Source organism: Mchenga conophoros, linkage group LG11, assembly GCF_057382185.1.
Source record: "Mchenga conophoros isolate Kocher_MC1m ecotype Shallow Benthic linkage group LG11, M_conophoros_male_GT1.1, whole genome shotgun sequence".
Lineage (NCBI taxonomy): Eukaryota > Metazoa > Chordata > Actinopteri > Cichliformes > Cichlidae > Mchenga > Mchenga conophoros.
Window position 1 is genome coordinate 5,979,313 of NC_140536.1, and position 123,947 is coordinate 6,103,259.

Sequence of the window (123,947 nt, forward strand, 5' to 3'; positions counted from 1 at the left end):
GGCATGACACAGCAAAACAAGCAGCTTCTAAAAGCCTCTGCTTTCCTTCCTTCAGTGGCCTCGGCATCAGAATAAAGTCCCTGCTTCCCGCTGTGCTTTTACCTTGGGAGAATCGGCAGCCTTCGCATAGGACCTGATTTTCTGATGATGGTGCACCTCCTTGCATCTGATTTGGCTCGATGAGTGTTTGAAAACTCCAGCTCCAGTCCAATCAGTCCTGTGATTCATCAGTGGGATATTCTCAGTGAGTGGAGTGACTCACAGGTCTGTACTGGCCCCACCTTGCCATGTTGTGTTTAATGGTCTTGTGTCAGAGAGAAGATGGCATTACTGTAGCTTTAGTGTGTAGCCTGAGGTGTGCTCCAAGTTAATTGCTTGATACCCAACTAATGGCACTCATGAGCCACCCAGAAAAGCTCTAGTTTCACTGTCTCAGTGGGTGGGGATGCAGTTTCACATATAAGAAATAAACTGAGCCAAATATAATCCAAATGTGAGGCTAAGTATCTACTTAGTAATAATTTAATGTAAGGGCACAGCCCCATGAAACTCCATAGTGAAACAAATGACATTCCACCCATTTTCAAGGTACAGAAAGGAAACTTCATTAGACCCACTTCAGTCATTCTGCAAACAGCTGAGTGGGTCAAAATTGCCCTCACCAGCTCCATATGACTTGGAAATACTTTCACATGAGCTTGCATATTTCCTCTCTCCATATCGATCAAAGCACGGAGAGAATAAAAACAGATAGGATGTCTTTTACGATCGATGTCTGTGTTAATGTTCAGTCCGGATCTAAGGAAGAGGAAACAGAGAAGGGAGTGGGGTGAGATGGGGGTAAACACAATGCGCATCTGCTTGACATCCTCAGTCCATCTCACACCTCAAGTCCTCACTCTCCTCATGCACTGCCTCTGTAATTACCAGTGTGGAAACTTGTCTGCTGTCATATGTCTGATTTCTGCAAATGAACTGAAAAGATGGAAATGAGAGGAGATACTGGTGAATAAAAACGAAGAGCTGGCCTCAGAGCCGCACCTCTACATATGAGTGCCCTCTAGTGGCAGCAAGAGGAAACTACTGAGGCACGCTGGTGAACAAGAACACACAAGAATCATTTCCCTCTCTGTAACAGGGGCTGATGAGGAGAGCTTAAGGGAAAATGCTATATCTGTATACACACACACACACACACACATATATATATATGTATATATATATATATATATATATATATATACCACCATTTTGTCCACCTGTATCTGGAAGTCCCACAGGATCTTAGCTCGGTCATTCTCCACCATCCTTGGGGGCCTTGGGACTTCCAGGTTATACTCAGCACAGATGTTCCTGTACACTATGCCGGCCACTTGGTTATGGCGTTCCATGTATGCCTTGCCTGCTAGCATCTTGCACCCTGCTGTTATGTGCTGGATTGTCTCTGGGGCATCTTTACACAGCCTGCACCTGGGGTCTTGCCTGGTGTGATAGACCCCAGCCTCTATGGATCTTGTACTCAGAGCTTGTTCTTGTGCTGCCATGATTAGTGCCTCTGTGCTGTCTTTCAGTCCACCAGCTTTGTCCAGCCACTGGTAGGATTTCTGGATATCAGCCACCTCCTCTATCTGCCGGTGGTACATACCGTGCAGGGCCCTGTCCTTCCATGATGGTTCCTCGTCTCCCTCCTCTTTCTTGGGTTTCTGCTGCCTGAGGTATTCACTGAGCACTCGGTCAGTTGGGGCCATCTTCCCAATGTATTCTTGGATGTTTGTTGTCTCATCCTGGACTGTGGTGCTGACACTCACCAGTCCCCGGCCCCCTTCCTTCCGCTTAGTGTACAGCCTCAGGGTGCTGGACTTGGGGTGAAACCCTCCATGCATGGTAAGGAGCTTTCTTGTCTTTATGTCAGTGGCTTCTATCTCCTCCTTTGGCCAGCCTATTACCCCAGCAGGGTACCTGATCACGGGCAGGGCGTACGTGTTGATGGCTCGGATCTTGTTCTTACCATTCAGCTGACTCCTCAGGACTTGCCTACTTGGTGGTTGCAGCCTTTCTAGCGGCCTCTTCATGGTTCCCATCTGCCTGCGGGATCCCCAGGTACTTGTAACTCTGTGTGTGTGTGTGTGTGTGTATATATATATATATATATATATATGTGTGTGTCTTTTAATAGTCTATGACAAAAATCCATAGAGCGCACCAAAATATCGCATATTGTCACAGTAGCCACTGTTACAGTAAGGCTGTATAGATCCGCACTGCCAGGCTGAAATCTATAGCATCTTTATGCCGTTATAAATAATATGGAATATACTGCCTGCATTACATGATACGCTCCATAACATGGACTATTATAAAGCTACTTTCAGCTGCTCCCTCGTTCACAGGAGGTCATCACAACAGAAAGCTCCACGTTTAATTTGAAAGTTTTAATTTTTAAATTTAAACCAGACGTCCTTCCTGATGCTAAGCCAACGAGGTTTTTGTCTCCTTCCAGGATTTTTTTGCCAGACAAATGTGCAGAACATTACACTATGAAGCCACTTTAGTCTTTATATAAATATATATAACTTATGCAAATAGAGCAGTCAAAAATAGGAGGAGTACAACAGAGGGTTTATGGTGATATTCACAGTTATTGCAGATGAAACGACCACTTGTGTTTGGCAGGAAAGCACATTACAGAGGACACGTGCTATTATTGGAAGCAGATTCATTTAAAACCTCTTCCTGTTGCTGATGCAGTGGTCCTGTATGCCGAGGTTTTGTATCTGTATCAGAATCAAATGGGAAAAACCACAAACCATAGGCTGAACACAATGCATGGGACACCAAATACATGACATTGTAACTGTAACTCTTAAATACCCGTTGTGCTTCAGTGAGACATCACTCAAGTGATCATATTAATATTCATATCATTATTATTGCAGCTGTCATTGGATTTATGAAATAAGCATGCTAAAATATTCATTCTCAGTATCTCACAGAAATAGAAAAAATAATGTGATAATTTATCTTTCAACAGTTTTTACATGAAATAGTTTATAAATGGTATTAAAAGGTGATAATCACCTGCATTCACTTAACACTGAGGTTACTGCATTTGGGAGAGGCAATTTTAAAAAAAAACCCCAAAAACCTTTATAACAAAGAAAAAACAAGTGACGCTACAGCCACAAGATTCTGTGTGCTGCAAAATAAGCATGTGATGGAGGCCAACAGGCCCCAGTCAGTGATGTCAACTCAGAGTCACCATTCACCAAGTTTCCGAGAATACAGCTGACTCACTGGTCAGATGATAGAACATGTACGAGTCACACCAGGCCACTGTTCACTTTGCAATATTTTTAATGTGCAAACACTTATTTTTGTCCTTTGGGAAAGTGGGATTCTGAGGTTCCACAGTGTGTGACAGAATGATGTCCGTCCCCGTTTTTCCCCCACCGGAGTTCAACATTCAAGCTCGTCTCTGCCTTCATTCCAGTTTGTTACATGCTTCCAAGACCTTGTAGTTAAAGTCCTCAGGCTGGTCGGCATACACATAGTGACCGGCTCCACGGATTGTCTGCAGGAAGGGAAGAGAATCAGAAGGGAAGCAGCCAATTAAAAATTATGGAAACTATATAAAGGCATGTCATAAAGGGAGGTCATGATTTTAACGAGGAGGGCTGTGTCTCCGGTTTATAGTTTTCATAAAACAAAGATGGAAAGTAACATTCAAATTTACAGCATGCATCAGTTTTATTTCAAGCCTCCATACAGTCAGTTCCACGGTTCTTCATGGCAGAAAAATTTACCTTTGATGTGTCAATATACACATAATTGCATGTGGAGCAATCATGCTTAAGGCACTGAATCTGTGGAAGTCTGCTAAACTGAGAGGTTTTCTTTTATATAATTCATTAAACAAATGTATTTTAAGCTTAAGTAAACTAAACCCCATGTACAAAAGCAACAAATCAGTCTTTTGTCCAGCGATTTTTATTTGATGAAGCCTCAAAATGTTTTTCTTTTGGTTTAGTCGAAACCTCCAACTTTTACAGAGTAGTATTTTTTTTATTTATTTTTTGAAATAAACTAAAATTATATAGTGAAACAACTTGATCAGCCCTCTTGTGATACAACATACATCCTCTGTATTGCACGAGGCTGTAACCATAGCCAGCCAGTTCATTTTGTGCAAATCCTCTCTTTTCAACATCCATGTACTGATCACCGCACTGTTTCTGTGCTAAAAGAGGCATCATTTCTTTCCTCATTACTAAAACAGATTCTGAAGGAACATTCCACTAACTCAGAGGGTCTAGCAACCCTCTGAGTTAGTGGCAGTCTGTGTTGAAACAACAGCTGTAATTCTCCACATTTCAACTTTTTTCTCCAAAAAAAAAAAAAAAAAAAAAAAAAAAAAAAAAAAAAAAAAAAAGCTTGTAGGCTTTAATCTTGAAGTTTCAACTTTGTTTTCAATCAATAATAATATATTATCAATATTTTTTTTTCCATTTGATGGCACCCTAATACACTGTTGTAGAGGTCAGATAATGACTGTTTGTTTGCAGCAGCCTGTAGTTTTGTTTTTCTTTTGTTTTTTTTAAATGGACATTTTCCCCCATATATCTGTACTCATTAACACAGAGTTAGGAAATTAAAATGTCTCGAGTCTGTGGTAATGAGAATGTCTTTGCATATCATGTTTCAGTGTCTGTTTTGCACCTGTCTAGGCAGCTGCTCATCCAGTCTTCCTCAGCCTTGACAGGTGTATGAAAGCAACTGCCCATTTTTTCCCCTAAGTGCTAAACCCTTACCCCAACTCTCACCCAGTCCTAAAGGCCATTACACAGAACGTGCTGCAAAACAATGACCCAAAATTCCAAATTGCCATGTAACATATACATCGGTGTGAAAAAAAAGTGTTTGCCATGTTTTTGTATGTTTGTCACACTTAAATGTTTCAGATCTAACAAATTTAAAAATGAGACAAAGATGACAAGTAAACACAAAATGCAGTTTCTAAATGAAGGTGTTTATTATAAAGGGGGAAAAAAATCCAAACCCTCATGGCCATGTGTGAAAAAAAGTGATTCTCCCCCCCTCCCATTATAATTAATGGTGGTGTATCACATCTTTGGAAAGCCAAGTTCAATTTCTCTAGCCACCCTGATTACTGCCACCCGTTCTCAATCAAGACATTACTTTAATACGACCTGCCTGACAAAGTGGAGTAGCCAAAAAGGTCCTCAAAAGCCAGACATCATCCCCATGATCCAAGGAAATTCAGGAACAGATGAGAAACAAAGTAACTGAGATCTCTCAGTCTGGAAAATGTTATAAAGCCACTTCTAGAGCTGTGGGACTCCACAATCTCCACAGTGAGATCCATTATCCACAAATGGCAAAATCATTGAATGGTAAACCTTAACAATGGTGAACCTTAATATAAGTGGCTGGCCAACCAGAATTACCCCAAGAGCATAGCAACGACTCATCCAAGAGGTCACAAAAGACCCCAGAACAATATCCCAAGACCTGCAGGCCTCACTTGGCTCAGTTAAGGACAGTGTTCATGACTCCACCATAAGAGAGTCAGCCCAGCCGACATGGCTAAGTTCCAAAACAAAAACCAGTACTGATCCCAAAGACCTCTGGTGCAAAAAGTAACACTGAAGTGTTCATGACCTCAAGCTGAAGCACACTTGGGTTCTGCAGCAGGACAATGATGCAAAACACACGAGCAAGTCCATCTCTGAATGGCTTAAGACAAACAAAAATGAAGAGATTGGAGTGGCTTGGTCAAACTCCTGATATGAATCTGATTGAGATGCTGCGGCATGACCTTAAAAGGTGGTTCATGCTCAAAAACCCTCCGGTGTGGCTGAATTACAACAATTCTGCGACAACTGGGGGAGAGTCTTTTACAGCTCTGCAAAGATGAGTGGGTCAGAATTCCTTCAAACAACTGATTCCAGTTGTTGCTGCTAAGCGTGGCCCAACCAGTTATTAGGTTTAGAAGGAAATCACTTTTTCACACAGAGCCATGTAAGTTTTATTTACACAAACACCTAGAAACTGCATTTTGTGTTTACTTGTGTCATCTTTGTCCAATATTTAAATTTGACGATCTCAAAAACTTAAGTATAACAAACATACGTAATGAACTGGTCCTGATGTTTCTAAACAAGAAAACAAAGAAATTGAGATTCTGGGTTCATCCAGTTCTCACAAGCAGGCAGCAGCAGGGAGAATGTCATGGTTTGATCCAGGAGTTGGAACTGTGTCACGACCACTTTTGTCCATATTTCAGGATGTCAGTGGGGCAGGTTAAACTCTTAATATATGTCAGACCACATCTGAGGAGGCAGAGGAGTCATTTCAGAGCCGATTGGCCTAAAGCATCAAGGACCTAAAGTATCAAGCTGTGTGTCTGAGGTAAAAAGTATTATTTTACCATTTGTATATACAGATTACCAGTTCACTTTGAGCTACAGAACAGTTGTTGTCCAATGCAGTTGGTTGGATCTGTGCAGTTGGATCTGAAAACTCAAGCTCGATACAAAATAAATAAATCTTAGCAATAAAGCAGGTTTTGAGGAAGTGTGAAGAAATTAGTTACAAGTTTAGAAAGTCTATAAAAATGTCATCACACTGATGATCTGGAACCCAAATTCAGAAAGACAGTTGGATTTTTGTTTGAAGCCTGAACCATGAAATAACTGCCAGGAAATTCGCTTTAAAAATTTGTTTTCAAAACTGTTTTTGGCAATTTATTCCTTAAAAATGTATTGTGAAATTTACGTTTTTCGAGGGAAGGGGGGAGAAAAAAAAACAAAAAACAAACAAACAAACAAAAAACAAAACAAAAACCACCCTTTGAAGGGATATCAATCCATTCATCTACACACACAAACTTACTATGATGTCCACATGAGAGCGTGGCCTCATCCTTTTGAGGGTGATGCCCGAGATGCAGTCTATGCTGGAGCGGGAGCCATAAATGATGGTGATGGGGATATCAGACTGCAGCTGGTCAATCCTCTGCAACATTGGCCTCTTGGCCCAGCCACATGGCGCAGTCATATTCTTAAAAGCAGTTTCCCCACTGTGACAAGACAAGGAAAAGATAATCAATGAGCACATGACAGAAAATGGATATGACAAAACATAATACTAGGTAGTAAAACGTGGATGAGAGCAGAAAAGGTGATGAAGAAATTGCTTCCATGGCCATTTTAGAGACAAGTGGCATTAATAAAAGAGAAAGACAGACCTGGGGCTTTGCACGTTCAGGTGGTAGATGTAATCTGGCGCAGTGTTGTCAGTGAACACGAGGGAGAACTTTTTCTTGAAGTCGGGTCTTAGTGTTTGCACCAGAGTGGGACCTGCAGGGGACCAGGGAAGAGACAGAGGTGTCAAACACAAGCATGTAGCCATTAATAGATGAGGAGTACTCATTACATTTTACATGATTAGTCACACTGGGGAGAGCCCAGGTTTTGGCTTAAATTCCTTTCAAAGTCAAAGCAAAAACCACGAAAACTCTACTGAATGACATTGTGCTCGTCACATCACTTGCTTTAACAAGCAGTTCCTAGTTTTCTGGGTGTGCAAAGAGAACATTAGCTGTGATACTGCAATATTAAACTAATATAAAACCATCCCCCCAGTTTCATACTGCATACATTTTCACTTATTGTCTCCAGACAATAAGTGAAAATCTTCACCCATTATATTGCATCCTCTCATTTCCATTCTTCTCATTTAAGAAAAAGAAATTTAACGTGCTCATCATCTCCATTCCTGATACTTTTGTTGTAGCTTTGCTTTTCCCCAATATTTTGGTGTGCCACAGCATGGACACATTTCCCTGGGATTATTAAGCTAGTCCGGTTGTGGGTTTGCTTTTAGCACTGTGGTACTTTGTTGTCTTTTAGCACCTTACCCAGTGGTCCTACCAGTCGCAGGCCAGCCAGGGGGTTGAAAGGACTGAACATGGCACCAAGAGCTTTGATCCACACAGGGATGGGCCGGTCTGGTTCTGTTGTCTCCGGTTGATCAGGTAAACCCCAGGGCTCAACCAGGACAATGTGCTTTACTCTGTAAGCCAGACAACAAACACAACAAAAATAAAAGTTAACCTGCTCTTTTAGTTATAAATTGTTTACAGACCTACAACTAAAGGACAAAAACGTTAAAAAGGCCAGAATGAAGAGTGCCAGAGCGAACATAGACAAAGACCACGACTTCTGGAATAATGTTCTTTGGACAGATCCAGAGTCTAAAATTGAATTCTTTGGACACCAGAACAGTAGACATGTTTGGCGTAAACCAAATACTACCTTCCAAGAAAAGAACCTCATACCAACTCAAGCATGGAGGTGGCAGTATCCTAGTTTGGGGATGCTTTGCTGCAGCAGGACCTGGCCAGCTCACTATCATAAAATCCATCACGAATTCTACTGCGTATCAGAGGGTGCTTGAAGAACATGTGAAACCATCTGTTAATGAGGGAAATTCTTTTGTCATACACATGCTCAATGCAGCAAGAGAGACCGAGGAACAGAAGAATAAGATATACAACATATACAATAGAATACTAGTATACAGTAATGACCCAAAGCATACCAGCAAATCCACCAAGGACTGGCTAAAAACTAAGAAGTGGAGAGTCCTGGAATGGTCAAGTCAAAGCCCTGATCTTAACCCCATTGAGATGCTGTGGGGTGACTTGAAACAGGCTGTACATGCAAGAAACATCTCACAGCTGAAGGAATTCTGCATTGAGGAGTGGGGCAAACCTTCTGATCGATGTCAGAGACTGGTAAAAGGCTACAAAAGCAGTCTCGCTGGTTATATCAGCCAAAGGGGGCAACACTAGTTATTAGGGGGTAGGGTGTCCTTTTTTCTCCATTGAAATAAACATTTTTGTTCATATCTTTTTTGATGTTTCACAAAATGTTCATTTTTGTTGTTTAATTGCAATCACTTTCTTTTCCAGTAATACATAAAACCATGATTGGAAATTATTATGAACAGTTCACATATCAAAGGGCTGATTATTTAATGGGGTGTCCTAATTTTCCTCACATGACTGTAAGCATTCAGTATCCTGGTGCATGCATTATTTTTTTGTTTTAACAGAGATGTGAATGTGACATACATCTTTTCATCAAGAAAGTAAATACATCCCCCCAAATATAACTTTTCTGGCACAGCATTTTGTTTTGTTTTTGTATTTTTTTACAATTAAATAATGTGATCCATTCTATTTTTGCTTATTTCTGCCATATATACACACACCGTTACATTGAATGTACATTTTAAACAATTCTCAGATAATGACAGTATGAACGGTGGACCAAAAACTTTCAGATGGCTCTAAATGCCCAGTTTCACAGTTTTATTTTTGACTTTTGAGGTCACCAAGATCAGATATTGCTAATATGAAAACTTACACAGCCCTTGTAAGGTGGAGTCTATCAGAAGAAAACTGGCTTTAAGGAAGCAGGAAGGGAGCTAAAATGCATTTCAGACATGATGGCCGTTTTTAGTGCTGCAGAAATATGAACAAAACCAGCTATGGCTGACAGTATAACAGGTCGCAATCAAGCTAGGCCAAGGGTCAGCAACCTTTAACACCCAAAGAGCCATTTGGACCCGGTTTCCATGCAAAAGAAAATACTTGGAGCCGCAAATACTTTTTGACATCTAAAATGAAGATAACACTGTTTATATTGTTTCTTACTTTTATGCTATGTGTGAACAACTAAGGTGTGTTGCTTATGAAATTCATGAAGTGCTACAGAGAAAATTACATTTTATTTCTGTAATTAACACATTTTTAACTCTTAAATATAACAAAAGGAAAGACACCCAGCTGAATGAAAATGATCCATGTAGCAAACAAAAACTGTTGTGAGCCGCCCCTTATATCACCTTTGGGCTTTTGGAGCCTTGACCTGACTTAAAAAAAAAATTAAAAAAAATAAAAAAAAGAGGAAAAAAAAAAGCTCTATGCTGCTAAAAAATGAAAAATGGATATTTGCAAAATTCTGCCTAAATATGCATTTTACCTGGTTAATGTGTGTGGCGGGGCGTGGTCTGCAGCACTGCTGCAGGGGAGGCGGACGCACCTGAGCGGCACCCGCAGTCACGCCTCGCCGCCTTAACGTCTGTGCTATCCATGTTGTTGTGTTGGTGTGTGTCGGGCTGTCAGCTGCAAAGCTACAGCCGGCTGTATGCGTACAGCAACCGTGTGTGAAAAGTGGTCAATGAGCCTCTGCGCAGAGCCATAATTGGCCTACCTGGGGTCGAAAGTCTCAATAAATTGCACGGCGTTCCACACTTGTGGAAGCCGGTCTCTCTCTCTCTCTCTCTCTCTCTCTCTCCTGCTGCTACTTCAATCATGAAACTGATCAATGATCAGCTGATCGGCTTTTGTGTCGCGAGTCTGTCTCTCTTCTTTGTTTTTGGCCCACTTCGCGCCAGAAAGAGGAAACCAGCGGCAGAACAACAGCAGCACGTTTAACCTTGATAAGCTGTTGTTAGAATTTGTTTAATATTACTTTCTACACCAGGATCCTTTTCTACGTAGCTGACGGCTGGTAACTGTGCAGGGGCGGATCTAGCAAAGTTTAGCCAGGGGGGCCGATAGGGCATTAATAGGGAAAAGGGGGCACAAAGACATCATTTTCTTTCTTATTCTCATTTAAAATGTCGAGCTTTTAATAAATAATTATCCGAATTTTACACCCAAAGTTTTAATCTGATGTAAAATGTATAGAAGTCCATTACTGTATATAATAACTATTAAGTCTAATATACCCTAGTAAGCTATAGTACTTTTTCCTTTGGGAAGATACCATCTGTGCAGTCTGCAATTCTGTTGAAGAAAGATGTTGAATCTATTTAATTATTCTTGAAAAATAATTTATTTCTGTGCATTTCTTTCACACTGCAGCAAATTGAAGTTGTTTACGTCAATTAAGCATCATGAGGTGGAGGGTGGTTCCCCATTTTTTTTTTTTGCTGGGAGTTTGCAACCTTATTAGTTAGGTTGCTTACTCTTTAAAATACCAGAATAGGGAGGATGGAGTAGGTTTAAGTTCATTAGATTAATCATTATTGCTGAACTATGAAATATTTTGGGTGCAGTGTATTTTTTTTATTTTTTAACATACAGGTCTAACAGAATAGCTTTAGTGTTTTTGTTTATTTTTTTTTTTTGGTTTTTTTTTTTAACTTGAGTATGAACTTATACAAAACCAGCAAGATATTTAAAAAAAAACAAAAAAAAAACACCACTATCATATCGGTATCGGCAGATATCCAAATTTATGATATTGGTATCGGACATAAAGTGGTATCGTGCCATCTCTAATAAGGACTAAAGAGCTGCAGGTTGCCGACCCCTGAGCTAGGCTGATATTTACATGACACCATGAAGCAGTTTACTTTCATTTTCATAATCAACTGGAAGCTAAACTGACAGGTGATTATAAGCCATTTAAATCTGACATGTCATGGTCTTAATGGACTCTGTACTGGTACAGAGAGCACATTGTTGTGGTTCCCAATACGAATGAAGTTCAAGGAGGAGGGGTGGGTGGGGGTGGGTGGGGGGGGCAGTGAGCACAGATCGGGGACGCATGTGCCTGATCACGAGCATCTGAAGTTATAACTTAAAACCATTTGGAACGCTAAGATAACAATAAGAAGACAGGAAGCGGGAATTTTCAGTGTTACTGATGAAGAGGGGTGATAAGGGATTGAGGACATTTTATCAGGCGCCGCTTAGGGAGAGCCGGGTGAATGCTGGAAGCTCCGAGCTGGAGCTGCGGCAGGAGGAGATGGTTCAGGAGAGATAGAGTCTAGTGGGAGGAGAGAGCGTTTTGGAGGACACTGCTGTTATCACAGGCTGCCAGCACCTAAAGGCACACCGCTACAACTGTATCCTCTACTCATGCTGGCATGTTTTGCTACAATCATGTTAACAGCAAAAGGGCAGAATCATTATTCATAACAGTGTTCACTGCAGACTCTGCTTTTTTCTCCTCCTAGGCAAGTTCCACTTCATTTGTTCCATTTACAGCAGTGATGAAAGGATTATTCAAAGGTATATTATTCTGGTTTTATAGAGCAATCAACACTCTGCCGACTTGCTCACTGGAGCTCTCAGCTGAAACACATGGCTTTCTTTAGCTGATCTGACCAACAAGCTGCTCTTGGGGACAGAAAATGAGACATTATGACACAAACTTGTTTGATGTGTTGATAAATCAGTTTTCTTGTGTCCACTGACACACTCCACTGTATTTTCCATAACAGTCCCTGACAGTATCTGCCTGCTGTTTGCTGTGAGGCAGCAGGTGTAAAGAGGCCCAAACACTTCTGCAGACCAACATTCACACACCACCCTCAAAAGGCAGGATAGAAATAATAGTTAGAGATGATATGCAAAGATTATCACAATATTAACTCTGTCCGTTTCAGCCACTCTTGCAGATGACAGGAGCTGCTAGCCAACAGTGGACATTAGAAAAGATGAGCTCCTATATGGAGTGCCTAAAACACTCGCATCATTATAATAATAAGAGACTAAAACCTGACTTTAGCTTATGCTACAGTTCTGATCCTGACATTTTACACAAACCTGCCACCTTTCTGTATCAGAAAGTGTGGGTCATGATACAGTAAGATATGAGAAATCCCATTGTCTGCACCCACCTGCCTGGGTATTTAATTGCGTATGACACAGCGAGGTATCCTCCCAGATTGTGACCAAGAAGTATCATAGACTCCAGACCCACGCTGGCCCGCCACTGTTCTATGGACTCGACAAACTGATCCTCTGCTTCTGCTGCATCTGTTGAGAACACAGGCCTGCTGCTCTGGCCAAAACCCAGTAAGTCCAGTGCAAAGACAGGCCGATGCTGGGAGAGATCATCCAGATTCTGAGCCCACAGGCCCACCCCGCCGCCAAAGCCATGCAGCAGAACTAAGGGAGTTTTATCTTTAACATGGTCATTGCAAAACATCAGGGTCCACAGAAGATTGTCGTTGGAGATGGGAACAAACACTTTAGTAAATTCAGTGCTGACATCTGAAAAGAAAAGCACAAGATTACTTTTAAGTACAAGAACATTACGATGGGTCAAATATTCCATTTCACATTAATCTAAATAACATCTCTTTTTTGATACTACTGAATCAATCAGGTGTCGTCACCAAAAGTGAGATTCTCTACAAAAGGGTTTAAAAAAAACAAAAAAAAACAAACAAAAAACAAACAAACAAAAAAACACAACAACACCACACACAAACACGGCAACAAGCTCAAACAAGAGCAATGCGATTTCTCACACTTACTGGTTCATTAATAACATCCTGCAGGCACAGTTGGGTTAAAGTCATTCATAGAAAACAGCCCCTGAACTTCTTGATTTTTCAAAGCTGTAATCATCAATCACTTTATTTATAAGTTCCTAGTCTACTGTGGTTAATGTTCTCTACTTGTTGTCACGACATTTTCTGGAAGACCGACATCTAATATTCCTTTAAATTTTGAGCAACGAAAGTCATGAGTTACTTTTTCCCTGAGCTGTTTGTAGTCACATAAGACACATACTTTACAAGTGATCTCAGACACATTTTGTAATTAGCATGAAACACGCTAAGGCCCAACGCATCTGCTCAGTTTATTATTATTTTATGTCAACAATTGCATTTTTGAGGACTTAAAGATGCTAAAAAAAAAACCTCATGTACATTTTCACCAGATCTAACACGTGCAAAATTTCTTATTTTATTGGTTTGTAAATGGCCTGTATTTGTATAGCGCTTTACACGTCCCTAAGGACCCCAAAGCGCGTTACACATTCAGTCATCCACACACAGTCACACACTGGTGATGGCAGCTACATTGTAGCCACAGCCACCCTGGGGGGCACTGACAGAGGCGAGGCTGCTGGACACTGGCGCCACCGGGCCCTCTGACCACCACCAGTAGGCAACGGGTGAAGTTTCTCATGTACAGAGTAGGAAATGGTTCAATAATGCCACCTATGGTAGTACTACCAGCATGCGGTTTGAGTTACATGAATGAAATTTGGTACACACATACGTAAAGTCTGGAAGCCCACTGACCCAAACCCAACAGGAAGTCCGCCATTTTGAATTGAAGGTGACATTTTGGCGACTTCCTGGCATTATACTGTTGCAAACTCCTCCAAGGATCAACTTCATATTTGGTCAGTCTAAACTACAGACCTGGGCCATATTAAATTGCAACACTTTTGAGCTTTCTTCAAAGGGCGTGGCCGTGGTACCACGGCAAATTTCAACCAGTCGCCATGAAAATATAGTTTCCTCTTATTTACACATACATCGTCCAATCTGGACCAAACTTCCCACGTTTCATAAGGCTCCGCCCCTGAAAACATTTCTCCTGTCATATTTGATGGTGGTCACTGCACCACCTAGTGGGAACAAGAAATGTCATGTTATGCACTTTGGGCTACAGTTTTAAGGTGACTGACCGCAGCAACCTCAAATTTGCCAAAGAAAGTCTTAAGGTGTTGGTCATCGCTGCTTGCAGATTTAATTCATATTTACAAAAAGTTATTTGATTTCTAGCCAATACAGGTTTTGTTTAGCAAAACAGGTTGTGTTTGAGTGAGTGACCACAGGTGGGTGAGTTTTTACTTTTGCACACTGTACAAAAAGTGTATGTTTTAAATAAAAAATAAAAATAAAAAAATTACACTGGGTTTATCCTTACACCGCAGCATCTTCTCCTCTGAAGCTTGCAGATGGCTCTTTGAAGTTGGACACCACGATGGCAGCCAGTTGGGAATCCAGCACCACCTACGTACACAAAAGCACAACAGTATGAATATGAATGGTTTGCCTTATATTAATATTTCAAACGTTCATCATTATAATAATGATTCATCATCATGCTGCTTTGGGGTACTCACAGTCGTAGGGCTAAGATTCATAACACAAACCTGCACCACAGAACATTGACTCCTAGCTAACCAGACTCTTACTGTATGGTCCTCACTTAACTCATTTCTCATCTTTCTACCGCTTGGACTGCGTTTTGCAACACGCTAAACAATCAGGGTTACTAACAGGTTAAGCAAGCAAAAAACAGGCTTGATACACAAAATTACCATCAGAATTTATCACAGATGCTTTGAAAAATGTAGTGGTTTAAAGGTGTGAACATACACCATAAGACTGTAGCCTTATGGTGTATGTTTTTGTTGGAGTTTCCAGAGTGCAAAATCTGGGTAAAAAATAAATGATCAAATATGATTTGATAACAAATTGCAAAATGCAAAATTGTGCAAACAATTTCATGCAGAAAAATAAATATACACCATATTTTTCAACTGATAAGGTTTCTACATTTGCTGTTAGGAGTGTTAATTTAGTTTTGCATTGCCAGGGAGAGATCGCTTTGTCATTTAGTTCTTCATGGAGTCCTCACACTGAATGTTTAGATTGTTCCGTGTTGGTATTTTAATGTAACAGAGCAGTCCTTAATATGAAGCATCCATGAAGCTTTATGCTTTAGGAACCAATACGTTGTATTAATGCTTCTCTGTATGACTTTATCAGTCTCCCATACTGTTGAGAGAAAATTCTGACCCAATGCCGTTTGTGAGGTATTTATTTAAGCACAGATCTCTTAAGATACCCAAAGGGATTTGTTTCTTTTTTCAGATGAATGGAATAACATTGATGGAGAGGTAAAAGCCTACATCTTTCCACTTTGGGGTTTTTGTGTGATTTTTTTTAAATTGTAATTCTGAGCATTTTGTGGTTTTTGGTACTCTGGAAAACTGTAAATAATGAGCAGAAGCAATGTTAAATTGATGTTGATAAATCTGAGATATTTCTGTAAACATTCACATGCATGACTTCTGCACAGATTCATGTGGACACACTGTTAGTTAACAAGTCCCATTGTTCCTGAAGTCATGTGGTTTGTTCAGGTACAACGTTGCAAACCCAACACACGCTGCAATGTTCTTTTTTAATGAAAAGGTTTTTTCATTCCTAATTCATGGCAACGTGTTATGGCAGGCCTTCTACTAGAAGGCATAACTAAACTACAGAAGGGTGTGACTTAAGAGTAAGGAGACACTTAAAGGTTTTTGGCTGAATGTCTAAACAGCTGTGTTTATTGTAAAAGTGTCATATCTCATGACCTCTCCATTAGCTGCTCTGTGTGGGAAAGCAACTTCTTACTTCACAGCTGGCTCTGAAATAAGCTCTTCTGCTTTCCTCCACTGGCCCAGTGTGGTCTTGAGGGAAAAGCATAACAGAGCACAAAGCTGTGACACAAAAATTTAGTTTCTTTGCTTTCTTTTGTCTTTAGGCAAGTCAACCCCCCAAAAACAAAACCCCAAAACAAAAACCAACCATAACAACAAAATGTTCTTCTGTGACATGCAAACCTCATGTAGCAACACGCAGAGACATCAAAAGAGGAAACAAACGGCTGTCGTCACACTACACTTGACTCAATGTTCTCCTTCCCTGACATCGGTCACATTAGTTTCTTTAACAAGGCCTTCTTTACAGAGTCTAACCATAGACATCTTGTTCACTTAGTAATTATCAAAACATTCATATCGAATTTCCCAGAGGAACCCACCCGAGGGATTAATAAAGTTCTATCTTATCTCCAACTGTTTTGATAAAGGACTATTTGTCCTTTTCACTAGCTACAGCTGTTTTGATAAAGGGCAACTTAAATTGTTTGTCTGTGTGTCTGTAAGGTTTTCGGCTGCTAAGTGGATAGAACACCTGAATATGTCACCTTGAATTCTGAGACATCGATACAGGACGTGATTGATGCGATTTTAATCAGTCCCTTTCACATGTTTCAACATTTACCTAAGCCTACTTCTAATAATTCTTACAATTAAACAAATGTGACAGACACACACACACACACACACACACACAAAAAGACAACAAGGATTTTTCTGTCTATTTTCTAAGTGAGCAGCAGCAGCGCAGCCTCAAAACAAAGCAGCCTCAAAATTAGCTTTAAATTGATCAAGTATGGCATTGGCCTTGGTGTGAATCTGTGCTGCCTGAGTGGTCCTCTGTTTTAAATAAGTCAGTACTGCAAGAGAACTCACATAAAGTCCTTTCCAACATGTGGCAGACATAATGAAGCAGCCTCATTACTGTGTTGTTTAGGCACAACTAGAGTCACAGACTTAAAAATCAGCCTAATTTAACTGCTCTGATCATCTCCCCCCCCATGAAGGTTTTACTGTTTGGGGAGCTCATTGGTCATTTTGCTCATTTTAAGACTGTCCTCCACCCCCCGATGGCTGTCGTTTTCTTTTTCAAATCATTACACATGATGCTTGGGCAGCAAGGAAGGTCCTGAAGGTTCAATCCAAAACTAGTTGTACTTAATTATTTTTTTAACATAAAAGCACATTTACGCTATATGCGCATGTGTTTCTCATCTGGGCTGCTGTTGGGGTTTTCTCTGCATTATTGTAGGGTCTTCACCTTATAATGCAGAACACCTCAAGGAGATGGCTGTGATTTGTGAACTGCACTTTCCCTTTTAACCCACTCTAAATGCCTTTTACAAGTCTGGAAACGTCAATTTCAATGCCTTTTGAACAGGTTTTTGTTAATCGGGGTGGTGCTGCTCATTTATATTGCTTTGCACTGATAAGCAACCATTTAATCTCAGCCTGTTAACATACATGTGTTGGACTCAATTGTTGGAGACGCAATTACTTGATAAACCCGTGAGTTTGCCAGGGTTATCAAAACGCAGGAGACACCCTGTGTGTTATTGTGAAAGGTAAGTTAAAGAGTTACAAAAGTTTACGTTTAGTTCTCCCTTTGCTTACGTTCTATTACTCTACTAAGTCTCATGAAAATCACCCAGCTGAAAGGAAACTGGACCTGCACAGTGACACATACAAACTAACAAAGTGAGGCTACAATAATGAAAGCTAATGTCTGAGTGGAGGTGGATATTTGTGTAAAAGAGTGTCACACCTGTGTCTGTGTGTGGATGCTCATAACATTACCTTATTGTTTTATCCACATAGCCCCACACACTCCTGGCCAGACTGGGAACACCAACAGTAGACAGCATTCTATGAATGACCCTGGAGATATAATAAAAGAGTAAGCGCGTGAGGGCAAAGGACAGGGACTGGCCGATGACAACGCGTGACAGCAAAACTATCATCTCCATTATTTAAATTATCAAGCATTTACTATAACACTTAAAAAAAAGTTTATGGTTTTATCAAGGTTTTTTGTGCATTTCCAGAGGGCTTTTTATGCACATGAATATAAAAATATTCGCGCCACTGCAAAACTCTTGTTTAAAACCGGTGTTCTGACAAACCATCCTAGTTTGGCAAAACGTTCTACCGTAACTCTGCTGTCACAGAGTAATTCCAACACCAACTTAACTTTGCCCATCAGAGTATGCTTATAGGTCATATTCATACAGCCAGGATGGTTTGCCACTTCATTTTACCCATTAAAGTATCTTGTAGGTAACATTCACTCTGACGGGTAAAATTAAGTGCCAAACATGCATGGTTTGGCACTTAATTTTACCCGTCAGTATGTTTGTAGCTGTTATTAACAAAGGTAGGATGGTTCGCCACTGAATTTTAACTGTTTAAGTATGCTTGCAGGTGAAATTCACAAAGGTAGGATGGTTTGGCAGTTAATTTTACCCGTCAGAGTATTTTTGTAGCTAATATTTACAAAGGTAGGACGGTTCGCTACTTAATTTCGTGTTGTGCGCATGCACAGAAACAACGGGTAGGATGGTTTGCGAGGTAGGATGGATTCTAAGAACACCTGTTTTCCAATTTGCTCTACCATCTCTGAGGTAAAACAAACATGGCAGTCCAGCGGCTTTGCAATAAGAGCGTTATTTTACTTCTGTGGACCACACCGACAATACCTTCAAAGCACCGGTGAGTTTTTCAACGACCTTCTGCAGTCTTCGAGCACTCTCATTTAGTACGGGCCACTTTACAAGAAGGCAGCAATTAACTAATGAGGTTGGAGGAGGGGGGGGGGCAGGTTTACCTTGACCCAAGTGGTGCCTCTCTCTGACAGCCTGTCTAACTTTCGACAACAACACTCGGGCATTTTTCAGGAAAAGGTGCACAGTGTCGCTGTTCCAATAACACTTAGTGTCTGTTAAATAATAAAGGAACATTACCGTGGATAGACATACTCTGACAGGCCGGGGAATGTGATAGGTTAATAGAAATACTCACCCTCTGTTCTCGATCACCGCTTGCTCAGCCATAGCGCGACAGTCCCCGAGACGCTTCTCACAGTCACGTGGCTCTGACGTAGCTGCCGAGCTTGTGCGCATTTCATTTATAGCGTCAGTTGACTGAGACAAGGGGGGGGGAGTGTTATTCCTACTGTGGATCCACCTATCTCCGCTTCGTTTCTTCCTAGTAGAGTAAAACAAACGCACCCAGGAAGAGTTTGCGGAACTGGCGTGTCTGTCATGTCTAAACATTGCTGCTGATCGGGGAAGTGGGTCTTGGTAAGTATTTAAACTCCGTTTTGTGTTCCTTGTTTTACATTACTCGGGTATTTAAAAGTAACACAAGAGTGTTGAGCTTGCGCGGGCAGCTGCTGCTGTTCAGCTCTTCGGTTCAGTTCTTACGGTGAATCATCCTGCAAGTCATTAGAAATGTTCTCAACGGTCTTTAAACTCATTTATCTTGCTTATCTGATATTTCAGGTCTTACATTTAATGGGGACAGGTACTCATGCACATGTAACCTGCAGCGTGAAAGATACATGTAGAAAAAAGTTTTATTTACAGTGTTGTGCAAAAGTCTTGAGCCACACATCGTTTAGATTGTGCTAGGCGAATGGGATGTGATTTATGTGCAAACATAATTAGAAGCACAGTGTACAGACTTAAAAGTCAATATTTGGTATGACAACATCTATTTTTCCACACAGCTGAACTCTCTGAGGCCACTTGCTTTGTTATTTATTTAAGTGGTCTTCAAAAACAGGCTTCTTGAAGGGTGTTTGCCTTTCATTCCGTTTGTGAAGATGATCACACACTGCTTTAATAACGCTGAGATTTGGGCTCCAGCGAGGCCAATCCATGATGGATGGATGTGTACCATTATATTTGTTTCCATCAAGGTATGCCTTTACTGCATTCACAGTGTTTTTGGGATCATTGCCGCAATTAAATATTTAGCTGTTATCAATCAGAAGCTCTCCAGATGGACAAATCTTTTCTGCATTCATAATTCTACCAGTTTTGACAAGATCTTCAACACCACCATGCCTCCACTGTGTTTTCCACATGGCTGTAGTTAGTCACTGTTGTACTTTGATTCTGACCTTTTCTTTACGTATTGAAAAAAATCGAACCAAAAAAATTCAAATGTGGATTTTTCACTCCACTGGTTTTCAGTCCAGTTATTGTGTATGTTGGCATACCTCAGCCTTTGCTCTCTGTTTCATTTACTAAACAACAGCTTCTTCCATGCTTCCACTGAGGCTGTTTGATGGCTTCAGTGAACCATAGCTGGATCAGACTGAAAGTCCTGGGTCTTTGATGGATTTTTCTGTCTTATTTCATGACTCTCATCTGGTATTGATACATCTTCTTTTCTTTTCTTTTCTTTTTTTTTGGGGGGGGTTCTGTCACTGCTACTTTTGCTCTCATCTGTCCAGTTTCCTTAATTTTTTTTTAATGACACACATACATGGACTGTAAGTATTAGTCCAAAGAAAAACTTTTAAAGTACCATGTTTATTTTGTTTTTTTCCTGTTTTGTTGTTGTTGTTGTTGTTTGGTTGTTTGTTTGTTTGTTTGTTTTGGGTTTTTTCCCTTCTCTTTTCTTTAAAAATTATTTCTTTTTGTTTTTTTGGGTATCTTGTGGTTTTATTGCTTTCTTACTGCCATATGTTCAAGATGTTTAAAGTGTTGGATATTTATGAATATAAAATCCAATAAATATATTGGTAAACATATATTTACAAAGTTTTTCTTTGTACCTTTAGAAGGCTGGAGAACTATTGCTCAAGACCACTGCAAAGTAACAACAAACTCTGGGCATTTGTAACCAAAATACAAAGAAATCAGGGGTGAATCAAGACTTTTGCACAGTACTGGAGTTGTTAATTTTCCCGTAATTTCTCTAAACGTATATATTTAGGTCCAGGGTAAACCTGCATTTTTTTTCTAATGGCCATCAAGGGTGATCCCTGTTATCCCTAAATCCTCCTCCTCCTATATGTTATAACTTTGTTTAATCTCTTCAACATGTTGACCAATTTCTTTTCTTTTCTTTTTTTTATTTTTTTTTATTTTTGTGTAATCTTCCTGACAGACACCAGTATTCAAATAAAAGTGGGAGCAAGACTACAGAACTATAACAGATTCTTGCAGTCATAGCATAGCGATTGCTGTTTATGAACTCCTAATTAAAACACATGAGAACAAAGAAGCTACATAATGTGAAATGTAAAGCTGTATGTTACATTCACACATACATATATATTTACTCACCCTAAGGAAAGTTGTTTAAAATACTAAGATAGTTGCCATTTTTTTTCCCCAAAATCTGACACCGTCAGGATGAAGCATGAAGATTTGTTGTGTAACTGCAGAAAATGTTTCAGTGTTCGGTGTAAAATAAATAATAACAGAAATAATCCTGTTACCTTCATTACAAGTTAACTGGATTATAAAGTGAAAACAGTTACTGATTATAATCCCTAACAGAAAGATATCCAAAGTCAACTCAACAAGCTATGGGATTTGAGTTTTAAACCACACTCATTAAAGACTCCGCACACCCACACAGGTGTTGTCACTTAAAGCTGCACAGGCGTGGGCCAGGTTAGTGGAATTTATGTGATCGATCACACACACACACACACACACACACACACACACACACACAGAGAGAGCTATATTAATGAAATATACAAAGGCTGTTTTTCTTTTTAACAAAACTGGAAGCGTGAGAGATCAGTGGAAAGTTCAACTGTTACCTGTAAAACTGGTAATACTTGAACCTCTGGAGACAATACATAGGCTAAAAATAACATAGCATGTGGTTAGGGTACCTGTTCTGATCACTGTAAATTTGGTTATATTTAACATTGTTAGTATGTATATGTGCTTCGTTCTAGGGGTGGGCGATATAAACGATATACGATAGAAACGATATAAATTTGGCCAACGATAGAGATCGCTCTATCGTGATAGCGCCTGTTTTGGTCGAAAGCATCGCAGCGGCTACAACCATTATCATCTGCAAATTATGCCGGGGGACAGTAATAGCAAAGAGATGAAGCACGTTTGAAATATGGGGAAAGCCAAAAACTGCGCTTCCTCCACTTCCGTAACATTGATTGATTAATGTTGAATTCGCTCCAGCTGCTCTATTCCCATGTTGTTGCAGTATATTAATAACTAACCTTGTATGGTGGATGAATAATCTTAGTTGTTCTCCTGACTGAAGTCTGGCCCGTGTATAGCATCCTGCTATGCGATTGCATTTGTTCATACAGAATCCCTCACGTTAACTTTTATCGAGTGGGGAAAAAAGTTGGCGTTCAGCCTCCAGCTTCACTGTGCTAATGTTATGCTAACATAGCTGTGTCGCTAGCAATCACGTAGCACAACATTATATACCAGGTAGTCCAATTTCAGTAACCCTGCAAACACCACTGCTGTTTAGTTTTCTGTCTTCATTTATGTTGGAAGTGGCAGCAGAGCTGTACGTTTTAATTAGTTTCAGAAATCTCAGTCAGAACATGGTGTGTCATGTTTAGGTGGAAACTAGCGACCTAACTTCCTGTTAACTTCTAACTCCGTTATATTTAATAAATTCTGTTTTCATGGAAGCTCCTCACTACGGCAGCCGTAATGCTCTTGACAATCCATCAAGCAGTGCGGCTTACCAAAGTTGTACTAAAACATTTTTAACAGATTTCTGCACGCCCAAATCGGTTCGTGGTCAGTAAGCACAACCAGAATTCATACATAAGGCACACTCGCGATTTTTGAGAAAATTAAAGGATTTTAAGTGTGCCTTATAGTGTGTAAAATACATTATACAGAAGAAAAGAATATATCGCGGTATATATCGTTACCGCACGTGCTTCAAATTATATCGCGATATGGATTTTAGGCTATATTGCCCAGCCCTACTTCATTCTTACATCCCTTTGTTCTATCAAATCATTCAAATAGTGTGACAGCATTGGTAGGACTGTGTGTGTGTGTGTGTGTGTGCACACAGTACATACAGCAGTAGAGTAGACAGTAAAAAATATCTTAATAAGGTAAAAACCCATCTGAAATCATAGTGAAGTTTAACCTTCAGCTGGGACTTCCAAGAGCAAACTGATATGGCTGATATCACAGTCACCACATCCAACTTCCACAATCCAACTTATTATTTATTTTTTATGACATATGGTTCAGATACCCATAAACTGTATAAAAGGTGGACATAGCTTCTGGGTCTGTGGAAATATCCTATACTGTAATTCTTTTTAATGGGCACTAGAGGTCGATACCTGTGTGCCTCTCATTGCTGTAGAAATGCGGTTGTTAAGTCTGACGTCACTAGCCGTGTCTGGGCCTAAACTCCGCTGCAGGTCCATATATCAAACAATCACTATGGCATTACTGGGAGTTGAAAAGCTGTCTAAAGTCTTCCATCTTTAATAAAATGATCAGCGTTCTGCTCTACCAGGTGTAACAATTGAGTTTAACATCCAGGCATCCATGAAAACGGAATTTATGACATTTAACATTAGAAGTTAGCAGGAAGTTAGCTCGCTAGCTTCTATCTAAATACAACATAGCATGTCCTGACTGCGGGGTTTTGGAAACAAATTAAAACGTACAGCTCTGTTATCACTTCCAACATAAATGAAGACAGAAAACTAAACAGCAGTGACGTTTGTAGGGTTACTGAAGTTTGGCTAGCTGGTATATAATGATGTGCTACGTGATCGCTAGCGACACAGCTATGTTAGCATAACATAAACAAGCTAACCTTTTTCCACTCGATAAAAGTTAACGTGAGTGTTCTCGGTGGTCAGGAACAAATGTAATCGCATGGCAGGATGCTGTAAAAGGACCAAACTTCAGCCAGGAGAACAACTGAGATAATCCATCCACAATACGAGGTTAGTCATTCATATACTGCTGCATGGGCTGGGCTGTAGTTACATCCTAAGGTTTTAAAAACTGAGCTTAAATAAATGATTAGCGGTAATAAAAGCTGAGGGAGGTCAACAGTGATCACTGACTGTTTTAGGAGCTTTTTGAGATTAAATAGAAGAAAATACAAGACATTAAATATGTTAACAACACAAAAGCCATATTAAACGCAGACTACTTTAGGCCCGGAAGTAGGATTGGTCACGTCATCGCTTAACAACGGATAGGAACGCAGCGCTCACCCCTAGCATTGGTCAACAGGTTTTTTTTTTTTTTATAACTTTATGGGCCTAGTCACTAATTTTGGGTAATATTGAATAAAACATTAAGTCCACTTTGTAAATTTTAGTCATTCTAAGTGGCAGAAAGGAGGATTATCACAGTCAATAATTTCCTCTAACTGAACTGCGCATTTTAATTGAACCCTGTTGTAGATGATATTTCAGGGCTTCTGACCATCAGTGCTACATACTCTTTAATAAAAATTTGAATATGTGTGGCGCTCAGAGCATGAATCATATTGAATTTTAGTACTCTCACTCTCATTGTTACTCTCACATGTGCTCCAACACTGCCACCAGGCTAACATTTGTACATAATAAATAAGAAAATCTAATTTGGACGTTGAGTCAGTCTCCATACACTTCCATGTTAAAACGCCTGACAGCACTGGAAACAATACTTAGTCTTTGATAACTCATCTGCCTAGATGATAAATACAGTTAGAGGTGTGGCTGCTGTGACTGACAGGTGTTTGGGACACGGGTAGGCGGAGCTAGGCCTCTTCTTCGCCTGTGGTTGTGCGTATCGGAGCAATTTTAATGGATTATTTGATTAATATTATGGGTTATTTTGTGTGTGAGAGACATGTTCGTGCTTCACTTTTACTTTAACTTTCATCAGTCTGTTACTCAGCACTAATTAGCTGACATGAGAACCTGTGCTCCTCACTTTACAAATGCAGCTTGCTAATACCAGATAGCTTAGCACTCCACCCTTTCCTGTAGTCGGGTCACTTGAGGATGCGATGTCACGTGGCTGTGTCCATCTTTTATTTGGTTTAGATGAAATGTGTCAGGACATTATTCAGTTTCCTTCAGCTTTATTCATAAAGCGTGAAATCACAGCAGTAACCTCAACGTGCTTCATAAAATAAACTCTTCAACCTTTCCCAACTCTTTTACAGGAAGTGATAGTGTTACAAGTTGACTGCAAAATAAATTTTCAAAAATGTCAGTTTTAAAAACTACCGATTTATTTATTTATTTTGAGGACCACCACAGAGAGCTCAGAAATTAGATTCAGTAAAAAACAAACAAACAAAAAACGCTGATCCGTGTTAAAGTTCCCTACAGGGGGAGTGGGGCAGATGTGGGTGTGACAGCTGACAGTGCTGCTCTGTGACGTGGAACACCGGGTGCAGCACGCTTACAACACCACACGCTCTTCTCTTTTCTTACTGTTCACAATAGATGATCACGGTTCCCGGCCCGAGCCTGGAACACTGCCGCTTCATACACAGATTTGGGTGAGTGTTGTGCTGGCCCGAACGACACACACACACAACACACACACACAAGTACGGAAGGAGTAGCAGTCAGCATGTCAGGGCTTTCTTTAACACACATGCTCCTCCCTTTCTGGGTACAGCAGTCTCAGCTGTTTCTGTCTGTACTCTGGGTCTGTCTCTCCTTACAGGTCATACATGAGCTGATCTGCAGCAGACCCACAGTACAGATTCCACCACGTATGATTAGTTGATTTTACTGCAGGGAGGTCCGTGTTCAGACTAAGGAGGGGTAGCTTTGACACACCTTGTGTAAACCTGTTCAATGAACATTGTGACTTTATCTGTCATTTCTTTACCTGTTTTGGGCCAAGATGTCATTTCACACACTACATTAGTCATGTAAAGACATTTTGAATTTGTTGTACAGCACAGCAGGAACTCTAGGAGTCTGTGAATAGGATGAGACAGGGAGCCCAAGAAAACAAGAACAGACTTTGTTATTGTATCCAGACTTGACTTAAGAAAGAAAAATAGCAAAGTACTTCTACTGCGAGTCCCTAAAGAAAAATTGTCATCATGTACAATGGCATACATGATGTTAATGGGAAATTTTATTTCATCTATATTACTAGATAGGTTTTTTTCTATAATATTACAAGAGAATGTGGGTGTGTATAGCTGTCTGCGTCTATAAGCTAACTTTGTGACAGACTGGCGACCTGTCCAAGGTGTACCCTGCCTCTCGCCCTATGACAGCTGTGATAGGCTCCAGCTCCCAGAATTGTAGAAATACAGATACTTCTGATGATTAGGCCTAGCACAAGCTCAGCTTGCCCTGTCGGCCTTGCAGTACACTGAAATTGAAGATGATAGTGACAAACAGGCCTTTCTAGCAGATAGCAGTGTTTCCTTTTATTGGCAATACCAATAATTACTGTTGGTTGTTCAAAGCAAAGCTTGTTCTACAGCAGTCTGTGCTGTATTTCACACTTGGGACTCAAGGAAATAAGGACGTTTCTGTTATGCAGGTTTCCTGGGAGGAGGGACGATGCTGCAGGAGTCGTCAGTAGACAGCAGTGGCTCCAGGTTCGCTCCTCTGGTGGTGCTGGAGCTGGCCTCAGACACCAAGGAGGAGGCCATTGCTTGGTTGCTGAGCAGGATAAGAGACCGGCAACAGAATGGAGGTGTGGAAGATCGTCTGCGCCCCTCGAATCATCTTCCCTTGTTTGACGTGGTATTATTCATCCTGTAATTTCTTCCAGGTGCTGAGCTGCTGGTGGAGCAGTTGGGACCTGGAATCGGGGTGGAAGAGAAGGAAAACCCCAACATGTTTTTGGTGGGGGCCTCCATGCAGAGGTTGCTCTGTGGTGCAGAAGATCTGGGGCTCTTTAAGGAGTGTACTGACGGGTCCATGAGAGCCTTCACTTTTGCCAGCAAACACAACTTCAAAGATTTTAAAGGCAAGTCTACTGTTTAGTTTGTGAAAATGTATGCTTCAGACTAGCATCTTATTGTTATTGTTAACTTGCAGCCTTGCAGTTTAACACAGCCAGGCTTTCTTTGTGTTAGCTGGTTTTCAGAAACCTTAAACAGTAACAGAGGTAACTCGTATCACTACCATATTTGTCAGCCTCCTTGTTAAGTCAGCTCTGTGCAGAATTGCATAAATAAGGAGAATTTAATGCATCATTTGATTCTTCTTCAACACAAATCAATCTGATCACTGCCCCTGAGTCTCATCACCGCTCACATACTCTGTCTGAAATAAGTGGCGTCACTGTAACAGCCTGTGAAAACATGCCTTTGTGGTGAATGGCACTGTGTTTCTGTTCCATCTCTTCAGGGGATGGAGACGGCTTCCTCAGTATGGCTGAGTGTCAGTATGTTATCAAGCATGAGCTGGACACGCTGCGAGCCAAAGAGGAGACTAATGTTCCAGGATACAGTCATGCCAAGCTCTACCCTGGGAAATCTATCAGTGAGTCTGTGTTCATGTCTCAATCTGTTTCAAATGAGCTTTGCAGTGATCAGTTTGCTGATGTTGTGTATTTCACTCACAGGAAGACAAAAGAAAATGGTCTCATCTAGTTCCTTCTTGCATGCATACATATTCTTTGTTGCTTATGCAGCTGAAGGTGGGCAGGGTGCATGCTGGACAGATTGCCGGTACTTCATAGCACTGCTGAATTTAACAGCTGAAATTCCAGGAAACTGTACTAAATTAGGATGTGCAGACATCCCAGAATAAAACTGGGAAACTGATCAACCTCAGAAGTAAAACCACACACAGGTGATGTGAGTAAAACATGGCAGTGTATTATCATACAGGGTTTTGAAGCTGTGGCCAATTTTATGCTTGTCCTCTTCCCCTAAACTGTTTTTCATTCTGTCGCTTACAGATAAACATTTTGATAATTGATCAGTCATTTCATTTGCATAGGAATACAGGTCCAGCTTCTCATCTTAGAGACTTGACTGTTTTCATTTTGATGCACAAAGAGAACACATTGTGTAAATCGTGGTTTAGTCGGGGCTAAATGATTTATCACTCCTCAACCTTAGTTAAGTATACACTCGGCATTTAATCATAAAACTATCAGAAAGACATTTGTTAGAACCTGTTTATAACAACATTAGCCACAGCAGAGTATGTTTTTATTAGCTGATACACAGATTAGATAATTTCACTCCTATTTTTTTTCCTCAGTTTCAGCTTGTGACAAGATTTGACTGTTTGAGCCTCTCCTGCGGTTCATCCACACTTGCTTGCGGTTTGATTTAGAGATTCCTGTAGTAGTAACGGTAGCAGATTGTAGACTGAACACAGACTGTGTCCTCCTTCCACCCCGCTATCTCTGCAACCCCCTCCCTTCGTCTGTCTTCAGTATGGAAACAATAAATATGCAAATGCAGTAAAATAGTCCCAAAGTGAGATAAGGAACCAATGAACTTGCAGTGAAGATAGGGTGCCTCTATTCAACGCCTGTGTTTGACAAATCGTGTTAAAATAGAATGTAATTATTTTTTGACAAATGATGCACTCAAAAAATGGCAGATGAAATGATAGCGCTTTCATGTGCTCGTATTTAGCTGCTGCATATTGGACAATAGTAATTATTGCTATAGTCATTATTGTATTGTGTGGAATGGGCCGGCTCCCAGCTATTGTTAGCCTGCCCTTGTTTTACAAAATGAAATGCATGTTTATTTAGTTGGGAAAGTGAGTTCAGAAAAACTCAAGAGAAGGATGGAAATGCAGCCAGAAGGTTTTCATGTGGAATATCTTCCAAATAATTCACAAGTTTGAGTAAAAACTTCCTGTTTTATCATCACTGTACATGACTAGAGTGGGGGGTGAGACAGAAAGTAACATGCTCTTTTTTGTTGTTTTCTTTACTTGCATCTTAGTTCGCAGACTGCTCTCCAAAGGGATCTTAATCCAGATGTTTCCTCTGCATGAAAACGAAGAACTCAAGAGGCTTTCTTTTTCCTGGTATAAAAAAGTGAAGGTGTCGCTTCAGCCTCTGGGTAAGTGCATCTTGTGCCATTATTTTTCATGGTCACTCTTGAATACATTGTGTGATTAAAACGAACAGTCCACGTTATGGAGTATGCACACTTGCAAAAGAGGTCTCTGTACATCTGCATTTCTAATATGTCCCCAGACTGTAATTGGAGCGATGCACTGTCAGTGCTCCTGATCACTACTGACTCTTTCATCTCTATCCCCAGACGACATCAGACACTACTATGGTGAGGGCCAGGCTCTCTACTTTGGCTTCCTGGAGTACTTCACCTTTGCGCTGGTGCCTATGGCCCTCATTGGGGTGCCTTACTATCTGTTTGACTGGGAGGACTATGACAAATATGTAGTCTTTGCTGTCTTCAACTTGATCTGGTGCACTGTTATCTTGGAGGTAAGAAGACATGAAACAGTATGCAGTATGATATCTGTTACGTTCCCCTGGGGGTCTAGGCGTTAAGGGGGAAGCAACAAAAGTGACCGGGTCAGAAAAAGGAGTCAAGGAGGCGAAACAGTTAAATAAAACAGTTTTATTGAAGTAATTCAACTAAAAGAGACGGACAAGCCGCTATCACCATAAAAGTAACACAAACAAAACTCAGGCATTGGTCAGTAATGCAAAATGTCAAAAGGAAAGCGCAGCTCACTAGCTGGACACCACACTACACAGCTCACTAGCTGGACACCACACTACACAGCTCACTAGCTGGACACCACACTACACAGCTCACTAGCTGGACAACACACTACACAGCTCACTAGCTGGAAACTACTGCAAACACTCAGCTCACTAGCTGTACCCACACAAAATGGCACTCTGGCCCAGAGCTCACCCTGCTCTGGGCTTAAATACCCTTAATTGCTGATGGGAGTCAGCTGTACAGGAGGGAAAGGTGGCACCTCAGGCAGGAGGTAGTGGGACACGCCCACACAGGCACCCTCAGGAGAGAGAGAGGCCCTGCTAGGGCCGTAACACCCCCTCCCATAAATGCAAACCCATGGTTTGTCAAATTACCATAACCAAAAATGAGTCCATAACCGTTTCATGACGAATTTTGCAGGGCCGTAACAATATCGTTCTACCTATTGATCTATTAATCTGTGATGGCTGCAGAATATAGTTTGGTGTGTGGAGGCACAATGCTCACCATCCTAAAAATATGATACACATAGAAATTGGGCAGTGATGTGTAAATATGCTCCAAAGCCTGCAGGTGGATGCTGGGGTGGTGGAGGGGTTAAAACGGGAGCGGTAGAAGTGAATCTTCAGCTCTTTGATGTAAAGGGATTGAATCTTTTCAAGCACTTCAGAAGTTTAACTGTGATGTGTGGTTTAACTTTTCATTCTTTTATACACTAAACAAGAGAGAAAATTCACCCTTTAATTGTAAAGGAAAATATTACCCTCTGCTGCTTGCAATGTAGTCTTAACTCCAAAAGTGTTTATTAAAATCGTAACAGAATTTTAAAATGCTTCAGCTGACTTGCTGAACCTTTGTGCCCACCAGTTATGGAAGCGACGCAGTGCCTCACTAGCCTACTACTGGGGCACACTGTGCAGAAAAAAGGCCTTTGAAGAACCTCGGCCTGGATTTCACGGCGTGCTTGGTCACAACCCTGTGACGGGACGTGCAGAGCCTATCTACCCCACCTCCAAGAGGCACCTGCGTGTCTACCTTGTGTCTCTGCCCTTCGTCCTGCTTTGCCTCTACCTGTCCCTCTACATCATGATGATCTACTTCCAGATGGAGGGGTGGGCTCTGTCCATCTATGATGAGAACCCCACATTCTGGACACACATTCTGCTATTCATCCCTAGTATCATCTATGCTGTGGTCATAGAGGCGATGAACCTCATCTACAGATATGCTGCCGAATTCCTCACTGAATGGGGTAAGTCCACTTTTTCATTATTGTGCATTCACACCAAACCATGTTTCTTGCATTAATACAAGCTCTGGCTAGAGGGCTTGATTGCTGATGATATTACAAGAGAATCCAGAGCTGATGAGTTTTCACAATGCAGCGTGAAGCTAGGGTTTTCCTGTAATTCAAATGTTTTAATTCAACAGTCCCTTGATTTGCCTTTAAGTGTGCACCATTTTGTCTCATTGGGTAGACTTAAGGCCAAATAATTTTTTATTATACGCTCAAGACCCTACAATAATCGTGTGTGTGTGTGTGTGTGTGTGTGTGTGTGATCTCCATCTTAGGTATTATCATGCAGATGAATGAAAAAACAGTTATGTGTTTAAGAGCACAGCTCATGAGATCACGGTGAAAACTATCCGCACTGTTCATATTGCTGAAATTAGAACGATTTCATTTGAGTGTAATAAAAACTTTATTAAGGAAATATATGTTTTTAAAGTTGATGAATGTAAATGAATTGACCAGAACAAAAGCAAACAGCACCTTCAAACTATGAAACCAATTCAAAACATCAAAATTAAAAATGGACTGCTGTTCAGACTTCCCATGCTTTGATGTCCATCTGAGGTCTGATTACTTTCAGGACGGGGTCCAAAGTTAACATCATTATCCATCTGTTCTCTTTGTTCTTCAGCCATTTCACTTTGAACCCCACAGTGCAGGCTGCGAAATTCTTGACACAGAAGCCACAGCATGTTCAAGACACCAAAAGCTAAAGTGTTGTAAGACGTTTTGTTGCCGGTCATCCAGGTCCAGGTCATCTCTGAGGTCACTGAGCCAATTTAGAATTAGATAGCTTGGTAACCGACACTTTTGTTCCTCCTCCGCGCAGCAACTGTCACCATATTGAGCACAAAAATAAGATGTGCTCCCCCCCCCAGCGTTCAACCTCAGCGCAATTGGCAGTAAAATGCATGTTGCATTAGTAAATCAGTTTGTGTACCTGATTTAATTAAATAAATGAAAAGCTAATGATGGATGATCGATAAAAGTACAGACTTTAATTGTGTATTTCAAATCGTTTAGCGAAGAAACTGCATTAAATCTTTTGGAATGGAGATCAAAAGGTTTAGAGTTTTATCCATTGTATCATTCAATCACTGTTCACAGGAACTTTTTATTTGTGACAGCAACACAATACAGTACAGCTCTCAGTAAATGGAAGTGAAGCCATCAATAGGATAAACCAACCAAACACATATTGTAAGATAAAACCCTCCACTGTTAGAGAGAACCTCAGCAATCATGTGATCCCCTGTGAGCACAAACTTAGATCGTTGGGATAATGTTGTAGTATGAGGTCTGATGGGCCCTGATTCAATTCAACATTCTCACAGATTTGGAGATAAATAATAACACAAACACACCATGAAAGTAACTTAGATGCTTCTTAAGGCAAATAAAAGGAATGTTTTTAAAGGGCTGACCCCAGGAAAAGTCAGGCTTTGGTCAGGTCCTGGAGTTCCAGATTTTTGGCAGTCATTGACTGGTTTTCATCCAGTGAGCTTCTGCTGTGAACATTGCGATGAGTTATTGCTGACATGTTTTCCGTGTGTTTAGAAAATCACAGGCTAGAGTCTTCATATCAAAATCACCTGGTGCTCAAAGTCTTGGTGGTGAGTGAAATGAGTTATCCACAGTTTTCTGCCAACTGTACCCTTTATTGATGAGAGTGCAGCCTTTCTTATCACCACCTCACTTCTCATAACTGCCCTAACTCTTTTTTTCTTTAGTTCAACTTCTTCAACTGTTTCGCGTCGCTCTTCTACATTGCCTTTGTCATGCAGGACATGGAGCTTCTCAGACAGGTAGGTCTGCCTCCTTCGTTCCTTCTTTGATTCTACTTCCCATCGTTCTGCTCCTCTAGTTTTTACAGTTCCTTTCTTTTGTTTCTCTCACCTCCCTCTACCCTGGTTTCTGTTGATATTTCTTTGTGTCTGCGCTCTTTCCAGAGTTTGGCGACCTTGTTGATCACCAGTCAGATCTTGAATCAGTTCATGGAGGCCTTCCTGCCCTACTGGCTGCAGAGGAGACGCAACAAAAAGATGATTCGCAAAATCCAGAAGAGAAGACTGTACGAGGAGAAAGAGCTTCCGCTGGTAGAGCAGGTCCGGCTCGAGGCCGACATGAGCACATACTTGGTCAGTACATGTGATCTTTAATCAGAAATCAAATGACGTCTTCTGCGACGTTCTTTAATTTGTGTCTGTCTGTGCTCTCATTCCTGCTCAGGGAACATTTGATGACTACCTGGAGCTCTTCCTGCTGTTTGGTTATGTCAGTCTGTTCTCCTGTGTCTTTCCTCTGGCTGCTGTCCTTGTGGTGTTAAACAACATCACCGAGGTTTACTCTGATGCCTTCAAGATGTGTCGAGTGTTCAAACGACCCTTTGCCGACCCAGCTGCAAACATTGGAGTCTGGCAGGTATTTTCATTTAGTTTTGAATGCAGTTGCTGATGTTTATGAGAAAAGAATGATTTTTGGTAGTTTTTTATTTAACAAATATTGCTGTACAACTATAAAGTACCAAAGGACACAGATATCCTCCACATCCTTACTGCTATATTGGACGTCCTTCAGAAATGATATTGGGGTACTCTGAACATTAAAGCTTTCTGTGGACAGGTCATTGTATTTTTTTAACATGCTGTCCTAATCTAAACAGAGCTCCTCCATTAAAAATGACATATGACTGACTCTGTGCTGTGCCCAGCATCCAGGTATGGTTTCCATTCGTGGAAACGAATAACTGTCGCTGTCTTTCTACCTCTGTGTGCAGCTCGCCTTTGAAGCCATGAGTGTGATAGCTGTTGTGACCAACTGTGCACTGATTGGCATGTCTCCACAAGTCAGATCCTACTTCCCCGAGTCAGAGACACAGCTCATACTGTGTACAGTGGCTGCTGAGGTAATTTACGTACACACACACACACGCGCGCACACACACGCACACACACACACACACACGTAATGTGTGACCTCAGACTGGTAAACAAAGGTCAGATTTATGTAGTATTTTGGAGTAACTTTGTGATGTTATGAAACAAAACTTGACTAGTCTTGTATAAGAAATTTCAAAAGTGACACAACTGAAACTTGGTTTGGCAGAAAGTAAATGGTATATTTATAATAGCAGAAATAACACAGCAGCAGAAATGACTCCATTGATGATGGCACAAGCATCTCACAGAGCCATGCCGCTGTGTATGTTTTGCCAGGAGTGGAACAAACACGTCTAAATGGAATGCTAGGAAGCAATTTGTTATACCTCCTTTGTGATATAATATAGTATATAATACGAGTATAATACGCCTGTTTTGAAAAAACTGTATTCTCCATTCTGATAGGTTATAATTATATGTAGTTAGTTAGATATAGTGATAACTGTGCAGTCATTCTTTTTGCATGGTTATAGAGGCAATTTTGCCATTCACTTTCATTTAAGGATCAGTGAATTTACCAAGGAAGACAACACAAAAATTGGACTTGTAGCATTATTCCTGTATTTTTTATTTTCTATAGATCTCATAATCATTTTTGGATACATTAGTGTTTAATAGCGTTCTTGTTAACACCGCGCTGTTCTGTAGTTGTGCCAGATGCAGATTTTTGTTCACTAGATGGAGCCACAGCCCAAAGCAAGGGCTGAGGGTGACGGGCAGAGTGGAGAGTGTGTGTGTGTCCGCACATAAATGAAATTTGCACTGTGCGTATTCAGCCTATAATTGTTTGAGCTTGTGTGTGTGTGTGTGTGTGTGTGTGTGTGTGTGTTAATTTGAGCATTCACGCTGCAGATTCCTCTTCTCCTGATTCTACCTTTATTAACATAACGTCAGCCCGCTCCCCTTTTCTATGTGCCCTGTTCAAACAGTGCAGCCTAACACACCTCCTGCCTCCGGAGGGGGGGGGCTCAAAATAACAGCACAAACAGGTGAGGATGTAGTGAATGGGAGGTGCTGCAGTATGGAGATTTTTTTTTAAGGACATTCATAAAGAAAACAGTTGTACGTTTGTGCTGCTTTAACAACCTCCTGAGGGACGATTGTTTTAACTGTCTGGTTGCTGCCTGAGACTGTAAATGCTCTTTAAAGTACTGTAGCTCACTGTACAACATCTCTCTGCTGATGCCAAGGCAGAAACTGGGTCACATCGATCGTCTGCATGTTGAACGTGTGGTCGGCACACACAGCTGAAAACTCTGCAGTTCACAGAGAAGTTGTTCTTTGTGGGTGATATTTCTCCTGCAGCAGCTGCCAGGATAAGCCTGGGTTTGTTTAAACCTTTCTTTTTGCTGGGAGTTCTCTATTAGTGTGAGATGGATTGAATCGTTTTAGCCTTGCTTTGTCTCATGGGCTGCAGAATCTGCCTCCTAGATGTGTCTTTTGTCCAAAGAGTCACCATTTGGAAAAGATGATCGGTCAGAGTTTATGCATCTGCTACGGTCTGCTGTTGAAATTGAAAGTGGGAGAAATGGGATGGTATGTGTCTCTTCCACAGTGTATGGTGATAAATAGGAAATCCAAATAGAATCAAGTGAATTGAATCATCAAACCCCTCTGGAGCCCTTTGTGAGGGAGCTGTGGTGTTAACAGATTCCGCTTTGAGAACCATGGGTCTGATGACAACATGCTACATTATACATGATCTGATGACACAGCTCACTGATTTTTTTTGTTGTTAACTTTACTTACTGAGGGGGTGTAACAGCTCTGTGTTTGGATTAATTTCCAAGTGCAGATGTTACTGATGACAATAGGTCGTTTCGCAGGTAACTGCTCATGCACCATCAATGGCATGCAGAGACTTTTACAGATGGGTGAGACGAGTGGGTGAACCAACTGCATTCCAGTTCCTCATCATCTCTGACAACAGTGTAGCAGTACACATACACAAACGGCCAAAAAAAGACTGAGCATCTTAAAAAGCTGAATATTGTGAAGTTTGTCAAAGAGGTCAACTTTCATGCTCATTGAAGGTAAAGTAAATGGGTCAATGGTCTGTACTGGTCTGGGGTGCTGTATCACCTACAGTGACAGACGTCATGAGGAAATATGAAAAATACAGACCCTGCAATATTAGAGAACGAACCCAAATGATTGCCTAATCCCCTGCAAACTAGCACTTGTCAACAGAGGGGAGGAAAAACTCCCTTTTAACAGGAAGAAGCCCCCATCAGAGCCATGCTCAGGGAGGCTGAACATGCCATTTGCCCTTTCCACAGTTCAGGGATGAGGGTAAAAGAGGAGGATAGAAAGAATGCTAGAGAAGGGTTTCGTGGGAAATCCCACCTTTCAAGTATTCAGAGAAATATCTCTCAAGTGCCACCTGCTGTGCCTCTGGCTGAATTGCAGACAATTTAATTGAAATTAATAGCAAGTGGAATGACTGTCCTACATCGACTCCTGCTACTCTCCTCTCAGTTCCAGCCTTTGTCAGCATGACATAAACGCTCCCAGAAAAAATGAGAGATTTAACAGCTGATAGTCAAGCTAGCTTCCAAAGACAATTACCAAGTGCAGCCAGAGGGGGGCAGTAAATTTCAGGATAGATGTAATCGGGCAATATGAGATCTGTTTTGGTCCGAAATGCTGGTCTGAGCTGTAAGGACAGAGATTGTTTTCACTTTAGTATCATTTTAATTGATGTCTGTTTTTATATTTGCTTGTATAAGACACGCTATTTTCTTGTTGGGAAGCCAAAATCAGAAGATTTTCACCATCGCTGTCTTTAGTTAAACACTTGTCTTTCACAAGTCATTAGCCAGTGAGCATACCATGGTTAATCCTCCCTTTCTGACTGTAATGGGGGCCATAATCTACTAAATGAATATCACGTTGCATGCGGTGTGACTTGAAACTAGCAACAGAAGCCATGAACTCATCAGGCCTGCAAGGATCATTTTACCATAAACTTCCAAACAGCTGATCTTCTGTTTGCCAACAGAGGAGTCACACAGGTTTAGTAGAATGCAGGTTTAAGACACCTCCACACTGGCTTCTTTGACTTTTAAGAGCTGAATGTTACATCCATCTATTCAGTCTATACACTGAGGTTAAGACATGAACCATGTAGTGCTGATCCAGTTGAGTTAAAGAATGTAATGATAATCGAATGAACGGATGTCCTTTAGTAGGACTGAAGATATTTTAAGCTTTTAATCAACCAGGTGTGTTTTTCCGCAATTTGTTTGTTATTACTTATTACTCTCAACTTCTCTGATATTCCCTCCAGCTTCAATTTGTAACACAGTGGCAGCTTTTTTTCATCACTTTTAATAATAACAATAATAATAATAATAATGTATACTTTATTGATCCCCGTGGGGAAATTCCTCTGTGCATTTAACCCACTCCCTCAGTGAAGCAGAGTGAATATGACCTTTGTTTGTTTGGTGTGTGTGTGTGTGTGCGTGTGCGTGTGTGTGTGTGTGTGCATGTGTGTGTGTGTGTGTGTGTGTGTGTGTGTGCATTACATGAGCCCTTACTCTAGACTTTTTCTGATTAAAGACTCCAGGGACTCCAGTAAATCACACTCACAGCATGTTGATCCATCCTAACCTCCTCCAAACTGTCTTTTGGGCTGAGTAGAAGTGAACATGACTTTTTATAGCAGAGGGCTGCGCTTTGGGCCTGGGGGTCATGTTCACTGCTTGATTTGCACTCTGCCTCACTCACCTGAATCATGAGAGGAGGTGTGATGCTGCTTTTGCAAACACAGAGGGAAACCAGGTTAGCTCACAGCTTGGTGTTTGGCTTACACTCTCGCTTTGCAGTGGTTGTATATGAGCAATCCATCCTGCCGCGACACACTGCATCAGTCAGGTGTGTCATGCATTTCCTTGCTTTTCTCTTTAGTGCACACTGCAGACCTGTGATGGAAGGCTTGGATCAAAGTAGAGATAAAATGAGTGAATGTGGAAGCAAAAGGAGGAGAAACGGGAAGGAAGGGACTGAGAGCAGAACTGCCAGGGCTGATGAGAGAGACAAGGAAAACGATTGACTGAGGAAAAGAAACCTGTGTGTGTGTGTGAGAGAGAGCGAGCGAGATCCAAGCACGTTCTTGCCTGCTACCACCACATTTCCTAGAATTGAGCAAACAGGCTATTAAAGAGATGGCACAACAAGAACAGTGAGAGCCAGCTTGTGTAATGTTAAGTGTGTGAAAGAAGAGCTGCACATGAATACACATACATGTGGTTTATTGACTCAGCAGCCAGTATATTGCTTTTAGAGAAACCCTTTCTAATTAAAGCTGCTAACAGGTCTGTCAGTGCATACATTGTTAAATACAGCTAACTCCAGGCGGAGCAGAGCCTCTAACCCACTATCTTAGTGCGGACAGACAGGAGATCACAGATGTTTTTTTTTCCTTCGAAGCATTTCTCATTGCTCTTCTTAAGTCGGTCGTCATCTCTTTAATAAGAGAAGGCTGATTCAGAGAGCTGAGGGTTCAAATCAAAACCCTCAGCTCCTCTTATCTCTGTTATGGGGGTGGGTTGGGAACAGGCGCGAGGGCTTCGCCGCGCCGCTTTCCAGCATCAGTGCTATGATACCTGGGTAATTGCTGTGTAGGGTTTACACACATCAGTGAGCAGTAACTAGGCAACTGGCCAGCCTGCCGCTGAAAGAGACAGAGACTTTCTTTCAGAGTCACGGGTCTGTCTGTTATAATCGACTCATTTCGGAGGAGGAGCTGAGGAAACAGAGCAGGGACTATGAAGTGTGTCTGCTTACAAGGGACCTGAAAGGACGGGAGACAAGATCACAGCCTAATGGCATGGAACAAGAAAGGGTTCACAATTATTGGTTATTTGAGCTGGTGTGCAGCACACAGGTGTTTTCAATTTGACAAAACTTTTAACACAAAATATCTCGGCATGATGGAAAACGAATTAGTTATCATGGTTTGTGTGTAGCCTGTATTGTGTATTTACACGACTTCTAAGACTGACTCGAACCATAAATGCAGTATTTGAATTGAGAATATTAGTGCGTAGGACACAGATATGTCCTAAGGCCCTAAGTGATGTTTACAGCTTGAGACAGTCTATAGTGCAAACAACAATACATTAAGTTAAAGCTGGAAGAAGCAATAGTAGTCAGTATGTGTTATCAGAGGTTTACATCCACTCATGCCCACTCATCATGGGTATGAATGTCACAGTAATTTTGGGCTTCTTGGAGCTGATTGTACTACATACATGATGATTGCACATGCCCATAATGAGTGTATGTAACCTGCTGGCCATAATTGTTTATAAAAGCATCCGTAGGGGTTATTATGCATTTAATTTAATTTGTAAAGCTTATATTCACTCTAAATACACAAACTTTTATGAAGTCCAGCAATCGCTCTCCTTTAAAATTTGGTTTGATGGTTATTTTTAGAGGCAAATATCTGTCTTAAAGGCTGTTAGATGCTCTGGGACCATCATAAATGGGACCGAGTTGAGCGACGAGACTGAACGAACAGTTACATTATAGCCTATAGAGCAGAGTGGAACAGCAGTGTCATGGTAATATAAAAATGCTTTTCTGTGCTGCCAAAGTCTACCAGTTCAAAGTAAAGTACGTTATTATAATACAGACCATACTAACTGCTCACAAAGCTGATTACGGGTCAGTACAGTACAGTACATTATTAACTTTGTAATCTAAATGAAGCCAAAGACCTGACATTAACATAGCTCTGTGTGGTGATTAAGGTGCCTGCATGGGACAGTTTTTTGTGTGTGTCTGTCAAATTGTCTTTTTCAGCAGCCCACCACACAGTAATCTCATTACACTGTTTTTAAAGACAATAAGATGATCTTATCTGCTGGCAACCACAGAGCAGCAGCAGGCCAGGATCCACCCATAAACTAGTCTAGCCTCCCACTCTGTATTTGAGCTTTGTTTACACTGGAGGAGCTTTGAACTTGGTGCGCAAAGCAACTTAATCTTCTAAACCTATATTATGTAATTAAATGACCCCACTCTACAGCTATTTGTATTGCAATGCATTGTTTTGTTTTGTTTGTGATAGCACTGAATGCAACGTCGTGTTATTATTTCCTTGGACTTTACGTTATCACGGTTAGCTAATAGAATTTCTTTGAGCAATTAGAGAAGGATGCCTCCTGCTTCCCTAATCATTATCTAGAACCAGTATTTTTATAATTCCACTGGTGTGTTTGTCCCTGAGTGGCACCTTCATTAGTATGCATAGATATTTGACCCATCATCAGGATGACTCAAGTTTATCACGACTCTCACTGTGTAATTCCCTCAGTAGTCTGGAGACCGCATCACAGCTAAGAGGAGACTTAGATTTGGCCTTAAAGTTATTGGCTGACAAGAAAGTCATGACTCAAAATGAATACTAATGAGTGTATCTGCTAGATGTGCAAGCTACTGCATGCAAATATGTTGATCATGACATAACTTAATCGTCTAATGTAGACCTCATGTTGTGTTAACAGCTCATTGTGCTGCCACCTGGTCAATAAAATCGGTGTATGCAGCTTTACTTTACGCTGAGTCAGACCTCACGAATCAAGTCGCACTGCATCGTAAAGACTGACATGCCTCGCTGTCCTCACATCATACAGCAAACACACTCTCCCAAAAGTTGCGATCTCTCCCTCTCATGTCGGTGCCGCTGCTTCCCTGCGCCGCTGTTGGCTGTCCCCAGCATTCGCATGTCTGCTCATCATCACTCCCTAATTTGATATACAATATTTTTGGTGAGTGATGAGCTCCACAGCATAAAAACCAGACTTTTGTATTCAAACTACATGCTGGTGCATTCCTGTTTCCTGACTAAGTTGATTAAAAAAATATTTAAATACATTTATTATTCTTGTTGCGTATATCAAGAAGCAAAAGCAGGGTTTCTCCTGCAGACAAAAAAAATTGCGACACAATTTTTTGTTTGTTTGTTTGTTCCACATGTTCTCATTCATTTTTCTCCTCAACATTCTACACACAATACCCAATAATGACAAAGTGAAATAAAATGCTGAAATGTATTAAAAATCACAACATAACATGCAGATAAATATTCACAGCTTTTGCTTCACTGCTTTGAAGCATGTAGGATGAATTGTTCAGAAGACTTTAAGGCAACATGAAGAAGACTGTAGTGAAAACACAGTATGGCAGCTAGCTGTTAGAAAGATGCGTTCTGCTCAGATCACGTATGAAAAGGCAGTTTTTCTGTTTGTGTCTCATCAGTAAGATTGACGGTGGAATGAAATGTAGTCAGTTCCATGCTAACAGCAAAATGTACTAAATGATTTGAGCATTAGCGCGGTGGCTAAGGTAACATTAGCAATAAATCTGGGCAGTATGGCCAAGAATTCACAATTCCTATTTGTTTTTTCCTCATTACATAAACGCAACAAAAGAATGAATTCCAAAGTAGTCAAAGAGGGAAGTGGCTTTGCATGATTCATAGTTCAAAACAATTCTTGCTTTTCTTTTGTTAGGTGGCCACTCGGCTATTTTTGCTCCTCTTCCTTTAAGGCCACCCACCCTTCTAGTGAGCTTCCTTCCTGCAGCAAATTCGAAAAGCAGGTGGGTGGGGTTTCTGTCCTTTACAGCAGCGGTCCTCAACCCCCGGGCCTCGGACCGGTACCGGTCCGTGAGTCGTTTGGTACCGGGCCGCGAGAGTTGAGGCTCAGGTGTGAAATGTCTGGTTTTCAGGGTTTTTATCGGTTTTCAGCGTTATTTTGTTATCGTTTTTATCGTTAACTCGGTTTTCCTGGGTCTTTTCACGTGTGTTATGAATAAATCTTCTTTTTTTGGTACCGGTACTAGTTTTATTTTGTTGTATTTATCCGCGACACCTTAAAGGCCGGTCCGTGAAAATATTGTTGGGCATAAACCGGTCCGTGGCGCAAAAAAGGTTGGGGACCGCTGCTTTACAGGACAGCCTCTCGCCCAGGCCTGCTGTGAGTTATTAGTCAAGAAATGGCTATTAGGTCTGCTTTAATTAAAACTGTACACCCTTCCAGAATAAGTAGGATAGCAAACCAACAGTAAAATCCACTTGTTATCTTTTCATTTAATACAAAGAATACACCAGGAGGCTATAGAAAAATCTTAGCACCACAAGATTTTTTTTGACTTGGCGTGGTATTCTTGGAATCCATTTCTTTTATTCTCTTAGTAAGTTCAAGTTGTGTCACTGAATAGCATGTCAAAGAAAATACCAGAGTCAGTGACATTCACTAACACCTTTGTTAGATACACCTCTTCAAATTCTTGTTAACACAAATATCTAATCAGCTAATCATACGACAGAAAGGTATGCAGACATGTAGACTTTCCACTGGTCAAAGTGGTCAAACTAAGCATGGTTGTGGGCGTCAGATGGGCTACTCTGAATGTTTCAGAAACTGTTGATCTGAGCGGCAGCTCTCACAACCATCTCTGTGGTTTACAGAGTATGGTCAGAAAAAGAGAAAATATCCAATCAGCAGCAGTTCTCCAGCTGAAAATGATTTGTTCTTGTCAGAGTCAGAGGAGAATGGCTAGACTGCTTCAAGTTGGCAAAGGTACCCATGATTTAACAACCAAGGTGTAACTAACAAAGTGACCTGTAAGTTTGTACTCCATGTTCTCTGTGTATTTTTGCCTGAGCGCCTCAAACAAAGCAAACTTTATAGTAAACCCAGACAGCTCATATCAATCTGCTCATATCTTGATTTGATGCGAGATAATAACAGGTCTAATTAGTTTCTTTGTTTGGAGGAGTGTCCAGGTGTTCCTCTTTACGTAGGGCTACACAATATTAAGCTGTATATCAAATACTTGTTCTTCAAATAGGAAATGGCAAACCTGCAATATCCAGAGTTTGTCTTTATAGATTTTTTTTTATAATTTTAGAACATTTCTCAGCTGTAGTAACATTTCTGTTTGCCCTACATTTATTTACTTGATGAAGCAGAACATCAGCCTTTGCTGGTGTAATTTAATCAGCGTAGCAATGATGATACAAATAGTTTTCATACTGAGCATTTGAAGTTCAGTCACATCCATTGTGTCAGACAAAGCAGAATTTATTGTCAGGCTCAAATGTTTCACAAGTTACCTTCTTCCAACCTTCACCGAGTGTCCTCTGTCTTTAGTCTAACCTTGTGCTGTTGAACACACACAAATATAAATTAGCCTTCAATAGCATTAGCAATTCGCTAAGAGCTGGACTGTTTATTCTGCACTTTCAATCAATGTAACAAACCACTGAGGTCAGGGATTTCTGAGCATGTTCTGGTTGTTAATTATTGGAGCTGCTGTGCTGACTGGAATGGCAAAATGTCTTAGTTTATGCAACTTCAAGCTCACAGTGTTCCAAGTGGCATCAATCAGAGCATAATCTGGGGTCATTTTATGTCCAACTAGGCAAGATAAATTATTTTACCATCCTCAGTGAAAGCTAGTGTTAGCGTGGGAATATATGTAATTCCATTGTCTTACTCAAATCACTTGGTTTGATAACCCTGAAAGCCATTCCTGTGGAGCAGTGCACCTTGTTATCTGCTCTTTTTTTTTGTTCCATCTACTGTAGCATAAGTCCATTACTGTGATGAGGAAAAGGGTGCTGAATCAAAGAAGCTGATGGCGGCTGGCCGTGCTCCAGATGGACTGGCGTGTGTGTGTGTGTGTGTGTTTCATCATCTTTATGGGAAAACGCATATTCTGCTGATTCAGAAGTGTGCAGTTTGCTGTATTTGATTACTCGAGGTCTGACAGAGAGAAACTGAGATCTGTGGACCCAGTTAAGACTTTTACAAGCACAAAGTGTTCTGGGTGTTGGGTCTGTATGTATCCTAATATGCAATGCACATGAAATATGTTTTTAATTTTTTTTCTGCTCAAAATGTTTGGGTAGCACGAAAGTTTGATATTATGGCCCATGGATATATTCATCAAAAGTTACTCTAAATCATGTCATATAGACACAGACGCGATTTTTTTGTACTCAAAATAACATTTTTGTCTTGTTAGCTTTCCTTGAATCATCTTCCTTGCAGAATTTTGGCATTCTAGCTGTCAGATCTGTTCCAAACGGGAACGTGTCGACGGTTACTGTTTCCTTTCAGAGTCATTGTTAGAAGGCAGAGTCAAAGCTGCCTGTGCTGGTTTTTTTTTCATTCTCATTCAGCTTCAAGGACACGTACCGGGGCTGTCTGTCTCACTCTGACGGTCCACTCAGTCACTCCCCTTCTCCTCTTCTGTCCTCTGTCATTTTAAAAAAGTGTGTCCCGTGAAGGACACCAATCTTTAAAAACTGTAATCAGGTTATGTTGATGTATCTTTCAAAGCATGCTCTCCTTCCTCTGTTCGGAACTAAAAGGATGTAAATAAAACGCTGACCCTGAACTTCTTAATCCCTATGATGTGATTGTCTGTCTGTGATTTCAGCATGTACTGCTGGGCTTCAAGTTCATTCTGACCTTCCTCATCCAAGATGTTCCCAAACACATCCAGGACAAACTGGCCCGTCTGGAGTTTGAATCATTGGAGGCCCTCAAGAAGAAGGTAAAGTCTGACTCTGCTCTTACTTTCTTTACTTTGTTACCACTCAGCAAGTTGCTACCTGTCCTCTGACATTGGTTGACAACAATAAAAGGCTGATGGGGCAATGTCATAACCAGCGTTGGTCAAGTTACTTGAAAAAAGCTTCCCCCCAAAAGTAATCCTTTAACTTTACCGATTACTTATTTTTGAGAGTAATTAGTTACTTAGTTACTTTTTAAAAACATGATTTACAACCTGAATAGGTAATAAAGCAATAGATCTTTCAGCCCAATTCTACTTTTTCTGAATAATCCATCATATAAAATGTAATCAAATGGAAAAGTCTCTTTTTAAAACTTGCTTTATTAGTTTTAATCTTTTAACTTTATGCATCAAGCAAAAATGAAATTATATGCAACATTCCCTGACTGGAAGAAATTTGTTTAACATTTAAACAAACATTCTGCACATTCCAGCATAAAAAAATAAAATAAAATAGTTTTTTGTGTTTACACTCACTCTTGCACGTAAAACACAGCAGAAAATAAATAAAATCAAAGGCTCAGCAGTCCTGTTGCTCTATTTTCACCTGTTTAGCAGGAGTGGGGCAGGCGGAGGTTTGCCCTGGTGCAGGTGTGTCGCAGCCATCATGTCAGTGGAAGGATCCGGCAGTTTCTCTGTGAATTTCACATTCCCGTGGCAGCATACTCGGTGCTTGCGCGGACGTTTAGGGGTTTTTTCGCTGTAAAAAGAAGTTTTCTTCCCACACAGTGAACAGCGGACACTAATGTTTTTGTCACTTTTTACAGAATCAAACTCAAAGTAAGGTCAGTACTTCCACACTTTAAACGCTGCACGCTCAAACTCTCTGCCGCACTCGATATATTAACCGTTTTTGATCTGCACACAGCTGTTGCCACGAACGTCGCACTCGCTTACGTCATTGTCATGAGACACAAAAAAATCACGGTTTTAGTAACGCAGTAACGCAGCATGCTCACGGGAAAGTAACAGTAATCGAATTACCTTTTTTGAAATGTAATCCCTTACTCTACTCGTTACTTGAAAAAAGTAATCGGATTACGGTAATGCGTTACTGCTCATCTCTGGTCATAACCCTGCCAGGCTGGCAGGCAACATGAACACCAAAGTTTATGAACATGATAATTTGAGAACGAAATGATATAGGATTTTCAATTTGATACCGTAGGTGTATCAACTATGAAGCTGAGGGGTACCACGAGCCACACGGCATTTTCTTTTCACTTTGCTTAGTGGGAGGAGTCCTCATCACCAGAGGACTCTGTTTGTAGTAAATGGTGTCAGCAAGAAACACAAAGAACAGTTTCCCATCTGAGAACAAGATGTGATCTGAACTTGATTTTACCAATACATAAAGTAAAGTTGTTGTTGTTGTCAGTTGGCTCAGTCCATCCCTAATGGACCGATCCAACCTTTTTCCGAGTTCTGATCTGATAAACTACCTTTGCCGTGGGTATAAGGAGAGTGAAAGTAAACAAACATCTTTATCAGATCTTTCCAGTCCTGCAGGCTCACTTTGAAGATATTTCACACATAATGCATATACTACTATACCAACAGCTTCTGTCTGGAGGTTTGCAAACATTTTTTACATCACTTGAAGATGGTCAGACTGCTCAAATTCTGTGCTTAGCTTCCTTCATCCTACATTTGATCTACTGCTAGCTGCTGCTGTTGTGTGAATAAGTAAACCCAGAATAACACAGAGCAGGATTTCTTTCTTTGCACTGTGCATCGACTCATTGTCACTGATATTCGATCCAGCCTTTTGGATCAGTGTCAGATTTATATCCAATCCAAATATCAGAGTATCCCTAATAAGGCCTGGAAGTTTGAGGGTTCTGCACAGTATCTTAGCTATTCCCAGGACTGCACTCTGCATTCTGGACAGAGACCTCTTATGTAATCTCTTATTGCCACTCAACCCACTTTGGACTTTACCTTCCACATTTGGTTCATTTGTTCCTTTAGCCCCATTACTATTCCACGGCCTATTTCCTCGTGTTTCTTCTTCCTCATGTTACTGTCCACTGAGTTTGCCACATCTAAACACAACTGCAGTCTTATGTACCTTGTCAACCACCATTATGTCTGATTGGTTGGCCAGCAACTGCTTGTCTGTCCCACTGGACATTAACCTTGTTCTTCTCAACCACCTTTGGTCGTGTCTCTCATCGAGAATTGAGGACTTCTTTTTTTTAATGTATTTATTTATGCAAGTTTCAACATTTTTTTACACATTCACAAACAGCGGGACAGAAGAACACAGACAATAAAGACAATAACAACCAAAAAAAACAAACAAACAAACAAAAAAAACAGAGCAACAAACCACACAACAGGGTACAAGGCCAGCACTTATTAAAAACAGCAGAGAAGCAAACAAAGCAAGTGGTATACATGTCAAACAACTCACAATCTAGTGAGTCCAATCCACAAGATCAAATCCAAAGATCGCTAGGAGGAGCTGATAACAATCATGCAAAAACAGTTATGGGCAACAGCTCAGAATGAAAGCAGTTAAAACAATGTGGTCAGGACCCAGGGCATGGACTGTCCTTCTTAATGTGGTCTATAAAGGGCCCCCATATCTTCCTGAACTTCTCCATGGAATCAGACGTAGAGAACCGAATTTCTTCCAGGTATAGACAGGAGACCATCTCCTCGAGCCACCTCTTGAAGCAGGGAGGGGAGGCAGATTTCCACTCCCCCAGAATCAAACGTTTGGCAATCACCATACCAAACATGAGGGCCTGTTGAACAGCAAAGGGAAGTGCCAAGGAGTCGCCGGAGCAGCCCAGGATCACCATAAGACAGTCAGGATACAGTTGCCTATCATAAACAGTGCTATAGAAACTAAAAATACTAGTCCAAAAGGCTGTAAGCGTAGAACAGGACCAAAAAAGATGCCCAAGAGTACCGTCCACAAGTTTACATTTATCACATTTGGGGGAAACGTTAGGAAAAATCTTGTTCAATTTGGTTTTGGAATAGTGCAGTCTATGGACAACCTTAAATTGAATTAACTGAAGCCGGGCGTTAACAGAGCATAGTTTTATCCGACTTAACACTTCAGCCCATAGATCGTCAGAGATAACCAAACCAGTGTCCCTTGTCCAAGCCTCTTTAATATGGCAAGAGGGGGCTGCCGAAGAAAAAAGGTTGACAAGCCGAGAAATTAAGTGTTTTGAGGTGGGAGGTTCGTTCATCATATTGTAAAAGACATGCTGTATGGGGATGGTATCTAAATTTGAGAATGCTTGCTTGACATAATTCCTAATTTGTAAGTACCGAAAAAAATGACTTGTAGGGAGATTGTACTTTGTCTGAAGCTGAGCAAAAGAGGCAAAATGATTGTCGATATAAAGATCCTTTATAGCAATTAACCCTTTGACAGGCCATTGTTTGAAAGCAGCATCCATTGTACTAGGCGTAAAGCTAGGATTGTGGCAGATCGGGGCAAAAGTTGACACTACCGGGAGGTTCAAGATTCTCTTAATTTGATTCAATATTTTTACGGAGTTGCAAAGAATAAAGTCATCACATGCACTTTTAATAACCGATTTTGAAAATAAGATAGCTGGCAAGGATGCTCCAGTGTGCTCGATAGCAGTGCTAAGCTCCAATTCGAGCCATTTAGGGCTGGACCTGCATCCCACAGCATCACCAACTATAGGCAGATTCCAGAAGACCCAGGCTCTGGCATTACAGGCCCAGTAATAATGTCTGAAAACTGGAAGGCCCAGACCACCCTCGTCCGAGGGCTTTTGCAAGTGAGACTTCGAGATGCGGGGGGGCTTGTAGGCCCAAACGAAAGGCATGATAATGGCATCCAACGCTTTGAAAAAGGAAGACCTGAGAAAAATAGGAACGTTCTGGAATAGGTACATGAATTTAGGGAGCACAACCATTTTGATTATATTGATACGGCCAATCATTGAAAGTGGGAGAAGTTTCCACCTATCTATCATACACTTGAGCTCATCAGTTAGAACCGAATAATTAAGCCTGAAGAGGAGTTTTGAGTTCCTAGGGATGTTAATACCCAGGTATGAAAAGTAATCCTGGGAGACCTTAAAGGGCAAACTAGACAGGAAATCAGGGCCCAGACCAGACGACAGCGGCATAAGAACAGACTTCTTCCAATTTATGGTGAACCCTGATAGGTGGCCAAAGCTGTCAATCAGCTTAAGAAGTGGAGGAAGGGAGATCTTTAAATCTGAAAGAGCCAATATGATATCATCTGCATACAGACCGATGGTGTACTCTGACGTGCCACAATTTATACCAGAGATATGGGAATTGGCTCTGATGGCAATGGCCAACGGCTCAAGAGCTAAAGCAAAAAGCATTGGAGAGAGGCAACAACCCTGCCTTGTCCCACGGTGTAAGAGGAACGGGAGCGACCTCTCATGGTTGGTAAGGACCGAGGAACGAGGGCAAGCGTAAAGCAACTTAATCATATTCAAAAAATTCGACCCAAAACCAAATTTTTCAAGAGTAGCAAACAAATAACTCCATTCCACTTGGTCGAAAGCCTGCTGGGCATCGAGTGAAATCACCGCAGAATTGGGCAGTGTCGTTGAGTACATCGCATTTAAGAGACATCTAGTATTAGAAAAAGAGAATCTATTGGGGATAAAACCCGATTGGTCAGGATGAATTATAGAGCCTATGTGCTTATTTAACCGGTTGGTTAGGACTTTAGCAATTATCTTTTGGTCTGAGTTGAGAAGACTTAGGGGACGATAGGAAGAAACATTAGTTTCGTCTCTGTCTTTTTTCAGGAGGAGACATATATGGGCATCGTAGAAAGAATGAGGGAATGAGCCGTTTAACACTGCGCAATTTACCATCCGAAGTAGCAGGGGAGCGATAACGTCAATATGTGTCTTATAAAGCTCTATCCCGAAACCGTCCGGACCACATGCTTTTCCATTAGGAAAGGAGCAGATTGCATTTCTAATTTCCTCCAGCGTAAAGTCTGCATCGAGTAAGCCCTGTGCAGCCTCAGGAAGAGTCGGGATGTCTAAAGCATTAAGAAAATTAGTGATTTCAGCAACTGTGGCCGTAGTACTAGATGTGTATAACTGACAATAAAAACTGCGAAATCTGTCATTTATCTGCTTGTGATCGGACAGCAACTGGCCAGTTGCAGAGAGAATTCTGTGTATCGCCCTTTCAGCTTGAATGCCCTTCAGCTGTCTGGAAAGCACCTTGTCAGCCTTTTCACCAAGCTCAAAATGCTTCTGTTTTAATCGACGAATACAATTCATGACCTGCTCCCCCAACATGTGGTTGTAGTCATATTTCAATTTGAGAATGGTATTAAGTGTGTCAGCAGCCCCGGTATCGCGATACTTCTCCTCCAACACAGACAGCTCTGCCTCAATATTAGTACGCAGCCTGAGTTTGTCCCTCTTCTGAGAAGCTTGATAAGCAATAATATGGCCTCTAATAACGACTTTAAAGGACTTCCACAAAACAGAGTCTGAAACTACACCATTATCATTAAATTGTAAAAATTCTGCGATTTTAGTAGATAGGTAAACCGTAAAAGAGTCATTTAGATATAAAGAGGGGTTAAATTTCCAATTGTATTGGGGGGTATATAGGTTGAAGTCAATTACCGTTGAGAGAGGTGCGTGGTCCGAAACTAAAATACTGTGATAAGTGGAACTAACCACTTTCGAAATAAGCCTGGAATCAATAAGAAAATAGTCAATTCTACTGAAGCTGCCATGGACAGGGGAGAAGAAAGAGTATTGCTTTTCTAACGGATGCTGGTGCCTCCAAATGTCAACCAAGTCCAAAGATTTAGTAAGAGTATTGAGTACAGAAACAGCTCTCAAGGTTGGGGCCAGGGACGCAGAAGACCTATCCAACAATGGATCGAAATAACAATTAAAATCACCACCGATAATGATATTATGGTCATTGTATTGTGAGACAAGATTGAATATTTTACTAAAGAAGTCAGGGTTGTCAAAATTAGGGGCATAGATGTTCAAGAGGACTACAGGGGTGGAGTTGACTGTACCTGTAACAAGTATGAACCTCCCACCTGGATCACATATCTGAGTTTTGAATATAAAAGGAATAGTTCTGCGAACAAGAATGGCAACCCCTCTCGCCCTGGAAGAAAAGGCGGACTGGTACACCTGTGACACCCATACCGATCTTAATCGCCTCTGCTCTGAAGGTTGGATGTGGGTCTCCTGTAAAAAAATTATATCAGAAGACAGAGATTTTAAATGCGAAAATACTTTACCACGTTTAAGAGCTTTGCCCATACCCCAACAATTCCAGGTTGTAAAAGTGATGTGGCTCATCCCCATCTTAACTGAGTGGATGGTGTACGACGATGTGGAAGGACAAAATGAAGGCTTTGAGGTTTGACAAATAAAGAGCTGGCACTTACATCAAAAAACAAAAACGACACATATTTAGAAACAAGTAGACCCCCCCCCCCCCTCCCACCCCCACCCACCCCACAAACCGCAGAAAAAAAGATAGCGGAACACCCCCAATATCCAACAGGGAGGCAGCCGGGAACCAGGGCCAGCCTGACTGAACACTAATACTCAAAGAAAATACCGTGGAGCCCCGTGCACCCCACATATAATCTATTTAACAAACATGAAAAACAAAATTGTGCACCAAGTACGAAAGATCCAACTCAAATATCTAGATGGATATAAAACTTTAACCGTTGCAACAAAACTGCAAATATGCAGAAATGAGACAGAGCATACAGAAACATGTGCATATTCCCAGTATCACAACGTAACACAAATACTGTAGAGGCAAAACCCAATAGGCAAAATAGGCACTGTACACCGTTTCAGTGCGGGAAAGAGATGAACTCTACAGTATGTAAATCACAGTATGCAAACCAAAAAAACCTTTATATTGCGCATTGATCAGCTGAGGACAAAGATGTTGGATCAAAACATTCAACATAGCTGGGTAGAGAACATTACTGCAGAAAATGCGCGAATATGTAAACATGTCGTGAAATTAGTAAGTCACTTGTGAATTATTATTCATTTGCAGAGCCAATGGAGTCAGCAAACCGTGCAGCTTCCTCCGGCGACATAAAAGTCTTCGATGTGTTGTTATATTCGACATGGAGCTTTGCGGGAAAGCGAAGAGAGCACTTAGCACTGGCGTCGATCAGCCGCTTCCTCACACCACCAAAGGCCTGCCGCTGCGCCGAGACCTCCGCAGTGTAATCAGGAAAAATGGAAACTCTGTCTCCGCGGTACAGCAAAGGAGACCTTTGCCTGCTGAGTCGTAGTATGTCAAACACATCACGGTCGTTGTGGACTTTAGCGATGATGACACGTGGCCGTTCATTGGGCTGTGGCTTCGGTCTCAGGCTACGGTGGGCTCGGTCTATTTTTATCGGCCTGCTGAAGTTCTCACGACCCAAAAGTTCTGGAAGTAGGTTAGCAACGAAGTCGGTAGGGCTGCCTTTCTCATCCCCTTCCTTAACTCCCGCAATCCTCACGTTGAGTCGGCGAGAGCGCCCCTCCAGATCGTTGACTTCAGCTTTGAGGAGAGTGTTAACCACCTGTAGCTCTTTGCACGATGCTTCCAGCGCTGCTAATCGGCTATCGTTAGCGGACATAGCTTCATCAAGGTCTTCAAACCGGAGCTCAGACTCATGATATTTCTTCTGGAGAGAAGTTAGCGTTGCATCAATTGCATCGAGACGGCCCTCAACCGACTTCTTCAACCCGTCCACGAGCGAGGTTATTTTGGAAAGCTCAGCTCCATGGTTAGCGATAGCCGCTAATATGGCATCATTACCTGCCGCCGACTGGCTCGCCTTGGACGTATCCCTCTGGCTCTCATCTTTCTTCGGCATGATGACAAAAGATTGGCTCCGACAGTCCGCGAAACAGATTTTAAAATTACCCAGCTAGAAATAAACTTAAAGTGCAACTTTATGAGTGAGAAGGCACGGAGAGCACAGAAAACACGTCTACTCCATAGCTGCACACGAGCGCCCCCCAGAATTGAGGACTTCTAATGCATTTCACAGATGTTGCTGTACATTGCTTGGTCCACACTTCCCAGCTTGCATCTTACATCCTGCTACTATGTGTTGGCTGGTGCTAGATTCCTGCCTCTCTGGATTTGGTGCTTGTGAGGAGTTTTCATGTCTTGACATCAGTGGCTTCAATCTTCGACCTTCGGGCATCTTTATCATGGTTCCTGTTGACCTGTGGGATACTTAGGTACTTGTAGCTGTCCTGTATGTCTGCTATTCCGCTTTCTGGTAGATCCACTCCTTCAGTCCAGTCCGAATGAGGATTGTGGTGAAGTGAATCAGTAAGTCAATGACTTGCTCACTCCTGGTATACAGCTTGGAAGTCATCCAAGGAGTCGTACCGGAGGAGGCTAATGGTCACTCCAGTCTTGCTAACCACCAACGCGCAAACATCCAACAGGAACAACTCAGTACATTTAGGCATGCAGGCATGGTCAAGATGACCTGCTGAAGTTCATACCAAGTACTGAATGTGACTTTAAATACAGCATGGTTATTGGTACAAGACTGGGTGGTCTGAGTATTTCAGAAACTGCTGATCTACTGGGATTTCCCACATAACCATCTGTAGGGTTTGTAGAGAATGGTCCAAAAAAGAGAATATCCGGTGAGCAACATTTCTCTGGGTGATAATGCATTTTTGGTAAGTGATATTTTGTTGGCACACTTTGGGCCCCTTACCACCAATAGAGCATTGCTTAAATGCCACAACCTACCTGAGTATTGTTGCTGACCATGCTCATCCCTTTATGACCACAGTGTACTAATCTTTCTTGTACCAGGATAACTTGTCGTATCACATCGCTCACATCATCTCAAACAGTTGACTGCACGCAGATGGCCGCCACAGTCACCAGATCACAATTCAGTAGAATACCTTTAAATTGTGGTTGAATGTTCAGCTGACAAATCGGCAGCAACTGCATAATAGTGTCATGTCAATATAGACCAAATTATGTGGTGAATGCTTCAAGCTACCACTAAAAATTAAGACTGTTCTGAACGGCGTCCAAGCTGGTACTAGCAAGGTATACCTAATTAAGTGTGGTAGAAATGGCTTTGAATAACACGGTCAGTAGGGCTGGGCCATATTATACCGTTCACGGTAATACCGGTATAATGTTAAGCAACGATAGGAAAATGAAATATCGCGATAGAATGGGAGTAAAACGCGCATGCGCAGTGCCTTTGTTTTCATACGCACATGGCCGATTGTTGAGTGAAACAGATGAACCAGAATTGGTTTGTAAAAATGGTGCAACTTCCGTGATGTGGAACTGGTTTGGTGACTTCAGTCAGGAGAACAACTGAGATAATCCATCCACAATACGAGGTTAGTCATTAATATACTGCAACAACATGGGAATAGAGCAGCTGCCAGAGAATTCAACATTAATGAATCAATGGTACAGAAGTGGAGGAAGCAAGAAGAATGAGTTTAATAAAGTTTGATTTATCTGACTGCTTTGTTTCGCTTAATGTGCCTTATAATCCCGTGCACCTTATGGTCCGAAAAATGCGTACTGCACACTGCAGTTTAATGTTGCAAAGCACCTCTTTTTAACTTCAGTGGATATTATACATGGTTATGCTCAGGATATGTCAGCCCATTTCTGCTGGAAATGCCTTTTGGTTAAACTTTCAGCAAGGAATTTGCATTTGCACTGTTACATTTTTATAAAGCTTTAATGTACATAAAAACCAGCTTCTTGTTTAAGTGAAAATAAATGGAAGGTTGTCTTTTTGCGCTAGTAATGTTGTGGAGTTGTATTTTGTCTCGCATCAATTATATCGTCGGTTATATCGTTATCGCAAATTTTCAAATATATATCGTGATAAATATTTTTGGCCATATCGCCCTGCTCTAACGGTCAGTGTATGTGTATGTAATGTCTTTGAGCAAAAATCTCAGAGTTCTCTAATCGCTATTTATTTCTACCAGTTTGATTGTATATTCCTAATATGGTCATCTCAGGAACACAGCTCTGTGGATAAGCATAGAAACCCCACTTGCATGACATTTCTCATATAGTTATTTACTCAACATGCATTATGATGTGCTTGTATTTAGTAGCTATTGTGAAGTGTCAGATGTATACAAGAGCAGGGAGCTTGTGTATATCTCCATAACAACGTACAGCTCCAGAGCTTCCCACTTAGCATTAAGGCGAGCTCTCAATGTCTGTCTCAGACCACTTTACTGAAGATAAATGGTGTGCCCTATGCTAATAGTATTGATACGGCTCCACAGTAAAGCAGTGGCTTTCTGTGTGCCGCAGCTATTTGTTTGATGTGGACTGACAGAGCTGAGTGCTTCTCTGATGATCATCATTTCTTTCATATGGTCTTTGCTGCTCCTCTATATATTGCTGTTTTATGGTCTGACTCATTACATACCATTTGCCAGTCTTACCAGAAGAACTTTAAAAAGAAACGCTCATTATTCATACTCACTATGTAAATAGATTAGATTTCATCAGTTGTTACCACAGATATATTGAATATATAACCACATCATGCTAATGTTTGCTTCCTGACTGAATATTCATCTTTAATTGGTCTGTTTCATGTACACACTCTCCTATTAACCAGTTATGTTGGCTTTAATTTGTGGTCTCTTGCTTCTGCAGAGACAGCTCCACGGAGGGTGAGTAGCTCACAGGCTGTGTGCGATTGCGGAGACTCTTTTGTGTTTTCACTGCCGAGCACTTGGTTGATATTTAATTACTTATAAAGTTGGCTAGTCACCGTGTGTTCTAATACAGATGTTTTTGGTGTGAGTTTGTGATCTAACAAGCGGAGATGTGTGATGCTGTGATACTACAGTTAACAGTTTAGTAAGAGAACCACTTAATGCTCATAATCAAGGTGGAAAACAGATGCTGGTGATTCACCTGTCAGCATGAAAGAAGATTCTCGTCGTAGCATCTGAGCGAATGAATGACTCCTCAAATATGAAATGTATATCCTAGGCTTCTCCTACCTTGTCAGCCTTCTTTCTATCAGTCTGACTGTCCTCAGAAAGACAGCCATTCAGACAGAATGAGAGCTAAATGAAGATGGTTTTCTGCGACTTAAGGCAAGCTGCTACATTAATGTAGTAACTCAAGTAGGCAGACATGCTGTGTCGGAGGTTGGAGGCCAATGATGAAGACATCTTGGGTAGAAGAAGCTACCTGAGAAATTACATATTACAAAACAAGCAGACATTGATTCCTGTTCTCAGTCTGAACCAGAAGTTCTGACCTGAAGCTCTAAAGCTGAAGTGGTTCTTTACAAGACTGTGTCGCACACAAATCTGATGCACATGTAACATCTATCCTCTGATGTTCCTGTAGCAGAACTCCAATTTAGATTATGAACTGCGTAAACCGAAGTTTCATCTCAAGTGAACCATAAGAGTAAAATCATTCTGTAATAACCGTATGGAACAAACATCCTTCTTTTTCTGTAATAATTATGAAGAAGTTCAACAACATTCTGAAGCTTTTCACATTTATTAAGGAATCATTTAGAAAATCAGGCAGATGTGTAATTTCAACAGTTGTATATACTCTATGGTGCAAAATCATAAGAATATTTATGCTGAGAGTTTTACAGATCCACAGAGTCTCTGTTTAGAAGTCAGGAGAATGTGTACATCCTATTTTTGTTGTTTTTTTTTTACCTGGTTTTGCTTTGTTTGGCTTTTTTACACTCAGGTTGTTGCTATTTCACCACAAGACATCAATATATGACGAGTAGGAAGTGACACTGTTGCTATAACTCAGTGTCATGTGCTACTGCCGAAGGACCCCTCATGTGTCGATGTGATACACCAGTGGTTTTGGCACGCTCAATGTTTGTGAGCCAGTTTGCCTTTAGTGTGGTACAGCTGGCTGAGAGCCACGGAGCTTTTTAAACTCACTTAGTGAAACGTTTTTTCCAGCATGACAGCTGGACTAATTCACTCAAGAACCAGATCAATAAGAGAGTTCTAGGATTTATGGTTTAAGTTCATTAAATTTGAAAATCGGAAAGAAGTGTTTGATTAGACTAAAACGGAACATGAAGCTCTCTCCTTCATGCTACTCTATAGAGTAATAATGTGGTGGGGTGAAATGCATTCAGACATAGAGGGTATCATAGTGTGTATGCAGCATGGACTCGTTTGGAGAACTCGTGCAAGGATCTCAGATTCCCACAGGAGATACTTGATCAGACGGATTAGCAGCTTTCTTGGCTGCACTTCTTCAGCTACATGTCACCTTGCTCTGCACCACCATCTGAACACATCAGTCACAGCAGACTGAGAGGCCGGCACAAGATCCTGCCATAGTTTAACCCTGCTGTCATTAGGAAGAGAACTGGTAGATACATGTCACACCGATGCCATCCCAGTGGATACATGTCTGACTTTCCAGGGCTGCGTGTAGAGTGTTTTTCTGTAGCTCTGTTCTAAACACGGCACTGCACATTAGTGACGGCATGAACTTGTTGGTTTATCCAAGTGTTCAAGCTGCCCGTTTAAAGTGTTGATTATCCCGGTTGATGCAAGTGCAACAGTACGATGGTGGTCAAAGCAGCAGAAGCCTTGTTTGTATAAGGTGTCCTCTGCTGTTATCATGACTGCCAAAGAAATTAGCTGAAGGCTAACAGCCATGTATCAAAGCCATCGCACAGTCTACACGAACCACGCTCGATTGATTTGCTCTGTCCATGTAGCATTACGGCCTACAGTTATCTAACTTTACTGAAATCTGACAGTCTGTGGGTGTCTGCACTAATTAAACATCATTGAAAGGTGGTTCAGTTCTTATAGGTTGTCAGGTTTTTCTGTGTGACAGCAGTTTGACTTTTCATTAGATTTGTTATAAAGTAACTGGTTACCTAAATCAGCGGTCCCCAACCTTTTTTGCGCCACAGACCGGTTTGTGCCCGACAATATTTTCACGGACCGGCCTTTAAGGAGTCGCGGATAAATACAACAAAATAAAACTAGTACCGGTACCGAAAAAAGAAGATTTATTCATAACACACGTGAAAAGACCCAGGAAAACCGAGTTAACGAAAAAAAAGATAAAAACCCTGAAAACCATACATTTCACACCCGAGTCTCAACTCTCGCGGCCCGGTACCAAACGACTCATGGACCGGTACCGGTCCGTGGCCCGGGGGTTGAGGACCGCTGACCTAAATGGTGAGCGATTGATAGAACAGGATGTCTTGATCTGAGTATCTGCTAGGGACACTGAAGCCAGGAACTATTGCTCATTGCCTGAAAAACTTAATTACTTAATTACAAAGTGATGGGTTCCCAGATTTGAGCCTCCTAGTTTGATTGAAGTTTTGCGGGGGTCGGGGCGACTGGGCTTTAAATAAGGTCCTGAGCTCCTTTAAGTCAGAGTCAGCAGTCAGGGATGAACACTCAGCAGAATCGGTCCACAACAGAGAGCTGTGCACTCTTCATACTACACACTTTGTAACAACACCTCAGACCTTGACAAGACATTGCAGCTTAGCAGTGCAGCATTTGTCACATGCACACACAATTCATTTTCACAGAGGAGAACACAGCGTCCCTCACGACGCTAATAAGTGTGTGTGTAAAGACTTCAACCTTCATTCACAAATGCATATGTGCATGTTTTGGGAGTATTTGCGGGTTGTTGGTTTTTTTTGCTCCTCCCTCAGGGTAGGTACTCTCAAGTACCTCACACTGTGTTACATCTGTATGATGTTTGATCTAGAGGTGTCCCCAGAGTTCTTTGGTCCCAAACAAAAATGTCTTTGGTGGTCAGGTGTGTTGCGAGGGTTGACTCTGGTGTGGAAGGTGGACTAGCTTGTTTTAGCGTTTATTTTACTCATGTTGTAGCTTCAGTTAAACTCCACAGTAATGTAACTAGTCCGAGTTTAGGGTCAGTGTAAGGTTAGAGTAAGGCTGGGCACTAATTATGGTAAAGGTTTAAATAAGTCGCTGTGAAATATCTAATGTAACGCCCTCCAAACACATGGAGACACAACTCTGTGTGTGTTTGTGTGTGAGTTTGTGCTGTGGGTTTTTAAAGTCCTGCTTTCTGTCCTCGCTGATGAATAATGACTTGTTCAGACTATTAGCAGAGCTAGCAGTGGCTCTGGGTTCAGAGGCGAAGGTCTGTAGACAGCACTGTGAGCAAGAGATGATGCTTTATCTAAGATTTTCATCGTAATGAGCTGTGTTTGTATCAAGGCAGGATCTTGATACAAACTATCATTTGAATTGTTAATCTGTGGTCTTAGGAATATAAAATGTGTGAAAAACCATTTTTCAAAAATCTTTGTTTTTCAAAATAAATGAATCAACTTAGTTTCATTTTTTTTTTGTTTTTAACAGAATATCCAAGTGTTTTTCATAAAAGCAGATTGTCTGAAAAGGCAAAACACAGTTGTGTCAGTGTAGCTGTCAGCCTCTAAAGCGTTGCTTTAATGTGATCAGCTGGACCTGTGCTAATAGTGTTTTTAGCCCTCAGTGTAGACACGGCATCACCGTCTTTGTCTGTCAGTTTGTGTAGAACTTTGTAAGAACTACTTTGCTGACTCGAGACCACGTGTTCATACATATATGTACATTTTCTAGCTTTGATCATTCATCCTGCTTGTCAGTGTGAACATTTCACAGTCCATCCACCCACCCAGACCTTCTCAGATCACATGTAAGGCATCCAGGAGGCATGCTGGTCAAATGTCTGAACCACCGTAATTGGCTCCTTTTTAATGTGAAGGAGTAGCAGCTCTATTCTGAGCTCTTATTGAATGACTCAGCTTCTTGCCCCATTGCTGAGGATGAGCTCAGACACCCTTTCTCAGCCACTTCTATCTGTAGAAGTACTTCTGTTTCACTTTTCCAGGCATTAGCTCCAGCTCATTGCTGTAGGTGAAGGGTAGGAATGTAGATCAACAGATTCACCTTTGGGCTAAGATATCTGTAGACATGCTGAACCAGTCTGCCTGTCAATCTGCCGATGACAGTGCCCTCGACGCAGCAACTCGTCCACTACCCAGAGAAAGCAATGCACCTTTATCTGACTAACAACAGTGGCCTGTTTCTGTCCTGAATGATGCAAGTATCCCTTATGTTGAGGGAAAAACAAAACTGAATTATAATAATTAAACAGTTGAAAACGTATTTGCTTTACCTTGTCCAGTCTGCAAGAATTACATTTAACTTGTATGATGTAAAACCAGGCTTTAGATTTTGTTTGCATTAGAATACATTCATTAACCTCTTGCCAGAAGCTCGGAGGAATTATTTGATTAAAACATGAGTCTGAAGATGCCCCTCTTCCCTTAATGCTGATCTTGGCAAAGTCCTGCGCAGTAATTTCTTAAAGTGTGAGCTGGAACTGCTAAGGCCAGCTTGAGCCAAAAACTGTCCGCACTATTAGACTACACCTCCATTTAGTCTGTATATGTCCTCCTCTCTGAGCTCCTGTGTGACCTTGTGGAAAAAGTTCCAGCAGGCAGACCTGTGGGGTTTGGACAGCTGTGACAAAATCAGATCTGTGACAGAGGATCAGGTTTTTGCTTACAGTGTAACTAAAGCTTGCATCGATGAAGATGAGCTACGCTGTCCTTCAGTCCTCTTAGAGAAACATGTAGTTAGCAGAGCAGTAGAGATTTGTTGTTTTGCTTCTGTCTGATCCCGAGAGCCAGTCCTCGCTCTCTGACAGGCTCCATCTGCAGGAGAATGACCAGACCCCGCAGCCAAACATGTAATAAAATGTGAATAAAAAAAATCCAGGTCCTCTCACTGCTCACAACATAATGTCATTTTAGGAAACAGAAACACCGTGGGAGACTTATAAAGCAGGTATCACCATCCAGTAAAGTGGAGTTTACATGAACCCCGCAGGGGAACATTGTGTGCAAGACTGAGAAATGGAAAACGAAGCATTTGTCATGGCTACCTTCCTTTATCAGTTCAAACAGCTCAACTACCATCATCTTTGTTTTCAAGCTGTTACAAACCAGAGCAACCCAGGCTTTAGTCTGATTATTTCTGAGCTACTTAAAGGGCTCGACTGCTTTGGGCACTACAAGCAACTACAAACGCAGCTCCAATCAACATCATATTAATGTGATGTAGAGGTTGAAATATTTGTTCTTCACCTCAACAGTAACACTTCAGTGACCTGCAGAAAGAAAAAATGACGCCAATGCATTAGTGCCTTAAACCTGCATTTTAACTGAAGGCCACCAGATGGCGATACCTGTGGTTGCAAAAAGACTTCCAGTCCCATAGGAGGCTACAGGAAAACCGCTTTCTGACTCCACCTCTATAGACACTTTTTCTATGAGTTTAAGGTCTTAGTAACACAGTTTTATTCATATTTAATAAAACTTCAATAAACAATCCGTGGTAACTTTACTTTAAAGGTGAGCGAAGGAGCAAGTAGTTTCACTGCAGCAGCAGCCTGCTAATGTCCAAAGCTCCTTCCTACCAGAATTTAGTGTGAAGGACTAGCTCTGCTTTCATTCCGCTAATATGCATACCTAACATGAGCTGCCCTTTTATATTACTAACTACACGTGCACACAGAGGTTTTCTGCAGTAAACTGAATGAATGTTGCTGTTTGTCTTTTGTGTTTCAGAAAATGCTGGAAGCCTCGCAGCTCAGTAAGACTGTCCAGTGAGGAGGATAGGTGTGCCTGCAGATACTGATGATGACACACTGTGGTTTACATTACCGTTCTGAACCTCGCTCTACATGTGTATGTATTCACAAGAACAAAAGTGTTACCTTTGGAGTTGCGTGGCTGTTGTTTCCCCCATTCCCTCACACTGGCTTGTACTGTTAATCTGCAATATCTTCACTGCACCATTGACTAGTTGTACAGTTTTGTGAAGCATACATGACAGTTGATTCAGGTTCATTGCTGTGTACCAAATGTTATACGTTGCTCTTTAAATTGGATGTACCATGTTTTGTGTTGCAGTGGTGCATGTACAGGAGATGAGATAAATGCGACAGATGTTCAAATCACAGAGGGATGCTGTACACATGATATACTATAGAAAATAATGATTTTATATCCAAATCTTTTCATTAAGTAATTTCTGTTATGTTCTGTTCTTCTGCCGCTGAAGTCACTTCGGGTTTGGTTCAGTGTTCAAGTGTTAAACTTTGTAAACTGCAGTTAGAATAAATAAGGAGTTCTAAGCCTTCAGGATGTAATAACTAATAATCACCTGACCTGATTGTATCTCGCCTCAACAATCTAATCTGCTTTTTATCCTCAGCACAGCAAGTATGGAGGCAAAAAAGGCCAAAAAGATGTAAAGGTTCAATGCAGCCATCGACACACTCAATGATGTGGATTTGATCCTGATGTAATTAGTTTGGTCTGTAACATGGCAAAACTCTAAATTACCTTCACACATCAACTCACACAGAAGTCTTTAAAAGTAAAGTTTAGAATGCGCATTTATCAACATGACCGGTTCTTCAGTAAATGTTAAATCTCACAATATGATCCATGTCTTGGCCTTCCTTTGCTTCCATACCCAAGAGATGTTATTGAGCAGTCTTAGAGCAGGATATGTTTTCAATGCACTCTTATGAAACTCCCAGGTGCCTTGGAATGCAATGCAGTCCCAAATATTTGCTTTTATATGCTCTATTTACATGGCAAAAAACATGTAACACCAGATTTGAATAGTCCAATGCTCGAATAAACTCACAACCAAAGAAACCAGCTGTATCTGCTCTGTGTTTGTACTTATTGGAAGTGTCCCGTCTCAGTCCAACTGCTCTTTATTCCTGGTTGATGTCGTTTGTGAGGACAGGAAATGGAGAGCTCTTAAAATGATAAACTCTGAATAAAGTTGTACCGCACCATCTGCTCTGGAAACTTCTTGGTTACTTGAGCAGTGAGGGGGAGGGCTGAGGTTGCCAAACGTAGAGAGTAAACCTCCTCGGTGTCACGCAGACCGTTAATCACCGCTCGCTGCTTTTCAACACCTTCACTGACACATATGCTGACCCACACGGATTAAAAAGCTGAGAGACAGTTAATCTGGAATCTGTAAGAAATTATTGGTTATATTGATTTTCAAATCAGTGAATCATTTCTAATATTAACATTCTTGTCCACATTTTTCCCCACACGCCAAACTGGTCAGGACAGATGATTTAAAAAGAAAGACCCAGAGACTTGAGTGTAACAGACAGTTTCCCACATTTTATTTTTTGATATTACCATAGCTATATGTAACATCTGACAACAGGTATCAACTACAGAATAATACACTGAAAATTTGTCAGTTCCAACTCAACCATTTTCTTCTTCTGTTGCTTTTTGGTCCGGTTACATTTCTGCCTGATTCTCTCCTCAGTGTCATTGAATGTCAAACATTGAAACACATGCACGTCATTCACCTGGATACAGCTGAGTAAGACAACAGTCAAACAGACTCGACGGTATGAACAGAATCGGATCGTTTTTCCTCACGCAGCTTTATTTTTAGCTGAGACACCCATACGGTTTTACTACAGTAATTATCATAAGGCTAGATTACTGTACAGCTATGCACCAAAAGGTTCACTCGGCTGTTCTAGATAAAGAGAAAGAGCACCGTATTTACAACTCTATTTACATTTGGTTTTTAAAAACGAATCTCAGACGACAACCAAAGAGAGAAAACATATTTAGAACATTCCTTGTTTTTCGTTTTTTTCCGAGTCTGAAGCAGCTGCTGTGTGAGGCTGCACGAGTTTGGAATCTAAAAAAAAAAAGAAACTAATGAAGTGTTTCTGTACAGATAGCTGCAAAACACGGTATAGCTTATTGCCAATGCCCTTAAAGAGTTCCCCCATTTTCCCTTTCCTCTCTCTTACTTTCGTTTGTTTGTCTTTACAGCCAGCTCCGAAAGCCGGAAGGTGCGAGGCTCTGTCTCGTGCGCGCTTCCTGCCGGTTTACCCAGGGCACGCGCTTCTCAAAGCTTCACACCCGCCCACCCATCATAAAAATAAAACATTTTCAAACATCAGATTGCTCAAAAAAATTTACAAGTTTTAAAAAATAAACTTTCTTTTTCACTGTATATACATACGCTGCACCCTCATGTACACTTAACTTTGGGGGGGGGGAGGGGGCCGTTGGCGCGGGCAGGACCACGGCTGCAGGACAACAGTGATTAACCCGTAAGAAACAGCACGACTTCTGCACCCACTCCTCAAAACGTGCTCCGACTTTCATCTCAGTCACAATTGCAGACAAACGCGGTGTGACTGAAGTAACACACACAAACTCGTAATTTCAGGTGTTTCTGTATGGAGCCGGTGTATGGTTTGTAGAGATGCAGCTCCTATTAAAAGGCACAAACTGACGATGGGGTTTTCCCCCCTTTCTTCAATCGCAGCTTGCTGACTGACATTTAAGACAAACTGTCTACAAAACCGAACACAGAAACACATCTAACATGACTAAAACCTTTGTTTAAAGTGTCCAATGTCAGCAATTAAGAAATCTTTTAACAGATAGATGCTGTTTACGAAAAACAAAAAAAGTGTAAAACATCTTCAACAATTCAACATTCAACAAATCATCCCAACTGAAGCACAGTGGAGGGAGCAACATGGTTTTGGCTGCTGGATGCCCTGAAGAAGAAACGTACGACAATAATGCAATGAAGGTGTTTGTTTTTTCCCCTCTCTCTTCTCATCAGTCTCTCTTTTTTTGGATAATTTCTCGTTCAGCTACAACGTAACCAGATATGACATCCAGGAACGTGACGGCATTCAGAGAATATAGAAACAGAAATGTGAGTGTTATGAATTCTGCTCCTAAGCCCATAGAGCCAATCAACAATTTACAAAGTTGTGTTTCATCTATATCCGAGGGGGGAAAAGTATCTTTCAGTTTAACTTTTGTCCACTACAGAGGGCATGATGAATAAATCTTAACAGTCACCTCAAGTTGCTTTATACTGTTAAAACCCGACAATATTAGAGAGAAAACTCCAGCAATCTGTTAATTCCCTATGAGCAAACAAACGATGGTGGGAAGGAAAATTTCCTTTTTAACAGGAAGAAACATCCAGTTGAACCAAACTAAGGAGGGCCGGTCATCTGCCTAGAGCTACATATGTTTTTCCTATTGGACACAGATGCATGCTGCATGCATGCTACATGCTGCATGCACAGTACAAAGATAACTGCAGGGTAACAGGGCGAAGTCCCCAAAGTTTTAAAGCAGTGTTTATTTGTCTTGCCTGGTGACTCGTTTTTATATCTGGGGAAAAGCAAATTCAGATGGGGACTTCAAATTAAATGGATTATTAAAGAGGTGCCAAGACTTAAATCTACAAGGGCTCTGATGTAACCAAGTACTTTTATTCCACTACTAAAGTATGAAATAAATGTTGGTATTTTTCTCTTCTACACATTTAGAAGAGAATATCAGTGCAGCAGTCCACAATGAGGTTGATATGGCAAAATAATAACAAAAAAATCTGATTTTAGCCTGAGGTGTTTTAGCGAGAAGACTGCTGTTTAATGCTGACATCACAGAAATATGAAGCCTCACGGTATGTGATGAAAACACAGCCAGTTCTAGAAGATGTTTTGCAGAAACGTTTGTCCAGCATTAAATTTTTCTTTGCTTTTGGTGTGAAGGCACCATCAGAAACAGCGTTAGGAAACATGGAGGTTGTTCTTGCTAAACGAGGTTCAACATAGTCAGAGGAGCTACTTTTTTCAAGCCTGCGCTGAGAGATTCTGTTTAAAAGAAAGGCACGAGAAGTGTGTGTTACTGAGATGAACGTCGGAGCATGTTTTAGGAGGAGTTGCTGCAGAAATTCTGATCATTCTTCAGGGTTAAGCAGCTGCATGTCTCTTGCAGCAGCAGCTGGGTTAATGGTAGGCAAACACAATATGTTCCGTCAATAAACAACACAAAATCATGTGAATAAAAAAATAAGAACACCTCATTTTTGAATGTGTGGTCAGCAGGAACTCTTCCAAACCTGTTTGTTCATCTTGCTACAGTATCAATGCAATGCTGCCCTCACACACACACACACACACACACTTCTTCCCACCAGCTTCTGTGTGTGTGTTATTTAAAAGCTGAAAGCGTGCCGCCTCTGTAAAGAGACACTGGTACAGATTTAAAGGGTTATGACCAACAGTTTGCACCGAGCTCAATTCAGCAGAGGATACATGGTTCTTAAAAAAGAACAGAAAACAGATTGTCTGAGTGCAATACAGAGCCCAGAGTGGAGTGAAAAGTCACCATCTCCTCTCGCCTCCATGGACAGAGGTGGTCAGATACGCTGAACGGACTCAAACGAATGGAATCCACTTTATGTTTTTCTATTTATCATCAGCGATGTCACTGGCAGCTAACGTTCAGAGGGGAGCGAAGGTTCGAGGTAAAGGAGGGAGAAGTGTGAGTTTGAGTTGTATCAATAAGCAGGCGTCCCCGTCCCTCTCCTCTGCCAGCTGCCCGCTTACAGCTGCAACTACAAGTGCTTGTTATTTCGATTTTTACACCTGGAGTGTTTGGACCACTGATACTTTGAGAAAGAAGCTTTGATTTGATGGGAATCGGAAAAAGTTATGAGACTAAAGTTTTAATTTTACAAGGAAAAGGATCAAAATATTACAAGTGAAAAACCCCCCATGAAGTCAAAAATTGCCATTTCAAGAAGAAATTAAGTATTTTACAAGGTCAAAGGAGAAAGAAGTTACTCTTTAAAAAGGCCAAAAAATATATTTCAGCTCTTTAAAATAATTAGTATTGACAACTGTGTTAAACACTTTGAGCCTGCTGTAACCACTTCATGTTGCTCTGATGTCCTCTTAAATTCACATCAGGGCGTCTGCTGAGATTATCAAATCTGTTGCTGACATGGAGAAGTCTTGTTTAGTTTTTTTCTTTTTCGGTGTCTCAGTCTTGTGAATGTGAACCCAATCGGTCAACACTTGAATTAAATTACTTTTAAGAATCAGCTGTTAGCAGCACAGTTAGCACAAATTGGAGTTGTTACTGAAAATCAATTAAATCTGGAAATCTGCCATCATTGATGATTATTTCCAGTAGCCCCTCCCACACCCACAGGTGTACGCTGTGCTCATTTTAGACCCCATGAAAAATGAGGCGCTTTCCCCCCCATTCAAATGAAAAACAGCTGAAAATTTCTACTACATTCAGTAAACCTTTTTAAATGTTGTTTTACTTGAAGTACTTATATGAGACTGATCAACCATTCTGAGTGAGCTGGTCCCATGAAAGTGGTAATGTAAACCAAACTGTCACTGTAGCCTTGAGTTGTGTAAAAGCAGTACGTTTTCCAAGAACATCTTCCTGAAAGCTGCAACGCCACTCAAAATTTCTGACTTCCAGACTAAACTAAACTGCACATCAGTTATTTAAGACCTTTGTAAAGAATGATTTACCTTCTTGTCACAGTGGATGAATCAAATGTATACAAGTTTGTTTTAGCACCTGTACATTTGCTGCATGCTGACTGTAAATAGGTTATTTCATTGTTCCATTTACCCATCTGTTAGTATTACTTCTTAACAGCTCCAGCTGATATTTATTATCACCTATTTCTGATATTATTGTGGATTTTTGTTAGAAATAGTGAACCAAAAATGTTAAGAAATTCAACTTTGTCTATATCAACCATCTTTCATTCTTTGGTTGACAAAGTGAAAGATTTTGTAATATGTTTTCAGGAATATAATTATAATAATGACCTTCTCCTAGAAAATGTAAACTTTATCTCAGAGTACAATCACTTTTTCTTCCCAACTTTGTCATACAGTTACAACTTTTATATGTACAGGTTTGTAAAATTACAATTTTACCTCGTGGTATTTTTCCTTTTTTTTTTTTTTAATTTACACTCCAATAAATACTTCTCAAAATGCTTTTCACAGTGGCCCTAATGCTCTGCTCTTCAAGTGGACCTATTCTGCTTTTCCTTCTTTTCTCATAAAGGCGCTGTTACGTGAAACAGTACGGAAGCTTATTTTACACTGTTTCAGACAGAGGGTGAACTAACTAGTATGAAGTCAGTCTAATTAAAAATGAAAAGTAATTATTATTTTAAACAGTGACTCATGCAAAGCCACTCTAATAGAATCCACGAATAAAAACCACAAAGCTGGAAATGAGCAGAACAGGTCCACTTTAAATGCGAGCCTCCTTATTTTAAATGCTCTAATACAAATCATTTAGAATGTCAAAGTGCAGTCAGGACACATAAAACAAGAATATAATGAAAAACATAAAAACACTAATAGACATTTATAACCACCAACAATTGGTAGGGAGCAGGGCACGGAACAAAAAGTGACAGGAGAGGTGGTGAGCTGAGAGGCAGGTGGTTGTGGGAGCTCAGCTACCTGCTACAGCAAACTAGACAGGAAGGTTCAAAAGCAGAGTAGTGTTCAAAGAAACTACCTGAAGCAGGAGGGGAAGAGTGACTGAGAAAACTTGGTGTCGGTGGGTCATGGTCCACAGGGTGTCAGCGAGCTTCAGATGACCTGGCAGCAGCTGGCTGGAGCTGAGGTACAGAGCAGGCCATCCCTGGAGCCTCCACCTCGCTGGATGTTGACAGAGATGGTCTTCTCGCACAGAGGTAGTTGAATCACGCTGTTCTTCAGGGTGCTCAGGTTGCCATGAGTGTTCCTGCCACCCGGGCCGCTGTGCGGCACCGTTTTGCGGTTGTGATGGTGTTGTGGGGTATGGGTGCGAGGCAGGCCGGTGATAGTGGTGGTGGGGAGGGTGATGGTGTCCAGGCTCCCAGTGGACCCGATGCACATCCTCCAGGTGGACTTCTCCTGGATTTTCACACTCCCTCCTGAGAGGCTATGGGGGTCTATGATGAATTTCCCCCCACCCCCTCGACCACCTCTCCCAGCGTGGTGGTGCTGCAGCTGTGAGCTGAGGCACAAGCTCATCAGCTTGAGACTCTCCACCAGCTCAGCGCTGCGGCTTGCAGTGCGCGAGGCCCGGGGCTGAGAGCCAAGGGACGGGTTAGTAGTGCTACTGTTGTTACAACAACTGGAAGGGCTGTCTTGTCCTTTATTACCCCCTCCTCCTCCCCCACTCCCCCCTCCTCCACTGCCACTCTGTCCTCCTCCGTTACCTCCCGCTCCAGGACTCCCCCTGTCTGGGCCAGAGGACCCTCCTCCCTCAGTGGGGGGCTTCCCCTGCCCTGAGCTGCTGCCTCCACCGTTCCCCCCCTCGCTGCCAGGTGGCCCTTCACTGCTGTCCCTCCTGTTCCAGCTGTAGCTGAAGCCTGAGTCTTTATCCAGGCGCCTCCGGTGGCTCTCGGAGTCATCATCGCTCGTCTCAGAGCTCGAGCATGACGATCCCCTTCCCTGACTCTTGCGCCGATGATAGCGCTTCTGCGTGGATCCCGGGGACGACGACGAGCTCAGAGTGCCGGCGTTCCCGGCCATGTTCATTTTGAGACGGCTGAGTTTGGGCGGCAGACCCTCATCCATGTCGAAGTCATCGTCGGACTCTCCCTCCTCTTCAAAGATCTGGTTGAGCACTGGGGCACTCTTCCTGGACGTAAGGCGGTTGGTAATGGAGGGGGGCTTCCGCCGCAGGATCACCTGAGTTGGTAGGGGAGACGGGTCTTGCTCTTCCTCCTCCTCTTCATCCTCCTCCACTCTGCCAAACAATCAGACATGAATGAGTTGACATTAGAATACAACCACAAAGCAATGACAGAAAACTCGATCCTCTGTTTTATCATCAGTTGCTCGATGGATCATTTGCTCTGTTAGACTACAGGGGGGACGGGACTATTACAGCCGCCATTTTCAGATGTCTCATTTTGTCTAGTTTCTGAATAAAAGTTCAAAATTTCAATTTGTGACATAATACAAAGAAATTTAGCCTGAACATTTAAGAAGCTACGAAATGCACACATTGAAATAGAGTACAACTTATTGTTCTGCTTTCAGTTTTAGGGATACTGAGGACACAAAATAATGTCACACTGTTGAAAACTGAGTCCAGAGATCAGACCTGAACAGGCAGGTTCGCTGCTTAGCTGCTGCTGAGGTGGAGGGAGTGGGAGTCCTGATGGTGCCAGGAGCAGGACCTGAAGCAGCAGCACACGCTCCCTGAGGCAAGAAGAAAATACAAGAGCATGGGCATTAAAACAGGGTGCAAGTATGATCAGCTGCACTGTTTACAACTGAAAGTAGCTGCGAAGTGTGCTCTGTTCTGAAAATGACTCTCACTGCTGCTGTCCCTGCCTTTAGGCTTTACCCATGTGTAAAGTTTGAGGACCCAGAAAAGAACCACACACACACACAAATAGAACAACTTACTACAGAGGCAATAACAATCCTATTTACTCTCAGATGGTCCTACTAGCACTGCATTTCATGTATAAAAAAAAAAGCTTCATTTGATACAGACAAGGGATGATGAGTGTACCTGTGCCGACCCCGGAGAGTCAGTCACCGTGCTCTCTTCCCGTCTGCCCAGCTCCATCATGGCTTTAGAGCGATGTCCATTGAGCAGGTTCTCAGCACTGCGAGCAGGGGACTGAGGGCCTCCTGCGTGAGAGATGGACGAAGCTGCTAAACTATCCTCAATATCCTGGTGCATATCCACTCTGGTGGGCCAGGACTGCCTGTAGAGATAAGAAAAAGGATTGCATCAGTTGATACGTTTTCTTTGATCTTCAAAAGACTTTATAGTCAATTTATACTCTCCTCAAGTGACTTGGATAGTTATTTATACAGAATAGATCACTCAAATATAGACAACTAGAGAAGACAGGGACAACACAGGGATTACACTCATGACTTCAAAATGATATACTGCGTAAATAATATCCATCCATTCGCTACAGCTTATCCTTTTAAGGGTCGCGGGGGGTGCTGGAGCCAATCCCAGCTGTCATGGGGTGAGAGGCGGGGTATACTGCGTAAATAATATCATTACAGTATATAAGTGGGAAGAGATTTTAACTGGAGACATATGATGCAGGGTGCTTTTTTGTTCATCCAGTGCAATCACTTGCAGCAGTATCCAACTGTACGTAGGCAATTAACAGTGAGGGCTTAGGGTTTGGAGCTATGAGCATCTTTATAACTTTAACTATAAACAGTGTCCAATGTTTTGATCAAAATGTTCATCACTATTTGCAGCCGCCAGACTAGATCATCTGGTTCATGATCCATCACAATTCATTGGTTATTGACCGTAAAACAAAAAATGTGACCTTGACCTGAAGTACAGTTTGGCTGAAGAGAGCATTAAATTCTTTATTGATTAACTGACTGATGAACTTTATTTTGGTCTGACTCTATAGCAGCTATATTTATTAAAGCTACACTCTGTTATATGGCAGCATCTGTTCCTTTTAAGTTACTATAAATTGATGTGGTAAACATATGGATGTGGCTCCACTTTCTCTGTTATGGACGAGCGTGCACACAAACACAAAGTGGAATTACCTTCCTGGAGTCTAGAACAAGTAGACTGACTATATCAAAAGAATCATTCAAAATAATCAGGGCCCCCCCGAAAAGTTAAGGATTGATAAATAAAGGATTTTAAATAGAAAGCGAGGCGGAAATTAGCTTGTGTCTGTAGATAAATGGATGAGTGATAACTGATTTTGCAAAATGTTTTATGGAAATCACGGCTTTTCTTTTCAAATCAGGTTGACAAATCCAATTACAGGTCATTACTGTGCTTTATTTATTTTACCATCCTCTAATAGAGCTGCCACAAAGGCCACACTGTATCTTTTTTCATTGTTAGCTAAACCACAGCCTCTCTATTCAGTGGTATAATGAATAATGCACTGATGAAACACAGTCTGTATGTGGAAGAAGAAAAAAGAAGCTTGTAAAGCAGATTAGTCAGTGATGCAGGGACCTGTGAATGTCAGCCAGTGGAAATTGGAATATTCTTAGTAAACTAAGACAGATTTAGGCAATAATACAGTTGTAACTAAAGCTCGTGTTATCAGAGTAACACCAAATATATTTTATAGAGTGTTTCAAATCAAAGAACAGTCAGTATTCAGTATGCAATCTGTTATACAGTTTATCCCATGAAGTGTCTCTATTAATAAAGTAATTTCAAATCTGTGTTTTTACATCATCTGCATGTCACCCATAGCTCAAAATGCAGCTCAATTCTTCTTCACAAACAAGCAGAAATGAACCAGGTCCTGTACATGTCTCTGGCAGAAAACCACTTTGATAAGCGAAAGATACAATGTGTATGCTTCCTTCTTGATCTGAACTATGTTTCAGGGTGTACACAAGTGTAGCATTTACTCAAGAAAAACACGATCAAACTTCTAACAACTGTAATTCTTTTAATGGCCACTTGAGACTCTAGGACTGGGCGATATATCGAGTTTTTAAATATATGGATATACTTTTATACGAGATAAGAGATGTGACAATATCGTTTATATTGATATAGTCTATGTTACGTTATAATTATACTTGGAACTGCAAGTTTGCCTGTCTTTCGTCCACTTTTGTCTCTACGCTGTGTTTCTCTGCCTCGCCTCTCTCCTTCACTCAACACAACTCCTCCAGTCTTTGTTTTTATGCTCAGGTCTTTTTAGTTTACATTGACTGCACAATTGTGAGCTTTTTGTTATGCACAAAACAACATTGTTTTATTTTATTTATGGAGAATTATTATTTAATAAATCCTGATAATTTATTTCTGAGTAATTTTTTCATGTACATCTGCGCTGTATGTTAATAAAAGTACCTATGTGAGATCTGGGACACAGCTTTGACTAAGAACTCTTTTTGTTCTTACTTTATGGCTTTAAAAAAAATATCAAGATATATACTGTATATCGCCATCCAGCCAATTCAATTCAATTTTATTTATATAGCGCCAAATCACAACAAAAGTCGCCTCAAGGTGCTTCATAGATACAGAGAAAAACCCAACAATCATATGATCCCCTATGAACAAGCACTTTGGCGACAGTGGAAAGGAAAAACTCCCTTTTAACAGGAAGAAACCTCCAGAAGAACCAGGCTCAGGGAGGGGCGGCCATCTGCTGTGACCGGTTGGGGTGAGAGAAGGAAGACAGGATAAAGACATGCTGTGGAAGAGAGCCAGAGGTTAATAACAGATATGATTCAATGCAGAGAGGTCTATTAACACATAGGGAGTGAGGAAGGTGACTGGAAAGGAAAAACTCAATGCATCATGGGAATCCCCGGCAGCCTATGTCTATCGCAGCATAACTAAGGGAGGATTCAGGATCACCTGGTCCAGCCCTAACTATATGCTTTAGCAAAAAGGAAAGATTTAAGCCTAATCTTGAAAGTAGAGATAGTGTCTGTCTCCTGAATCCAAACTGGAAGCTGGTTCCACAGAAGAGGGGCCTGAAAACTGAAGGCTCTCCCTCCAATTCTACTTTTAAATACTCTAGGAACAACAAGTAGGCCTGCAGTGCGAGAGCGAAGTGCTCTAATAGGGTGATATGGTACTACAAGGTCATTAAGATAAGATGGGGCCTGATTATTTAAGACCTTGTATGTGAGGAGCAGGATTTTGAATTCAATTCTGGATTTAACAGGAAGCCAATGAAGGGAAGCCAAAACAGGAGAAATATGCTCTCTCTTTCTAGTCCCTGTCAGGACTCTTGCTGCAGCATTTTGGATTAGCTGATGGCTTTTCAGTGAGTTTTTTGGACATCCTGATAATAATGAATTACAGTCGTCCAGCCTGGAAGTAATAAATTCATGAACTAGTTTTTCAGCGTCACTCTGAGACAGGATATTTCTAAATTTAGAGATGTTGCGCAAATGGAAGAAAGCAGTCTTACATATTTGTTTAATATGTGCATTGAAGGACATGTCCTGGTCAAAAATGACTCCAAGGTTCCTCACAGCGTTACTGGAGGCCAAGGTAATGCCATCCACAGTAAGAATCTGGTTAGATGCCATATTTCTAAGATTTTCAGGGCCGAGTACAATAACCTCAGTTTTATCTGAATTAAGAAGCAGAAAGTTAGCGGCCATCCAGGTCTTTATGTCTTTAAGACATTCCTGCAGTTTAACTAATTGGTGTGTGTTACCTGGCTTCATAGATAGATAGAGCTGGGTGTCATCTGCATAGCAGTGAAATTGTATGCTATGTCTTCTAATGATACTGCCTAGGGGAAGCATGTTTAGTGTAAACAGAATTGGTCCTAGCACTGAACCCTGTGGAACTCCATAATTAACCTCAGTGTGTGAAGAGGACTCTCCATTTACATGCACAAATTGGAGTCTATTAGATAGATATGATACAAACCACTGCAGCACAGCTAAAGAATATCAAGATATGAATTTTAGGCCATATTGCCCAGCCCTACTAGACTCCATGTTAAAATACAGACATGCGCACAGCCTGGTACACAAAGGGAATTTGTCTCTAGTTTATTTCACCCCTTATAGATCAATGGATGTCGATGGATAAACGGTTTTAGAACTTGCCTAAAGTTAGGTCTGTCCACTCATGACTGGAGTCATTGAACTGGACATCTCTACCACGTGCTATGGTCAGTAATTTTTTGTCTCGGTTTTGGTGAATGAAATTCTAGTATTTTATTTATTTAGCACTAACTAAACATTCCCTTAATTTTAAATATACTGTAAACATGTTGACTTTGTCAATGGCAATCCCAGACCCTTTTTTACAGTCCTTTAGCAGTTAATGTATTTACACTAGGTTGGCACACTGTATCTGCATTAAGTGACAAACAGGGTTCAAGTAAACAGTTTTGCATAAAAAAAAAAAAAAAAAAAAGCATCACAGAGATGATGTGCACAGTAGAGTTCAAGCTGTGTGGCTTGATTTACTGATTGATATGGTATTAACATTGTAGGGTAAGCGAATTTTATTGTTTTCTTTTGCTTGGTGTATCCATAATGAGAATAGCCTTTGTTCAGACTACTGGCTGGGAAAGCCAGAGGCATTGATCGTATTGGCAGGCACAGAAAAATTAGAGTTTAGTAGTTTAATTTTTATGCTAGAATTAAGTCTCTCTTTCTTTTGGTTTGACTGTTAAATGTGCATTAAATTATGAATCAGTATCTTTTAAGTGTTAAAATATATTTGTTAAACTGGTCACTGGTAAATGGTAAATGGACTGGTTCTTATATAGGGTTAGCATCGCCGGAGAGCACCACGAGAGCAAAACTTTATCGTAAATGCTACTTGTGTGTTATATTTACTTTCCTAAAAAATTAATCAAAAAAAATTAAGTCTTTTTGTATTTGTGTAACGATTCCGAGTGAGCAAATATTACATATATCAGTGTCATCTTACATAATGGCCTAAAATGATACAGACATGGAGAAATTCAGAGTGTTGTTATGTCACCTCAGGATATGCACTGTATATTAGACCCGTTACCTTTGAACTAACAGCTTTATTTGAAGAAAAACAGCCTGGTGAACCCACTCCTGGAGGTAAGTGCTCACATGATGGAGGTGGAACAAACAGTGAGACAGAGCAATCATCGAGGGCACACTTATGTGTCCATAAACAATTAATCCCACAAGAGAAGTTGCTCCGCTTCTGCTTACTTGAAATTCCATTTGCACAGGAAGCATGTCCCATGCATACAAGCACAGGCAACCATGTAGAGGTGAATACATCTAAGGGTAAACACCAGTAACAATAACAGTTAGACTCCATCTGGTTCTAGAAAGTTAAAAACGTTTAGCCTGACCCCTCCTTAAAAAAAACATTAGTCCCTGCTCTGTGTACATCAGGCCACGGATCAGTAACACAGGAGATGAGTTAAATGGAGTTACAATCAAATGGAGAATCTGATAAAGATTTGACCTCTCAGTTTTTCTAGCAGCGGATAATGGTATCCTGATTTCACACACTGATACAGGTACCAACTATGCAGGCCTAGAGATCATCATCAGCTCAGTATTCAGCCAGGTCGCTGTTGCTACATACGCAGCACTGAAAATGTGATGACCCAAGCTTCTGTTTCTATCATGTATCCGAGCTTATTCAGCTCTGAGCCCTTAAAAATACCTGTTGTTCCCAAATCTATACAATGACACAAACCTTGTCTTGCTACTAACTCAATGTTTTACTTTGGTTCTGTGTAGGTAGCAATGAGAGTTAAACCCAAAGCATTTCACAGAAAACTGGATAGGGGAATGTGCAGGGAGTTTTACAACCACAGCAGTCCCGCTGAAGCCTCCTCACTCTTCTCTTCCTTATTTGTTCCTCTCCTTTGTCTCTCTTCCTTTTATAACCAAAGGAACAATGTTGGCAAGGCAACAAAGAGGAAATACTTGGGACAGCTAAAGCATGAACCAGGATATGTTCTCAGTTCTTAGTGATATGACAGCTAGCTGGATGGGAGCCTTGCTCCCATTTTTCACTTTAGAATTAGAAAAAAATTGCAGTAATGGAAGCATCAAGACAAAGGGTGAACTTTAAAAGGTTGGAGAATATGCTAATGACTCAGACCATCTCCTCTGCACTGTCTCCCCTGAGCTCAGCAGGTGGAGGCTCGGTGAACCCAGAAATGGAAATGAAACCTTTAGAGATCTACCTAGTCTTAAGTAATTGTGGCTGAGCCCTGCGAAGTGGAGTCAGACAGGTTGCCGTGTGAGGCAGCTGAGAGATAGGTCAGTTGCCCTCTTCTGGGCTCATACAGTGACTCAGACACTCATTATGACCACAAGCAGTGATATTTTGTTACTCACGCTCTCGACTAGTTTGCTAAAATATCAGAATTTTTGTGCACGCATGAGAAGGGATATTTCCTTTCTTTAGCAGTGTTTGAGTTTTTTGCTGCTCTTTACCTGAAGTGTGCCTTGATGTTGCTGGGACTTGAGGAGCGGGTCTGCACATCCTTCTCCTGCTTCTCCCTCAGGATTCTTTCTGCTAGCAGGTAGTATGTAGCTGTGATGTGGTTGTATTTGTTGGTCTCTAGGGCTCTGAAACAACAAATCACACTTTAGGACCATATAAAGTAGACAGCATGTTGGATTTAAAAAAAAAAAAAAAAAAAAAGGGACAGAGTTGAGAACTCATTTTAGCTCTTGGGCTACATACATTCTAACTTCATCTCAAGCAAGTTGAACCAGTAAAACCACCACATAACAATGTGTATTTTAAAAAAAAACCAGTGAACATAGTTTTGCTTGCATGTGTAAAGTGTAAGGAAGTATAAGCGCATTCTGAAAATATTCACTTGGGCATTAGCCAAAGTTTTCTGAAAGCTGAAACCAAAAGACCAAGTGAAACATGCTTCTCTAAGCATTTACCAGATAACAGAAGTTACAGGTGATCCATTTACAAAAATCCTGAGATACACTGAGACACATAAGTGCAATTTCAAAAAAGAAAATCCAGTTTTTCCCTGTCATCTTCAGACAGTGAACTCGACAATTGTGCTGCAAAGATCACAAAGTCCCCTGACAGTGCTGCATTTTCCACAGACACAACACAGACGATTATGAAGCATATATATTTTAGCTATAAATGTGTAATTGAATGTCCTTACGCTGATAGAAAGGAGTTTCACTAGTCCAGCCCACTTAATTAAAAGGTGTGCTGTGTAAGGCCCTTAATGTAAAATGAGCTTGACGATGACGCTGGCTCAGAGGAATGAGTTCTCTACATTTACATTGCACCTCTGACAGCAGAACGATCTTTGAGATTCACAACCAGACACTAAAACAGGCAATGTTGTCAGAGTAATCCTGGGAATGCACAGGGTGCGCATCTATGACATAAGAGTATATGAATTGGTTTTGTTCTGGCCCTTGCATAATTTCATAAATGGGCCATGTATTCTATAAAGGGTCTTTGAAACTTGTTGGTACACTATGACCTTCCTGTGTCTCATTTCTTCCCTTCCTCGTATACTGTGTGCAGTGCAGTTGATGGGTGTGGAATTTTTGAAAAGGGACACGGCACAAAGAGTTGCTTCTGAAACACAGTGCAGTGCATTTGGTAACAACATCACTGAGATATCATTAGCCAGTGACACTGCTGTTTCACAGTAACAGCTTCCCCTCATGTGGTCAACTTCTACAGAACTATATTGAACTAATTTTAATTTCACACAAAGCAGCTCAAAACAACAGGAAAATGTTTAAAGAAGTACATATATTTTAGAATGGTTTTATGTATTCAATGGGTATCAGCCTACTTTGTTCTTTGATGTGGATTACTGTAAGCCAGATCACTCTTTGCTGTGTGTGAATGACATGGAGTGTGATTCCATGCTTTTGCTGGTACAGGTTGTACAGTGTCTCTCCCTGTCTAGCTTTATCTACAGTTCACCACAAAAACTAAGTTCATGTACATGTCGGACTTGGAACTAATAAACCTTGAACAACCAATCCTTTTACTGACACCAAGGAAGGAGAGAAGTCTTTAGAATCGTGGTTAAAACGAGAAAAAGAGCCCATGTCTACACCATCAGAATTTGCATAAGCTTGGTGAACAAGTCAGACATAAATATACACTTTTACATTACATTTTCTCATGGTGCTCATCAATATACAGTACATATTACAATCAAACTTGCATGTAGTGCTGTGTTTTATTTTTTTATTATCTTTTATTAGCGTGTAGTGTTTTATTTTAGCGGGGTTATTACATGCTTTTTTGTTTTGATATGTGATTTGTTCCGGGGGGGGGGGATGCCCATTCCACCGCCCCTCCTGATCATTAATCTGACACACCTGGGACCAATCAGGGTTCGCCACAGCTATTCAATAATAGGGAGAGAGAGCGTGAGAAACATCAGGAGAAACATGGCGTGGTAACCGGGGTTGGCGACGGCCGCGCAGAGCAGCACGGAGGCCCGGCTACAGGCAGCTGACCGGGGCGTGCGGCAAAGGAGAACGGGACTGGAGATCGCAGACAACTGCGCATTGGAGAGAGTGATCGGGGATGAGCAGAGCGGTCTGTGTTGGTGCTGAGGGGAGCTAGCTCCTCGGTGAGAGAGGCCCATGGCAAGGGATTGAGAAGCAGCGGGATGGCGCCTTATGTCCCTGGGACGGCGAGACCATGGCTATGCGTGTGAAGCACAGCAAAGTGGCAGGCAGAGTTTGGAGCTCTGCCCATCCGGGGTAAGTCCCAATCAGTCCCATGTAGGACGAATCTCCGGTGGAATCAAAGAATGGTGACTGCTGCTGCCCCTCTCTCCTTTTAGTTGGCATCAGAACGAAGACGCAGACAGGACGGTGACGATGCTGCCGGTTTCTGCACCGTTTGGACTTTTATTGGACTTTATCTTCGTGGCTGAGGCCATTGGATTTTAGCTGTATTGTTTTAATGTTTTTAATTTCATGTTCTACCTGGCCAGAGTATTTTAGTGTTTTCTTGTAAATAAATTATAGTTTTAACAACGTGAGTTTATATTTTCTACTTCCTTGGCTCCTCCACTGCTCTTCCCGTTAGAAGGTTTTCCCTTCTGTTTTAACCTACCACCTACCACTTACATCTACAGCATCTCTCATTACTCAGTGTGCAAAGATGCACCTAAGCCAATATCTGTCTGCACCTTATCAGTGTTAAAGCAGACTGATAACACTACATTAACTGCAGCATTAATTTATAAAAATAAATAAATAAATAGTAATTTCCTCTGGCTATTTCTGTTAATAAATGTGCTGCATCTACTTTTTTTTTTTTTAAATCGAGTGTATTAAAGGTTATTCAAATCTTGTTGTCAGGGCTGTTACTGAATGAACACACTTGTTAAAGCGGCGCTCTACATTAGAAGCCATTTATTTGTCACACATCGCTTTGAAGCTAATGGCAGGTCGCTTGTCGACATGCCACACTCCGGTTGCCTAGGTGACTATCCAAATGATGTCAGTCAACAGTATTCTTCACTTTCAAATTTATCTCAGGTCCCATCCACTTCATGTTGCCTGCAGTCATTTCGCCCGTAGTCCTTTGCACTCATAGAATGTCATTCAGTTTTTGCCTGATCACCATTTCGCTTTCAATGTGTGTTTAGATTTAGAAGATTCATGCAGCAGATTGATGCTGCATGAAACTCATGAAAGAGGAGAGTGGAGGGTGTGGATTAAAGCCTAATTGCAGTAACAACATCACACACACTGACACAACACATCCATCAGAAATCAATGCTCCCTACAAACACAGAAAATATTTGCAGCTTTCATAGAAACAAAGAACTTGATCTGACAGTGCTTCAATAACTCAGTATTGAATAGAGCAGGGGTGGGGGAACTCCATACCTCTAGGGCCGGTGTCCTGCAGGTTTTAGATGCATCCTTGATCCAACACAGCTGATTTAAATGGCTAAATTACCTCCTCAACATGTCTTGAAGTTCTCCAGAGGCCTGGTAATGAACTAACCATTTGATTCAGGCGTGTTGACCCAGGATGAAATCTAAAACCTGCAGGACACCAGCCCTTGAGGCCTGGAGTTCCCCATCCCTGGCATAGAGAAAAGTCAAAACACTGATGTTGCATTTGGGTACCACCAAAATATGATCTGTTTCCTGCTAACGTATGTAACGCTCAGGGCTCAACTTTACACAGTAGAAAGCTATTAAAACTAGCACCGGTATGAATTAACACTGTATCACCCAGCACTGTATTACCCAGGGGTTTGACCCCTGCTGGGTTACTTTTATGTGGTGTTTACAGATATCCCTGTGCCTGCGAGGGACCCTTCCAGGTATTCCAGTTTCCTCCCACAGTGCAAAGACATGGAGTTGGTTAACTGGTACTAAAGCACCTGTGGGTGTGAAATATAGAATAAAACACTTTATGCATGCATGAATAAATGTGACTTGTGGTCTAAAATGCTTTGAATTGTCAATTAGTCTAGAAAAGTCTTATAAATATGCCAGTCTATTTGCATGTTTTGGAACATCTCCACATACTTAGAAACCTAACCGTTGCTGATAAGCTTCATCATAACTGTGTGGAACTCTGCTGGCAAGGTCTTCATTTATATACAACTTTAAATCAACAAAAACAACAACAACAAAAACTCTCAATGCCTCTTTCTCTTCAAAGGCTAGCATCCCCACACATACAGAGATATTCTTCTTTACTCTATCACACCACAGGTAATATCTTCACAGCAGGAGGTAGCAGTGAACTGCAAGTCTGTCAGAAACAAGTGTGAACTTGAAATCCTGACTCTGAAATCAACAGATGTTCTGTTTAATTCCTCTTACGTTCTGCTTTTCAGTATGTAAGCACACACCAGGCTTCTCTGAGGGCTGGAAGGTAACGAGCTGGTGCTTCTTTGAGTTAAACATCTGTCAGGATGCTCTGGGCTTTGTGCTGATGCGTGCTGTGTTAGTTGGCTCCTTGTACAATTGTACATTAAAGTGAAACAGGTTTCACAATGGCAGACTGCTTAGTGCCGTTGGTGTCATTTTTATTAAAGTTTCAAAAGTTATAGGCTAATCTGTTCATTGACCCCCTCCTCAAAAATAAAGCATCAATCGGCACTGATGATGCTTGTGTTGGTCTAATGAGTTCCGTTTCAAATAAGGTTTCCTGATGAGTTTGCAAATGATATCAGTTTTGAAGTGAGAGACAATTTCCCCTTAATCACCTACTTTTAAAATGAAGTACAGCCAAAACATTTAAGGGTTCACTGAACAGCATTTTATAAAAAGAGGTTCTAAAAAGGCAAACAGCTCCCCCATCTACAAATGCTCATCAGTAAAATCTTTAAAGTTGACTTTGAGTGATCACTAAGAGCAGAGAACACCCTATAAAAATGTGATTACATCACCCTGGATCTGTTGTGGTTTCACTGTGCAAACACCAGAGAAAAAGCTGAAGCACAACTTACTCGACTATGGTCTCCCGATCTGCAATGTCTCCCAGCACCATGCGCTGGATGATGCTGTTATGTTCCTCCTCTGACAGGTTTTTGTGAGAGACCAGGGGAGTGCTATACTTGGTGGCTGGGGATGGGTCCACCCCCTGCAGCCAGGCATGGCTCTCAATCTCCTCCAGGGAGGCTCGTTGTTTGGGATCCCTCTGCAGCATGCGGTCTATCAGACTGAGGAAAATGAGAAAAGGAGAGAGGGGAAAACACACTTAAATCAAATCCGGTTAAAGTATCACTTTAAGTATGGCTTTAAGTGGTCTCTGACTAGTTGAATATTAACAGCTTCAAATTGTAACACCTAAAGTTTCCCACACAGACTTTCTCTGAGTGAACCACCTAGGTACATTTACACGATTCACCCACAGTGGGCACACCCTTTGCTCTTTTTTGGAAGATCTGGCTCCTGCGCATTCATCTCCAGCCCTTTCTTGGCACTAGCCAGGTCCCTGTTGTGAAGGTTTATCAATGTGAGTAGCTAATTATTAATGTGACACATTCATTCTGCATATATTAAATGTTTATAAATAGAAGTGAAAGACTTTAAAATTGTTCAGTTTTACGTAATTCTTTTTTGTGAAACAAAGGAAGAAATAAAAAAAATAAAATAGAAAATGGGGGGAAAAATTAAACTGTATCAGAAGCTGCTATTGGGCCAGAATTCCACGTCTCTCAGTGGCTGTTTTATGTGATTAGATACAGATGCTGCCGGATCAGATTGGACCCATCTGCATGCTGAACTCCACCTGTCCCTTGTGCCGGTGCTAGGTTACCTATTAGAACAAGCGTTGTGCTTTGTTTAGTGTTAAGAATGCCACAACACTCAATTTTGGTGGTGTTTTTCCTTAAGTTTGTTTTAGATTTATTTGTTGTTGCAAGACGTTCTGTAGAAGTGCCAGCAGCACTGTGGCTGGACACTTCATTCTTGCGGGGTTCAGCACTGGTTGTCTCAGTATAGTTTAGCCTGCGTCAGTAATGTGATGCTCTGTGTGGAGAGGAGGAGCAGATGATGTAGAGTGACAGACTGTGTTTGAGATTTGCTTTGAATGAGCTGGGTATGTCAAACTACAGCTGGTCAGCTGGCAGCTTAAATTCCACACAAATGACACTCTTGAAAGCTGAGATTGCAATTTAACAGGATTAGGTGGGATTTGCAATCTAGTGAGATGACTAACATTAATACAGAGGGCTTGAATTTCAGTGTGGGATTGTGGTTACTGTGCATAATTTAATAGATTCCTACAAATACAACCCTTATAATGAAGGAAATTCCCACACACATTTTAGGGTGATGTCTAATAATGTTCAGCACAATGTCTGCACTGGTGTAGAACACCAGATGGTTGTCTTCAAGCTCTTTTAAACAAGGCCTTATTAAGAGTTTTTCCTTCATACATATAAACAAAAAGAGAAAAGAAGGATTACAGATGATCTGTGTATGTGTGTGTGTATCTATCTATCTAACCTCACATGTTAACCTCTTCGACATGTCAATGGCTGTGAACAAAGAGAAACTTGTAAATAACTCATGAAAGAATAAAGTTACGTTGAAACCAAGCACACCATATACTAATGTGCCACAAACAGGACTTTAATATCACCAACCATATCACATGTTATTACAGTGTATCCATATAAATGGCCTACCCTGTGTGTGTGTGTGTGTGTGTGTGTGTGTGTGTGTGTGTGTGTGTGTGTGTGTGTGTATATATATATATATATATATACATATATATATATATATTAGGGGTGCAACGATATTCGTATCGATATTGAACCGTTTGATACAGTGCTTTCGGTTCGGTACGCATATGTATCGAACAATACAACATTTGTAATTTATTTTATCAATTTTCCTTCTGACGATGTGTTGAGCGCTCAGTGAATCTGTGTTCGACTACTCCGCCTAGGCTGCACTGTCCAGCGCAGATCCACTGAGCGCTCAACACAGACAGCATAGTCAGAAGGAAGAGCGCAGGGCACCTCCCCCCCCCCTCATTCAGATCTGGCGTTTGGAATTATTTTGGTTTTCATGTGACGTATGACCCTGAAGGTAAGCCAGTCATGGACTAAAGTAAAACAGTATGTTGGATGTGCCATGCAATGCTCTATTACATTGGTGTGAACTAGTGTGCTAGCGCAGTTAGCTCGTTAACGTGTTGGCCGTCTAGCCCTATGCACGGAGCGATCGGCGGTAGCTCGTTAACGGAGATTTGCCGTGTTGTGGCGTTAAGGTCATTTCAACGAGATTAACCTGAAAGCACTAGTGGGAACACGACGAATATGACTGCACATTTACGCCGACATCATCCTAGTGCAAAGACAAGTGGAAGCAGACAGAAAAGAGCAAGCATGCTACTAACTTTAGCCGAGTCATTTAGACAGCTGTTAGCACATGATTCTCCTTATGCTGCTGAGAATATAGCCCAGAAGAAGCGGATAGTATAGCTTTTATTTTGGAAAGAGCCATTTCTCTGTAATAAACTCTCTTTTCCAAAGATGAGTGATTCCTCAATCAGATACAGGGCTCGCAATATCGCTAGCCCGACGTCCCGGAGCTAGCGATTTTTTCAGTCGGGCTACCAAAATCTATCTCTTCCCTGCCCGTCGGGCTATTGTAGGAAAAATATATGTCAATGCTTTTGCATTCTTTCAGAAATGTAGCTGGGTAATTATGTCATTGGCATTGGTGAGCCACTGTCAATATGTGACATATTGAAGTCGCGTTTGAATTTGCGCTTGTTTTTTTGCTTTCACTTTGCAATCGTGCGAACTGTGTATAGAGAGCGACAGCACTGATCTGTGAGTGATGATAATTTGTGCACCAATTCCTCTGACATCGTCTTATTAATCGGTAGCTTACTATGCAAACATGACAAGTGAAATCTCCCGCAGCAAGCTTAAACACGTGAGAGGTTGATCGCGCAGAGAATCGCTGAGCTTATGTGAGTGCATGTGTAAAAGCATTTCAGTTCTGCTGAGCCAAATAAGACAGGTTGGGGTGAAGAAGTGACAGCCAAAGAAAAGCTTACCACAAAACGGAAAAGTTATGACAAATCAGACTATAAGGCAAAAAGAAAGTGCAGCTTTATGGTTTCATGGACAAAAGAATTTCTGTGGCTGCAATATGACGAGCTAAATAACCAGGGCTGCACATAAGTGGTCCGCAGGTGCGCATTCGCTGTCAAAATAAAAAACACGCACAAGGGTTAGGGTTAAATTTAAAAACTGTACTTTTGAGTTAAAATATATATTTATAATTTTAATAAATGACAAATTAAAAATGCATGAACATTTTTTTGTATCGAAAAAATATCGAACCGTGACACCAAAGTATCGAACCGAACCGAACCGTGAATTTTGTGTATCGTTGCACCCCTAATATATATATATATATCTCCCCACATTAGTGTCCCATAGCAAGCTTTTTGGCTAAACAAAGAAAGCGATTCTGGGAATTCACTCGTTGTATAGGATGTATAGACACATCTGTATGCCGTCCAAATCAATGCTGTGCATAGTGAAGCGTTAGCTGAAACAGGAAAGAGAGCAACCATGAAGTTCACCACAAAGAGGAAGAGGCAAAGACAATGAATGCAGTTAACAGTTTCATTGTTTTTAACATTCACTTTATTACAAAGAAATTATGTTTCCATTTTTGTCTCCTCTGTGGAATATCAACAGCACCTGGACAACAGTATCCCACATTCTTGATGCTGCTTCCTGATGACAGTACACAGTTGCAAGATGTAGATGTGAGTTTGTAATGCTGTGTAGCACCTTCAGACTGCATGCACACTTCCTGATTAACTGGGTCAGAGTACATCTGCCACTCTCACCAATTTATTCATTAAACATCACTTTGTAGCTGGATATTGGTCACTAGTGCTCATTTCTGGCTCCAGTTAGCAAGGTAACCCCCTAATGTATTCACAACCTACCCTCATATCACTTCATGGTATCCCTTGTTTTTATCATTAGTTGCTTCATTCATTTGCATCAAGGATGAGAAAAATTGAACTCAGGGCCCACTGCCAGCAGTTAGTTCACCTGTCATCCCTTGAACTTGCTTGACGTCATTGACTTACTAAGTTTCTGGTGACAACAGAAACTTCCTGTATGAACGCCCTGAACTGAGCTGCTCCTTTGTAGAACCATGGTGCTGATGTTACAGAGCACAGAAAAAGCATTCTAGAGCTTGGCCTTCTAAGAGCAGTCTGAGTGTCTGATTTTTTGGGAAAGAACAAAAATGCCATGGAAACTAAGGAAAAAAAGCTGTGAAAACAATATTCAGAGAAACAGCAGCAATGTTGTAGTTGGAGAAGAATGACAGAACACAAACTGAGTAGAAGTAGCGAGCATAACATGACTTGAACTTTTAGATTCTTGACTCACAACAAGGGACAACTCTGGGGTAGTTGTAGGATTTTAGTTACGAGAGTGAAAAAAAGGAGCAAGGACACAGAAGTAAACTCGTTCTTTGCTGACATAAGGCTGATGACATCCACACACACATACACACTCTGTGACACACACAGACTCAACTGTGCAACCCAGCCAGTGCACTGCATCTCATTCAGACTTCACTAATTTCATTTTCCCAACTTTATCAAATTCCCAAGTTTATTTGCAGCAAAGAATGAACAGACCATGGTGGTGGAGGCTACAGGTTAACAAGCTGGGCACAGCAGTGCTCTGCTTCCTGTCATTCTGAGGATTAGTCAGAGCTAGCAAGGCTCCCTGAAGACCAAATCCAGCTGCAGCAGCAACAGGAGCGGTTGATGGGAGAAAGATGCAGTACACTGAAAGCAACAGTGCATTACAAAGTAGTAACAGTTCATGCACACACACTGGGTTAAAAAACACATCCAACAGCAGAACAAGACAACACGAAAATGTTGTTTGTTTTATACCCAGCCAGAACGCATCAGAAATAATCAAGCATAACATTCAAACACTAAAACGTTTTCTTTTCTGCTGAGGAATGGAAGTAAATAACTACATTTTTCATCCTAACCCAAAACAATGTCAACAATAATATGTTCTTTTTTTTTTTTTTAATTATTGTAAAATTATTATAAAACAATAAATCTGAAGATTCCTGGATATCAACATTTTGATGATTACCAGTACTATGGCAGCTGTGGCATAAACCTTACACTGAGTGGTCGTCTGCCACATCTAGTGGGATATTTTTGTGAATGAATGTATCATATTAAACTTTGTATTTCAAATATATATTGTGCCAATCATGGATGCTCATGTTAACCATGGCAAATTTCAAACAGGTTTATATTCATGAAGGGCAATCAATCTGAAAATACTTGGTTAAAAGGAGCAAGAAGAGAGTTCAAATGGATGACCAAGAGCTGCATTCACATTATCTCATACAATCATCTTTAGATTTTTATACATAATTACTTAAACATTGTAAGTAAAGAGCATGGTTTTAAAGTTCAAAAGTGCTTGCTGTGTAAGGCCCATTGAAACTGCATAACATGCCCCAAACCTAAGTATTCATGCATTTGAAGATTGTGCCTTCAACACCATATCTTACAAATAACACACAGTCCACTGGGATTACAGCATAAGAAAACAACATCTGACCTCCTGAACTTGTATGTGTTGCTCTAACCAGCACTTCCCTACAAATTGCTGTCTTGTCCCATGCCTCCTGCTCCTTCTCTCATTCCCTTGGGGCCTATACAGAAAGAGGCTGTGTAGTATTGCAGTCACACAAAGCTGCCTGCTCTTTCTCCTGCTACAGATTACACACATACACACTTACACTGGTGTATAAAAGCTAGTCCCCACATTCTCTGGGGAGGAGTGTGTGAGAGATACCACAGAAAAACGTGTAAGCATGAAAAAGGTTGTGAGAGAAAAAAAAATGAACATCAAAATATGCATGCATGCATGCATATTTTGAGCACTCCTCCAGATTCAAACAAAGGAAATCAACAGGGAGCAAACTGACTAAACACCAATCCTGATGCATCATCTGGGTGGCTGTAGCTCAGGTGGCAGAGCAGGTCAGCCACTAATCAGAAGGTCGGTGGTTCGATCCCAGGCTGCATCCTGGCTGCATGCCAAATATCCTTGGGCAAGATACTAACCCCGTGTTTGCCTACTGGTGGTGGTCAGAGGGCCCGGTGGCGCCTGTGTCCGGCAGCCTCGCCTCTGTCAGTGCGCCCCAGGGCAGCTGTGGCTACAATGTAGCTTGCTATCGCCAGTGTGTGAATGGGTGGATGACTGAATGTAGTGTAAAGCGCTTTGGGGTCCTATGGACTAGAAAAGCGCTATACAAATGCAGGCCATTTACCATTTACATGGAACATCATTTTGGAATTAAGAATCCACTTAATTCCAAAATGATGGGGTTGGGGTGGCTGTAGAGCAGGTCACCAACTGATCGGAAGGTTGGTGGTTTGATCCCTGGCTTCTCCAGCCTGCATGTCAAGTATCCTTGGGCAAGATACTAAACCCAAGTTGCTCTCCGATGCATCCAAGAGAGTATGACTGTGTGTAAATGTCATTAGAAAGCACTCGGATTAGAGAAAGTGCTTGTGAGATTCGGTGTGATTGGGTGAATGTGGCATGTTGTATAGAGCGCTTTGAGTACTCCGGGAGAGTAGAAAAGCGCTATATAAGAATCAGTCCATTTACCATTTCAGCTTTTGTGCTCATGTTGATTTTTTTAGTATTGATCATACACAGGCAGCCTGACCATTCTCCCTCAGACTCCACAGGAAGAACAAGTGCACAATCCTGTGACCTGTAAAGAAAATGACATGCATGCTCCTGGTGTCTTGGCCCCTTTAAATGACGATTCCCTTGTTAGGTCATACCTGCAGATGTAGATTTCATCACCAGCGATTATCCCTGATAATGAAGGTCAAGTTGGCTTGACATAGAAGTTGGTGTTTGAGATGAAAGTGCAGTTGTGCACCTGTAATCTTAAAATATCAACAGTGCTGCCCAAGGGTTCATAAAAAAGGGAGACTGGCCAAATACAAACGTGGTATGTTTCACTTTTTTATGTCACAGAACTGTCTGACTGCAACTTGAGAACATGCAGCCCAGAAACCCCTCCACTGTATCAGACGTACAAACAAACAGATGTTAGAAACAGACTGCTGTGTGTCACTCGGAGCGTGCAAAGATGTTCAGCTAACCCAGAGAAAGCACAAAAGCACACAACCCGACTGCTTGTACAAAAACAACACACCTGGACTAACTTGGACTGAGGGGCCGTCATGGTGTTTTTATTTTCTTTATATTGTTCAAGAGTCTAAATTTCTGTGAAGTTCCAATGTACCTAACGTTGCTTCTTTTGTGCTGCTAAGATGTGTCAAGACTCTCTCTGCAGAGCTTGTTTCCTGCAGGAAATGCTGTGAGCTTTTATCTATTCTTATAAACAATATGAAGCACATGCAGCATAATCAGCTCCAGCTCGGTAACAATCAGCATCCCAAGAAACACAGCGTTCGGTTTCTCAGCAGCTCACACAGTTCACACAATCGCCATTCTCAGCTTAAGCTATTAGACAGACCAGAACTACAGTAGCTTTGTTTGTACAGGCTGATGGGAGGAAGCAGGCAGACGTTATGGATGGTAGGCATATAAAACAAGCACTATTTTCAGTGTAATCCCAAGAAACTAAAATTAAGGATTACAAAAACAAACAAAAGCTCAGATGGAGGAGGAGGGATAGCAAAAGAGAGATGGTGAATAATTAATTAACTGTGGCATGTAAATGCATTTTGGTGCATCAACAGGGAATGGAGAGCACAAAGAGAGGTGCATCCAAACAAACAGACAAAATGGAAAAAGTAAAATGTGGAGCCCTGTGATGATCCAGCGCGGTGGCACACAAAGCAGGCCAGAGAAAGGTGTGTAGTGAGGAGAGGAGGAGAGCTCTTATCCAGGATGAATGTTAGAAATGCCTATCAAAACTGTCAGCACCTAATTTACACTGGTTATCACAAAGGACTGAAACAAGCATGTGTAGTTGGAATCACTGTTCAGTACAAGAATTCTACCAAGAGATGTAAGGGATTAGGAAGCAGCTGACACAAGTGAAACTATGTTATTTCAATGCTAATCTCTTTAATTAAAAGAGGTTAGTTCATACACTGTGGCTGATTCATTGTCTAGTGGAAAATGGGGTCAGAAAGTTGTCAGAGAGGTAAAAGAGTAGAACAGGAAAGACTTTAAAATATGAACTAAGGGCGCAAAAGTAAAACAGTCATGGTAAAAAGAAAGTAGATCCTCTTTCACTTAAGTTTACATAACACAACATAATTTAAAAAAAATCATCTAGTCCCAAGCAGGTCTTAAAATGACGTAAATACGACTTCATATGAACAATGCCACATGACATATTCAACCACAAAAATTAAGACAAAATGCCAAAGAAGGGTGAGTAACTAAGTCCACCCTTACTACTTTTAATTCCTGTGGAAGCAGTAAGTAGCAGCTCTATGCTGCTAATCAAATACACTTCATTAACAGATCATCAGTAAGCGTGAGCATTTCTAAAAAACAAACAAAAAAAAAAAACAGTCGTTACCACATTGACTAGATTTTCTGTGGTCAAGGTCACTGAGATTCAAAGTTTTCAAAGTATTTTAGTAGATGCGCTAATGGTATCAATTTGAAACACCTATGTGACTTCATTCTCTAGTTATCGCATTCACAAACTTGGGTGTCCATGTTGTCTGCCCACCTGCCCGGCAGGGGGACAACAATAGCTCATCAGCCTTTTACGACTGAAGTAAAAAACAAGCAGTTTTGACAGTCTGCAAGTCTGGAGCATTCAGGTGTGTGCTAACACAATGGCAACTAGGAAAGATATCAGCAATGACCTTCGAGAAGCACATGCTCATCAATCTGAGATGGGTTCTATTCAATTCAATTTTTTTATACAGCGCCAAATCACAACAACAGTCTCCTCAAGGAGCTTTATATTGTAAGGTGGACCCTACAATAATACGGCCGTTTGTCTATCATTCTACTATTTGCAAGCATGAAACATTCAATCTTTCCAAGAATAAACATCCCAGCAAAGCAAAAACTGCACAACCCCGAGAGCTACATTTCTGACTCTACAGGCCTCAGTTAGCATGTTAAAAGAGAAATGTTATTAATCTATATAAGTGTGCAAGTGCCCAGTAAAAAGTAACCACTTTTTTTATTACATCAGTATGGCCAAAAAGCCAGTCTCGAAAGCAAATACTGGTTGAGCCGTCAAAAAAACAACTTCCCTGTGTTCCTTTATTTGACAGTAGTCCTCGCTTACGTCAGAAACTGTTGGAAAGAGAAGTCATATATTCACCCAAGAGACTAAACTTCATTCTTTTAATTCCAGCACAAAGGAACAGATAAATGTTTTCTTAATGTGTTGCCTGACAAGCTGTTAAGAAAGCTAACAGCTTGAGTAGCTTTCCACACCTTTTCTACTCTTAAAATCGACAATCCCATGTGAAAACACTGAAGTTGAGCTTAACTCTGTTTTACAAAATGATATTACAGAGTAAGTTAAAGGGTTTGGAGTGGCTCTAAAGATGACGTACACATGATCTGATACTGTCTTTGTTATCATGGTCTTAATAATGTGATTAAAATACAGCTGCAGACTTATTTTACAGCACTAGGTTGCTTAGTTTGTGTACAACTTCTTTAAACTAGAACAGAACTATGGTGAATTGTCAAATATTAATGAACTCAAAACAATCCAAACGAAACTTTGAAGATTCATTGAAGGTGAAATAAAGCAGCTACTTCAGCTTTTTATCAGGTTTGCAACAATGTGTATGTGATTCTTCCTTTTTTCCCCTTTTACTTCTCATTTTCTTATACCAATAATCAACCACACTAGTTGTTTACAACTATATTCACGAGTAACAGCTGCTTCCATAGCAGCATGACTACTATCCTCACTGGCAATTTTGACAGAATTGTTTGTAGAAACAAAATATATAATATGTAAGGAAGAAGCATTTAGAAATGCTAAACTGTGACACGGGCAGATAATTCACCAGTTTGACACTGTAAAAATATAACCCTTAGACTCTGTGTGTGGCAACCAGCTCTTCTCCTCTAAATCAAAGCCCATCAGATTGTGCACAGCTGCTTCAGCTTAGCATTTCAATCTAGTCACATCTCCCCTTCGACTCTGAAGAGATAAGCATTTATTTCCTGGGTCTAAAAATAATCATTTGTGCAGTTTGTTTGCGAAAATGTTTTCAGCACAATGCCATCTCTTGTGTTCTTGGAAGCCACCCATTTCTCCTTGTGTCACCTCAGATGTACATGACTGCCCATCTGGTGTTATAACGGCCATCTAAGTTTTCTGAACATCATAGTTTTCACCTCCTACACATGTGGTGACTATGTTTGCAGCCAGTGCAGAAACAATTCTTTCTAGGCTATGATGCACAACAATGGATAAAACAAGAGCGCATATGAGAGGTTTTTGGACAAAGTTTGTGTTCTCCATTCTTTAAGCACCGACACTGTTTCAAAAGTACCGGTTTGGCACCGGTATCGGATAAAACCTAAACGATACCCATCCCTACCCCCAGATGATCAAGTCTGCTGATCAGCTTTGCTGATACTCGATATTAATCAGTGTTAATGTTAAAGTAATAACGTGTTGTAAGACAACATCAAACTGCACTTAAACCTTTGTATTATCTTTTACAGAGGCAGCATGGTAGTGCGGTGATTAGCACCATTGTTCTGGAGATTCTGCCAAAATATAGAACTATGTTATCACAGCATGCATTTTTTTCTTCTCCTGTTCCAGTTTAGCTCGACATGCTGTATTTTTACTGGCGGTACTGTGGGTGAACTCATTCATGTATTTCAATTGTTTTTTGTGACGATGAAGCTGCAAAATGCTCAAATGAGATTTTTTTTTTTTTATGAATAAACATTTTATAAAAGGGACAAGCCGGCTGCTAGTCTGTCAGTCTGGATTAGTGACTGCTACATAATTAGTCACAGTTTCCAAAGTCACAGTCAAAGACCATAAGGTGTATTTATAAGTTTTTGGTGACTAATTGCTGCTCCATTTCCTGATGAGAATAATTAGGTGTGACTCATACTGTGCATAGAGATCAACTTTGAGTCGATGAAATACTATGTGAACTTTGCTTTCGCTTTGCAGGTGAAATAACTGGATTGTTTTATGACATACCACTGACATAACAGGTTTTTAGAGATTAGGGGTGGCCCTACATTCCACACTGACAACATGGCCTATTTATAATGTTATCGGCTTACTGGTTCACATTAACAGAACTTTTTGTACAAGCTGATGTATCCAACAGTAGACTTTTACAAGGCTTTTACAAAGCAGAGATGCAACATGTTGACTACACACAGACACAGACAGAGGGGGAAACTGGCATACACACATTGTTACATGGTCAGATATGTAAGGTAACTGGGACAGAAGAGGAAGAAGCAAGTTTCAGTCCATCCGGTCTGTAACATTTTCAGGTGTGAGGCTGGTATTTCAAACTGGATGACATCCTAAACTATCAACACACACAGCTTGGATTGCACAGTGATAAGATGTATAGAAGACTGTTGTGCACGATTATGATGTACTGTGTGAAATGATTTGGACAAATGGGTAGAGCAGCATAGATACTATACAGCTGAATATCAGTATAATGGAAAAAGTGACAGACATAATAAAGCAAAGACACATATATGCTACATATTCATGATGCGTTTACTACTGTAGAACATAATGTTAGTCATACATTTTTACCTTCTGCCATAACATGATTTACTGATTCCTACAATCAGTTCTGTTAGCCCAGGGGTCGGCAACCTGCGGCTCTTTAGTCCTTATAGTGCGGCTCCGCATGGTTTGGGAAAATAAATTAGAAGGGCAAATAGAAGTATTTAGCTGAAGTGTATTTTATTTATGTTAGTTCTTTTTTTAACTTGTAGTTCTAAATTGGAAGATTATTGTGATATTGAAATATAAAAATAAAATTATATTTTATTATTTTTTCATCATTCAAAATAAGCGTCACACTCGCGGAAGCCGGTGTACCCGCCGAAACGCCGTGCATTTATCAAGACTTTCAACCCCTGGGCCCTATTTCAGGAAGCCGGTTTAGTGCAAACTCTGAGTAAGTATACCCTGAGTTAACGAAAACTCTGGGTTTTCGGTTTCACAAAGCGAGTTTAGATTAATTCTGAGTGAGTTACTATGACGACACACTCCGTGAAGCTAACCTGCCCCCTAGCAGGTTTACTTCAACTAACCCTGACGTTCTCCGCATCTTTGTCAGAAACCTGACTGTAGGAAGTGTCAGACATGGCGTGTCCCTTCCTTGAAGAGCCAGTAGATGTTGAAGCCCAAATTCTCCGCAGAGCTCTCCGCCGGGAGAGAGTGATTAGAGCGCGTTTGGACATTTTATCATTTCCTGATGATCTCCTGTGTGAACGTTACCGTTTTTCAGCACAATCTACAATTTATTTGAATAACATCCTCAGGCCTAATATTGCTCATGTGACACATTGTGGACATCCTCTCAGTTCTGTACATATTATTTGTATCGCACTTCGGTTTTTTGCAAACGCGAGCTTTCTGTATAATATTGGTGACGCTGAGCACGTTTCCAAGGCTACCGTCTGTCGGGCAGTCAGGAATGTTACAGTTGCACTGAAACGTCTCCTGTACTCGTCTGTGGTGTTCCCCGGTCACAGACCCACAAGATTTATCAAAGAGGGATTCCACAAAACTGCAGGTATCAGGATGAACGAAACTTAATTCATGATGTGGTGATACTTGAACTACTACTTAAATTTTACATTTATTCTCACGGTTCCCAGGCGTGATTGGCTGTATAGATGGCACTCACATTCCAATCATTGCTCCTTCAGTAAATGAAGGAGACTATGTGAACAGGAAGTCTTTCCACAGCATTAATGTACAGTACATAGTTTGAAATGCTACAGGGAACTAACAAATTATTTCATTATTAGTAATGGATGCTAATTTGTGTTCTTTGCACTGTGAAGATCATATGTGATGCTGCCAACATTATCACAAATGTGGAAGCCAAGTGGCCAGGCTTTGTGAGTGGTGGTGGTGGAGGACCCCCACCTGTTTTTCGGGCCTCCGCTTTTTTTCTAGTGGCCATAACGGGTCACATTTGAGCATACAGAGTAAGCAAATATGTACTTGTAATGTGCTCAGATAATTTCAATAAGTGCTTACAGAAAGAAAATTAATGTAGCCTCTAACTGCAATTGATTTACATCGGACAAACAGACCAAGCACTATGGCTCATAATACAATTACACCTTACCTGTTTGGACTATATTTTTATATTTCATTTTTACTTGCTGCCAGGAACGTTTGGGGCCTGTTGGGTTGCACCTGCGCTCACATCACATCACAAAATAAAATGTATGAAATAAAAAATAAAATAAAATATAATAAAATAACGTGTTAAATGGGTGGAAATCCCTAGATCAATGTTTAAATTAACACTCACGCATTGACTCTGTCGGCTATGTTTTGCCATGCATGCTCCCTTTCTTTTGCAGCTGAGGCTGTGTTACTTTTTTTCTGCAAAATTTGCATGTTATCGGCATATGCTGCCATCAGAATTTCGGCCTCAAGTGCTGTAAAATACATTGACCGCGCCTTCTTTCCCTCCGTCTCCATGGTGACTCGCTTAATCTGTGCTCCACTAATCAGGGCTTTATGTATCCTCCTGCGCGCGCTTAATTTGGGGTTAAAGCAACTCCGCGCTGATTGAACTAATTGTTATCAGCCTTTCTGAAACCGAATATTCCGAGTTGGACAGTTCGGGGTTACTCAACCCTGAGTATCGTTTTTCACTCTGAGTTTTCTAAACCGGCTTCCTGAAATAGGGCCCAGGTAGGCCAATTATGGATCTTCGGATCCACATTATGTCAGCAGGTGTTCTCCATCGTGAACTATGTTAAAAACAAACGCCGCTCACGCCTCACAGATGACAGCTTACAGTCCTGCGTAAAGATGAAAGTGACTTCGTACAGCCCCGATTTGCAGACGCTGTGCGCAGAGGTTCAGGAGCAGAAGTCCCATTGTAAACATATCACGGCAGACCCGATGATGTTTCCATGAACACGCTTTTCAGCATCTCTTTATTGACCACTTTTCACACACGGTTGCTGTACGCATACGCTGTAGCTTTTCAGCTCACAGCCCGACACACACCAACACAACAGCATAGATAGCACAGACGTTAAGGCGGTGAGGCGTGATTGTGGGTGCCGCTCAGGTGCGTCCGCCTCCCCTGCAGTGGCGCTGCAGACCACGCCCCGCCACACACATTAACCAGGTAAAATACATATTTAGGCTGAATTTTAGTGTTCTTTTCTTCAATAATTTTTTAAAAGCCAGGTCAAGGCTCCAAAAGCCCAAAGGTGATATGAGGGTGGCAGCTCACAGCAGTTTTTGTTCACTACTTGGATCATTTTCGTTCAGCTGGGTGTCTTTCCTTTTGTTATATTTCTTTAAGAGTTCAAAATGTGTTAATTACATAAATAAAATGTAATTTTCTCTGTAGCACTTCATGGATTTCATAAGCAGCACACCTTAGTTGTTCACACAAAGCATAAAGGTAAAAAACAATATATACAGTGTTATCTTCATTTTAGATGTCAAAAAGTATTTGCGGCTCCCAGTGTTTTCTTTTGCGTGGAAACCGGGTCCAAATGGCTCTTTGGGTGTTAAAGGTTGCTGACCCCTGTGTTAGCCATTATACAGAAGTTAGTATCATGACGCTTTTCTTTCCAAGCTCCTTATACTATCATGAATAAAGTTAACTGGTGAAATGATTTGGCAAACTAGCATTTCTTTTAGACTAAATTTAGTTAAAGGAGGACATAGTCAGCCAGCTGCTGTAACAAATCTGATGATGTTCATAATTTGAGCTGATAGTCATTTAAAAAGCACCAAACAAGTTATCAATCAATCAATCAATTAACTGACCTCTACTCAGCAAACTATATAGAAGATAGCTTATAATTTTGCTGTATTAGCAGGGACACTAATAAGAGCTGGGAGAATAAAAAAAAAAAAACAAAAGTTGTTTTTGTATCTGATACATCAAAATACAATTGACAGTCAAATGTACTGTCTTTTATAGTCTATCCAAGACAAATGTTAATGCAGGGCATGAACAGTTCCTGTGTTCTATATGTGAAAGCACTGCTGATGACTGAAGATCAGATTCAGATTTAAAGTAAAAAACTTTTCAAATGAGGACTAGAATACCCCAAAGAGTTTACCTGGAGCCGAGCTTTGATCCTGTTCTAGTCTGGATGGAGAAACACAGAGTACTATTTTTCTTCCTTTTACATGTGAGCTGTTGACAAATCTGAGAGTGGTTTCAAAAACAAAGCTTTAACTGAGAAGTCTAACACTCTTTCTCAGCACCACGTTGCTTTGTTGCTCCATTTTAGTGATGATTATACAACCTTTTACTTAATGCAGGAAGCATATGACATTTCCACCAACCTGATGTGGTTTGGGTTGCAGTCAAAACCTCACAGCTTTCCTGTTGCAGTGTATATGCACTCACCTTTGTCACTGAAACTTAATCTCATCCCTGAACATGGCCCTAATTTCAGTGGCCAGCTGCAGCAGAGATCCCACAGTTTACTTTCTGACAAAAGATGTGACAGTGGAGCATTATGCAGGATGCACTGTCTCTAATTTTCCATAGCTTTTAACACAACACTGTCAAGCCCGGGCAAGAGAAAACATTTGAGGGGAAAAAAAAGGCACACTGTCTCTGTACACCATCTTATAGCAAACCAGTGACTGACTGCAATTTCCTCTAGTGTAACCAGCAAATACTGAAAATCCACCCATTCGATCCATCTCTGTATGCAAGCAAAAGGACCACACACAAGCTTTCAAATGGCAGAGTGAAAGAAGAAAAATGCTGTGCATTACTTACTCTTTGCAGGTGCTGGAGACATGAGGTGGTACAGTGTATTTACAGTCCATGATCATGGTGAGGGTCTCACTGTCGTTAGCTTCCTGGAAGGGTGGCTGGCCACAAACCAACATGAACAGTATCACACCAAGACTCCAGATATCTGAGGAAGAGAAAGACACGAGGTCAGACTTAGGACTGGGTGACATTTATCATGGTATTAACAGGTGAAATATTACGAGGACATTTATTAACACATCAATTTCTCAGACACAAATATGGCTGTATGATCCACAGCCGTGTGCTACCTACGACAGATGTGTCAAATGTATTGTTAAACTATATCTGTCCTCTCGGACTGAATCCAAGGCTGAATAATCACACAAAACCTAGTTACGACATCATGATATGGATTATATTTAAAAACTAAGTGCAGGTGGAAGGTCAGAAAGTGGAGAAGTTGAAGCATGTGAAAGAGGGGGGGAAAAAAAACCCTCTATCTGTACCAAGTCTAAACAGAGACTGTGGCGTGCCAGTGTTTTCATCTAGCACATCTGTAGTGTATTTGTTGAAAAATGCTACAGAGACATTAAAAACCAATGACATGCTGATCCTGTTGTTCAGCCATCGTCCCTAATTAACATTGCTTCAAATAATTCTCCAGTGTGGAAGACATCTCATTTTACAAGCGTATTTTCCCCTTGATCTCTCCACCCTCTTACGTCATGAGAAAAGATGACTGCAATGGAAACGATGCCACTGATCGGAAACAAGCAGACAATTAAAGGAACTAAGATGTTCTCAGCCAGTGTGGTAAACAACAGTGATGGATAGAAGTGTGAGAAGTACAGTAAAGTCTTCCTCCAAGGCCTTTTGACCTGTCGTCTCCACACGTTATACAACTTACACTTCTGTATAACTTTGTACAAAGATAGCAGTCAGTTTTTTTGAGTGTAATTCCACCATTTAAGAACAACAAATGCTTTATAAGACCTCAGTAAATTTAAATCAAAACCAAGCAATGTCCAAATGATGCAAACAAACCATAAAACCATAAAGAAACCAACTATCTGCTTACCCATATCTATATCGCCATCAATCCATCTATCCATTCTTATATCTCTAATATAAATAAATATTTTCCCTTTGCTGCTGATTGGCACTATGGAGGCAGAAGCAGGATAACAGCCATCTCTCGCTTTCACCTCTCTCCTAGACATTTCTAATCAGCATGTTTGAGTGCCTTATTTCCTCTTACTGTATGCTATTAGGTATTAATAGAACATAACCACATTATTTTATTAACACCCCCTAGTGTCCCGGCCCATGTAACTACACCCTGTACTGGATAATGCAAGACAATTTAAAACTGCATTTTCTCAATTGCAATTTAAATCCTAATTTTCTCTGGTTTGCTTGCATAAAACAAAATGTCACTGAAACCCAAAACAAGCTCATGTTCAATGTTCTCAAGCAACAGTGCACGTGTGCTAACAGTATAATCAAAGTCATGTTAATTCATCTATGCATATGCTTATTCAAGTGTACAAATTTGCACTTGCTAGTTGCACCGAGTGAAAGCAAACTGTCAGCATGCAGAAGCACCGGTTCATACACACTTTATGCAACTAAAGACACATTCATGCACACATACACACAGCCTTTGGTTCACTAGTCAAGGACGAGAAACAGCCTCGAATAGAGAGCTAGGACAATAAACCTTGTCCTGTCGCTCCGTATAGTACGGTATGTTCTCAACTTTGTTTGGCACACATAGAGGCAGATGTTTGAGCCAAGTTCATTACACACATACAGTATTTATACTGCATGTCCTGCCATGCCCGTATAAACACATGCAAAGCTTTGGGCATTAATGTGTAACATTTTCATCACTTAGCAGAGAAACAGGGCCAACTTACTTAGGCTGAAGAGCGAGGGAGACATCACAGAATCTCTAATCAAATATTGGCAGCCCTAAAGTAATTACCATGATGAGGATTTTTAAGTAAGTTTCTAATTAAGCTCAAACACATAGTTGCCCTCAATACCAAATGGTTTGGCAGAGTGGAGCCTTGATGATGTGCTAGAGAAAATGCCAGATAGTAAAATTTAAAAAAAAATCCCCAACAAAAACTATTTTTGGAGGAAAAAAAGATTCTAAAATGTTTTTAACTCAAACGGACAGCCGTGAGTTGTTGCATCTTGAGACTCAGCTTTGCTGGGCTACTATCAGCACTCCAGATTTGGCCTTAGGCTAGGGAGTGCTGTGTATAATTAAACTAACCAAATGGCCGTACAGAGAGGGCCGAGTGCCTTTAAGAGGAACTTTCTGAAGAAACAGCTTGCCTGATTGAATACTGAGTCTAATTATTGTGGTATGCATTTTGATACCATCCATCACATTTGATTTCAGGAGCCATCCATGGCTCTCTCCCAGCTCAGTGTGCGAGCAGCAGACAGCGGTGCAGTTGCAGGTTGTCTTATGAGAGTAGAGTCCCCACTGGGAGGGGCGGGGGGGGGGGCTCTGTAGCACTTCAGAGGATAATTCCTGTCTGACTTCCAGATGGCATTTGTTCTGAAAAAGTGATGTATCACCGAGCCACTGCTAAAGCCCAACAAATGGGGTGTTACAGGAACATTTCTCCTTAAAAAAAGAAAAAAAAATGCATCAGTGCAATTATTGTGTGTCTAAAACCATTTACAAAGTACCTGCAGTGGTTTTATTTGAAATGAGTTGTTTAACAGCTACTAGAGAAGCAGATCAAGCATTTTACTGGAGCCGTGTTAATGGACCAAAAAGCTGCCTGAGTATAAAGTGCTAAAACAATATGTACCTCTACATTATAAGCACCAAAGAGGTCTTCATCCCAAACGCTGAGGCTGATGTTGCACTCTGCTATAAAATATATCACAGCCTTAATGTGCCCACATCTGCAGTATGCTAGCGCCATAAAAGAGTTCCCTCTCAGCCTGTAGCAGTGTCTCCTCTTCTGCTGAAATATTAACAGGATATGGATGTGGAGAAAGTTCAGCTTGGTCTAACCTTGGTCGTAGAAGCTCACGTTTCGATGTACCAATTAGATCTCAACGTGCTGGCACACACACAGGATCAGAGGGATCCTTTATATGTTTTCCGTGTCGGTCCCTAAAAACCCCCCACAAAGATGACAGAAAATTCTCAGATTGCATTTCTTGAGGCCTAGTTCGTTTCCTTTGTTCACGATACCCATTTGGATTTTACATGGCAAGGATTATTAAAAAATGTTTTCACAATGAGTTTCCAATAGAGTATTTTATTTACTCTATCATTAATGACTAATGTGTTGGCTTCCTTGACTGACACGCTTGATCTACAGAAAAGCTACACCCCACTGCCATGAACCCCCACAAACACACACATACACACCTACTCGTAAGCCTTACACATGTGATATTTAATTCCCTCCATGTATGACATTACAGTGATGACAGTATACATTATTTTTGTCTTTCCCAAACCGTGTGCCAATGTGTTTCAAGACTGATTAAATAAACAGGTTGGCGTGCTTAGAAATACACTTCAGGTTTATTCAGGTGCTTGATCAGAGTATGTGGATTTGTCTTGTCAAAGTCAAAGCATGTCTAAACACCCAAAATTTGCTTCAGGAACTTGTTTAATTAGGCCCACTCTCTGAAAGATGTGAACTTTGTGAAATGTCAGCTGCTGCTGCTAGGCTGCAAAGCATACATATATTTTTTTCCTACCTATGAATGCTTCTCAAACTTAAGCTTGGATATTTCAGTAAGCATGAAAAGAGATTTCATTAGCCTTAAAATGAAGTTCTTACAAAGTAGTATTTTGTTCCTTCTCTCTCAGGAGTGCAGCATCTTTCTTGTAGTTACAGAGCATGAGAAGCCTTTAACACTGGTCACAATGAGCTTCAATAAATACTGAAAAACTACCTGAGTCAGAGCAATTTAGTATGCTCCTATTATGCTTTATTACTACCTTATTACAGTCTGACTCTCCAGGTGGTTTCTGTCTCCTGACAGAGGAGAGTTGATCTGTTCAAACAACTGAACCTTGAAATGACAGCTAAATTATACTGAAGAGAGTCACTTTGTTGATTTACTGTCAACCAGTGGTAAACAATTCTTTTTCCAGTGACCCACCATAGAAGGACAATTAAATATGTAACCAAGGTTACCATGCTACACAAAATGATGACATCTTTGGCCTCCAAATAGTTAGAAGACAAAAAGGTGACCCAATTAGACCAAAGCCAACTACACTCTTCACACACCACATATTTTACAGTTTAGTTTTAAGAAAACGTAGAACATCACAAAAACTCTGCGATCACCTTCACAGACAGGCGGTTTCCAACATGTATAGAGCTGTCAACCTGAAGAGCACACACACCCACTCATCAATCCTTCAGATTCATACACGTGTGCGCTCTTCACATCAACATAAATGCTCCTGTCACTTACAGGCAGAGAGAGTAGAAAGAGCACTCCAGATGACTAGAGATCTCATTCTGTCACATACAGACATGCTGCAGCTCCACACTGTAGACCGGTGCATCACCTAAATATGTGGTCACTGTATCCTTTTCTTGCTTTTTCCCCCCTCAGTTCAAGTTCAGTGCTTCCTACATACAGGCCAGCCAAGTAAGTGTGAAGACACATTTTAGAATTTTTATTTAAATAATTTAATGCCTTTTATAAAAATATATATATATAAAAAACATAGCAACATAGCAAGAGAAAGAGTAGTGCATTTTGAAGGAATGCTGCAATTTCTGGGTCAGTGTGCAAGTCCCCCTCCAAATCCCGACTACCACCATGTTAAAAAGAAGGAATTCACTGACCAATTCAGCAACACCAAAAAACCTGATAAACCACAGAATCCAAACATATGAGAAACACTCAAGTCACTTTTTGCCATTCACCCAACTTCAAACAGGGTCATTATTTCTAGAAAAACGTTACTTTAAATCACTCCTGTAAGTGAACTTACTTGGAGAATGACAATTGTCTTTAATGTTATTTATGTTTTAACAATATTTACGTGACCTAGTGGCCCACAACTCAAAAAACAAAGAACTTCCCACCAATTGAGCATTGCGTGGCACAGCTTCTGTCTTGCTAGCTTGCGCTGTGCTCAGTGGATCTGCACTCAACAGTGCAGCCTAGGCAGAGTAGTCGAATGCAGATCCACTGAGCGCTCAACACAGACAGCATCGTCAGAAGAAAAGTTGAGAAAATAAATAAAAATTTATATTGTTCGATATATATGCGTACCAAACCGAAAGCACTGTATCGAACGGTTCAATATCGATACATGTATTGTTGCACCCATAACAAATAAATTTTATTTATTTTTATTTATATATATATATATATATATATATATATATATATATATATATATATATATATATACATACACGCGCCTTTGGAACAGAGGATTGCAAGTTCGATTCCTGCCTGGGGCGTCTGTATCCAGTAAGGGTCCTAAGGCTAGACCCCCTATGCTAAGCAAGCCTACCGCAGACATGGGCGAGACAGATAAACATGAAGGCATGCCGGCTCGGACGTCGCCCGGATCAACTAGGTCCGCGTCAGGTGTTGAGGAACCAGGGCACCCTGACGAAAAGTGGGCTACTGGAACAAGAAGGCATCGGTGGGCAAGAGACGAAAACAGGGCGTTGTTGGAATGCTACTACGCAAGTAACCCCGGCGGAAGGGGCTACATGAATAGGATGAGGGACCTATGGATTCTTCGATACCCAACATCCACAATGACGGCGAAACAACTAGTAGCTCAGTGTTCCAACATTCGAAAGAAGGGACTGCTCTCACAGCTAGAGATTGACGAGGTATACCAAGGGCTCAGAGAAGAGCTCGAGAGGATGTGGAGGTTGAAGGTAACGGTGGTCCCCGTGGTAATCGGAGCACTAGGTGCGGTGACTCCCAAGCTAGGCGAGTGGCTCCAGCAGATCCCGGGAACAACATCAGAGAGGCTCTGTCCAGAAGAGCGCAGTCCTGGGAACAGCTAAGATACTGCGCAGGACCCTCAAGCTCCCAGGCCTCTGGTAGAGGACCCGAGCTTGAAGGATAAACCGCCCGCAGGTTTTTTTTGTTTTTTTTTCTTTTAATACACACACACACACACACACACACACACACACACACACAGATGGTTTTTTTTTCCTTTTTGCACTAATAAAGTTGTGGAGTCGCAAAGTATTTTGTCTAGTCTCAATTATATTGTCAGTTATATTGTTATCGCAAATTTTTAAATGTATATCGTGATAAATATTTTTGGTCATATCGCCCTGCTCTAGTCTCTACGCAAATGTTACTCTGCCTCCCAACTCCCCCTCCCCCATCGCTTCACCTGCAGGCAACGACAAGATGGACACGGCCACATGTTTATGTGCAAGTGAATAAAGGCCATTTTCCATCACTCCTTTCCAATAAGCTACTGTCATTGATGACAAACTTCCTAATTTGAAGTGTAAATCTATTGAAACAAGCTGCCAGCTAGTGCTGGGTGATATGATGAAATATATATCGTGTGAATGATAGAAAAATGTGCCATTTGTCTTCTATTGTTTCTAACATAATTTTATAAATTATTACATAAAATATATCATTAACCCTTTAAAACACTCCGTTTTGCCTAACTATTTTTAAATCCCTGTACAACTGGAACCATGTAAGCTAGCGCAATAATTTTCTTTTGCATATGAAACCGGTGGAGGTGTACTTACATCTTATGCCATCAGCTTGTCCTAGGTCACGGTTTCCTTCCACACATAGCTTTGCAAAAATTGCATAAAAAGCACTTGCAACAACAATGCATGCATTCGCTTCCGCTTATCCTTTTCAGGGTCGCGTAGGGCGCTGGAGCCTATCCCAGCTGTCATAGGGCGAGAGGCAGGGTACAGAAACATGCTTTGCCGATCCGATCAGCTGTTCATAACACTTCCTACGTTGGAATATAGGTCAGCGCGAACTATCGCATGTCCGCCATTACCTGCCCGAAACTGGATGTGACGTCATTTTCAAGGAAAATGTAAATTTTTACCTTCAGGGCCTTATAAGCCTATGCTGGTGTTTTTAAAACTTATGTTTGACTTTATGCTTTTCTGTACCGTTTCTGGGATGCTTAGAACTCAAATTACACTGTTGGAAATAGTTTATTTTGATGCACATGCTGTTTCTTTGCAGCAAGTTGGGAAAAGAAAAACTATAGCCAGCCAAAGATACACCAGTCTTTCACACAAGGCCCTTAAGAGAAAACGTCCCAGCGCCATAAACAAACCACAGGAGCCATCTCGCGTTACATTTGTAAAGTTGAGAAGGACAGCTTTCATTACCTCGTCAAAGTCCTTGATCCGAGGTACAGAAGCACTTCAGTAAAGTCGAGTTGCCTCGTTTATATGACGCATGCCAGGCCAAAGTATTGAAGGATGTTTGCAGTGTCGTGCATTATGCCTTGACGACTGACCTATGGACGAGCAGAGATACGCACCCCTACATGAGCGTAACCATCCATTTCATTAACAAAGATTGCACCCTCTGCGCTTGCTGTTTACAGACTGTGTACTTTCCAGATGACCACAGGTCAGGTGGTATATCGTTTTTTTTTTGGTTTGTTTTTTTAATGTGTGTGTGTGTGTGTGTGTGTGTGTATATATATATATCGCTACCGTGATATAAAATAATTCATATCGTGATAAATATTTTTTCCATATCGCCCAGCACTACTGCCAGCAGCAGCATTATAGTGCAATAACCAAATGTAAGCACAAAACTAGCCCAGATAGTTTTCCCTCTAAATCTTAAGTGAAAGTATAATATAACTGCTTAACATTTTAGTTTAACAATAATTAAAGTAAGAAACCTATAGCTCTTTAGGAGCTGCACAACACTGTTACATAATAAAAATAACAAATGTTTTCTACCTAGGATGGTGTATCTTGGGTGCAAGGTTTTTAAACCAGCTTCTCAACCACCATGTAAATGCATCAATAATTTCCATTAGAGTGCACTGCGCAAGTGCTCCAGCAACACTTGGTGGAGTAATTTGTTTTTTTTCTTGGGTCAAACATCATCAGCTAGTAGCATCTCTTCCTTTGTAGCCGGGGCAGTATGTTTTTACCTCCAGTGGCAAAGCAAATGTGTTGTTTCCTGCTTCACCGGGAACTGGTTCCTTGAATCTTTTCCTAAGTACTTTGTTACTGGTTGTTAAAGTAACTCGCTTTCTAGGCAGTAAATTGTCAAGCTGGGACAGAGCTCTTGCCACTGTCTTAGACATGCCTTGACAGGGCTTGTCTCAAATATTGCACACTAGGGAATGTAAACACATACCAGTGCTACAGCAAGGATATAGGAACATGCTTATATATCCCGAAAAAAACCTTACACATACATCCCTAATTGCAGCATCTTCCTTGCCTTTACAACATGTCTTCCATTCCAATCTTCAGCCACTTTAAATCCTTCTAACACATTGACAGTGCCTCTACAGGTACTTAACCTTTAGCAAGAACTTCCAGCTACAACCAGTTTGGTTGTGGAATCCATCACAATCCACTACTCTGTTGGTTACTGGAGAAAGAAGAAAAAAGTCATAGTGCAATCTCCTCCTTCTCTCTGTTGTAATGATGCTTTAATTAATGGTTGTGAGATTGTGTCTCTTGGCATCTCTTCCTCTCATTCAGCCGTTTTACTCTGATGAACCACCAAGCAGCTTGAAATGACAGCAGCCAGAGAACTAGTAGGAGGAACTGAACCACATCAAGGCTGAGATATACTGTAATAACTGGTTTAAAGGTTTTCTTAATAATAACAGTCAAATGATTAAGTCCTTGACTTCACAATAATGACAATGTTGACAAAACTGTCAAGAACAATAAGCTAAATTACTATGCAGACTTATGCATCATGTGCATATTTTCGGGCTGAAAGTGCAAAGCAGCATCTCAGTGTTACAAGGGTTAAATGTGACTGCGCTGGAAGAGGAAAACAAATAAGTCTTAACTCATGTCCTTGATTCTAGCTAAGTTAAATACAGTGATGTGTCAATTAGTTGCTTTTTTATGCCTTTTGTGATTTTCTCTTAATTTCAGAAATCTGTGGTGTACAAGGTCAAAAGCACTAAACCTGTATGTAAAACCTTCCTTATAACTCACAGCTGGCCCATTACGTTAATTTTAAGCTGACATATTTTTATTCTACCTATTAAGAGTAGTTGGCTTGATTATGAACCATGATCTGAATTATCATTACATATCATTTATTTAATCTTGGTGTCTTTTATTTATTTAATCTTCATTCTGGCTTCAGCCATTTCAGCCCCTCTCCTCTTAAGGTAACATTTCTCTGATTGGCTGCTCCTTATAAACACAGAGTGTAAAGAGCAGATGGTTACGGCTGCACACAGTGAGGTGTGTGCTTGAGATGGCCATACTTTGGATATCATATAGATCCAAGAGGAGAAAAAAAATGTTTCAAATTGAACCTTTAAGTTGATATCAGATTATCTTTACAGAGTCCACAATGTTACTGAGGTTGTTAAGTGGCTTGGTGCCATTGTACTCTTAGTTAAAAACATGAAAAGGATAAACAACTGAGACTCTGACAACCTGAAACAGCTTAATGCTTTACCAAGTAGTCACACATGTGCGACTAGTAGAGCAGGGCGATATGACCAAAAATATTTATCATGATATACATTTTAAAATTTGCGATAACGATATATCTGACAATATAATTGACACTAGACAAAATACTTTACAACTCCACAACTTTGTTAGTGCAAAAAAAAAAAAAAAACCAATGTATTTTCACTTAAACAAGCAGCTGTTTTTTTTTTTTTATGTGCATTAAAGTTATATACAAATTTAATAATGCAAATGCAAATTCCTTGCTGACAGTTTAACCAAAAGGCATTTCCAGTGGAAATTGGCCGATATATCCTCAGTAGAGCAGGGCGATATGGCCAAAAATATTTATCACGATATATATTTGAAAATTTGCGATAACGATATAACCGACGATATAATTGATGCGAGACAAAATACAACTCCACAACATTACTAGCGCAAAAAGACAACCTTCCATTTATTTTCACTTAAACAAGAAGCTGGTTTTTATGTACATTAAAGCTTTATAAAAATGTAACAGTGCAAATGCAAATTCCTTGCTGAAAGTTTAACCAAAAGGCATTTCCAGCAGAAATGGGCTGACATATCCTGAGCATAACCATGTATAATATCCACTGAAGTTAAAAAGAGGTGCTTTGCAACATTAAACTGCAGTGTGCAGTACGCATTTTTCGGACCATAAGGTGCACGGGATTATAAGGCACATTAAGCGAAACAAAGCAGTCAGATAAATCAAACTTTATTAAACTCATTCTTCTTGCTTCCTCCACTTCTGTACCATTGATTCATTAATGTTGAATTCTCTGGCAGCTGCTCTATTCCCATGTTGTTGCAGTATATTAATGACTAACCTGGTATTGTGGATGGATTATCTCAGTTGTTCTCCTGACTGAAGTTTGGTCCGTTTACAGCATCCTGCCATGCGATTGCATTTGTCTCTAACCATGAAGAACCTTCACGTTAACTTTTATAAGTGGAAAAGTGTTAGTGTTCGTCCTCCAGCTTCACTGTTTATGTTATGCTAACATAGCTGTGTCGCTAGCGATCACGTAGCACATCATTATATACCAGCTAGCCCAACTTCAGTAACCCTACAAACGTCACTGCTGTTTAGTTTCCTGTCTTCATTTATGTTGGAAGTGATAGCAGAGCTGTACGTTTGATTTTTTTCAGAAATCTCTCAGTCAGAACATGCAATATCATGCTTAGGTAACTAGCGAAACTAGCGAGCTAACTTCCGCTAGCTTCCTGCTAACTTCTAACTCCGTTAAATGTAATAACTTTTGTTTTCATGGATGCCTGGAAGTTAAACTTTATAGTTACACCTGGTAAAGCAGCAATGCTGATCGTTTTATTAAAGATGAAAGAATTTAGACAGTTTTTAACTCTAAGTGATGCTGCAGTGTTGTTTGACCTGAAGAGGATTGAGTTTAGGACCCAGATTACTCCCAGATTTAAGAGCATCTTAGTCCGACAAATACGACAATAACGACGGCCGCTTGCATGTTCTGCAAAAAAATGTGCTTTGTCGTGTATCTGACAGACAAACACCAAACCAGTTCCACATCACTGAAGTTGCACCATTTTTACAAACCAATTCTGGTTCATCTGTTTCACTCAACAATCGGCCATGTGCGTATGAAAACAAAGGCACTGCGCATGCGCGTTTTACTCCCATTCTATCGCGATATTTCATTTTCCTATCGTTGCCTAACATTATACCGGTATTACCGTGAACGGTATAATATGGCCCAGCCCTAATCCTCAGCATAACCATGTATAATATTCACAAAACTTAAAGAGAGGTTATACACACACAATACCGTAATATTATGTTGAAGCACAGTACGTATCACTCCGCGAGGCTCCTGCCTACGATAGCCGCAATGCTCCGACAATCCATCAGGCGGTGCAGTTTGTAGCTTAGCAAAGTCGTACTAAAACATTTGACAGATTTTCGAGCGCCATGTACCACATAAAATCGTTTCAAGGTCAGTAAACGCAACCAGAATTCATACATAAGGCACACGGAATTATAAGGGGCACTGTCGATTTTCAGATTTTAAGTGTGCCGTATTTTTCAAAAACCACGGTAATAACAACGGCCCGCTAGCGTGGTCTACCAAAAATAGTGCTTTGTTGTGTATCTGACGGACGAAAGCTAAACCAGTTCCACAGCAATGAAGTTGCAGCATTTTTACAAACCAATTCTGGTTCATCCGTTTCATTCAACGATCCACTTTCGCCCTTCTCATCCTCTGTCGCCGCCATGCATTTGCCGCCATGTGCGTATGAAAACAAAGGCACTGTGCATGCGCGTTTTACCCATATTCTATCGCGATATTTCATTTTCTTATCGTTGCCCAACATTATACCGGTATTACTGTGAACGGTATGATATGGCCCAGCCCTAGCGACCAGTTGTCTAGACTAGGGCTGCCACGATTAGTCGACTAGTCACGATTACATCGACTATCAAAATCGTCGATGACTAATTTAATAGTCGACGCATCGTTTGAAGCTTTGTAAGATCCCAAAAGACGCAGGAATAAGTACTAGGATTTAAGAGTGTAATAACGGACTGAAACAGAAGATGGCAGCACTGCATGTACAAGGATGCCAAACCCCGAAGAAGAAGACTGTGTCCCAGAATTCATAGCGCAGCCCTGCTCAGTTTCCAGCAATGGCAGCAGCTAGTTAGTTTTAATGTTACTCTTATTATTCTTTCTGGGTCACAAAATAAACGTCTAACATATTTTCAGGCAGGAATGTAGCTGTGTAAACTTCAAATATCTGCTCAGTTTATCAAGACACCACATATTTTCAAAAGCGCTCGGACGTTGTCGGAGACGTCTGTTACCCACTAGCTCGATAGCTAGCCGAGGTTCAAAGCTCACTACACCCGGTGAGAACACCGGACTCCTGGCAAATCGTTTTCAAACCCACCGCCGTCTTTCGCTACTCAGGTTAAACATGATATATAAGTCACTTAGATAACTTAAAAATGTTATTGTTTGGCTTTTTTTCAGTATTTTATTTGTTTCTGAGTAAATCGGTTTGGCTGAGATTAAAGTTATAGTTTTTACACAGCTGAATAAATGTCAAGCAGACAACTGATTACCAGAAGTGTGAGATGCTCGAGAATATACTCCGGTGTCCCGTTATATTTTAGATAGAAAGGTTTTTATTAAACTTCACCGAAACAATCTAAACTATCATTTTGTCTTTATTTTTACTTAGCACATACCTTAAACACTTAAAGCTGTAAGCTAATGATAGTTATATAAGACCAGATGCATGCTGGTGCAATAAGCTGTACGTTTTACGTTCATGATCTGATTAGTCGACTAATCGCAAAAATAATCAGTGACTAGTCGACTATCAAAATAATCGTTTGTGGCAGCCCTAGTCTAGACATCTAATGCAAAAAAAATTCTAGATGAAAAAGTAACAATTCATTAATATATTCAGAACTGCAGAAACCATTCCAGTAATTCTGCATAGGAGAAAATACTTTTGGTCCCCTTTATATAATTCCAGAAATGTACAGCCTTGAAGCAAAACCAAAATTCAAGCTAACTAGCTTGCATGAAAGTTAACCCACAAACGTGTTAGTCTACATATCAGCTAGTCAATTAGCATGCCAAGCAGCCAGTAGGCTACACAGTGGACTGCAATGATTTGGAATGATAGGCCTCATTGCACACAACAGCACCCACCTCCATTTTGTCATGGATGACTGAAAGGCATAATTACACTTAATCACCCCTTTCGATGCCTGCTCTCTGCTCTTTTTAGAATAGAATAGAATTCAACTTTATTGTCGTTGCACATGTCACAAGTACAAGGCAACGAAATGCAGTTTGCATCCATCCAGAAGTGCTTTAGCCATGATATAGATATATTACAAAATATATATAAGCAATAATAAAGGCAGGAGGGTGAAGAGTCCATTTTAAAGTGGAATCCTGCAGTGATAATGGTTAATCTAAGAGGTATATCTATGGTTAGATCTAAGGCTAACATAATTTCCTTTCTTTATCTCCTCCGATCCATCTTCTTAAAAAAATAGCCACATCTAACTCCTTATTTAGTTTGTTCTTAAGAACAACTAAGAACAACAGTAGATTGGGTGTCAGCTGGCAGTGGAAAGATATACTGACAACAAATGTGAACACAGCTGACTGTTTCACTAGCTCACCAAGTGCTGGCCAGATGCAATACACTCTTGCCGCTCTATCTAGGATGTGAACTTTTGGATAAGTCAGCCAAACAGTCACTGTCCCTCTCAGTGTGTGTATTAATAGCAGACCTGTTGAATCGAAAGCAGAGCAGACATCTGCCAGCTCTGCCTGCAGGAGGTGGGTGGGAGAGGAGGAGCTAACAGAGGTACAGAGGATGGCCCAAGTAAGAAGAAAATGGCAACATCTCAAAGCGAAGCAGAAAACAGAGCCTGGTCTGGTTTGTGGTGCTCATCTCTGCCTCTGGCTGATAAATCACTGACTATGCTGTAAAGTAGAGCAGGGCGATATGGCCAAAAGTATTTATCACGATATAATTTGAAAATTTGTGATAACGATATAACTGATGATATAATTGACACGACACAAAATACAACTCCACAACTTTACTAGAGCAAAAAAAAAACAAAACATTCATGTATTTTCACTTAAACAAGCAGCTGTTTTTATGTGCATTAAAGCTATATAAAAATTTAACAGTGGAAATGGAAATTCCTTGCTAAAAGTTTAACAAAAGGCATTTCCAGCAGAAATGGGCTGACATATCCTGAGCATAACCATGTATAATATCCACTGAAGTTAAAAAAAAAGGGGCTTTGCAACATGAAACCACAGTGTGACAAATAGAAAAGTCAAATATTTATTTTTCAGACCATAAGGTGCACGGGATTATAAGACACATTAAGCGAAACAAAGCAGTCAGATAAATAAAACTTTATTCAACTCATATTTCTTGCTTCTTCCACTTCTGTACCATTGATTCATTAATGCTGTATTCTATCACAGCTGCTCTATTCCCATGTTGTTGCAGTATATTAATGACTAACCTGGTATTGTGGATGGATTGTCTCAGTTGTTCTCCTGACTGAAGTTTGGTCCGTTTACAGCATCCTGCCATGCGATTGCATTTGTCTCTAACTATCAGGAACCCTCACGCTAACTTTTAATGAGTGGCAAAGTGTTAGCGTTGATTCCTCCAGATTCACTGTTTATGTTATAGCTGTGTCGCTAGCGATCACGTAGCACATCATTATAAACCAGCTAGCCCAACTTCAGTAACCTTACAAACGTCAGTGCTGTTTAGTTTCCTGTCTTCATTTATGTTGGAAGTGGTAGCAGAGCTGTACGTTTGAATTTTTCCAGAAATTTCAGAACATGCTATATAATGCTCAGGAAACTAGCGAGCTAACTTCCGCCATCTTCCTGCTAGCTTCTAACTCCGTTAAGTGTAATAAATTCTGTTTTCATGGATGCCTGGATGTTAAACTTCATAGTTACACCTGGTAAAGCAGCAATGCTGATCGTTTTATTAAAGATGAAAGAATTTAGACAGTTTCTTTTAACTCTCAGTTATGCTGCAGTGTTTGTTTGACTTTGGGACCTGAAGAGGATTGAGTTTAGGACCCAGATTACTCCCAGATTTACAAGCGCCTTAGTCCCACAAATACGGCAATAACGACGGCCCGCTTGCATGTTCTACAAAAAACTGTGCTGTGTATCTGACGGACAAACACCAAACCAGTTCCATATCACTGAAGTGGCACCATTTTCACAAACTAATTCTGGTTCATCCGCTTCACTCAACGAAACGCTTTCTCCCTTCTCATTCTCCATTGCCGCCATGCTTTTTTGGCCATGTGCGTATAAAAACAAAGGCACTGCGCATGCGCGTTTTACCCATCTTCTATCGCGATATTTCATTTTCTTATCGTTGCCTAACGTTGTACCGGTATTACCATGAACGGTATAATATGGCCCAGCCCTACTGTAAAGCAGAGATTTCAAACACAGAACCCCTGAGCCAGAAAAGGCCTGCCAAAGGATCCAACCTACTGGGGGAGGGGGTATATTTTCTTGAGTTTTCACTTCTGTCATTACTTTTATTTGAGCCTGAGGTCTAAACTATAGCCTTCATACAAACAAAGACATTGCCTGCTCCACTATATCAAAGTAAGCAACACATAAGGCAAACAGAAAATGAGTTTTTTTTCCCTGTTAGTACATCCAGTGAAAAACATAAAGGGTACTGTTTTTTTTACTATAGAGCAACTATTAAATTCTCTCAAAAAGGCTATAGCCTTTTGTTTTTTTTAAACACAAGCAGCTATCCATCCATCTGGCTTTGTGTGTACAATTCATTATTTCACTTATACAAAGTAGTGGCAGCTGCACAGGTCTCACTGCAAGAGACAAGTTAACCTCTCATACACTGCTCAGTGCTTTTGAACATGTCATTCTGCAGCCTCTACAATAAAAAGGCCGAAACAAAAGAAAGCGCAGAGTAGTTAGGGCCCTGTCAGGCAGAAATAAAGTGTCAATCCCACCCTCTCAGGCATATCGCAATTTTCAACTCAAGTCCTAAAAACTAATGGCACTTAGAGTGACAAGTCCCTACTTTGCATTCAGCGCCTAAAAAGCACACAGGCCTTGAAGAAAGTAAGCCAATGACTTGTTGCAATTCTATAACTTTCAACTTAGCTTTAGCAAAAATATGCAGTGGAACCTTTGACTCAGAGTGTCCTCGTGTCTTGAGACTTTATGCAATGCACAGCCTCTGCCACCCCATCCATTTACATGAGTCTCTCTTGGAAGCCTAGATAGCTTTGACTAATCCCCACCATAACTGACTGACAGCTGACCATTTGCTCACACAGACACTATTGCTGAGTAGGCCTGCATCCCCCTTGGATTTATAAATCACTCTTTTACACACACTTACAGGTCAGGTTTCCCTGACTTCTACTGCAATAGCATGCTTTTGAGGGTGCAAGAGGCTAAAGAAAGCAGGACCTAAAGAGACACCTTAAAATGCACAAGTTCTCATACAACCAAAAAATCCAATGATACTGTCAATATCACGTTGCGGTGGCTACGAAGTACTACCAACTTCCACATATCACAAACTGGCATTTTAGTTGGCATTTCAATGGGGCAGATGATACATTTCTGTCTTAATCTTATTTTTGTAATAAGGAGGACAGCCTTGGATTAAGAGACTAGATATCACATGTAAAGATATTGCATATCAACGGACAAAGTACAAATGTAATGGTGTTGTTAAACCAAATGCAATAAAGTCTTCAGACAGTGTGATTACATTCAAGGAAGAGACCATAACTGATGCAAGTTCAAGTTCAAAACCCTACAAACTGACAGCAGAAAATGAGCATTTTGCTGTGTGTGCCAGAGTCGCTTTATACAACTTTACTTCTACACACTACAGAAAAATTAGCAGCTCTGCAGACAGTGAGTGAAATCAGTCACAATATGACTTTGTGGTAAGTGCTACGTAATCCGTCATGGATACAACTGATTGGTGAAATTGAGTAATTATAATTACAAGTTGTAATTCTTTTGTGTTTTATCTAAAAATACCACCCCGGCCTTCTACAGACAATTAAAACCTTCTGAAAAAAGGAATATGTCAATAACAGCCCAACCCAACCCGCTGTATCTACAGCGACCATCACAAATGTTGTTTTCTTCCAAAATTCATGACAAATGGATACAAATTTCACAGCATCTTTGGAAACATTCTTAAGATGGCTACATGCTGTGCCATTTTAGCAATCTCATAAATTTGCTGCATGCTACACTGTTTACTGCCCCAAAATAAACAATGCAGACCTTCACATTTGAAGCATGTATGCATGAGTAGGACATCTGCATACAATTACAGAAGATGCATTTGACCTTGACCTTCACTGTTAGGGTCCACGGTCAAAATTGACCTTGAAAAAACATTTAAAGAAACCATATCGAGTAATTTATGGAAAGGGCATGGAGACAGCTGTACAATACACTTTTTATGTTTTTAGTACGACGCATTGCGACGTGACAATGATGTCACAACAGGCTGAGGCCACCACATTGTAATAAACGCAGGCTGACATCTACATGTTGTAATGAAAACAAATCATCAGTTTTGGTATTGGTACTACTTTGGTGCCTAACTTGACCTCTGGGGGTCGTTGGGCACTCTTGGCATCAGCTATCAGATTTTTTTTTTTTTTTTTTTTTAAATAAACACTAAAAGTGCATCGCTATTAAAAAACAAACAAACAAACAAACAAAAAAAAAACAATACTGTGTGTTGGTACTTATACAAACATAAAGCATCACTATGACATATCTTTTACTAATACAGTGATTCTGCCCAGCTGTGCACCTCTGAGGAGCCTGTTTGGCCACACAAAATTCCCACAAACCTTCCTTCAGTCAGGCTGATACACTAATGCCTCTTTTCCACTAGTACCTACTCAGTTTAGCTCAACTTTTAAGGTTTTCTATTAGGTGGCAGTACCTGGTACCAGGTACTTTTTCAGTACCTGCTTGGCTAGTGTTCCAAGCAAGCTGCGTCAATACGAATATGTGACATCAACAGACTGCATGCCACCAATTGCCCAGTCAGTGGCATCACTCGATAGTCATCGAGAGCAACATCTTCACAATAATCAAAACTGCCATTTTTAAAACCGGGCAACAAGGGAAATGGCTGCACACAAACCAACACCGTGGTCCCTGAGCCGGACAAAAAGCAGTTGACTGAGCAGCAGTCTATGGCCATTGTTGTGTGGTGTTTGCATTGCAAACAAATGACGTCCCAGATGTTCAGACACGTTGCTATAACAGCCCCATGCACATTGAGGTGGTACTCAATAATGGGAATGGAAAACAACGGAAACCGAGTAGAGTCAAGTGGAGTCGAGTAGGTACTAGAGCAAAAGAGGAATAAGTTGTGAAACACTGACAAGTCCAAGGGACTGTGAAACTATTGTACTACTTTGTGTGTTTTATGTGTGGAATTGGGAAGCATGCTTGTATCCAGCTGGTTACCAAATGATGCAGGCACAGAGCAAATAAACTGCAAAGACAAAATGGAAAGTGAAGAAATGAACAATGTAGATTTTTTTTTTTTTTTTTTTAAATCCAAATCCAGCGACAAGGAAAATCTTCTGTCTGATTTGCAAAATCATCTGCAAATCAGGAGGGGTACACAGCTCCTTCAGTCTCCTATTTAGTGGTTACGTTAAAGAAAAGCATGCTCTGTGCTACAGCAATAAACCAGGCTTTAGTTTCAATAAAGGGGGTTCAAAGACATGAAACAAGCCCAGAGTGGAGATATGACAAATTGACTGAGACTCAAACCAGCACAGAGCAAAAACACAATCATTAATAAAAACCAGAAAACATTTGCTGTATATGATGCCTTTTTCTTCCACTGGCTCAACAATGATGCTAATAAAACAAAAGGAAGGAGGCAGCCAAAGAAGGTTCTGTGTAACCAAGCTCTTTAACACATCTTTAACGATGAGTTAAAAGGACTAGCTTTATAAGGGGGAGTGTGCTTTCACACATTAAGTAAGAAAATAACAGTTCTGTCCAGAGGAATTGCAGGAAAGACATTCGTTGTTTGTTTTTTTTCCCCATTTAGTCATTTCCATTTATGATATCTTATATTGATCCTGAGAAAAAAAGATGTGAAGATCCTTTTTCTCAGTGGAAAATGGTGAACATAATGAGAAAACATGGTCCTGGGCCCAGTGGTGGGAACAAGCTGAATGAGTTCTAGTCAAAGCCAGTCAGTCTGTGTCAACACAGGACTGCATAAATAGCTGCATCCTGCTTCTTTCTCATCCTCTCCTGGCCCAGTCCAAACAATAGCATGGATTAACTGTCCTTCCCATCTACTGGCAGTGGGCAACAGTAACCAGGACTGCAATTAAGAGCCCCTCTGGCTGCTCTCTGTAGACACAGTCCTGAAGCTTTAGCGATGGAACCAAATCCAGCAAAACAGCTCTACTGTGCACACGTGCACACACAGTAGCCAGTAAATATGTTGATAAGGTTCATTAATGGCTGCTTGTAGCCAGGAAGGCTTTCATAGGTTAAGGGCTTTTCATCAGCTAAAGAGTGCCAAGAGCACAAAATGCTGAACCCTCTTAGTACAAAGTTTAACCCCGCCATCAGTTGGACCATAACAGTAAGAAACAATACTCTGTAATGAAACAACCAAGTGGTAGTGACTGAAATACACTGCCTGGACTGAGACTATATACAGACCATCATTTTTAATCTGTGGAATTATACATAACAAACACAATCTAATATGATTTTGGTTCTGTGCAAGGAGATGAACAGGACTCTGCTCTCTTAGGGACACCCACTAGAATACTAAGTAAACCTTTCAGAAGCCTTGCCTGCACATGTGCAAATAATAAGCACTTTCTCCTCATTCCACTATTTTAGAGTGCAACAATCCATGTGGCTAATGGCTCTGACCACAGGATCCAAAGGCCACACTAAAAAAACAAAACAAACACAAACAAAAAAAGCGACAAAAAAACAACAACAACAAACCACCACAGAATAACCATCAACCCAACAACTGGAGAGAGCTGCTGCTAGAAAACACAGGAACAAGTAGTACCTATGCAATTACTATGTGTGCCAATAAGTATATCTCACACAGCAACCAGCTGGAAGAAAGCACAGACTGGCCCACCATCTAGCTCAACAGTAAGGTGAGCGGCATTGTGGACTAATCTGAATACTACAATTGTAGGGATGCTACTGAAGACTCCATGAAACTGATAAACATTCCAGACTGGTTACTACTGGGGTTGTAACAATTTCTCCCAAACAATGGTTTTGGTTCATACCACAATTTTGGGGGCCCACATTGTTAGTTTATACCTTAATTCATTCTTTAGATGAAGTGCATAACAAGAAAAAAGTAAATTGTCTTCTCTTTACTTTAATGGATAATGCATGTTGGTTGCTTGCCACCAACAGCAGCAAGCGATAACATGAAGCCTGCCATTTAATCAGATATCCCCTGCAGTCATGCAGTCAAACTGTTCACAGAGCAGAGGGTACAACGCTGTCCAGTCACGCGTACAATATCAAAGTCTTAGGATAAATGAGCATGTGTGTGGTTTGTGATTGCATGGGTGTGTACGGCTCAATGAGAAAGTAACCACAGCTTCCTCATTGCCTCAACTGCACCTCTCAAGTTTGTGAGAACTCCATTTGAAAAAGAAAAAGCAAATTAACATCTAGCTGACTGCCCTTGAAGGAACACCTTTGAGAGCCCTTTCTACATGCATAAATAATCATGAGACCGATTTCAGACTCCTTTAGGATTAAGACTGCATGCACACCCACACCGTCTGAAAAACAAGCTTAACAGAGTACATCTCATTATCCAATTCAGGAGATGGACTTAGTCCCATGGTTTTAGTCTCAGCAAAGCCACCTGATATGACAAATATCATAATTATGTCATGGAAGGACACGCAATGTGTCTGTCTGCACTGTCAGTCCTCACAGGAAAATCAATGAGACAGTTAATTCAGTGCAATGGGACACTCACAGACATCAGCTGTAGTTGGGCTGACCTTGTAGCCTACGGCAGCTCTCAAAATGATCCATGCCCAGCAGCACAGTGCTGGAACACACACCTTGGTATTTAAAACAAGTTCTGTTACACAGTCCCAGGGCTCATAACTGTTGAGTTAAAGTTATCTTACAACAACAGCGAACACATGCTCAGGCTCCGTATAAAGACTAAGTGCCGATGTGTCACAGCAGGGTGAGACAAAACTGTGTGAAACAGGTGCTAGCCACATTCCCACCCATCACACTGCTGTGTGCTAAAACTGGCTATTAACGTGACTTTGAAAAGACGTTCTGTGCAGTTTGATTCCAAAAGCCTGTTTTCTGACAATGTTTTTAGTTTTGTCTTTTTTTCCTTTCCTTTTTTGGAAGAGCTAGGGGAGTTAATAAAGTGGACAAGATAGTGAACTAGTGCTCAAGGCAACAGGCCCGGTGCTCTTCAGTGGAAGATAAAATGACTGCTGAAACTTAATGAGTGCATTACACTTTTAAAAATGCGCTGCATCAACATTCACATCCTGTCTAGTACACACCTCTGCAACTCACCAATACAATGTTCTAATTAGCTGTGTGACTCATTTCATTTCTTTACCATCATTCATCAGCCAAACATCTTTTGCATACCTACAGCCGGAGCATCATACTCATCACCCAGTAGTATTTCAGGAGCTGAGTATGCCAAAGATCCACAGCTGGTGGTCAGCTTTTTTCCTGGCTGAAACTTGTTACTGAATCCAAAGTCAGTGAGCTTGACCAGCCCTTGTTTTTCAAAGAACACCACGTTCTCGGGTTTCAAGTCCCTGTGCACCACGTGCAGCCGATGACAGTAGGAGATAGCGTGGACAATTTGGGCAAAATATTTCTTAGCCAACTCTTCGTTCAAGCCCTCCTCATGCTTCATAATGTAGTCAAACATATCTCCTCCATCTCCAAGCTCCAGGATGAGATAAAGCTTCGTCTGCGTATCTATCACTTCATACAGGCGCACAATGTTGGGGTGCTGCACCAGCTTCATGCAGCGGACCTCCTGGAAAAGATGGCCCGTCGCCACTGTGTCTAGCTTAGTCTTGTCAATCACCTTCACCGCCACTTTCTCCCCAGTGAAGACATGGCGTGCCAGCTTGACTACAGCGAAGTGGCCACGGCCCAGGGTCTTGTCCAGGTCGTACAGGCCAGCGATCTTGCCATCGTAGCCACGCTTAAAGCCTGCCATAACTCTGGAAGGTGAGGGGGAAAGGGGAGCCCCCGCTATGGGCAGGAGCGGGTTGGATGAGTCAAGAGGGTCCAGCTTATTTCAGTTCATCAAAGGCTTAATGTTAAACCCATGGTTCCAGCTTCCTAATGCGCAGAAGACACAAACAAGCAAAATGCATTAATTGCCTGTCATGAGAAAAGCTGATGTTAAAAAAACAGAGAGAAGCACCTTTTTCCATTGTGGTGACATGTCAGTCTAGCCTAAATGCATCTGCCTGTCTCTTTATACAGCGTTATACAGAATAGGCTTGGCTACATGACAGAATTAATTGAGTTCAGCTAAGCGTACTGAACATATATATGTTAGCACAAAACCCGGTGTGTTTAACCACTCAGCTTTCTGAATGCAGTGAGCTTGGGCTTGTTTTGACAGGGTGGTTGCTAACTGCTGCACCAGCTAATGCATCCCAACTCGTTGCCTCGTACTGATAAAAATTGAACTTTCCTAATATGTATACATACATTAAATGTTTAAAAATACTTGTTACAACAACGGCAGAGTTTAAGCTCGTAACTCAGCTGTGTAACGGGCCCGGAGGTAGCACAACCAACTAACGTTAGCTCCCACCCGGGGGACGAGGGTAGCTCGTTGTTCATTGATTGATCCTATGTTAGCTTACCGGATGACTCACGTTAATCACTTTGAAACAACGGAACGTCACCAGCCCACCCTACAGAATTTTCAACACAAACTCATTTTTCGTTTTGGTCACTCGGGGGAACAGGTGTTTCTTTCAATACCACCCAGCTAGCCTTAGTTAGCATGTAGCATATAGCAAGCTAAAGTTACTACGGTTCACTCAGCTCACCGCTCCAGCTTCTCTCCGCTAACCATAAACCCGCGTGTCCAAGTCTTCACCGGGTACCTTATGCGCTCCGGGGCTGTTTGTTTGTGGCGAATAATCACAAAAGACCAGGACGGTGCAGCCTCTTCAAGAAGACCACGGCACTACACGGTGCCTATGCCCAGCGTTCATTCCATGAAGGAGGCATTGCATCGTTGGCAACAGCTGCCCTAATCGGAATGGTAGTATCCTCCCAGCCGAAGCGGCGGGGCTGTGGCGCTGCCTTCGGGTGCTGAAAGTGTCAAAAATGTCACACCGTCACACTTATCATAGAATTGCTTTAAACATTATACACAAGGTATAAAACGTATTTCCTTTCTTGAATAGATATGGATCACGATTAACTACAAAACCATTAAATTTTTTTTAAATGCAATAACAAGGTAGCATTTTTTTCATGGAACCTACAATCAAAAACACTAATTGTTTTTGATCGCTTTTGTTATTATTGCTAATTGACACTAATAAGGTTGTAGTCATTTGGACAGGCATCAGCAAATTGTATATATTCACAATCTAGCAGACTGAATACAGGTTCTTTCGAGGAGTACTTGAAGGTAGCATATCAGCATCATCAACCGCATTCAACTCTGACGTCAAACAGTCTTGATTGGAAAAGGTTGCTGAACAACACAAATATTGTAGACAGATACTGCAGCAACAACAAAAATAACGATAATGTTACAATAATAATAATAATAATAATGACACATTTCCCTGAAAGTTCAAAAACCGTATACTATGAGATAGCAGGAAGTACTTTACTTCTTCCGTGATTTTTAAAAAAGATAAATGTCAAAAGTGATAATCAACCTGAAATAATTGGGTTCCATACTTCAAGACTTTAACACAAACCTCATTTTCGGACATATTCCCTGTCTCTGTTGTTTGGTCTTTGCAGTAAAAGGTGTGCACTGACACCTAGTGTCAGACAATCAGATCTATGTTTAGGCCTTTACTCCGCATCCTTTCTCTTCTCTTATTCAGTATTACTCTTAGTTGAAAATTGTGATCTTTAAACCTTTTCTCTCTATTTTTGCTCTATCACACAGTGTACCTATACCTGATCTGCCAGTAAGGCATGTTATCTGGCTCAATGATTCACTGAACATCCAGCTTTCCCTCACAGGTGCTTAGTGACTTTCATTATTCAGTTGCAGCTTTTATTTTTTGCTCGCTCAGTCGGAAGTATTCCACACAGAGAAGGTGCATTTTCCATGTTGAAATGTGTGCAGTGAAAAATAACAAAATCAAAAGACATACATATAAATACATAACAAATGTAAGACATTCAGAGTTTATGTGCAACAAGATAAAGTTGAGTAATTCATATCCCATTGTGTTGTGCTCTACGGTAGCTACATAAATGCTGAGCAAATACAGCAGAGCTAAATTTAACATATAAATTATTCAGTTTTGTTCCTCCAGCTCATAGGCCTATTTCCTCTTTGTCATACCGAATTCTTGCACAAACTCACAAAGCAGACTCAAAAATAGTTGGAAAGTTCAAAGTGTTTATTTACACTTAAGTAAAGAGCTCTGCAACAGGAGCAGTGGCTACCAGATTTATCATTTGAATCCATAAAATGCCAGTTTGTGTGACAGGCAGCAGCTTTTGACAGTTTAGCATACATACATATAGTTAGTATTTGGATCTGGGAATACCAGGTGCTGTAAGCTTTTCCTGTTTTTCACTGCTCCTGATGTCTAGAAAAAGAGCACTGAAAATTAAGGCAGTGACCCATTAAATTGTACACATTTAATGCATCCATTTTGTATAACCTGTTAGTAATGTCCAAAAGCCATTTATGTCTAGTTGGGACAGTTTAGTGTCTGTTTTGATATTAGTTTTTTGATCAGACAAGAGAAACATCCGAGCAATCAGGTTAGGGCCAGCCAGGGTTGGGGTTAAGGTTAGGGTTTTAGAAGGTTGGAGTTCTGAGAGACAGAGACAGCACAGCTAGGTTAACCCTTCAAATCCATAAATTCCCAGTTTGTGAGCCCAAAGAATATATATTTTTAATATTAGTTTTTTGGTAAAACAAAGCAATACCTCTAACCAATAGGATTAGGGCCAGGGGTTGGGTTACTCCAATGGTTACGGTTACAGCCAAGGATGGGGTTAAGGCTTTAGAATATTGGGTAGGGTTGGGGTTTGAGTGAGAGAACATACACCCAAGTTCACCCTTTGAATCCATAAATTTCCAGTTTTTGCTCCAAGTGGCAGCTTGCGAGCTCACCACCCCGAGCATGCCCTATCTCATGTGATCTCCGAAGCTAAGCAGAGTGGGGCCTTGTTAGTACTTGGACCGCCTGGGAATACCAGGTTCTATAGGCTTTTCTTGTTTTTCAGAAAGGTACTGCTCTTGATGTGGAGAGAAAGAGCATTGAAAAATAAGGCAGAGGCCCATGAAAGAATACACATGTACCATGTTAGTGTTAGGGTTTTAGAAAATTAGGGTTTCAGAATATTGGAAAGGTTGTAGTTCCGAGAGACAGAGACAGTACAGCTAGGTTCACTCTTCGAATCCATAAATTCCCAGTTTGTGCTACAAAGATCAGCTTACAGCTATATCAACCTGAGCTTGCTTGATCTTGTCTCATCTCAGAAGCTAAGCGGGATTGGGCCTGGTTAGTACTTGAATAGAAGACCACTTGGGAATACCAGGGGCTTAAAGTTTATCTTGTTTTTTCAGAATGGGAATGTTCCTGATGTGTAGAGAAAGATCATGGAAAAATACGGAAATGGGCAGAAAGTATACATTTTTAATGTTAGTTTTTTGGTAAAACAAGCAATAACTCTAACCAATAGGATTAGGGCCAGGGGTTGGGTTACTCCAATGGTTACGGTTACAGCCAAGGATGGGGTTAGGGCTTTAGAATATTGGGTAGGG

The 123,947-nt window shown here is 41.0% G+C and overlaps 3 protein-coding genes across 8 annotated transcripts; 1 reads left to right on the forward strand and 2 right to left on the reverse strand.

Moving 5' to 3' along the window:
- Positions 1-2,677: 2,677 nt before the first annotated feature.
- Positions 2,678-19,455, reverse strand: abhd5a (abhydrolase domain containing 5, lysophosphatidic acid acyltransferase a). 2 transcript variants are annotated; one of them, XM_085290590.1, is made up of 8 exons: positions 19,302-19,455; positions 18,081-18,161; positions 14,777-14,862; positions 12,724-13,099; positions 7,940-8,094; positions 7,268-7,379; positions 6,913-7,099; positions 2,678-3,571 (listed from the first exon to the last, which is right to left on the reverse strand). In XM_085290590.1, exons 1-8 carry the CDS (start codon positions 19,400-19,402, stop codon positions 3,482-3,484), a joined length of 1,188 nt encoding a protein of 395 aa, XP_085146716.1. In that variant the 5' UTR covers positions 19,403-19,455; the 3' UTR covers positions 2,678-3,481. The 2 variants fall into 2 exon arrangements, with proteins under 2 accessions (XP_085146716.1, XP_085146718.1); XM_085290592.1 differs by lacking the exon at positions 19,302-19,455 and adding an exon at positions 18,980-19,014.
- Positions 18,925-62,644, forward strand: ano10a (anoctamin 10a). Of its 4 annotated transcripts, none has more exons than XM_085290587.1 (16): positions 18,925-18,992; positions 25,729-25,784; positions 26,795-26,950; positions 27,029-27,226; positions 27,610-27,744; positions 29,175-29,294; positions 29,499-29,683; positions 30,798-31,182; positions 32,782-32,837; positions 32,955-33,029; positions 33,174-33,362; positions 33,454-33,645; positions 34,001-34,129; positions 44,628-44,744; positions 55,455-55,471; positions 61,435-62,644. In XM_085290587.1, exons 3-16 carry the CDS (start codon positions 26,815-26,817, stop codon positions 61,502-61,504), a joined length of 2,004 nt encoding a protein of 667 aa, XP_085146713.1. In that variant the 5' UTR covers positions 18,925-18,992; positions 25,729-25,784; positions 26,795-26,814; the 3' UTR covers positions 61,505-62,644. The 4 variants fall into 4 exon arrangements, with proteins under 4 accessions (XP_085146713.1, XP_085146712.1, XP_085146715.1 ...); XM_085290586.1 differs by lacking the exon at positions 18,925-18,992 and adding an exon at positions 19,438-19,582; XM_085290589.1 differs by lacking the exons at positions 18,925-18,992; positions 55,455-55,471 and adding an exon at positions 19,439-19,582 and having other exon boundaries at positions 61,435-62,643.
- A 358-nt stretch (positions 62,645-63,002) lies between these two features.
- On the reverse strand, positions 63,003-121,261 carry snrka (SNF related kinase a). Of its 2 annotated transcripts, none has more exons than XM_085290595.1 (8): positions 121,075-121,261; positions 119,579-120,292; positions 97,675-97,816; positions 81,647-81,859; positions 76,641-76,775; positions 70,258-70,456; positions 69,841-69,938; positions 63,003-69,480 (listed from the first exon to the last, which is right to left on the reverse strand). In XM_085290595.1, the coding sequence occupies exons 2-8, from the start codon at positions 120,165-120,167 to the stop codon at positions 68,334-68,336; spliced, it is 2,523 nt and encodes an 840-aa protein (XP_085146721.1). In that variant the 5' UTR covers positions 120,168-120,292; positions 121,075-121,261; the 3' UTR covers positions 63,003-68,333. The 2 variants fall into 2 exon arrangements, with proteins under 2 accessions (XP_085146721.1, XP_085146720.1); XM_085290594.1 differs by having other exon boundaries at positions 121,018-121,261.
- Positions 121,262-123,947: the final 2,686 nt, after the last annotated feature.

Bases quoted from the DNA above. Each gene is read 5' to 3' on its own strand.
- abhd5a (XM_085290590.1), bottom strand. From the start codon at position 19,402: ATGCGCACAAGCTCGGCAGCTACGTCAGAGCCACGTGACTGTGAGAAG. The intron at 18,162-19,301 runs GTGAGTATTTCT...TTATATCTCCAG, and splicing joins GCGGTGATCGAGAACAGAGG to GGTCATTCATAGAATGCTGT. The intron at 8,095-12,723 runs GTGGGTGCAGAC...TCTGGCTTACAG, and splicing joins GCAATTAAATACCCAGGCAG to AGTAAAGCACATTGTCCTGG.
- ano10a (XM_085290587.1), top strand. From the start codon at position 26,815: ATGCTGCAGGAGTCGTCAGTAGACAGCAGTGGCTCCAGGTTCGCTCCT. The intron at 27,227-27,609 runs GCAAGTCTACTG...CCATCTCTTCAG, and splicing joins CAACTTCAAAGATTTTAAAG to GGGATGGAGACGGCTTCCTC. The intron at 33,030-33,173 runs GTAGGTCTGCCT...CGCTCTTTCCAG, and splicing joins ACATGGAGCTTCTCAGACAG to AGTTTGGCGACCTTGTTGAT.
- snrka (XM_085290595.1), bottom strand. From the start codon at position 120,167: ATGGCAGGCTTTAAGCGTGGCTACGATGGCAAGATCGCTGGCCTGTAC. The intron at 81,860-97,674 runs GTAAGTAATGCA...CATTTTCCTCAG, and splicing joins GTCTCCAGCACCTGCAAAGA to TCTGATAGACCGCATGCTGC. The intron at 69,481-69,840 runs GTCTGATCTCTG...ATTGTTTGGCAG, and splicing joins CAGCGAACCTGCCTGTTCAG to AGTGGAGGAGGATGAAGAGG.